Source organism: Micropterus salmoides, unplaced genomic scaffold (genome assembly GCF_014851395.1).
Source record: "Micropterus salmoides isolate LMB-PRFRI ecotype aquatic unplaced genomic scaffold, ASM1485139v1 Ms_hic_scaffold_11, whole genome shotgun sequence".
Classification (NCBI taxonomy): domain Eukaryota; kingdom Metazoa; phylum Chordata; class Actinopteri; order Centrarchiformes; family Centrarchidae; genus Micropterus; species Micropterus salmoides.
In genome coordinates, this window is record NW_024040152.1 from 5,881,113 (window position 1) to 6,024,367 (window position 143,255).

Here is a 143,255-nt window from a genome sequence, read left to right on the forward strand (position 1 = left end):
TAAGGATGGAAACGGGCCGGACTGGGAAATAAAATAGACTGTACTCGAGTTTAAATCGGGTGACATGGTGCATAAGGTCACAGGTGTTAAAGGTTGTTTTGCGCAAGAATCCCGAGAATTAATGAAGGATTTAAGTGAGGTGCAGTCTCCCCGTGAGGACACATAGGACCCGCTGCTAACAGGGGAGAAGAAAAATATATAAAATAGAGAGCCTACCTGAGTAAAGAGGATAGGCTACAGAACAATTGAAGGAGAAGTGCACAAAACACGGAGCAAATGCTGAGAGAACAAAAATAAAAGGCAAATAAATTAATTGGGATGAGTTAGCTGGTAACAGTGAGGTAAAAAAACCAAAAAAAAAAAAAAAACCCGAAAAGGTCAAGGATTTACAAGTGAATAAATCATCATTATCAACATCCCCATAATTTCACAAATAAATGTAAAGGTTTTTTATTTTTTTTATTTGAGTAGCCTAAAAAAAACTTCATCATTTTACTATTGTTAAGCAATTACTTGTGATTTAAAACAGGAAGTGGAAATGTCTATTAAGTCAAAAGGGAGAGAAGGTGACTGAGGTGCTTGGATGACACACCGATATTAGTTTAGGCTACAATGTGGATCCTATAAATTTTACCAAAAATAAATGGTAACACTCTGCAAGCTCTACAAACAGTAAATATCAACCTGAATGTTATTTCATTTAATTTTATTATCTGCCTGCTCCAGAAGAGCTGCTCCACTCATCATGGGTTGATGCGGCAAATTTAATTTGTGTTTTAAAAAAAAAAAAAACTGGCAGAACAGTGCCTTATTTATTTATTTAGGTTTTATTTTTAGAATTTGAGTGAAAATGTAAATCGGATTTCTTTAACCTTAATAATAGACATGTTTTATTGATTTAAATAACCAAGCAAATATAAAATGTAGAGATAATGTTACCCCCCTTTATTTTCCATTGTCCTGGAGACTTTTAACTTACAGCTTCTTGTAATAATAATGACAATAATAAAATGAAATATTAAAAATCTATTACACTATAGGCTATTTCATTAGTTCATTAGTTTCATTAGTTACGTTACAAAACTGTGTTTCTCTTTCTCTTTCTCTAAGACACAGAGCTGCTGCTGTCACTGGTGACGAAAACAATTAAACACTTTTGTTTATTTCTCTGTTTCCATGCATCCATCCAAACCAGAACAATTTGTGGAGAAGTCCTCCTGCAACCAGCAGTCTCTGGCTGACCTGTCCTCCCTGGACGGACACGGGGACTTCAGCGGGAACGCGCCTGCGGTGTGCACGGAGCCTCTCATCCCCACCAATCCCGGCATCCCTAGCGAGGAGATGGCGAAGATCTCGTGCAGCTTGGAGACCAAAGAGTTGTGGGACAAATTTCACGAGCTCGGCACTGAGATGATCATCACCAAGTCTGGAAGGTAAACGGTCGACTGTCTTTATTTTATTTCAATTAGGCTTATATTTTTTGTTAAGTAGCCTCTCCTATCCAACACAAGATGACATAACAACAATAAGATTAGGCCTACTACTATAATAATAATAGGTTAATAACATAACACAAATGTTTAAATAGATGAACTGGATCATTATGTATGGATACAATAGGTTCTAAAATCTAATTGGCTAAAGGTAATTTAGGCCTTCTGTACCCCATTCCACTTGTCAGTCACTGTCACATCTTCAGTTAGCCTTTAAAACATATGAAGTGAAGAATAAAGATCATGTACAGCTCTCTGCGCAGCAATCCAAACAGTAAAGTGCACACTCACATGATAACCACACCGCAGAAACGTGCCGCCGTCTGATTTCGACCTTAAACTTTTTTGGGGAAAAAAAAAAAGAAACAGCTGTGCAATCAAAATATGCAGTAGGCTTATAGGCTATATAGAAAAGTAGTATTTGTAAGTAGGCCTGTAGCCTATTTACTGTGATAAGCTTAGCCTATATTTCATAAAATTCTATTATAATTCTGCACACTTGGCTGTACCCTACGTAAATGCAAGACACAAATGTCAGGCTGCAGCCACACTGAGGACAATGAGGTCATGTAGTTGTAAGCAAACTGCAGGGGGTTTGCAATCTACAGTTTTAAAAAAACAAACATGATATAGGCCTATAGGCCTATAATCGGCTCATTCGAATATTTTTAACCAAATTTTAAGCCAACAAAAAAAGTATTCACAAGCATGCAAGTAGGCATATCATTGCAATGGTTTGCAATTGTATTTAGGAAATACAATTTACAAATAATTCTATTAGAAAATGCAATTTAAAAAATCCAAGACACAAACAAACAATAAAAACAACAAAAAAGTTTTCTGGGAGGGGAGAGGGAATGGGTTGGAGACGACATGACCTCAGTATTTCTAAACCTTCTGGTTAATACTGCCTATATAGCAATTTAAATTGATTCTGTCATAAAACAAAATACAAATCACACTTGGTCATCAAGTCTGGAAGGTAAAGGGTTGACTGTCTTAATTTTATTTTAATTAGCTATTATTTCTTGTTATGTCGCCTACAAAATAACAATAATAATATTAACTTGTCACGTCTCCAGGAGGATGTTCCCTACCATCCGGGTCTCTTTCTCCGGCGTGGACCAGGACTCTAAGTACATCGTGTTGATGGACATCGTCCCAGTAGATAATAAGCGGTACCGGTACGCCTACCACCGCTCGTCCTGGCTGGTGGCCGGAAAGGCCGACCCTCCTCTGCCCGCCAGGTACAGAGACGCACCCTGCACACCTCTCAGAGCCCACATGAACACAATACCCTCAAGTGAGAGAAAAGCTAACAAAAGCCATGTTCCTGGAATAAACATGCTTTTAGAAATATTCGTTTTTAAAGGATTTTTTCATCATTGTAATGGGAAGCAAAGACCAAGAAAGGGAACTTTTCAAACATTATCGTTTTTATTTAACATTTAGGCCCTTTAAACACAGAGTCTGGCTTGAAAGATGAAATCATATGAACAGGCTATTCCTCCGTATTTTCAACGCAGTCCTTCCATATAAATTACTGTGATGAGTTCCTGATCCAACATTCAAAAGCTTCCTCTGACCTCATAATTCATCCACATGTTCTGACAACTGTGTGAATTATATCTAAAATACATGTCTTATTTTAATGCAATTAAGGCAATTTGATGTTTGCGCAATATTTGATATTAGGAATCCTGCGCTCCTGTATTTTGTTACACAGACGGCTGGTTTATGCCCCAGATGTCGGTCTGAATAGTGTGTATGGCTGACAAACCGTTAGTAAGCTTAGATATAGCCTATGTAAAATAGGCTGCCAATAATAAGGCTGCCTAACAGGATTAATAAAAGTATTTTATTTTTTTTTTTATAATTTGTTGAACTTCATCATGAGCTCGAACTCCAACTCAAGTCCAAAGAGCTGCGCGAGGCCACCACCGTAATTGAGACAAATGAAATAATTAAATCTTTACTAGGAAGCATCTGGGAATGTTCATGCAAAGTTGACTGATGTTGTGAAGATGTCAAATCAGGGAATAGACCAGCTGAAGTCCTTTTGTTTTTTTTGTGTGTGTCAGTGACTAAGGGCAATCACAACAGGTCATTCGGTCCTCCGTATTTTCCCCTGAGAATTTGGGAGTTTTAGCTACCTGCGGGAAGTTTGCATTCAACAATTAAAAAGTGGCATAGCCTATTTATTTAGACCAGATCGCCTACACTCAAAATATGACCAGTTTTTAAAAAAGGTAGTCTAAATAAATAAAGGAGTTAGTATCTATTTATCAACCAAATTGTTATTCCTAACTCCATGATGGGAAATACACATTATAAAAAATGAATTAAGAAATAATGCTTTTTTTTATATCTGTCGCTCATGACCAGTTTATCTGAGTAGTCTGTTTTAAAAATCCTGCTAAGGCCCTACATGCATGTGGTCTGAACTACAATCCCCAGCATTAAAAAAGCTCCAGAGATGCTTGATTAAATCGAACATATTTCTTGGGACAAAGTGGTGCAATGACTGAGAAGTAGGCAACATGTAGGCCATATTTCAAATATCTTTCGCACAGAAGGGCTCTCAGCCAATCACAGCTGAGGATGTGATCCGCTGTTCTTCTCCCCGCAGGTTGTACGTCCACCCGGACTCACCGTTCACCGGAGAGCAGCTGATGAAGCAAATGGTTTCCTTCGAGAAAGTCAAACTGACAAACAACGAACTGGATCAACACGGACATGTGAGCACTTGTTAGCCTACTTTATTCCTCTTTTGTCTCGAGAAAATAAAATCAAAAAACATCAAGTAGCCTGTTAACACATTAGGCTATTTAGTCATGCTTACAGAGGCTTTACTCATGCAAAACACTTAAACTATAGCCTACATTTCAGATGAAAAAACATACTCAAAGCAACGTTTATGAATCTCTGTCATACATTGGCAAATAGCTTTGGCCTGTAACATTTTTAAATAGCATAACAACTGGATCTAAATTGACCAGCCAAATGTTGTGTGTGCAGGACTTTGTCTTCTGGATATCGCCAAAAAAGTTTAAGTTAGACCATTGTCACGTTTAAAGGCCGGCTTGACATTATAATAACTGGCCTGACAAGAGGAGATTGCTCTTTTAATCCTCCTTTCACTGAAGGCATCATGCTAAGCACAAGCAGGCAACAGAAAAACTTCAAAAGCCCGAAAAAAAACATTTATGGTGCAAGGTTTATCCATTAATTAGGCAGATGTAAGGAACAGCCTGGGAAACAAGGTAGGCTAATTATTATCTTTGAGGTGTGTGTGTGTGTGTGTGTGTGTGTGTGTGTGTGTGTGTGTGTGTTGCAGCCTACTTTTCTTTCTACCGGTCTAAAAATAGCTTCCTGACACTGTTTACATGGAAGTGACCAAAATAAATACACAGAATGTGCACACAGCCTATATTCAAAGCAAACATGCTGTATTTGCCTTTTCGCCTATTTATGTTACTTTTGTCAGATACATATTATTTTATTCTATATATTATATTGGTTTATTCATATGGGTTATTCAGCACTGTTGTAAATGCCACATGTAGCAGGATTTTGAAACTATTACTAAAATGAATAAATGCTTAAGTAGCCTTGTATTTTAAATGGCAACATAGCTTTCCCCCCAATTTTTGCAAAATAAACCCATCAATTATTATAATATAAATCAAATGCACAAATAATATTTTTCCATTATTTGATGAAAGGAGATTTCCCCCCCTGTTTTGTGTAATTATTAGTGCTGCTAAAAGCCCTGTAATTTGAAAAACAATATAATTCAATCTTGCGGCACAACAAAACAGGGATGACATTTACTAGTATCTTCATCACAAAGCATTTATTTCAGTTTCTGTCAAAAAATTTATATGAATGAATGATTGAAATGAAGAAATGTTGTAGGCAACTCTATAGCTACACATTTAAAAACAGAGGTAACCTGAAAGCAATACTGAAGCATTGCTGTATCCAAAATAAATAGCTGAAATGTAGCTGTATGAATTAATTCTATAATAAAGATCAAGGAGACACTCTCCTTAATACTATTTTAAAAAACAGAACTTTTTTATTTATAGTTCCACTGGTAAAAATTAAAGTATATAACATTTATTTTGTATCAACATTCATTTACCTATATTTACACACCTAGAGCCTGCACCCTTTAGCACCTATCATATTGTGTTAAATATTCTGCACACACATTACATCTGTATTTGAACTGATATTTAGAGTCCTGAGTCAGTGGTTGAGAAAGATAAATATAAACTGTTTCCTGGGCTGCAGCCAGACAGAACGCTTGTAGAGGAAAACTCACCTGCAGCTGCTGCAGTGTTAACAACTTTATCTGTTCACACTTGTCTCTCTCTATTCACCCCATTCCTTCCTCTGTCTTTTTATTCTTAGTCTCTCTGCACTGTGTCTTCTTTGTCATTTTACAAACATAGATGTTTGTTCTTCCTCAAGCCTTTCCCCCTCTGTCTTTGTTGGCCTTTCAGTCCGACCTGTTGGATATGTTGGATATTTTCATTTGAAAATACATGCAAAGCTGCACAAAGCCAGCAGCAATAAAGAAACTACGAGGCATCATGCCTCAATGTAAAAATGTCTCAAATTTACCATTTCACAAAAATGTATAATTTCCTTTAGCAGACTTATTTCAATTTTTATTTATAGATTTATCTATATTTGTTTGTACGTATTTTAAAAAACTTAAATATCAGGAAAAGAACAATAAAGTCCTAGAAAACACACTGGTCCATTTAGTAGCTGCTCTGGAGCTTTCAAATCATATCACATGATCTTCATCAGATCAGAGTTGCCCAGTTGTAATGGGATAGATGTTCAAATTGCCATTGTTTCAGAGCACTTTAAGGAATCATCGACCATGTTGGCTTTTAGATACATTTATAAATGCAAAAATATAAAGCGGTTGATTTCACTAAAATTATCTTGGTAGATTGGAAAACATTTTAGATTAAAACTTGAAAACTTTACGCAAACAAGATGAAATAGCTCATTTGTTGGAGACTTGTCGTATTAAAACACATTTGTTAGCAAGTATTTCCAGCAGCACGACAGTGTGTGTGGGATTGATTCTAAATGTGTGTTTGCATGGAAATGAAGGAACATGTCACCCAGTGGCTCACTGATGTGTTTAGGTTCTATGGAGCTCCATGGCACAGTGGAATAACATACAAGAGAACCCTGAGCCTCATGTATTTATACTAATTAGATTGTTTGTCATTTCAGTCTCTTGTCCTTGATAGTCTGAACCTGAACATTTACCTGTCTCATAGAATGTCATTGATCCTGGCTCTACTTGTCTTCTGCAGATCATCCTGAACTCCATGCACAAGTACCAGCCGCGGGTCCACATCATCAAGAAGAAGGACCACACCGCCTCGCTGCTCAACCTCAAGTCTGAGGAGTTCCGCACCTTTGTATTTGTTGAGACCGTCTTCACTGCCGTCACGGCCTATCAGAACCAGCTGGTGAGTGATTGACGACTGACACGGGTGTATGGCTGTTATAGGCCATGTGTTTTGTCTTCTTCTTTGGATTAACCTCCAAACTCTGCTGTTGGTTTTCATTAAACATAAAATAATAATAAAGCTACAAGCTCTACATAGTAGCTGTTCTGGAGCTTTTTAATTGTATCACACAATCTTAAGTATTAATTTGCCCAGATGGACACGGATGTGTTGATGTTCATACTTGCTTCTTTCTTTTTCTGAGCACTTTAAGGACTTCTCATCCATGTCGGGTTAAATGTTGAGATTGAAAGTTCATCCTTGAACTGAAGAAGATCATATGATACAATGTGAAAGCTGAAGAACAGCTAGCAAACTACTGAACAACACAAAACACAAACAATGATACACTAAAATCACAATACCACTCAATGACAAGCACCAAAATATTTGTGAATAAATGACTGATCCGTCTCTAAAAAAGTTTCAACTTGAGTTTAAAGTGATGCCAGTCATGATCCATTTTGAGTTCTGTGGGAAAGGAGTTATGTCACATTCTGATGATGTCTCTCTGGAAATGAGGATTTACAAAAGGGCACCTTACGGTCCCTCATCATAGCAGCAATTAATAGATCACTAATAAATAGAGATGTACAAAGGTGGGCATTTTTTAATGGAGGGTTATCTGAGAAAATAAAGCCAATCAAAATCCAGTGAAATGTCTTTTCTCTTGCTTTTCACTTTACATCAAGTCTCCTCCTAGTTAAACTTTCATTTATATCATAGCAATAATTTAAGCTGATAAACTTAGTTTTGAATCATGACCGTCAGTATTTGGATCAAGTAGCTTGTGAAAAATAAGGTGTGTCAGATTGAGTAGCTCGCTGTTCAGTGTGTCAGATACATATTGAGCAACATTTAGGTAAATATAAGTATTGAAATCGAAGGTGAAGGAGATTACGGTAGTAATCTTAACTCATTACCATTGACAGCAACATTGCCCAGCACCATTGCTCTAAAAGTTGCTCCATGTATCATCAGCTTAAGATCTATTGTGTTTGAAGTGTTGTGGTAACATTACAGAGAAGAGAGCCAAGCTGCAGGAGGGAACATGAAGCGGACAGATTGGCTTGAAGACTGAGAAAACACAAAAACAAACTGCAGGGTGAATTTAAAAAAGGGAGAAACAATTACAGTTTCCACTCTCCTGCTGTGTGTTTCCCAGATCACCAAACTGAAGATCGACAGCAACCCGTTCGCCAAAGGTTTCCGGGACTCCTCGCGGCTGACAGACATGGAGAGGTACTGGGGATTCTGGGTCCGGCACTGTTTACTGTCAATAAGATACACAAGGAGGGAGGAGTGTGTGTGGGTGTGGAGGACAGTGTTAGATATCCTGCTGCTAAATAGTAAATACAGACAGTGTTTATTTCTCTCTGTTTGTGTCAGAGTGAAACAGATAATCCGCTCCATAGTAGGCTTTATCATCTATTTCTTTCTATGATTATTTTCTTTCTGTAATTTTCTCCTTAGTATTTCACTCTCTCTTTTTTTAATTTGTTCACATCTTTCCTTCTTTCTTATGTCTTTCCATCTTTTATCTTTCTATTCTCCATTCTCGTTGTATTTTCTTTTGTCCTTCTTTCCTTCTGTCTTACAATTCTAGCCTCATTTAGCCTTCCCTTCTTCTCCTCACTTACCTTGTTCTTTTGTTTTTTCATTCAGTTTTTTCTTTCTTTTTTCTTTGTTTCACCTTTCCTTATTGACTTTCTCATATTTTTTTCTTTAATCCCCTTCCTTTTTGTCCATTTATTAGGTAATTTTTGTCTTCTACTTTTTTAATTGTCTCTCACTGTTTTACCTATTGTACCATATTATGCATGAGACAAATGCCGCACACACTCACTCACACACACACACACACAGACACACAGACACACAGACACACATTCACACACACACTTACAGTTGCAAATCATCATCCAAAGGATTTTTATGGACGCTGCCAAAACACACACTTCTTGTAATTCCTGATTCCGGCACTACAGCCAAAATTAGCTGACAAAATCAAACCATCTGCCCATTTCCCTCAATCAAACATCCCAAACCAGAGATGGCTGAAACAAGGCCAGACACACCCCCCCCCCCCCCCCTCCTTCTTCTTCTCTGTCTCTCTCTTTTTGAGGGCTGTGAATTAGACCTGATCAATTGATCTTCAGGGAGCTGCAGAAATCACATTAGTCTGGAGTCGGCCACTGCACTAAAACACACTGTAATTCAATTGGCTGCAGTGACTGATTGAAACCAGCATGCCCCCCCCCCCCCCCCCTCCCCTTGGCCTCCCCCTGGCCTCCCCCTTGCCTCCCCCTTGCCTTGCCGTGCATTGTGGGAGTTCGCTGTGGCCTCTGTGCCGGAGGGGCCCGACGCTGATAAAAACACACACATTTGTACTCCTCTGCTGACAGATATTGCACTTTCCTAACCTAATTGGAGGGGCGGGAGCTGCAGAGGGGGGCTGCTAATGTGGACGCATGGCTCTCATGATGCAGACCACTTGCCTGTCCACCCACCCACACACACACACACACACGCTCACTACCTCCCCCAACAATTTGTGTCACTGTGTTTGAGAAGTGCTATCTGACAAGACTCAAATGAGCTAATGCACTTCGTGGGATTGTGAACATGCACACACAAACACACACATAAAAATCTACATGCACAATCTACACAAATATGACAACAACTGCACTCAGAGCGGGCGCACATATTTTCAGACATGTAAACAAAAACACTACATGAACGCAAACTACTGACAAGTGAGACTTCATACAGGTAGAACTCTAATAACAACTATCAAAATATTGGACCCTGTGAAAACTATTGTCACTGTAATGTTTTTAAAACACAAGATTAAATTTTTTAAACATGTTTTAAAAAATATCTAAATGAAGAAAATGTGTTAAAAAATTATGGAGAAAAGGGATAGATTTTTGAAAACAAAGGTGTGGGAGATGAGTCACAAGTTTTGCCAGCAGTTACTGCAATATGTGATCAAATATTCTGAGATATCTATATACATATCCATATCTATCTATATAGATATAGATATAAATTTAAGTGTGTGCATTGTTTTAATATAGAGGTTCAACTCCACAAAATTAATATCTACAATGAAAAAAAAGAGATTTATTTTGGGGCTCTCTCTTCGGCTTTTGCTGCAGGGAAAGTGTTGAGAATCTGATCCACAAGCACTCGTACGCCCGGTCGCCGATCCGAACCTACACCGGCGAGGAGGAGAACCTGAGCGAGGACGGACACGCCGCACACGCAAGAGGTGAGTAGCTTTCACACCCACAAAATATCATGTCAGTACAGATACAGGAGATGAGAGCGAAGACTGATGTTTTTCTGTACTTTTCTTATTGTCAACAAATCCTATGAAAAGACCTAAATCAACAATCCATCTCTCAATACTGTCTGACTTGCACCTGACACTAAGTTCCAAGCCTGTTGGTTCATACTTAATCTTTAAATACAGTATATGCATATTTATCTTTAACCTAAATATATATATCACCCTAATATTTACATCTGCCCTGTGTCTCCTGCAGGCTCGGCGTTCACCGCCTCAGACAACCTCTCCCTGAGCTCCTGGGTCACTACCACTTCGGGCTTCTCTGGCTTCCAGCACCCACAGTCCCTGACAGCCATGGGCACCGGTACTGCCTCCCTGCCTCACCCCATCCAGGGCTCCCTCCCCCCCCTACAGCCGGCTGGGCATGCCGCTGACACCCACTGCTCTAGCTGGAACCATGCAGGGCAGCGGTCCGTCCTTCCCTTCCTTTCACATGCCCCGCTACCATCATTACTTCCAGCAGGGGCCCTATGCTGCCATTCAGGGACTCCGCCACTCCTCCACAGTCATGACACCTTTTGTATGACTCCATCCTGGGGAGGATCCTTGCTCTGATGCTCATCCCCAAACCAATGCAACCAGTTATTTCTCCACTCATGACTCCTCATCCTGTTTGTATCTTTACCCCTGGTCTTTGTAAATAGTTCAGCTTCATTGAGTGTGGAGAAGTGGATGTGGCATAATGATCCAGAAATTTTGGAAAATAGGACTGCGGTGCCTCCATAGGACCTGTGGACACATCATCCGTCCTGTGCTTTCTAGGAACACTTTAGTGTCATTGTACAAACACTTTCAACCACAATACAAACTATAAAACCTAATGCGAGATGATAAAAGGAGCATGTTTGGTCTTGGTCCTTGAAGAACAGAAAGTGGATTCTGAAATCCTCAGCTTAAACTCATTTTAACAGTATTTAGAAGACCATGTCTCCCTCTAAAGGTTTAACAGTCCCTACTGGCTACAGGGTCTCCACCGAGGCTTTAAGGATGACAGGTTGCTGTGTGATTCTTCAAAATAATGCTTTTTGGAGAGACTCGTCTGATGCTACTGTATGTTGGACACCAAGGCTCAGTCTGAGTCTGTGAACAGTTTAGCATACCAGAGTGGCAGAGCGTCCATCTGAGCTCTCGTTTTTTAGAAAGCCAGCCATGTACAGTTCAGACATCACGCGCTGCTGAAAATAATGTCAAAAACAAATGTTAAAATGCATTGTACAAAGATGAAAAAGCAAGATTTACTCATAGGAAAATTCTCACAGTAGAGTGCAAAAAAAATCATAGGACGCATGCTGACTGCAGTAGACAAACACGCTGGGTAAACTTTATATGGAATAACATGAGATGAATAAGCTGGAGGCTTTTTGCTTTTTGAAGGCCAGGTCACACCAGCATGTAAAACAGTAAAAACTTTGCAGCTAAATCAATTTCAATGCAATGTGTGGATTCGCTCACAAGGCAAAGTAAATCCACTTAAATCTTTCACCTTGGGGTTACACTTTGGTGAACTTTGACATGCAAATTCCTGACCATTGATTTATAGCAAACCATGTTGCGGACTTTTAAGGGAACAGAGAACATGATGGGCTAAAATGGAGAGGAGGTTAAGCAACACAGATAATAAGCTACAATAGCTTATTATCTGTGTTGCTTAACCTCCTCTGTTGGAGTATAAATTGCTCTACAAAAGAGTAGTAGATTACAGGACCAGACAGGAACTGATAGTACAAATACATCTTTTGAATAAACTGTCTGAACTTTCTGTCCCGTCCGCAAGCTAGCTAACGAGTTACTTAACTGACAGTTAGCATGCTAGCTGGCTCAGGAGAGCCATTTGTCTGTCTTCTTGAATGAAATGGTGTAAAATCCCCCAAAAATGCCAAGTTCAGAGAAAATACAAAGAAACTCTGAGGGTTGTTGTGACTGACTAGCTCTAGCGTGTTCTCAGCTTGCTAGCATGTTAGCCATTAGCTCACCAGCTACATTTCATTAACTAGCCCTGCGAATTGTCCCTATAGGTCACAGAGCCTCCAACATCATCTACTTTGTGAAGATGTGAGGATGAATTTTGCTTTTACTTTCTGGTGTGGCCAGGCCTTAACTAAGAGGGCTTCAACCACAAAATGTGTTGAGTTCAAGTCATCTGTTTTAAAGTAGTCATATTTTAATTAACTGTGTGAACGTGGCCATGATCGTAGACCTCATGAATCTGTTTCCTCTGGTTCTTGAGGGAAACAAACTTTTATTTCATGATATCTAGAACCATTTGAAGGGTAACAGCAGTTTGAGTTCATATTTTACGTTGTAAATAGACAGCATCTATTATGTAGAAACATCCGTTTTGTCTCCACTGTGTTTTCAGTTGCAGACTGTTGACTGCAGCCTTTTAGCAGTTGGTCTAGCAGGTGTTTCCGAGCTGATTCATGGCAGCACCAGAGTGTGTCGACAGGGCATCCACACCTGGAGATAATGGCTCTCTGCTCTCTCATTTAAAACATGCCGGGGGGAAGGAGCTGGAGGCTGCTGGAGTCGACTTGCACACAGTCAGGTGCATGTGCATAAAAATGGCAGCTGACTGGCAGAGAAGTCAAAGTAATTTATTTGAAAAATATGAAGAAATACAAATACAAGCTGCATAGGTGAAACGGTCCTACCTGAAGTGACAATTAATAATTAGTATTGTTTCGTATACATTTTATTGTGAAGATGCATTTTAAGACCCTGAGCTCCAGAGCAAAAACTCTTCATGTTAACAAATAACAATTGTCTATAATTGAGTCCAAAAACTAGAGCTAGACTGATATATCGGACTATTAGATTATGGCAGATACATCTGTATCTGTGTATATGTCGGCTGATAAGTAACAAAAAATGGCAATATTTCTTTGGGGCTACAACAAAGAATTATTGTTACACTGCTGATAAATAAAATGTCAGAAATTAGTTAGAAGTATCATTATAATTTCTAAGAACCAAATGTGACAAATTAAAATGACTTGTTTTTTCAGTCAGTCTAAAACACAAAAAATTGACAGTTTATCATAAAGAAAAGCATAACATTCTGACATTTGAGAAGCAGTAAATGTCTGGCATTTGTGATTGACTAAACAATTAATCATTTATCAAAATACCTTTCTATCAATTAACTAATCGATTAATTGGCTGATTGTTTCACTTAAATTTCTTAACCAATCAGATAATTAAGGGAAACTTATCCAACATGTTTGTTATTTTTTTCAGCCTCAGAAATTCAGTTTCCACATGGGAAAATATGACATTTAAGGACACAATAATTGACAAAATGGCAGGTTCTGATGGATACTTTTTAAAGTGAGGCTGTGTTTTATGCACAAAATCCAAAGAAAAACACGGTTCAACATTCCGTCATGAAAACAGCATTTGGATGTATCACAATTAGGTCATTGTGTTGATTCAGGTGTGAGTAAAAAATGATGAAGATACTTTTATTGCTGCTTTGTGGAGGCAGAATTCAAACAAATTTATTAAAATGAGACATTATATGAAGCCTGTTGCAGCGTAATATGGACATAAATGTATTGCTCTGACCCCTTGCATGTCATTAATGTGCAAGCAGTTCATTTTATCCCATCTTTCCAACAGGAAAGTCAAATTTTACTTTGACTTTTTCCCCTCACAATTTTTGCTTTGGAAATCAAGTCTTGGTCCTTTACTGATGTGCACCCTGAGCGTTGTTTCAAAGGTGTGCACAAATGAACTGAATGTTGATTTCCATCAGTGTAAATGTAAAAACACTTTTTTTTCTTTCTGAATCATATGCACAGTCCTGACTTACCACTGACAATAATCTCTTTTTAAAAAAATGTTTTGTTTTATTTTGTATGCCATAACATGAATATGACACCGAATGAGATTGTGTTTTGATGATTTTTAAGTGCAATATATTTATTTTGCTCTCTGGAAATAATGTGTAATGTACTATGCCGCATTTAAAAATAGTTATTTGTAAACCTTGAGAAATATATATCACCACCCAAACTCTGAGTTATTTTTTCACTGACTGACATTATGTATACTTTTCCCTCTCAATGAATCACAGATTGTCAGAAACAAATTAAATCATTTGATTGTTTAAAAACCACAAGTTAAACAGATTTATTTAGGTTTCCGTATCACCTGACAATCCAGTGAGCATGTTTTATGACTTTGTTTAACACCAAAGCAGATTTTCTATTTCTAATAATATCTCTATAATGTATTTTCTTTTCCCGAAATGTATAAAGCCATTCAAAGAATTCTAGTTTCTTCTAGTTTGGAGTTTATGGGATAAACAATTAAATTTTAATGAGGTTGGAATAGAAATCAGTTGCCTGAAGAAGTTCAGTGTCAAAGACAAAGATAAGAAAAATATCAGTATTCTTCTGTTTCTAAAGCATCATCATGATTTAAACTGCCTTTGCATCACAAACATATCCTACAACTCCACCTAGTGGTCAGTTGTTTTATATTGCACTTCTATGTATTATCAATGTCCATAGTTCATCCAAATTTTACATTGAACTTTTAATAGTTTTTCAATTTACCGCACATCTAACTAGTCAAAAAACATTTACACATATAACTGCAAAAATCCATATCAGACATGGCTGTGAACTGTTAACATAAAGTTGTCTTTTAACAGATATTTACACTAATTTAACTGTAAATAGAAGTAATATTAATGCTTTCACCATTAAATATTGAACTGAAAAGTCAGAAATCTGTCTTCGCCATTAAAGGTATGAAATCTCATGATGAAGCTGATCAGCCAGATTCTGAACTATTTCTTGCCACCAACTCAAAAATTGCATATAAAGACAATAAAGACTTTTGGACCTTTTTCAAATTAGATTAATCTGCAACAAAACAGGCCCCAATTATCTTATAAACATTTGAGCATGTTTTGCTGAAACCATATTACATGTTTGGACATTAAGTGGTTTCCATCATGCCCATGCATATTTATAAACCCCAATCAGTGCTTGAAGTGGGCCTGAACCGGCACCTTGACATTTTACTCTTCGGCATACCGGGACATTTTCTCGCGTACCGGGACTTCTCCAAAGCTGCCGGTTCTCCTCTGCCCTCTCCATATCAGGTTCTCTGACGCTACGTGCCGCTCACCTGTTCCTGCTCTCACCTGCCTGCTAATCTCTGTCGGCGGAGAGATCACAGCCTGGATGGGGCAGGACATTTAAAAGTGTTGACGTATAGGTGTCATTTTTACTGGGGATGCAGGGCACATTCAACGAAAACGGTGTTCACCCTTCCGGGTTGAACAGCAAGTTTTCTCGAAACGTATGAAAGGTGCGCAGCGGCTTTGAGGTAGGCTACGTTTTCTCTCATTTGGTGGGTGTGTCAGACGTGTGCTCTCCAATCAGCAGCAACATTAAAAAGGCAGTACATTGCAGTAGGCTTGCATATTGCACCAGGGTGTTCAAAGCGCCACTGTTTCCATTTAAATAAGTGTTTTGCTACACTGTGTTGGGGCTGCTGTTGTTCATGTGGCTCACTGTCACACTGTCATGGCTTACTGGGACAGTTAAGAGCTGTTAGTGTGTAGTGTTATTTACACCTGTACCTTTCCTGCTGTGACAAGTCAAACTGATATGATATATATATATATCATATATGAAAACAAAAATCCAGAAAATCACATTTTTAAATAATTAATTAGCATTTTATTGCATGACATAAGTATTTGATCACCTACCAACGAGTAAGAATTCTGGCTCTCACAGACCTGTTAGTTCTTTAAGTAACCCTCCTGTTCTCCACTCGTTACCTATATTAACTGCACCTGTTTGAACTCGTTACCTGTATAAATCGAACAGACTCCAACCTCTCAACAATGACCAAGACCAGACAGCTGTGTAAGGCTGTACAAGGCTGTGATGGGCTACAGGACAATAAGCAAGCAAGCAAGCAAGCAAGCAAGCAAGCAAGCTCCATGCGAGATCTCACCTTGTGGGGCATCACTGATCATAAGGAAGGTGAGGGATCAGCCCAGAACTACACGGCAGGACTTGGTCAATGACCTGAAGAGAGCTGGGACCACAGTCCCAAAGAAAACCATTAGTAACACACCACGCTGTCATGGATTAAAATCCTGCAGCGCACGCAAGGTCCCCCTGCTCAAGCCAGCGCATGTCCAGGCCCGTCTGAAGTTTGCAGGTCTGTGAGAGCCAGAATTCTTACTGGTTGGTAGGTGATCAAATACTTATGTCATGCAATAAAATGCAAGTTAATTATTTAAAAATCATACTATATATTCTGGATTTTTGTTTTAGATTACATCTCTCACAATTGAAGTGTACCCATGATAAAAATTACAGACCTACATGCTTTGTAAGTAGGAAAACCTGCAAAATCAGCAGTTATCAAATACTTGTTCTCCCCAGGGCTGACCCCGAATAGTCGAAGATTCGATGCTTTGATGGGCGGAGCCTGATTCGACTGTCAATCTCACAGTCGAAGCATTGCAGCGGAAACAAGGATCGTGCCATTTTGGCGATATGGGGGTGCTCAATGTCTGATTTTACATAGGCCGGTCTATGTAATTTAAAAATTAATATACAATATTTTACATAATTACAATATACATTGCTGTAAACAAACATGTAAAGAATAAAACTTTCAAGTTTTTGAAGTGCGTGAATAAATCCAAAATTGTAACCCTGGGTCGTCAGTGCGCATGTGTGGGCGTAGTGTGTATTTGTGCAGTGGAGGAACACTTGCTGAAGAGACCTCTTCGGATAATTTATCACCATTGATGAACCACATAAAGAACATATTATCGTTTTTAAATAGCTGGCTACGTGAAATGGAACCGCGACGTGCATGTAGTTGACGGCAGCAGTAATGCACGTAAAACTCAAAACGGGTGAATGACAGGTGAGAGAGAAAAGGGTCTTCAAAAAGCCTCAGTTTAGCTGGAAATTTACAGTGTAAGTTGAATGAATAGAGTGCAGCTTCTTAAGATTAAAGCGGCGCTGTGTAAACCCCCCCTCGCAGAAAAACGCATAATTCGACTATAGGCAGGACTTGACGATTCGATTATGTAAATCCTTAGTCGGGGACAGCATATATATATATTTATATATATATAGGAGGAACATCAAGGCCACTGCAGGCGGCAACAACTGTGCTTCTCTCCTGAAGTGATGAGCCTTGGTCATCACAGACAGTGACATCATCCCACAAGACTGCAAGGAATTAATTATTTACTCAAGACAAATCATGTGTAATATGAATGTACAGGATGAAATGAATTAAAAACATTAAATCTGATCTCTAGATTGGGGTAACTCTAAAACTAAGAAATATTTGCTAAAAATTACAGTTGAATTGACAAATGAATGCATTTTCACCTACAGAAGCAGATAAAGTTGCAATAATTTTATCTTGAGATCATTAAGTCATTGAGTTAATTAGGCTATTTTGTCATTGTTTTCTTGCAAGGTATTAAAGGTATTATCTCAAGAAAATGACCACCACTCGACTATTTTATGGAGGACTTTACACCTATTAAGGACTAGCACTGGGTTGCACCAACTATGTGTAAGTTCAAACTTAGCCTAGTTTGAACATAATTTCTAACTTAACGTGCTACTAACGTTTATCTTACACCTAGCCCTTAATAGGTGTGAAGTCCTCCATAAAATAGTCGAGCGGTTGTCATGGCGCATCGTTTTGAAAGGTGGGGTAACTGGGAAGAGGAGGAGCAAATTATACCGGGCTCTTCTGCGTAACTGCACGCGCACAGCCTGAATGACAGCTCATTTCGGTTAATAAACAAAATGCAGATCACAGACTGGTTATGAATAGGAAATGTAAAGAAATTAAAAGTAGATTACTGTCACAAAGAAAATTCTGGAGTAAAGAGTAAAAATATAAATAATAAAGGAACGTGAAAAGGAAATTAGTTATTTATTTAGCAAATTTGCATTACTTGTAACAAGTTAAGTGCAATTTATACTTCTGCGTCAAATCGACCGCGTAGCCTCTGCGTAGCCCCCTACCCTACGCCGTCATCTACGCTGTAGCCTGACGTGCACCTCCTGATGTAACTACACGTCGAGTCGACGCAGACCGTAAGCTCTGTGATTGGTTGGCTGGGTAGCCTCGCAATGCCTCCAAGCCATCAGGAAGTGCCCATGCTTTGAAGTAACTTTTACTAGCGGCCAAAATGGCGGCTGTAACACGGTGGATCAATATATTTGAGTGTCACAACCCGAGCGAAATGACTCATTTCACTGTCAGAATGTGATTCACTCGGTCAATAACTTTTGAGAGGCTACACCAGCCACACATATACAATTTTACCCCCACTCATGTTAGCGGAGGGCTAAACCGGAAGTTCAAGCTTTAGGCCTACTACCCACCCTGCTGCAGGCGCCCTCGCTACTGTCTTCAGGTAGGCTGTAAGTAACAGCAGCACAAAAGAAGAGTCACTAATATTGAGGCACTTTACTGCACCTGCCTCGAGCGTACTCCGTTTTTTCCTTATTGTATCGGATGTTTTCTATAGGCCTACTTGATCTTTGTCCGCTTTTCTACCGTTTAATTATGTCTGATGCGGAGTGTGTGATTGATTAGTCACTCATAGCAAACCATCTTGGCTAACCATCTTGGCTAACCAACTCCCAAATCGCCTGAGAAATGTGAGGGGGACAAAACATAGATTATGAGGGGGATGTCCCCCCATGTATAATGTTACAATTTCATCTGCCCGGTATATGGTACCATTCGTTACAGGTTACGTTACTGTTAAATTGTGTAGTAAACGGTTTTACCACTCGATGTCACTGTTGGATTAGCTGTAGATTAAGGTTTCATAGTTATCACCTAATCATAATTCTTTTTGTTGGTGTTTTGTTGCTATTTTTAGCCGTTAGCCTCTTCAGTATTGCAAAACGTTGAAAGAGAGAGAGAGACACAGATGACAAAACCGTAATAAACTCTCTGTTAGGAATAGTGCTGTTCACTGATTGGCCATGGGATGTGTAAACGTCACTTTCGACAATATTTTGATTAGTATGGACTTCACGCCAGAGTAGCTAAGATGAACCTTACGTCTCAGTGGTGCAACCAAACATCTACACAGCTTAAAGCCCCCCTCCAGTGTATTTTGACATTTCTATTTCATATTTTTCTGAGTCATTTCCCTACAATGTTGATTACCCACATAGTTTGCCAAACTTTTTTTAGACAAATGGCTTAATTTTGTGCTCAAAGTTGCAAAAGTTGCTTAGTTGTTAAAACGGGGTTGTGACGTATGACTATAGTAATTTCATAAGTCATACATCATTCTCCAAGCTTGCGCAGGCGCACTGTCATGCCTTGTTAAAAAACTGTCACGCCATCACGCGTTAAGTCAGAGCATCAAACCGATGAACATCGTTGTGAGCTAGCTAACCAATTTATCATGTAATTTACTCAGAACTTTCAGTAGGGACGTCTCTCTGTGTTTGATTGTTGGTTTGTCTTTCTAGTTTAGTGAGCTAAGTTAACTAAGTTGTAGTTAGCCAGGTGTAGTTAGCTAGCATAGTTATTGCAGAAAGTTTGCTAACATAGAGGGTCTTCATTTTAGTTTTTAGTTTCCTCCTCTTGGGTTAGTGTGCTGTTCATTTTCATTATGGCATATGTGCATGCGGTGTTTGAGGACAGATGACAAAACGCATCGCACTTTCACCTGCCACCTGGTGCAACAGGCTGCAGTGTAAGATTTAAGTTGTAACTTATGTCTACGTAGGACGTATTTCAGCTGGTGCAACCCTTAAAACATTAGTAGCACGTAAACTCCGACTTAAGTTAGAAATTATGTTCAAACTAGGCTAAGTTTGAACTTACACTGGTTCAACCGAGTGCTGCTGTTTTCCCAAGATGCGAGACAGTTAACTCTTGATCTCAAGATAATAATTGGGATTTGTTGACAATAATAAAAAAGTATAGAGAATATAGCTTGATTCCTGTTTAACTGAAGATGTCTGCTGCAAAAAAGTATGAGAAGGTTAAGTAAAAGAGTCTGTGATTCTGTCAAAATGACTAAATGAGATGGACTGGATCAAAAACATCCACTCAGAAACCAAGAGGAGCTGTTAAATTATTAAAGCCAACCCTGACCCATATATCATAATGTTCTGGAAAGGTAATGGACCTGGGACTGAAATGTATAAACAGTAGCCTATCTTCAAATGGGAGCACTGAAATAAAGATTTACATATTAGACATTTTGCCGATGCTTTTATGAGCAAGAAGAATATGAGCTAGGCAAGCAGTAGCACTTGATGTAGAAGTTTGAATGGGTCAACAATATCCAATCTGAGAAATTAAATCAGCTCTAAATAATATTTGTGTAAGCCTGGTTACTGTTCATATGTACATGTTCAATCACATGCATGGACTAAAAACATATCTGCACTACTGACTCCAGAACAGAAGTGCACACACTCACATAAAAAAAACACACACACACAGCCGTCTATCACCAGAACCATCACCCGCCACCGCAGACGAACTGACGGATCGATGGTTGGACGTTAGTCACTGTTTCACCAGGAAGAAGGCCCCACTTCTGCCCTGATAAGAATCGGTTACATCCTTCGAAAATAAATAAATAAACAAATAAATAACATCCAGTGTGGCTCTGATTGAATTAAAGGGAGAGGGGAAGGGCAAGACAAGCCACCATGAGGTATGGGCGAACAAATTGGAGCTAACAGTCGGCCAGAGAGTCCATTTTGGGGCATAATTTACACAGTGAGGAGCATGAGCTGAATCTAATGTCATTTCCATCAATTTTGCATTTTGGCCCTTTTTTCCTTCCCTTGGGCTTTTAGCGGTCATTTGAATCGTCTGGCGGAGGACGGCCGGCAAGCATTACAATGTCGGAGACAACATTTAGCACAGCAGCAGAGTGAGAGGTGGTTCTTTATGGTGTGGTGACTGGCTGCAGAACAGCGGTGTGTATCCATTGCTGCACCATCTTGCAAATGGCTAACAATATGGTAATAGGGTAAGAGTACAGAATCGCCCCCAGACGAACCACTTAATGGATGTTTTATCTGCAGGTCAAGAGTCTCATCAGCCCCAATCTCTCCTGACAAGACGTGCCAAGTCAAATTTAGCGATAAAGCGCTTTTAACAAACAGGCCACAAAGTGCTTCAGGGAGGACAAAGCACACAAACACACAGAAGAGTTTGTGGTGAAATGTGAATCCTGTTGGCAAACAATGGAAAATCGTTTTAGACGAAATACACCTTGAAAGCAAAGTTGTCTGAGGACAAACACAGACGACAGGACTTCCTGACAGAGCTCAGACTAATTTCACTTCCTGCCCACAAACGGTTGGATGTCTTCTCAAGTGAATTTTGCCAAAGGTTTCTAAGACCAAATGTAGTCTGACATTAAGGCTGCTGTAGCGATTTCCAGATTACTTCTGATATTTATGGGACCCTAAAATGTTTTTCCCATTATGAGATAAACCCAAATCAGTGTTGAAACATAACTAAATACTGTACAATTCTGATGTACTACTTCTACTCTACTATTTCAGAGGGAAAATATTGAATATTTAACACCATTACAGTTACTGTAATTACTTTGCAGATATCATCGTCCAAACCACAGAATCAGTTTATAAAATGATGCCCAAATTTACCAGAGCCATTTTCAGTTTTATATGAATATTTGTATAATCGCTGCCTCCAGTTCCAGGCGGAACATCGTTGTTGTGATCTAATTGATGTAGATACAGGTTCTGGTCATATAATTAGAATATCATCAAAAAGTTGATTTATTTCAGTAATTCCATTCAAAAAGTGAAACTTCAATTCATTCCACATAGACTGATATATTTCAAGTGTTCATTCCTTTTAATTTTGATGATTATAACTGACAACTAATGAAAACCCCAAAATCAGTATCTCAGAAAATTAGAATATTGTGAAAAGGTTCAATATTGAAGACACCTGGTGCCACACTCTAATCAGCTAATTAACTCAAAACACCTGCAAAGGCCTTTAAATGGTCTCTCAGTCTAGTTCTGTAGGCTACACAATCATGGGGAAGACTGCTGACTTCACAGCTGTCCAAAAGACGACCATTGACACCTTGCACAAGGAGGGCAAGACACAAAAGGTCATTGCTAAAGAGGCTGGCTGTTCACAGAGCTCTGTGTCCAAGCACATTAATAGAGAGGCGAAGGGAAGGAAACAATATGGAAAACAAATAGCGTACAAGCAATAGGGATAACCGCACCCTGGAGAGGATTGTGAAACAAAACCCATTCACAAAGAGTGGACTGCAGCTGGAGTCAGTTCTTCAAGAACCACCACGCACAGACGTATGCAAGACATGGGTTTCAGCTGTCGCATTCCTTGTGTCAAGCCACTCTTGAACAAGACACAGTGTCAGAAGCGTCTCGTCTGGGCTAAAGACAAAAAGGACTGGACACCTGCTGAGTGGTCCAAAGTTATGTTCTCTGATAAAAAGTAAATTTTGCATTTCCTCTGGAAATCTTGGTCCCAGAGTCTGGAGGAAGAGAGGAGAGGCACAGAATCCACGTTGCTTGAAGTCCAGTGTAAAGTTTCCACAGTCAGTGATGGTTTGGGGTGCCATGTCATCTGCTGGTGTTGGTCCACTGTGTTTTCTGAGGTCCAAGGTCAACGCAGCAGTCTACCAGGAAGTTTTAGAGCACTTCATGCTTCCTGCTGCTGACCAACTTTATGGAGATGCAGATTTCATTTTCCAACAGGACTTGGCACCTGCACACAGTGCCAAAGCTACCAGTACCTGGTTTAAGGACCATGGTATCCCTGTTCTTAATTGGCCAGCAAACTCGCCTGACCTTAACCCTATAGAAAATCTATGGGGTATTGTGAAGAGGAAGATGCGATACGCCAGACCCAACAATGCAGAAGAGCTGAAGGCCACTATCAGAGCAACCTGGGCTCTCATAACACCTGAGCAGTGCCACAGACTGATCGACTCTATGCCACGCCACATTGCTGCAGTAATTCAGGCAAAAGGAGCCCCAACTAAGTATTGAGTACATGTTCATACTTTTCATGTTCATACTTTTCAGTTGGCCAATATTTCTAAAAATCCTTTTTTTTGTATTGGTCTTAAGTAATATTCTAATTTTTGGATATACTGAATTTGAGATTTTCATTAGTTCATCATCACAATTAAATGAAATAAACATTTGAAATATATCAGTCTGTGTGTAATGAATGAATATAATGTCAAAGTTTCACTTTTTGAATGGAATTACTGAAATAAATCAACTTTTTGGTGATATATATATATAATTATATGACCAGCACCTGTATATGTAAGGTCAGTGCAATCAGTGCAACAACAAAGTCATTAAAAGTGTGGCTCCGCCTTGACCAGCTGAAACATTTAAATGCAGTTTTAATGTGAATGCCCCAGAAATAATAAAAAATATATATACTTCTTCAGGCATGGTGGTTGTCAAGGCTGGAAACAGGCACATTCAGAATACACGCAGAAAAAAAAATGATTAAGGTAAGAAAGTAAATTTTTGGACTTGTATGACTTGAAGTCTCTTAGGCAACATGTGATACATTTTCCCTTGCTAATTTAACCACTATGCTAATACAGCTAGCTAACCAATGGCTCACAGGGGTGGGGTGGATTTTAACACTTCTTTAAAAAATGTTACAACCCTTCCCTATGCATCAAACTAGAGACTTTTTTTGATGCAGTCTCTGGGCCCACCAAGCCTGCACTCCAGTGTTCATAGCATTGATTTTTCAGCACTAAGACCAGTGCTTCCCATTCACATGTTGTTCACATGTTGCTGTATGTATCAGCACCTGATCTTTTCCCTACTCTGTTTCCACCGGTGTAGAGGGCAGAAAAGAGTAATGGCAGCTTGTGAGAAGTGCCGTTGCGCAAAAAACAGTCCTGGTACACCAGCACAATGTAGAAGTGCCGGTACTGTCGTAGTTCTGATGCTGAACACTCGTGCACACCTCACGTCAACATGCACTACTGGCTGACTTCAAGCACTGACTGTGGCTCTGATTAAGAATATACACAAATTGACACACACACACACACACAGACAGATGGGGGGTTTTTTTACCTAAGAATGTGCAAAGATTTTCTGTGATTAGGTACATTGCAGTAGTTTTTATTAAGTATACTGTTAAGTAAGTTTGTTCTAGTAGACAAATGTACATACACACACACGTGCGCAAGTAATCAGACACAGTCTGTTACAGAGAAAGAGAACATTTTTCTTTTAATTCACTATACCTGTTTTTGAAGCATATCATATGGTGTGGCATCTGAGTTTGCTTCTTTTGTCTTATTGTTACACCTTACCCCGGTAGTGGGGTAGGTTGTAACAAGGGAACACAATGCATTTGACATCGACTCACGAGGTCTGTGATATTCTTGTAGATGATTGGATTGTGCATGTAGATGATGAATTGGTGCCATTTGTAGTAAAAAAAAATGTGGGTACTTTGTATAAACGTTTGAGAACTCTAGCTAAAAAATTCAGCTAGTTAAAGTTGCAGAAGCAAAACGTGTTACAACCACTACTTACTTAAACCTGCACTAAACAATTTGTGGCCACTTGGGGCAGAGCAACACGCTGTAAACACAACACTGACATATTGTCATCTTATTATAATAATTATAAAGTTGTTGACAAACTGTTGCCTATGTTCACATCCATCACGAAGGGAGCAATATTAGCTTTCATTTGAAGTTGCGCTTGTGTCCATCTGATGAATGTCCAATATTCACACTCCTTTTAGCTCTGTTTTTGGTCTCCACCACCTCCTGTGGGAAATGCTCCACTGTGTTCACCAGTTAGTCTCTAACTGTGTCTGTCTGCTGCTGAGCAGGTCCTGCAATGGCTAGAACCAAAGTCAATGAGAATGTAAATGCTCTGTATAGCGCTTTTCTAGAATCGCACTTAGTAGGAATACGATATGGCTACAAACTGTATGCACTACAACTCTTAGGAAAATGTCAAATTTGTTCTCTAAGCTAATGCAGACATACTTGTTTGCTTTGTTTGGGAATCAATTGAATCTCAAAATAATAATGTTAATCACAACAAATCTTGACAGCAGTGAGTAGAAGGATTACACCGGCTAAAATCTGCAAGTAGTCGTTTTCCTTTCATGTCAGGCACAGCCAAGGAAATCCACTTAACATGTTATATAATATTGCCTCTGACACATGCCTGAGTCTACAGCCTATACTGGATTTCTGTGGCTGATTCAAAAATCAATATATGATTTTTTTTAACCATCAAATAACAATACCAGCAATACCCCTAAGGGCCCAACTTCCACCTGGGTTGTGAAGGACACTCACTTTTAAAAATCCTATTTTTGTTTCTAAAGTGTGTAAAAAATTTATTTGATATCCTTATCTGAGTTGCATTCAATAGTTATCGTGTGTTCACAGCAAATAAGATTTATGAGCAGCTTTCCAAAGTTTCTTTTCCCCTGGAGTTTTGCCCCTTTGACTACATACAGATTGCCCTTTCTTATTGTTGGGAGGTTTTTGTGGCCGTATGTAGTCTGAGAGCACTGGAGGTAGTACTTTGGGCTGAAAAAAGTACTTCTATTCTTTGGATTTTCAAAAAAAAAGAAAAGTTGAAGTTGGTGAAGAACCTCTGACTTCAGCCCCCACCCTTCTGAAACAAAAAGGGCAAAACTAAGTTAATATAACCATTGTCAAAAACACAGCAAACACAGTTTAACAGAAGATTTTAAAGAATAAACCTCAACCGAAGGAAATGTAGTATCATCAATCAAGAAACAACACAAGTAGAACCAAATAAAGTACATTTTGAAAGATAAAGGAAGTCACTGAAGTAAGACAAATACTTAGATGAAGTGGTGTGTGGTGTGGGCAAGCCTGTATTATAAACATCAAATACAGGCTGCAAGTAATGATTATCTTCATTATTGATTAATCTGGTGATTATTGTCTCCATTAATTGATTACTTGTTTAGTTTATAGGCTACCTGTTAATATGCACATTTTCAATTTTCATACATGAAGCATGCGTCTTAAAAGGTTCCCAAGCTGAGGAGATTAACCTTTTTTTCTTTCTTTTTTTAAAACATGGTTTTAGGCTGTTGCTCTTTTAATTAATCTCGTTGCACCCTCTTCTTGTACAATGGTTTAATGGCACCTGACTGGATAATTAGCGCCACTGTTAATCCCGATGCTCCCAACTCCTGATATTCACATAACGGTAGTGGATGGAAACACACCGTAATTTGCAATGTCTTTCATAGATTTTCTTGAACTTCTGTTAAAATTTGTCCTACATTTTGATGGAAGTGTAACAACTGTTTCTTAATTACCTCAAACATATCTTTAGTATGTCTGTTCTGCATGTTCTTTTTACTTATTGGTTAACTCACATAATAGATCAATACCAATATATCCGTGATGAGCAAAAATCTGCCAATATCAGCCTGCTCATGTAGGCTTTCGGTCAGGTTCTTGTCTAAACATGAAACTTTAACTGCACATGCTCAGTCAGGGTACTTTTACTGAAAGCAGGTGCTACAGTGCATCACCATCCCATCCTTGGAGGTGTCACACACTCTATCTCTCATCCCCATCTTTCCTCTGTTTACCTAATAAACTCAGTTTATCTCTGTGGCATGTGTCCAGCCCAACTGCTGCCTCTCCAAAGACAACGAGGCCTGATAGCTGGGAAACAGGAGCGAGCCGGCTGCATAAAAAGGACTTATTATGATGATGAAATGTCCTACAAGACCCCAAACACCCTTTTAAAGAAATCTCTCCCTCCGATAAGGGGAGTCTAACCCTCGCCCCAGAGCTGCTGGGAGATGGGGTAGGGATCCTAACCTGATTGGATTGGCGGCTCGGCGGGGGCGCGTGTAACGAAATCAAATGGCCGTCAAGCTGCTGTCATGCATAATTAATTGGGCCTTCTACGACCAACTACACAAAAATCCATGGTCATTTGATTAGGGGGTTTTGGAGGACTCTCTAAAGTGCATCGCTGTCTGAGCTGCTTCCCTGCTTACCTCTCTATCTGTGAGGATAGTGTCAATGCGGCGTTTACCTGTGCATGTTTAACTTAAACATCCAACACTGACAAAATTTAAACTTTCATTAAGGTTCTTTTAAAACTTAAGCACAATTTGGTGTTATAACTACTTCATAAAGTCAATGTTTTGCTGAAGGTCACTACAATCTAAAGATGTAGACACCTAACAGTTCTCAGCAGGTGAAGTAAACGAAACACTGTCAGGATCAAAGTGGTGGACAGGCTGACATTGCGATGCCTGTCAGCTTTTCCAGATGTTTATTTAATTCTGTGATTTTACTTGAGTTGTATTTTAATTCTTTTACCCTAATGTAGTTAAATCTAGGCCAGTTTGCTTTGTCTTGCAATTTCAATTTGTTTTACCATTTACTCTTATTATTGTTAATGTGTTGCCTTATGTGAAGCATTCTGCAACTAGCTTTTTTTAATTAGATTTATTATTATTATTAAAATGATATGCCATGAAGCGATCACAAAGTCACAATGTGGGGTTCATATAAAAGCAGAAGTAAATACTAAATGTAAAGAATTATGATCATTAAAGTGTACAAACTTATATATAAATCAAAGAAGTTCCATTAGCCCAATCAAACTGCTTCTCTGCTGAGCCACATTAATACTGTGTGTGAATACTGCCACCTGCAGGACATTAGAGAAACTATAGAATAAAAAAAGCAAACCACAGCAGATGAGTCAAATCGCAGCAAGATTTTTATTCAAAAAAAAGCATATATTCAGGAATTATAGATGTGCAAATACACAAAGTGGGAAAACAATGTGCTTCAGTAGCTGCAATGTCAATATGCAAGTCATGTGCATACATGAAAATGTCTTCAGGGATGTGGTTTTTCATGGTTTAACGACACATCTCCCTTTTCATTTTAGGGAGGTTCCTGATTTTCTTTTTTTGTGGGCTGAGTCACATCCCTCATTGAAAGGTTTTAAAAGCATGACCTTATCACTGCTGAAAATGGAAGACAGCTCCCTCCAGGGTCTCTCACCATCTCCATGTCTCTTCACGATCGATGAAAGAAAAAAACACAACTTTCACTGCTGAAGCATTTAGTCCATTTACACAGCGTAATATTTACTTTCTAAGTGTTCATTTAGTCTCATACCCTCCTGCAGAACTCACATTGTATCTGCTCTTAAACTTCAGATGAGCCTGTTTTAAGTATCGGTCCGTTTGTTGGCAGCATGTCGATTTGTAGCCGACTGGCTGGGGTTGTACGGGGCGGTCTGGGATTTGTGGGGGTTTCAGGAAAATGGTTTTGGGATGAAAGGGGTATTTAGGACAGTAAGGATGGAGGTGGAAATCGTGATACCTCTGTAGAGTGGTACTTGCTGGCAGGAGGAAGAGGGGTATTTGAGAGGTAGGGCACATGGGTAGGAGCTGCCTAGTTAGCCGGGTGGGGCCGTCCCTCTGGGATGAGCGAGGTGAAGAAGGTGCTGATGAAGGACCACACGGTGGTAAGGAAGCTTGACTCAGGTAGAGCAGCAGCCTGTGCCTGGTCCTCAGGTGGTCCTCCACCTCCTTCCTCACCGCTGTCATCATCCTCCACCCCCTCATCCATTAGACGTTCCTAGGACACAGATGAGAGGAGACAGTCATGGTTAGAGACAGGAAATAGGGAAGACTTAAAGCTGTTTGGTGGAGACTTCCTATAGAACAAATTATTCATTTTTGTTGCTGATCTGCATGCAGGTAGACAATTATTAATTTATTTATTTTTTTTAACCTTTATTTAACCAGGTAGGCCGATTGAGAACAGATTCTCATTTGCAACGGCGACCTGGCCAAGAAAGTGTATACACGCAGAACAACATATAGTTACACATTGAATACACATAAATTACAAAACACGTAAAAAAATAAGGAGAATATTTTAAAGTGCAGTACCGTCTATGTACAATTAGTGCAGGTGCCGACCGTTGAAGGAGGTAGGTCAGATTGTATGCATAAATGGTATGGCAGCAATAAAAATCACGATATAGAAATACAAATAGATAGTCTATATATAAATAAAATGTACAGTACAGACATCTATTAACATTTTGTGCAAGTTGAGTTCTAATTACAGAAGTAGGTCAGATGGTGAGCAAAAACAACATTTAGTATTGGTGTGCAAAAACAATGCGTGAGGTGGAGGAGACCTAGCATGTACAGAGATCGGTCAAGAGTTCAGACAGACGTACTTTAAAGGCAGTAAGGGGGATGAGGGTCTCTGGCTTGAGGGGTTTTTGTAACTCATTCCAGGCGTTGGCAGCGGAGAACTGGAAGGAGTGGTGGCCAAATGTGGTATGGGCTTTTGGGGTGACCAGAGAGATGTACCTGCTTGAGCGCACGCTGTGGTTGGGTAATAATATAGAGGTGCTCTTGTTTTCCATTGACTTTACAGTGTCCCAGAACTTTCTAGAATTGTTGTGACAGGATGCAAATTTCTATTTGAAATAGCTGGCTTTTGTTTCCCTGACTTTTTGAGTGCAACGGTTCCTGGCTTCTCTAAAGAGTTGCATGTCGCGGGGGTTGTTTGAGACTAATGCAGTACGCCATAGGATGTTTTTTGTGCTGGTTGAGGGCAGTCAAGTCTGAAGTGAACCAAGGACTATATCTGTTCTTAGTTCTAAACTTTTTTATTGTTGGTTATTGTTTATTTAAAACAGAGAGGAAATCACTTTTAAAGAACAACCAGGCATCCTCTACTGATGGGATAAGGTTAATGTTCTCCCAAGATACTAGGGACAGATCTATTAGAAAGGCCTGTTCAGTGAACTGTTTCAGGCAGCGTTTAACAGTGATGAGGGGTGGTCCTTTGGCTGTGGATCCATTACGGACGCCGGCAGTTAGGCAGTGATCGCTGAGGTCCTGGTTGAAAACGGCAGAGGTGTATTTTGAGGGCAAGTTGGTCAAGATGATATCTATGAGAGTGCCTTTGTTCACAGGTTTGAGGGTGTACCTGGTAAGTTCAGTGATAATCTGAGTGAGGTTGAGGGCATCAAGCTTTGAAAGAAGGGAGGCTGAGATGTTAAACATATCCCAGTTTAAGTCTCCTAACAATAGAAACTCCGAGGATACATGGACAACATCAGTTCGCAAATGGTATCTAGGGCACTGCTCGGAGCTGCCACAGTGAGAGACTTATTTCTTGAAAGATGGATTTTTAAAAGTAGAAGTTCAAACTTTTGGGAATAGACCTGGACAGAATGACTGAGCTCTGTAAGCTATCTCTGCAATACATTGCAACCCCTCCCCCCTTTTCCATCTTGACGTAAGATTTTATAGTTGGATATAGATACTTTTTGGTGGACTTCCTAAGCCAAGATTCAGACACGGCCAGGATATCAGGGTTAGCTGAATGTGCGAGGGCGGTGAATGAATCAAATTTAGGGAGCAGACTACGAATATTAATGTGCAGGAAGACTTCACGGTTGCAGAAATCAACAAATGATAGCTCCTGGGGCATAGGTATAGCACTGGGGATTACAGGGCCTGGGTTTAGCTCCACATCCCCTGAGGAGTACAGGAGGAGTAAGGTTATGATATGGCTAAAGGCTATAAGAACAGGTCGCTTAGAGTGTTGGGTAAAGTGCACTTAGGAGTAGACTTTTGGGCATGATAAAAAAGATTCAGGGCTGTATGGCCAGCCGGGGATATGGTAGGATGGGTATTAAATGGGGGTAAACCTAGGTAGTGAGTAATGGTGAAAGAGTTAGCATCACTGGAGATGTTTGTTGGACTAGAGCAAGTTTGTGACATGGGGGGGGGGGGGGGGGGCAATGAGCTGCCTGTATTATATTAGTTTCTAATCTATAAAATTTGAATAAAAATACTAACTGACTTAAATTGAGCACAAACTAATTTAGAGTTTTTCTAAATGACTCAGAAGAAGTCACAACAAACAGCTAGCACATTGATGCAGATAAATAATTTTTATGGTAGGGTCTCAGTATTTTCTTCAGTTCTTGCACTGCAGTAATGGGAACTTCTGCCTAGATGAGAGCATGGCTCGCACAAATATGCACACATTATTTGTTACAGACAGTGCAGAGAGCTTAAGACAGAATAGCAAAGAGGCTGAGAGTCATTCTCCAACTCACCATTTCCTGTATGTCTTGGTGTCTCTCCGCTTCCTCCTGAGGAGCCCTGGCCCTGTCTTCTCCTCTAAGGTTCTGCTGCTCTGCTCTGAAGGGGAACCAACCAGCCTGATGCCTGTGGTGGTGGTGGTGGGGGGGGGGGGCGCGGGGTTGACACATACATAAGCATACTGTTAGACCTGGGTTTAAAGTTTGTATCTTTAAAATCTATGCATGCATAGACTAATTTTTCAAGAGGTACTCTGCTTACAAAAAAAATTATTCACATTGAAAGATTAGTGAAAACTGATCAACTCAGATTCAGCAAACTGCACTGAACACAGATTAAGGCAAGTATGAGAAATGTAAAAATGTGTTTCTGTAGAATACTTTTTCAGTGTCGTGCACTGACTCACAGGTAGACAAGCAGCATGGCGCCGATCACCATGACGAAGCGGCTAAAAGAGGAGTAGAAGTAAACAATGCTGAGCAGGACGCCGGCGCGGGACACTGTGTACAACCAGTCCAACCAGTCGCGGTTCAGCTCGTCATCGTTTAATACTGCCCCACCCTGTGCGTTCATCTGGATGTTGGGATTGGCAGGCTGGTTCTCTGGTAAAGGGTTGGGGTCCGGGTTGGGCCCCAGCGGGGGCTGCACGGCTTCGTTGGGCTGGGCAGGTTGATGGGGTGAGGCGGAGGGAGAGGAAGGAGGGGAGGCAGTGGGAGGCTGAGAGGCGGCTACTGCTGCTTGACTGAGGAGATGAAAAAAGGGAGGAAAAGGAGACAGAACAGGGGATTTATATATTTAGTAGGAAATACAATAACTCAATTATGGTTTATAGTTAGATAGAAGAAGGTACTAAGTCATATGAAAAAGTTAACAAGTTTGATTTTCTCTTAAACACCTTCAACCAGAGAGGTGCTTACTGGTAAAAATAAAAGAAATAAAAACTGAATACTGTCCAATTTACAAGACTAGTCTTCACGGAACAATGACTCCCTATTGCATACATATCCAATATTTTATTAATGTATTAGTATTATGTCCACAACTAAATATTTTTACAAAGAACTGTAATTCAACTCAAATTTTATCCTTGCAAGTAGCTGTAATTAGTAAAACCTATGTAGTCTAACATTCTCATTCACTCTCTCAGGGTAGTGTAGGTCCTCAACATTATTATAAATCATAATATGGCAGCAATTAGAAAAAGGTAAAATCCGCCATGACAATTTACAGACACATTTCTTTAACTCACTATTGCATGTAGTAGTGGCGTGCATACATCTGCTGCCACCACAGCATCTGCATGGGCATGTACATGGGGTGGGGGGGCATGTTGGCAGGGAGGCCTCCTTGTAAAGGGACCTGGGCTCCATCTGGCCTGAGGAAGAATATCACGTTTGTTATTAAATGTATTAACACTGAGCACAAACACAGTCAAATGACAACATTTTCTGTCTGGTTTTCTCTCTTGATTATCCATATTGGAAACGAACTATTTAATTAAAAAAAAATTCTTCTGTGTGTTTTAACTGGCTGCTTGTAAAGATAACAATCACAGACAGATTTTTAAAAGGTCTGACTTACTGCAGGACCGTTGTATTGAATTACATTAGATTATACAGCTCCTATAATGTTTCAATCTACATTTAAGAACTATGCTGTAAAAAGATTTGCTTTTCTTTTCGCCACCCATGTCTGGCCATTTTTTCCTGAGTGACGCGCATGGGGCTCTTAGTAAAAACAGTGAAAATGATCTGTACAGTCATATGGACCTCATACCAGCACCATTACATCTTTCCCTACAGTTTCAATGTATTTATCAGGAAAATATGTTACAGACATGGGATAAAAATGTATACATAAGCCAAACTCAATGTTGAAAAATAGGGCTGGCAGTAGCAGCACTGTCAGTGCGGACACCACATACGTGCGAGCCGAAGCAGTCCAGCGAGGCAGCCGTCACCCACAGGTAGAGTTATGCAGTGTGGCCAAAGCATGAAATGTTAATGAAAATGGAGTTCTATATCAGTTACATTGTGGCATCAAAGACTTGCTTACCACTGAGGGACACCAGAGAGGCTCTGAGGGTTGTACTGGGGGAAGCCGCCACGATACCTCAGGCCATCATAACTTCCCGGGACAGAAGTGGAGGAAGAGGCTGGCTGACTGTCCTGATTTTGTGTGGTGGCAGGGGCGGTGGAGCCTGCACTCTCTGAACTCTGAGTGACAAGAGGTAAACGTCAATCAGAAGTTGAGCTGACCACATTGCATTTTTTAAACAATTAAAATAAAGGTGTTCAGGCTAAATCCAAAGCCACTTTTAGAGGCAGTGTGACTGCATACAAAGCTAATGGGCAGATGATAATAAAACTTGAGGCAAAGATCCGTTTGCACAAACTGAAAAATCTTTTCTTATACAAAAACTTTATGACACCACTTCATGAATGTATGAAGGCAGGATGAAAAACGAGAGGTGTCAAGAATCTGAACGGTCACACACATACACAGTCACACCTTGGACAGTGTGTTGCTACCAAGCTAACTAGGGGTGCACTGATAGAACGTTTTCTCTCCTGATGCCAATTCTGTTGACTCAACTGAGGCTACTCACCAATACAGAGTACCAAGAAGTTCCTATGTGCTCGCTTATTCCCCAAATTAAAAATCAGTAACTACTGACACTGTGTATTGTATTGGGATAATTTGTATGTAAGCAAAAATGAGGCAAGGAATAGCTGTAGCAGGAACGTTACCAAGAGCAGAAACATTGAATTTTATTAATGACATTGACAAAGAAAATGTATTTAATTTGGATCAGTCACGTCATGACCAATACCTGATCCACTTAATATTGTCCGCCATGATACCAATCTGATGTATCAGATTGGTATCATTGCCCTACAGCTAACATCAGCACAGGTGTTTCAATGGTTTTGGTGAATAAGCACTCAAACAGTCAACATTGGGTAAATGTACTCAGGGAAAAATTCACTGCAGCGGTGCACATTAGCTGCATGCACTTAACGCAAAGCACTAAATCAAAAAAGTGGAAGTCATCATGGTTAACCAGCTCTCATAAATGTTTGACTAAGCATAAACCTTGCCATTTTGGTGTGCAAGCCTCAAATCCAGACAACAAAGCTGTCACACACGTTGTTTAAGCCCTTCTGTGAGAGTTGTGTATCGGTCTACTCACGCTGGAGTCAGAAGCAGAGGAGCTGGCCATGGAAGGGCTCCGAGGCATGGGCGAGGCTGGGGGGCTGTGAGAGGTACACACTAGATGCATCATGTGGTATTCATCTTGCTGCGGGTCGAAGAGGTCAGGGCACAAGCCGAAGATGTGGTAGGAAGAGAACAAAGAGGAGGAGGAGGAGATGAAAGTGGCAACAGAGCAAAAGAGACAAAACAAGAAACAGAGACAGAGAAGCAGAGAGAGAGAGAGAGAGAGAGGGGGGAAGGATTACTGTGGAAATGGCCAGAATTCAGACACAATGCTCACCCTTTGTTGGTAAAACACATCAGATGAGCTATTGTTTCCAAGGCAGCCTGTTTCAGTTCCCCCACAGCGCACAAACAGAGACATGCGCACAAGCTGTGTATGCTCAAACTAACTACCTGCCAAGTACACATGCAAACCCTTGACAATAAGGGTATATGAGGCTGTAGACTTTGCATAGTATGCTTTTCGAGGTGCAACAATTAGTCAATTAATTGATAGTAAAAGAAAGTTATTTGGCATCTATTTTAATAATTTAATTGATCGTTTTAGGATTTTTAAGTAAAAAGGCCAGAGATTTGCTGGTCCCAACTTCTCTTTTCTTTGTCAAAAATGATTTTAAACTGAATACTTTTGGGTTTTGGAAAACAATTAATCAAGAAAATTATCTGCACAGAGTTATGTATAGGCTTAAGCCATAGTCTTTAAAGTCTTTAAGTTAATCTAAGGAGGAAAAAAGTACAGAACACAAGCACTTGAAAGAAACATGTAGTTTGACAGCTGACTCTTGCCATCCCAATTTTATCAACATATTGACAAACTTTAGATGACTAATAAACAAGCATTCATGAGATAAGTCACAGAGCCTTTTTTGGAAATCTGTTTGGGTGGGTTGACAAACTAAATGTTATCGATGCAAAACATTGCCCATGCATTCACCTGTGTGCACTCCTACACAAAAAAACAGCACTGTAACTCTTACCTTTCTAAGCACATCTCTGAGCTGTAGGTGGTCCTGAAGGAGCCTTCCTGAGTACACCAGCCGCTGGTCTTTGGACAGCTACAACACAAACAGCATGGCTTGGTGGGACAAAGAAATGACCAGTGTACAGACAGTGTCAAGCAGTGTAAATGAGTTCATCCACACCTACAGCAACAGGCATTTATTTCACTGATTTAGCCACCTAACAATCTTTTCTTTACAGTCGGAGTGTGAGTGTGCTCTTCTTCCTCTATCTCCTTCTAATTCCCTTGTATTGATCGCACTTTTCAATTAATTCTTCCTTCTTCTTCCCCTAAGTATTTATCCCATTCATGCCGTGCGTGCGTAGCTCTTACTACTATTTATTGCAGCTCTTACTAGTATCTATTGTTACTCTTACATCTCTTGTGTAATTCGCTTTGGATAAAAGTGTAAATGTAACCATATAAGGGTGTCTTTGCCTCATAGGAAATACATGATCATAATGCCTGAAATCTTGTAGCTCTTCATTGGACATACTGTAAACAGCAACACTGGGTGGAACCATAGACTGCATATAAAAAGGGTGGAACTGATACTGCAAACCTGGACCTCACAGCTGAAATTAACCTCAAACATAAACAAATATTTCTTTCAACTGTTTCCAAGGTCAAGAATAAACTTCAGCTTTCAAGCCAACCTTGATTATAAGTCCTTAAAGTGCTCAGGTAAAATGGATTTTTTTTTTTTACATGACAACAACTTCATCATGTGCTGATGCAGATCATGTGGTGCGATCATAAGCACCAGAACAGCTACAAAATGGACCTTGTTGTTTTCTCAACTGCTGTCTTGAAGGGCAAGAATAAACGCTGAACCTCATCTGCAAATATGTTTTCAGGATACACACTAAGCTACCTTTTTTTCTTGACCAGCCTTCTGCAATCCCGCATACTGACACAGAGCAGAGACATCAGCCTTTTAAATACACAAACATTTTCTAGTAGGCTCTAATGTTTCTGTTTCCAGCTGTGAGAGGGGAAAGACCTTGTTGTTGTGTAATATGTTATAACATGAGATGTCAAATCCTTAATATGTGTCAAGTGATTGGCCACCTTTGGATTAAATTTGATTACTGGGCTGGACTGGATTTCAAATCTTACTAAAAGCATACGCAGTGTGTAAAATCATATTACCTGTGCTTCACGAGACGTTGGCCTCTCATGTCATTTTATAAAGAACACTGAAATTGACGACTGAAGTACAAGAATAACAGAAACTCAAAGGTCATTGCTGCATTCTCACCGAGAATACGAATAATTCTTTGTAATTATTTGTGCTACGCCTTCTCTTCTATCGGTTCATTCTACACACACAGACACAAGACATTGTCTTTTGTTTTTAGGGAGGAAGAGAAAATGTTTGACGGACATGCTTTTGTTGTTGCAACAGCTCAGCATTAGGCAGGTGAGTATTAAACCCAGAAAAGTACTTCTGATTGGGTTTGGTTTGGGAATTTCAGTCCTTCAACACAACCCCCATTTTAGCACATGTTGGGTATTACTATGGTTACACAGCTTTGCTTTTCCCTTTACACTCAGACACTAAGTATAAACAGAACGAAGGCAACAAAGAAGACTATTAAACATGAGAGCTACTTACCGGCTTGCTGGGGTACACGTTGGAGATGTGACTCTTCAGCCTCTCCACAGTCCAGTTGAGGAAGCAGTTAATAGTCTGGTCTTCATACTTCTGGTTGGGGGCTTTAATGACTAGGGTTACAGGACTATCAAGTACCCCAGAGTCCATGGCTCATATTATTAGCAGGGTGGGCTCTGAAGAATCTGAGCTCAGGAGAGCTTAGTTTAACTCAGGACTCACCTGAGGAGAAAGTTCCCCTAAATCCTCTCCATTCTGGCCTCAGCAACACAACTAAAACAGTCCCTGCTGTGGGTGGGGATGTGGTTCCCCCTCTACAACATCAGCCTCATTTGTCTGGGAGGTTGGTGGACTCCAACTATTTCGATGGGAAGTATTTCTGGTGAAAGAATAGGAAGAGTCTGAGTTTGCTGGTAAGGATGTTTTTCATTCACTGCAGAGGCTGGTGGATTTTCATCACATTAAAGCATATTATATCTAGCTGTATAGCTATTACTATTATTTGAACACCCATACACTTCAAATGCTTTACTTTAGCCATATGTATTATGGTTGAACTGACAAATAAGCATACACTCAGTTGCCATTCACTTTAGAGGCTATATTTTGTGGTGCTGTTAAATTGTAGTGTGTGTCTGAGAGGTGTTTCGAAAAATTTGTCCATCCCTTTCATATCAATAACACTAAATATTAGAGACACGTCTCAGTATTACATAATACACTTCAGTAGCACCACAAACCATAGCTTTAAAAATGATTATTAAATGGAATCAAAACCTCTCTAAAACTCATGATAACCTTCATCAAGGTGGACTTACTGCAGGGTTCTTGTTTTAGAGTGTATTAGTTTTGCTGTGTATGTACCTACTAAAATGGGAACTGAAAATTAACTTGTAAATTTAAACTATATGGCCAGTAAACAAACTTTCCAATTATAAATGATAAATATTTGGCTCTTGCCTGCTGTTGTTCACCTACTCTAGAGATATGTAAGTTTTGCATAGTAAAGCTAAAACATGTTCTGATAGCATAAGCAGATGATTTTATCAAAAAAGAAAGAAAGACAGAAACAAACAATGTGTTTGTCTCTCAAGACTTTCCATCTATTTGGCCTCTCGGCCCCACATTAATGTGTTCCTCATGAATACATAAATCCTTATAAACAAGTTAAAAATATGTACTTTTTAAAAAGGTTAAGTTAAAACGGCTCAGCACTGTAGTTTTTAACAAACATTACTCAAACAGGAGTAGTTTCTCCATTTGTTGGGTGATGATATTTTCAAGCATGGACACCTGTCACCCAGTACAACGGTGTGAGTCATTGATGTGTTTATAGTAGTTGTTGGACAACAGTGGAGCTTGATGCCACAGAGGAATAAACTACAGAGTATAAGTCATTGGCTTCACACACTATATTACTTGTCAGTAGGATCAATTCATTGTTGGTTTCAGTCTTTATATAGGTTGTATTGACAGTAAGTAAAACTAGAGAACATCACCACGCAGTCGATACAGTACACAGGCGTTATCTAGCTAATACATATCGTGTTTCTTCTGAATTTCGCAGGCAAAAGAAATGCAAATATCAAAACAGAAAGTACATGCAGCCAAGGTGTGCATCATGAGTTTTGATTTCACACTTCCCGACACCTGCCATGTTACGTCATCTTTACAGTAAACTGTCAAAACAACTGTAAATCCTCAAGCTAAGCCAGGGGACTATAGTGCGCTGCTTAGCAGTAAGAGTCTCATGCTCACGGACTAACAAATACACTCAGAAAACTAGTTTTATAAGGCAAGTCACTTCGAGCAGCCGTGATAATATTTTGACCCATGACCCATTTTGACTAATAAAGCCAGGTTAACAGCGTAAGCTTGCTGGCTAACGTTAGCTGCGCTGTTGCTTGCTAGAAAAGCAGTTGGCCCGGTAAACCAATTACAACGTGGCAACACATTTAACTGTCTAACAGTGTGAAGTGAAGCCAGGTTGCCGCCTCAGGGAGCTTCTTTTTGTACCTGTTCACTCTTGCGTTAGCGTCGTCTCTTCGTCCCAGCTCGGCTCGTCTGCCCTGTTGTTGTAATGTCGGGTGTGAGACCGGAAACACGTCATCGTCCTCTTCACAACAGCTGATCACGGGGAGAAAAAAGCTGCCAGAAAGACAGTCCGAGGACATTTAAACGGCGAGCTTTGCAGACTTAGTGCTTTAATTTGTAAAAGATAATATAACATGACTGTATTAACACTAAAATTAGTATTAGCCAGAGCAATGTAGCAAGTTATTTAGCGACGTGTTTGCTAGGAGACTCCTTAAAGGCAGTAAGGAGCGCTGAGTGTGATGATGTGCGCATTCATTTTGTTGTTCTCTGTAAAGGTGTTGCACCAACATTTGTGACCCATCAAATTCTGTGACCCAAGTAGACACTGCAAACGGTTTTGTCATGTCAAGAAACCTGTTAGACAAAAGGGTGCCTTTATAGAATATAGTTTATTTCTGTTTACCACTTCTATAATTGCTTTTGTATTACTGTAGGCCTATATTGTCTGCTACGTAGCAGAAGGAGTTACAAACTGAATTTTACTTCACAACCTGTTGTGTACCTTGTACAATAATCTAAAAATGATTACAATTTAATATTTATTTTATTAAATTATTACAGTTAGGCTATACCAATTTGTCATCCTTTCTGTATTTGTTGGGTTGCATTTTTTATTTGAAGTTATAAACGTCTGAAGGTTTATGTATGTATAAGTAACTGTATATTGTGTTCTCTTATATGTATTTCTATAATTCTATTTGTATAGGCTACATGTTCTGGTTGTGTACGTGAAGGGAGATACAACTTTCCTCACTGGGCAACCATCTGTTATAAAATGACAAATAAATTAACCTTGTTTACAGTTACACATTTTTGATTCTCTATAGGCTCACATTTTTTTCTTTTACAATCATCAAAAATTGCGCCCTTTTCTGTATGTTTGGGCTTCTGTACAGAAAATGTTTTGGACCCTATCTCTTTCTAGGGTCACATTATTTCTTTAGTTATCAAAAAAAATGTGACATTCTAAATAATGTAATAACTAAATAATCATTATTTCTACTGCCGAGCCATATATCTATATCTCTATCTATCTATCTATATCTATCTCTGTCGAGAGAGAGGTAGATAGCTCTCTCTCTCTCTCTCTCCCCCCCCCCCCCACACACACACACACATATAAATGTCTAAATATTGCTAAATGTCCATCAGACATTTCTCAGATCCCATCGTGACCTAAAACCTTAAAGCTGTTTTTTAAAACTTTTTTTTTTTGTCCGACCAACAGTCCAAAACTTAAAGATAGGCCTACTCAATATAGAATGGAAAATGCAAACAATAATAAATCTTCTCATTAGAGAAGCTAGAGCCAGTAATTACTCAGCTTTTTTTTGCTTTATAAATGATAAAGGACAATTAATCGTTGTCCATCAACTAATTGTTTCAGAACTAAAGCCATTAAGCAGATTTTAATTACTTTCCCACCAAAAGACTTATTTTCAATGATTTAATAGGGTGTAAAAATAATTTCAGTAGGTTTACACTCCAGTGATTCTTTCCGTTCTCACCATCATCCTTTTCAATTCACATGACATCCATTATCCATCAGAATGGTTTGATAATCATGCTTCACCGTACACAGATGAAGAAGGACTTGGGTGTTTGTTTGTGAGTAATTAATTTGTCCATATACAGATTTACAGATTCAAACTAGTCCTCTTCTAGCCACATACTCAGTTGTCTAGTTTGCTGTAGGTTTTGGTTCTGGTTACTTTTTCAGTCTGTGCAGAACCTCCTTGGTCAACTGTTTACTGTACCGGTTGATCTTCCAGTGTCCAGGCATCCATCCCAGCAGAAAACGATGAAAATCTGTCCAGGCAAATGCAAACATCTCTCTCCACTCTTTCTCTAGGGCAGCAAAGTCTACATCTTTTTTCACAGATAGCTTTAATTCTGTGAAATAGTAGTCCAGTAGCTTTGGTACCCTCTTTTCACACTCCTTCTCCTCCATGCAGCTTCCTAAAAAATACACGACATCTTTCATCCCACAGCCCGCCCCAACATACTGAAAGTCCACAGCCGCCACATCTTGACCACTCTGGGAAAAACAGAAGTTGGCTAACTTGGCGTCTCCGTGAACGATGGTCTTGAAGTGACATTCGTTGAGTATCCTGTCAATGTCGCCGGCTGCTGCTTTGACTTCAGCGTTGTCCATAGCCTCCAATTCATCTGGCCGAGTCTCCAGGTGCCAGTATGTACCGACAGGCCACAGGCCCTCTGGTGCCACACCCAGGAAGAGAGCATGGAAGTGGGCAAGCCAACTGAGGCAAGCCTTTATTTCTCTGTCCTTAACACTGGTCCTATAAAGAAAAAGAGATACCTTATTTCTATCATGTCTCACTCTGCTCCATGCTTTGAAAGACCTGGAAAACGTGTCATGACAAACATACAATATGTAGGATATTGAAAAAGAAAAGGTCAAAACAGAGTACTTTGATTCCTACACTTTTCACCAGGGCTGTAGCTGTCAGCAAGGACACTGAGAACATGTCCTCAGTATTGTTTTTGTAAATTTGGAAGTTTTAACAACCTGACAAAGAGTTTACATCCTGTAATTATACGTATATCACACACATAGTCAGTTTTGAAAACTGAGTTTGATAATTTTTAGTCTAACTATCTTTAAATTGTATTTTATTAAACCAAAAATGGATGTTCAATGAAGGCATTTTGTATTTCCCCATCAGAATTAAATCCTGGCAGTGTGAACAAGTGCAGGTGGGATGGCGACACATCCACCAATGTGTCCCTGAGCAAGACACTTAACACCTAGTTGCTCCAGAGGTGTGCGACCTCTGACATAAATCGTTAAAGTTGTTACTGTGATGTAGAGACAGAGCTCAGTTAAAACTTTATGAATGAAAAATACTTTTGTTACAGATTAATAACTCACCACTCTGAAACTCTTGCTCCAGTCCATGTTGCTAAGCTGGTATGGGGAATATACAGCTGGACCAAAGCTGTGTTAACCGGCTTTTCGCGACCCGCCCTACTCTGTTTTTGATTGGCTTGTAGTCCTTAACTAGGAACTGCGCATGTGCAACTCCCAACAAAGATCATGTAGAGACAAGATGCATCACTCCATAGCTAAAACGAAGCGTTCAACACACAGGGTAAAAAGAGGAGCTGCAGCAACTTGCAGTAAGACAAAAAATATGGTGTTTTTTAAAAATTAAACCATGTAAACCTGTTGTGGTACATCCCCTAAATAGGATTTTGAACCTGAAAATGAGCATAATACCACCTCTTTAATTCATTACCTTGTTTTGTCATATGTAAACTTTTTGATTTTTGTGCAAACAGTTACGGCAACATTGTTTAACTGAAACAGTCATGCCAATAAAGCACATTGAACTTGATTTTGATATAATTACACACATATGTGAATGAATAAAATGAAATGAAATATATATATATATATAACCTTGAAATCATATATATATATATATATATATATGATTTCAAGGTTTCACAGGCCTTTTGGTAGATTATCAAAAATTTTACTGGTGGATGATTGGGAGAATTTGGACCCATGACCCCTCAGTATTTCTGAAATGTTGGCCCTGCTGTTCACCTGATTTGAATGTGTTGCAGACAAAAATCTTCAAATTGTCTTTTTTCAGCACCAACAAAATGTTAAACTCATTTTAATGGAATTCTGATGCCCTAGACTTCACAGAGCTACAGACTAACCAGTATTTCATACAGATTTTTCTGCGGTCATACCTTCTCTGATCATAACCAGCCACATCCAGATCCTCCAGCACGATCAGCATCTCATCTCCATGGGAACAGGCAGCCAGGCAGGCCGGGATCCGACAGCTCTGATTGGTGGAATAGTTCTGATACCAGTGTGTCTCCACCTGGTAGGATCTCACTTTACGTCTGTGGGAGCGATCTGTGTTCCAGCCGCCAGGGTGCTCGGCCTCCTCTGGGAACTTGACGTGTTTGACGACCACAGAGGGCCGGTCGCAGCCCTGCAGGTGCAGCCTGACTATCTCCCCATAACCGCTCCACAGTGTCTGGATCTTTGCACCAACACGCAGAGATGAAGCACCACACGCCTGCAGGATGAGATCCTGGTGCTCCTGTTTCATTTCTCGTCAGAGCTGAATGATAGTTCAGTGTATGTTTAAGTATCTTTTAACATGGGAACAGGCAGTGCAATGTAACTGTACATTTACTCATTGAAGTACAAATCGAGGTGCGTCTACTTTACTTAAGTATTTCCATTTTATGCAACTTTATACTTCTACCCTACAATCTACTCCTTCTCACAGGACAACAATAGAATATGATGCATTGCTGTAGATGAAACTATCTAACAGTATATACAGCAATTAAAATTAGCACATCATTCAACATCTACACAAGTAAAATGCAACATACACATTAATACAGCTGTAATATTATTCAAACACATTATATATAACAGTAAAACACAGACATTGAGGGAATTTGACTGCACAATAGTACTTTTATTTTTGATACCTTTAGGTTAATTTTATTTATTATACTTAAAAACAGTACTTTTAATTAATGTTTTCAATACTGAACTTTTACTTGTACTGGAGTATTTTCACTGTCATGTATTGCTACTTCTTAGATCATCTTGTTGGTCACTATTTTATATTGTGTTACTTACCTTAATCACAAATGTTGAAGCTTCCTCATCCAGTGTAGGAATGTAACAATAACTGTGTCAAATATGTCAAAACACTTGGAACATAGAGAATACGCTTACAGTGCCCTTAGCTTCAAATGTGTCTCAATGGCCAGATATCAGGAAGCATTCTCCACAGCCTTCTGTGTGGTGTTAAAGCTACTGACATGAAACAAAGGAAGCCTAATAAAAACCACTGCCACCTGCTGGACTGGAGTCCATCAACAGATTTGGTCCCTCTGATTGTGTTTGGTTATTTTAATTAACAAAGAGAGACGTGCAGGGCCTGGACACATACATTTGTACAATCTAATGCAAGCTGTTGAAGGGGGACATGAACCAAAGACACTGTGTGGGGTGAAAGAGACAGGTGCATGCTAGACTGAAAACAATGGGTTTATCACCATCAGCAGTGGGAGCTGTGTCAAAATTTGTACTCCCTCTCAGAGTTATAACTCGGTCAATTCTGAACAATCTGACATGATACATGTCTGTGTGATGTCATTATCTCTGTGTCCATCTCAAACAATCGTCCATACATCTGCTTATCAATCAAAGATTTAGATGCTCTTCTCCAGAACTCCAGAACTTTATGACTGTGTAATGGATATGTTATTATACATTTATTTGTGAGAGTTTTACAGTAAGTACTTTCTATGCAGTTAGGAATTTTAGTGGCTCCCATCCTAGGGGCCAGGCTAGATAAATCTGTGGGGTCATAAATTATTAAAGGGAGAGGAAATAAAAATAAATTTTTGATACACAAATCATAAACAAATCGTTTTTAGACATGTCTAATTATTTTTTAGACTTTTCTCTAATCTGTGTGTTAAACATTGGCTAAATGTACATATTTGGGAAGTTTAGAGGGGAAATGTCTCTTTGGTGGGGCTGCTATTTACTCTTTGATATCATAAACATGACAAAGGCCCCCAACTAGACACTGCCTTTTCTAGGCTATATCTTAATCTGAAAAGTAACGTGTAACTTTAGCTTTCAAATAAATGTAGTGGAGTAAAAAGTACAGCATTTATTTCTGAAATGTAGTAAGAGTAGAAGTATAAAGTAGCCTAACATGTAAGTAAAGCACCTCAAAATTGTACTTAGGTGCAGTAATTGTGGAAATGTACATTTTTATAAGCTTAGCCTTCTCAATCATTGTTTATATTAAAGAATTATTGGAAATTTGACTCTTTAATTTCTTTATTGTGGCACGCAGACAGACACAGGTTATTATTCTGGATATAAATATACATAAGGAATGAACTCTGTCCATAAGGGGGACACCTTTTCTGACATGTGGTCCACTGAACTTCTCTATGAACTTTCTAGACTTCCGTGGAATTGATTCTTTCAGTGACAGCACGGGGGCGAGACCCGTTGTAACTGTGCAAATTTGAAAGTTTTGGGTTTAAGTAATTACTTGTACTGTTGTATCGTCTGCATATATATTTCAATATATCTCAGTTACACTATTTTGAAGAATCTGTTCGAGCTGCCGGTATATATTTTGAAGTATTCTTTCGCCGTGACTTACTCCCCCCCTGTTAACTGAACGCAGTGGTACAGTCCAAATGACAGCTCGACCTGAACTAGCCTCCAAACCTGAGCATCAGCAGGCTGTCAGAACCACGGAAAGCATAGTTTTAATCAAGAAGTGCTCGCTGTATTTGTGGTGTTATAGTCTAATTTCAAACTATTAATCACCAACATGTCTGCTCCTAAGAAGGGAAACTTGTCTTCAAGCGAAAAGGAATTGTTTGAGGTTATCACTGCAGGTAAGCCTCTTCAGCTAACGCTAATCCATCTAGAAACCTTACAGCTCTTCTTTGCTTGTATGATAAGTTACGTAAATAATATTACGAAATTATGTCAGCATAACACTTTTGCTGCTGCGTGACTGCCTTGTTAAATCATAGCAACTAACTTAAATGTGAGTTTGCATGCTAGGCTCATTTATTGCTAACGTTAGCTTACAGCTAATGATGTTTTAGTTACATGAGCAGCTTACTTGTGATAGCTTGCTGTCTTTTTATGCCCACCTCAGTGAACTCAACTTGCAGGACAAAATGCATGTTTTACGTTGTGTAGAGTATCTTTAGCAGTAACGTTGTTTATTATGTAACCATTAAATTATAACCGATACATTAATTCATGACAACTTATGTAAAAAAAAAAAAAAAAAAAAAAGAAGAAGTGAGCTTACTCCTGTAGATCTGCCAGTAAACTGCTAACGTTAGTAAAGATGGTGTTGTATTTATACTGCAATAATATTTAATTTTATACGCTTAGGAAATGTTCAAGAGGCCTCAAGGCTGCTGGGCTGTAAGGATGTTCGAGTCAACTGTTTGGATGAGGTAACAGAGCATTTCTTAGGAGTAAACTCTCAAAGCATTTGATGATTGCCTTTGATTTATCCTAATTCCCATGTCATGATGTTTTGCAATATTTGTAGTGTGTTTACTTTACATTTTAGTTGATTTATTTGCACATAAATTTACAAAAAATAATAAAGGATCAACAAAAGAGCTAGATGTGCTGGTGAGATTTAAAAAAACAAACCAAATGTAGATGGCAGCCAGGAGCAGACATAACTTGTATGGTTCTTGTTATAGCAATGATGCATCACTAAAACTGAGAGTTTTACAGTGGATTTGCCAGTCTTCCTAACTTATGTTGTATTATAACATATTTCATATTGGCCCTGCATCAAATGACCGGACTTTAAAAAAAAAGTTTGTCTTGTATTGGGAAAAACATTAGCTTGCATCTTTGACTTGAAGGTTATCATCAGTGCAAATGCATTAAATGTAAAAATGACACATTAGAGGGCACAAATTGAGGCTTGTCCTGCAAAGTATGTGTAGGTGCAGTTCAGGCCTGCAATCTGTTAGTTTTGTAGAAGGGAAAACATACTAAGGTCTTGAAGCAAAGCTCTTCCATGATTCAGTGACATATGTGAGGGACAAAAGGACTCATGAGTCACTACACTGAAGGGCTTTCGAGGAGGTCCTTAATGTCCTTCCTTCTGTCTGTCCCTCTTTCTTGTCCACCTCTCAAAATCAGGTGTTTGAGACGGATGTTCTTTTAATAGTCCAGTGCGTAATATTTAGGAGGATCTATTGACAGAAATGCAATATAATATACATAACTATGATTTCAGTGGTGTATAAAGACCTTGCATAATGAACAGTTATGTTTTTATTACCTTAGAATGAGCCATTTCTATTTAGATACACTGTGGGTCCTCTTACATGGAAGTTGCCACGTTGCGGCGCCATGTTTCTACAGTAGCCCAAACAGTAAAACTGCTCTACAGAGTGTGTTTCGCTACATGAAATATGTACAAAGAAGAAGAAGTCATATGGTTTGTTAGAAGAGAAGTGAAATTTGGACAAATGGATGACCACCCGTATTATTTAGCACAAGAGCTAACAGGGCGTATTGGCCACCTTAGTTTGTCCTTTGCGCTTGCAAAGGGAGGGTTGAGTGGGGGCTGAGCCGTTGTTTGCATTTGGCAAACCTTACCACTAGGTGCCACTTAAACTTACACACTGAACCTTTAAGTAATGGAAGCAGTATGAGTCTTTTCAGTACTTCAGTAGTTTCAGAACAGGAGGAAAAACATACCATCAAACTATGATGTAAAATGTGCTGTAAACATTGGCCTGGTTCGTTAGCAAACATATTGTACATTCCAGAAGATCTGCACATGGAGTTTAACTGCAGTTGTGATTTCTGTTTACACGCCGATAATCTTTGCATGTCCATTTAGCGTCATGCAGTCAATCACTAGAAAGCTGCCTATATAAATTGATAAGCCCTTATATTTTGTTGATGTAGAAGAAAAATAATGTCCAAACATTGAGAAAAGATTGGTGGGGGCAAACCCGAAGGAAAAATTAATAAACAAAATACAAGTGCATTTTAAAGTTAAATAAGTTTTCCTGTATGTGATATGTTATCAATACAGTGACAAAAGAACAGGCAAGGTGCAGTGCATGTAAAGATGAAACGACTAGTCAATTATTCAATTAGTGGATTGGCAGAAAAATAATTGGCATGTAATTTGATAATCCATCCATCGTCAATCGCTTATCCAGTATACAGGTTCGCGGGGGTATTTTGATAATCAGTTGTTTTATTTGATTTCACATTATTTGTCATTCTGTGGTTCCAGCTTTTCCAGTATGAGATATATTCTATCATATAAACATGTAAACTGATTAACTTTTGGACTGTTTGTCAGATAAAACAAGGTGTCTGAACATGCCACCTTTCGGCTGTAGTAAATATAAATATGTAAATATAGTTTTCACTATTATCTGAAATTTTATTGACAAAGTGATTAATTGATAATGGAAATAATAGTTGCATGTAAATCTGTTTAATCATAAAGGTCTTCATTAAGCCGACTGAATAGTTACACTTTACAGTACATATAATAACAGGTTTGATTATTATAACACAGACAAAGATAATGAAAAATCAGCAGTTTAAACTCTTTGTTATTATTATTATTATTATTGGGATATATAGTTGCCGATGTGTTTGGCACTGTAAAGTGTTTTTGACATTTATATTCAAAAATACTTTTATGTTTTGTAGTAACTTTTTTTTTTTTATATATAGTTTTTGCTGTGAATGTGTAATTGTATATGTAAATTAGGGCTGAAAAATTTTGGGGGAAAAAATAGAATTGCGATTTTTCTGCCAGATATTGCGATGATGATTCAATTTGCGATTATTAATAAAAAAAAAAAAGTTTAGCTAAAGTTCAATATTCACTGCCAGTCTATTTTTGACAGAAGACGCATCAAGCAACACAGAGCCGATGGACCAGGCAGGAAGTCAGCCACAGAACGGCAGAGAGAATCCGGTCGATTTTTCAAAATACAACACCCTGTGCAGATTCCGGATCGCAGTATCAACTATAAACACAGTTAAAACAGACAAAAAAGCAACAACTGAACAGATAAGCAAAATCTGAACAAGCCAGCAAAATCAGGCAGGCAAAACGCTCTTATTCTGAAATGCTCCATGTGGCTATGTAACGTTAGCCTGCAGACAGCTTAACGGGCTCACAGAGAGCTGTTATCCATAGTTGAAGCACACAAAATGACAAATTAACAACATGTCAACAGCGTGTAGGCTAAACGCTCCGCTGCTGAAACACTTGAGTGTGAGCTGATGCCGGACAAAACAGCGGCACAGCCGCTGCCTGTGTCAGTTCGAGTGGCGCCATGATCCCACATTTTCCTCTAGTGATGACCTAACCGTGTGTGTGACTCGGGAGGAACAGGTAGTCTCAGTGAGTGATTTGTTCATTTTCACGCATGCGTGAAGGATCTTGGACTGTTACGTTCACTCGTCACACGGCAGCAGCCTGGGCTCCGTCAGCACAGGAAACAGAATTGATTGACTCTCAACTGTGGGTCTGTTTGAGTCGTTCATTTGTCATGTGACCGCTCGGCGACAGGGCTGTGGTAAGCAGGCAGCACAGGAAACAGAGCTGATTAGTTCAAGACTCATAGCAACTGTGGGTCTCTAGGTCTGAGTCGTTTGTGGGGCAGGAATGAACGACTCGTTCATCGCTCACATGGGTCCTCCTCAGTCTTTCGTTCATTCTGCAGGCTGAGTTACTGCTAGCGCCAGAGAATGAGAGGCAGGTCGGCTGTCAGGTAACAGTCACTGGACTGACATTATATAGCTATTTTGTTTAATTATGTGACATTTTATAAAGCATACGTTATTACAGCGCAGTAATGTTGTGCTAAGTTATAGTTTTAACACAGCCGCACTGTAACTTTAGTCGTGCTAGTGTTTAACAGCTAGCAGGACTAACATTAACATTACTGCTAAAAGCTGATGAGAGTTGTTCTGGGTCCGCTCCACTTCAGAGCCCTGACACGGTTCTACTTGGAGCCGAATTATCTCAGAGGTCGTCTCCTCTCCAAAACAAACGGACCCGGTCATTAAAACATTAAAACTTACCACGTAGCAGCGTTAGCCATTTACAGAGCCAACGCTAACAGCTGATCCAGGTCCGCCAGAGAACGCAACTTTTTCTTTTTATTTACCAACGGAGCCGTGCTGTTGTTTCACAGCTCCTGACTGGTGAACAACCTGCAGTGTTTGAGAGTGAAGTGCTCCTGTGTGTTTCTCTGTCTGCAGAATCCGGACCTGATGTGGCCCATTCTGCGTCCAGACCTGCCTAACTGCTGCGTTTATATAATGTGTATTTCTTTGTTCCTCTCTCTGTGCTGGACTTCTTTTAAGAACTTGGTGGCTTGATCCAGATTGTTATTAAATTGGTTGAATTTTAGTGTGTTTATTCATATAGTGGATCAAGCTTATTACTTCTATATACGCAAATCTGATATTAATATTTTACTAATGGATAGGGACGATAGGCTACTGTATGAATGAGCACTTTAGAGATAATGTTAGTCATTATATACATAAGCCTTTATGTGGCTGGTCTGGTTGTATACTCGGGAAAGATTGTGAAAATGGAAGGATTTAGCCGGAATAGTGGTGATTGCATATAGACAACATATTTCTGTGGGTTTTACATGGTTTGAATTTGGTTGTGGGCCCAAGGGGTGAATTTGTGCATAATACTTGTGATTGAGTCAATTAAAGCGAACCATTCTGTGTTTGAGAACGGTGCTGTTTTTTAATCGCCCATTAGAGGGCTGCAGCACCGCAATAATCAGCCTAGTTCAAATGAACGAAAGGACTCAAAAAAAGATTAGTTCATTTTAATGAACGAGATTTGAAGATTCGAGTCTGTCAAAAGAGTCGAACTTGCCATCGCTATTTTCCTGTAGTTTCACGCTCTGATTGGTGAGTAGGACTGGAACAGGAGGCGCGTGGCGCTTGTGATTGGGTAGCAGGTCTGTCACACAAGGATGTCAACTGAATGAATCTGTAATTTGAATTTAATTTAAATGACTGTTTAAACCAGCTCAGATGCGCTGTTTAATTAACCTACACTTTAACTGCCGTCTTCACGATTAGCTAATCGCGTTCGTTCAAATCTCAATTTCAATTTGAAAATGATTAATCGTTCAGCCCTAATGTAAATCTTTGTAAATGTTTTTTGTCTTGTCCACAGTATGGGATGACCCCTCTGATGCACGCTGCTTATAAGGGGAAAGCGGACATGTGCAAGTTGCTGCTGCAACACGGAGCTGATGTGAATTGCAATGAACATGAGCATGGGTACACAGCGCTTATGTTTGCTGGTCTGTCAGGTATGAGATTAATGTAACAGGTGAAATATTTTAAATGTTGGGAGTTCATCATCACAGCGATGTGATTACAAGTCTGTTATTTTGGAAAGTCCTGTATTTGTTGTGACTCCTCTTCCTCTGTACCTTGTAGGTAAAACTGATATCACATGGATGATGTTAGACGCAGGGGCGGAAACAGATGTGGTCAACTCTGTCGGAAGGACCGCCGCTCAGATGTCCGCCTTTGTCGGTACGTCTGGATGTGACGTGCGCTCATTCAGACAACAGTCTAGTATTCTTAAGTCTTGTATCATCATACATACTAAGACGAGGGATCACACTCTTCTTTGTCTGTCAGGAAAATTAACCAAATGGATGCTTTTACCTTTGTTGGTCGAATAGTAGACAGGCTACAATTTACATGAACATAATTAGCGTATTTTGAATAGACTTTAGGCCAGAAACTGTACGGGTCTTTAAATTTATTTAGTTTAATTAAGCCCACTATTTGTTAGATCTGGTTTATTTGTCATTGCACAGTAGTTTAATCCTTACACCGTCAACTCTGTAATCATACAACTGTATTGGAAAAATATGCACAAATCTGAGTGAATAAACTGACCAACACATTTGGAAATAAGGTCTTGTTAGGTGAAAACCATTGGTTTCTCGGTTAGAATTTGTTTGCACTAACGCAAACTGTTATTCTAGTTTTGCACTTAAGAAGCATGTAACTTGCTCTGATTAAACATCGACATGTGACATTACACTCACGTTGAAATATAAACCGTCTTCTCTCTTCTCTCCTCAGGGCAACACGACTGTGTCACGGTGATTAACAACTTCTTCTCCCGTGCCAGACTGGATTACTACACCAAGCCCCAGGGTTTGGAGAAGGAACCCAAGCTGCCTCCCAAACTGGCCGGACCCCTCCACAAGGTCATCATGAGCACCAACCTGAACCCAGTCAAGGTAGGATGCCGCTGGACATCAAGCTCTCCACCCTCCCTAATCCAACCATCATTTGATGTCTCCTTGTACATTTCTGGGCAATATTAACTGTAGAGAAATATTCATCATCTGGATGAGTGTTGCTTAGTACCAGGCGATACTTTCACTGATTCTATTCGTTCATGTAATCAAAGAAGTAATCATGTGCTGCAGTGATTAGTTGGATTGGAAACCAGCATGCTCTTGGGCCTCTCGGGCCATGCACGAGAGCACAATATGACTGAGGTGCTATTTTTATCTTTGGTTTTTGTTGAGTCCGACAATGTTATAGGAGTGCTTTGCTGATGAGTACTGGAAAATCAAGGTACATCCATGATTAATAAAGAATCCTGTAAATCCAATATTGAGATGAGGTAGTCCTGATAATTCATGATGTCAACTATGGCCTCGTTAAACCAGAGATGTTAAAGAGATCTAGTACTTACTTCAGGAGAAACTGTGAGCAAAATCTATGAAAAAATCCAAGTCAATGTTCAAATTGCCCAAACATTTACATTGTAAGGCTTTCGAAAAAGGAGGCATCAAATCTGATCTGCTGCAAGTTTAAGAATGCTAATAAGCTTAATATTTTTGTTGAGATTTCATATATAAAGTATGACAATGCTAAATCATTTAGAATACAATTTTAAAAAAGTGGTTGTACTACACTGTCTTAGTAGGTTTCTGTTACAAATCTAACTTGATAAGTATCTCTGGTCTATTCCAGATGGTGATGCTGGTGAAGGAGAACCCCCTGCTGGCAGAGGTGGAGGCTCTGGAAAAATGCCGCAGGGTGATGGAGCTCATCTGTGAGAAGTGCATCAAGCAGCAGGACATGAACGAGGTGCTGGCCATGAAGATGCACTACATCAGCTGCGTGCTGGGAAAGTGTGCTTCCTTCCTCAAGGACCGCGAGGACAAGCTGGAAGGCCTCATCAAGAGGTGAATCCATACGTTTTTCCTTTTTTACCAACAGACCATATTGAGGTTTTTAAAAATACTGTTATAGTATCCATTTACAGAAATAAGACATAATTTGGTCAAATCTTTACCAAGAAAGTTATTTTCACAACTCATCAGTTACTGATGTATTTGTTGAGCTGCCCACATCAAACTGTTTGACTAATATTTCCTCACATATACCCTTCCTCTTGTGGGATAAATGCAAGCTTGCAGTCTAAGAAAAGTCTTCTCTTTACCAGTAATTGAAAATTACAAAATGAATTGTTTTGTCATTGTAACCAAGACAAATCTGATTGGACCTCTGTCTGTTCCTGCAAAGTTTCCTTAAGCTCTATTGACCATTGTAACGAGATGTGCATTTATATTATAAAAGTGCTCCTTTAAAATTTTTGATTTCCTTATTCCTTGTCCTGCAGTTTGCTGAAGGGTCGAGACAGCGATGGTTTTCCTGTGTACCAAGAGAAGTTTATCAGAGAGTGCATTCGCAAGTTTCCTTATTGTGACGCTACTCTGCTGCAGCAGCTGGTGCGGAGTATCGCCCCTGTCGATATTGTGAGTCTGGATGAAGGATAAAAACGGTTTAGAAATAATTATATCCAACAATGTGTTTAAACCCAATATTTTGCTGCTGTTACACAGTTTTGGGTATGTGAGTGTTTGATGACTTGCGTAAACCGAGAACTTGTCTCTTTTAGTGGATTTGTATAAGTGTCATCTAAATGGAACTTTCTGTGTTTTGTTGTGTGATGTCTAACTGTTTTTCTTCTGTCCCTTTCTTTCTTTCTTTCTTTTTTCTTCCCATCATCGCAGGGTAACGACCCCACAGCGCTGTCGGTGCTGACTCAGGCCATCACAGGTCAGGTTGGCTTCATGGACGCAGAGTTTTGTACGTCCTGTGGAGAGAAGGGAGCCGAGAAAAGATGTTCAATTTGTAAAATGGTGAGTGTCAAAACTGCAGTAATATCTATCTATATGTAGAACAATGTAGTCTTTTCTACTTGTGCAACAAGTTCATTGTTTTTAGAGTGCAACTTATCTGCAGTAAACACCCTTGTAAAACAATGACGATCTTCCAGAGCAAAAAATTTTTATTTTTTTTAACGTTGCATTTATTTTTTGCCTTTTATTAATGGAGTGAGAAGGTGAGGGAGAGAGAGATGCAACAAAAGGTCCCCAGACTTTGTGTTGGACCATATTTAACAAGCGTAGATTTATATTTTTATTGGTAATATGTTCATTAAAGGCTTTTATGTGGATGGAAAATTGTAAACTTTTTGCTTTCATTCAAATAGAAATGGTAAAATGCAAACTGTAAATTTAAATCTGGTAATTCTTCTCTCTTTTGTAAATGATAAATGAATGCCTTTTTAAATAGCTATTTCCCTCTCATTCACACGCGCACATAACGATGGCACCGAGCTACCATGCAAGCTGCTGACCATTGGGAGCAATTTGGGGTTTAGGCTCTCGTCCAAGGACACTTCCACATTTGGAAGGAGCTGTAGATGGAACTGCCAACCCTGTGATCAGTGGACCACCACAACTGCCCCATTGTTTGTGGCTTTCTTACAGTTACACGGACCCAGAGTTACAGCAGATTTATTATTGAGAATTTCTATCTCATGAAGGAGCGTTTCTATTTTACCCCGTGCAGCTTTTCCAGCATTTACTGTACTGGCTTAGCAGCACAGTCAACTCACAGACCAATGGCATGTGTTCCAGTCGTCCCATGTGATGCTGCTCAGCCTATCTGTGCATTCCAATAAGCATTGCGAGTCAAGTGCGCGAATGAGAAACACACAGGGAGAGAGGAGACGAAGAGAAAAGAGACGTCACATGGCTTTTAATCAAGAATGTGCAGATTCTTACATGTACATTCTTCCCACGGGCAGTTCAAAACCAGAATATCTCATAGATCTCCAGTACTAGCCAGAGCTCACGTTTCTCACTGAACAAGAGAAGTGGTAGCTATATAAGAGGGAATGAAAGAGAAGAGGAGGCATTAAAGCTGTTCATTTGTTAAGATGTGTTGAGTGTTTATCATAAAATTGGTTGAGACTAAACTTCAATCACTTCATGCTACACTTTTTATTTCATTGTTTTCTAAATTCAAGTTTTTAAGATGCACATAAAAAAAACTTTACTTTACTGAAATTCTGAATTTATTAAAAGAGTAGAGACTATTTATTATCCCTCCAGTTTGATATGAAAACTCACAGTTTACTAGAAACATACGTTGATACAGCTATACGTCATGGCACCGACTGGTCATGCAGTTAGTGGTTATGATATTCCGGACCTTTGCTTCGGGAAACGTTCTCCATCTGGAACGCTTTGAATTTTAATCGAATACCCCTGCACTAGGTGATCTACTGTGGCCAAGCCTGCCAAAAGATGCACTGGTTCACCCACAAGAAGGTTTGTAAGACGCTTCAAGAGCAGCGAGAGAAGCAGGAGGCAGAATCAGCCAAACTGAGGATGCAGCAGAGCAAAGGTACTTCATCGATCTATGAGACAAAATATGATGGAGAATAAAAGTCAACAGGGTTAACACTCGTTTCAAATACACAGATTACCATCCAAAGAGTGTTATATGGTAAGGGGTGATTTCTTCATAATAATAAAAGGCACAGAAAGACAAACAGCGTCTACAAGAAGGTCATTTAACTAGCAAATATCTGAAATTAATTTCAGACTCACTGCAAATTCACTTTACCCAGTGATGGATGAGAACATCCTTCAAATCGTAATTGTTACTGTTAGGAAATCTACTAGAAGAGCTTGCACATTGAGCAAAAATTTTTTATTGTCTTTTTTGGATTGTAAATATAAATTAATAATAAATAAATATGTTTTTTATCTTATTAGGAAAAAAATGGACATTTTCATTTTTCTTTTATGAAGTGTTATTAAAATAGGTAAAAATCTGATAAAAGAATATACCATAGTGAAAATACTGCAGTTTAACTATTTACTGAAAACATAAATGTGGGATGCATGAGGACATTAAATTAAAATCCGGGTGAAATTGTTTTAACAACCTTTAAATTGAAAACAGTGACCCATAAAAATCTATTGGAATGATGGTAAAGCCTGAGAGAGATAGAGATATAGATAGATATATATATATATATATATATATAGATATATATATATATATATTGTTTTTTTTAAAAGCTTTATGAAAGCTTCTTTATACAAGTCAAATGCCTTGATTACATTCAGTGTAAAAGCACAGTCAGACCTAACTATTATCACCTCTGTGTTTCAGAGGAAAGTGAAGCAGTGCAGGAGGCCACAGACTCCATGCAGGACCTCTCGGTGGAGACCAACAGTGAGGTCGCCTCCTCAGACTCCGCAGCAGAATCCTCAAACTCCACTTCGGTCCCAGCTACTGACAACTGAGGAACATCTGACAGTCAGCAGCCACCTCCTCCAGAACACATCGATTCATCACAGACAGAGAGCAGACTGGCAGTGAGACTGAAAGCCAGACAAGGACTGGTCCAGCAGGAGACTAGAACCCATATTTATTATCAAGCAGAGACTCTCAACAGACATGTGAAGAAGGTTTGTGCCACAGCTGTCATCATTTTGTCATTTTTATATTTTAATTTTTTCAGATGATAATGTCATATGATGTGAATGTGAACATTGCACAACCTGATGTGTTTGCGGTAGAGGTCACGGGGAGGACTTGTGTGTAAAGTAAAGAGCTAATGGTTCACATCAATGATGGAATGTAATTCTGCCTTAAGAACTTGTAGCAACCTGTGTGGGAAAGAAGTGACTGTCTAGCCAATCAGAGCTTTTGTTTGTTTGCAACTTTTTTTTTTTTTTTGGTACTGATAACCTCATGGCAGATTGAGTGGATAGCATGGCTGCACAATACTGACCAAAAATATATTTTTTTAAATATAAACAACATAAACATGAATTTATTTTTAGTGCATCGTGAAAGATTCATTCTCAGGATTTTCAGAACTATAACAAACGAAAGATGTTTCTCCCCCCAAAATGCAACATCACTGGTGTACACAGCACAAGAACACCATGTCCCGGACAAAACTTCTGTAGAATGGTTTTGATATTCTTTGATTTATTGTGCAGCCTGAATGGACAGAGACGAGTCAAACGAGACTTTGTGTCTGATAAACACTGATTTACAAAATGTCAAACACACTGACCTTAATCACGTTAAATCAACGGTTCTCAACTGGGAGAGCGTAGAGCCACTTCAGGGGGGTCGTGGATGTTGAGCAGACCTAAAGTCGTGTGAAGATGATTCATGTGGTGACATAAACAAACAAAAGTGCTCTGATGCTAGCAAGGCTCTTTTGCTAACCTGAATCTTGTTTACTTCAATCGTATACATTGTTAATGATCAATAAAAATCAAGTCCACTTTTGCTGGGGTGGGGGGGACATGAACCTTTTTGGGCATCTGAAGGGGGGCATGACAGAAAAAGTCTGAGAACCACTGCATTAAATAAAGACCAACTTCATCCAAGTGTCCATTAATGACTGAATTGATTTTTGGAGGAGATTTTCATATTTTATCAGTCTTCTCTTCATTTTTCTACATATTTCCAATCTTTATTATCTCTGAGTTAGTGTTATGATCTGTCACGGCTCCAAAAGCATCACAGAGGTTCCTGTTTATTCGGAACGTGTATAATTTAGTGCAGTCCAATACAGCATTTCTGCAACAAATCTTTGTGATGCCTGTAATGTTGATTTTCTGTGACTCTGCCCCCAAACCCGCCTCCCCCATAAGAATGGATTTTGTATCTCCTATTATTATTTGTTTTACTTGGAATCGGGGGATAATCATGCTCTTATTTTTGGAACTACAGTTTCCATAATTTGGTGGCTTTGGGGCATGAAACATGTGCTAACTAAGTTGCTATTAGCAGTTCCTGTTTGCAGTGTATCCATAGATATACAGACAACTATCGCAGGATTAGTTTGATACTGAAGAAAACTTAAAAACATGAGAATTCTCAGACAAACTCTGGAGTTATCAGGAGTATCTTTTTGTTCTATTTTTTCTTTGAATTTCAACAGATTTATTTATATTACATATACACATTACATATATATTTACATTCGAACCATTATTTACCTGTGTCAATACTCTCTTAGTTTTATCCTGAATTGTACAGCATTTTTGTAAAGTTTGTTTCAATATGAGCTCTATTAATTATCATTGATCATTCTTCTAATGTTTAATAATGACGACTTAGACATTGTTTGATACCGCGATGATAGTTTACATGTGATGGGCGCTGTAAATAGCCACAGCCGTGTGTAGTGTTCGCACATAATGACAGCTGTTCTGGGGCCTCATTTCCAGGATCACAACTGCGAATTATGAAACTTACTCTCTCAAATAATGAGATGAACAGTAGTACAAATTATGGTTAAACAGACGCTGCGTTCAATCACTCACTCTGGCAGATACGCGTGCATAGTTTAATATAGCGTTATCACATGTTCATTGTTGTAGAACTGTCAAGTGTCCTTTTCAATGTCAAATACAATCACATGAATTGAAGGCTATTCAAATATATTGTTCAGGGAAGCACATTTTCAGAAGGCTATGGCTCGGGGGCCAGACATTTTCCTAAGCTGCTATTCTCATTATGTAGATACACTTGCCACATTTTCAAATTTTTTATTTAGCTACATTGCAAAAGTAGCCTAATCATAAACTTAAAAAGAAAAGAAATAAACCTGCTTAATTTCATTTTCTTTCCAACACAAGCTGTGATGTGGCCCATATGAGACACATAATGACATATGAAACAAGTGTATTCTTAAACACATCGTGTCAGCCAGTTGGCATCTAGTTTGGTAAATTCTGACATCTCTTACCGAGCTACATCACAGCATTTCCTCTAAACATTCACAACCTTCTGTCTTGTTTTCTGTGTACTTCTCCATCTTCAATTAACTAATTCACCTATTTCAAACATACATCACCTGACATCCATTCAGTATTCTCCAGTTCCCTTTAACATTCATAAATCAGAAAACTATCGTAGATTCAGGTGTGTTAGGTGAAGAGCTGGCCACAGAGGTCTGGTAAGCTCACTTCTTTCTAACTCCACATCACCAGATTGTTTCCATTTTCAAACTTATCGTCTTCAGCCCCAACCGATGTTTGTCAGATTTCATGCAGCTCCGTCTGGAGTAACAAAATGCTTTGCACAACTTGTACAATCTGTAAACAGACTGAGGTGTAATATTGGTGGAGTTCCCCTTTTATCCACTGGAGTATTGAAAAACAGACATTCCCATCTGGTCATTGTGTCTGTAAAGAATTATCCATTGAATATTTACAAATGTTACCAAACTATTACCTATACTAAGAAATTTTATCTCTTTATGTGGTTTACCCCAGAGTAAGCTGGACAATAAAATGTGTTATAATGTGTTTTGACGGGACTATTTGCATAACATCCTCACTGCTTGTGGACTACGTTGCCCGTCTGCAGAAGGCCACAGTCTGGAGGACACGATGACGCTCCTGGTTGTGCATTTGGAAGGACCACCTCCTCTCCTTTGACTTCACCTCTAAAAACAGACCATACTGTAAATCTTAACAAATTTTAACAGATTAAATAAAAAAACAAATAAAAACCACACACAAGTAGTATTTTGAGACAAAATTTGACAGGCTTGATGTTTTACAGGTCAGAGAAGCACGCCCCTCTGAATGTCTATAGATCTTACCTTTTCCATCTAACACCTGGATAGAAGGCAAGCAGTGTATCACATGGTGGCGATACCCAGGTTCATGGGAGATGGGATTGAGGAAAAAAGCTGCAAAGACGCCCTCATATTTAAAAGATACAACACATTATAGACATAGATATATTCTGAGCCTGTGGGTATCAGTGGACTGTCTGTCTATTTATTAAGGGTATTGCAGGTGTGCCCTGACTGAGATTCGTCACTCACTAGCAGTTTGGAGCTGCTGTATCCTCCTGAGCTCGTGCATCGTGTCCTCCAGCCCTCTGATCTGGTTGTTGTGCAGAAAAATAAGTCGGAGGCAAGTCAGATGATTCAGAGTCCCTATGAGACCGGGAGGGATACATTCAGAGGGGATGTTGATCTCGATAGCCTTTTAAGGTTTATTTATCTAGGTCACATGTTGTTAACTCGTCTTCAACACTGGACTGTTTAGCATTCATTCAGCTGCACAAATTAATACCTGATATATTCAGTCAGTGAGCAGACTCACTGTGGTTTGAAGGAACATTAAGTGCGTCTTTCAACAAGTAGGGACTGCAAAGACATAAATATGGAAATGCCATAAAATAGAAATGTCCTCCCAAACGTACATTGAAAAGTGAGTCCAAAAAGTAAAGTGTAAAAACTAAAATCTATCTCATATCATACTGCCACAGGTCAGTAAAAACATACAGTACATTTTAACCCCTTTATAACTATATTTAAAGGTGTCTTATGATCAAGGTTAGAGAAGCATGACATTATTTTCCCTGCTGGTGTTTTTCAGGGATTCAAACCTCCCAGCCAGAGGCCCATTTATATTCGCCTTCTGCCACACTTTTCACACTATCTTCACATTCAGAGGAGAAATACAAATTCACCAGAAATAGACTTGATGTTGTTATTGTGGAGGTAAAGTTCAGTCAAGCAGCAGTTGAGGGAACGGCAGCTGAGCTCTCTGATCTGAAAGGATTAAAATACAAATAGATTAGTCCTCCTCTCAATTTTAAACTTCCAAAAACCATCCTGTTGCTGAAATACACCAAGCTTTACAGAAGCCTACCTTGTTGTTATTCAGCCTCAACTCCCTCAGAAAGCGAAATCTTGATAAGTCTGGGACACTGGTGAGTTTTCTGTTCAGCAACATAGAAAATGTTAATCTCTGTCTTAATTTGGTTTGTTTTAAATGCCAAAAGAAAAGTTTGTCTTACTTTGTGGCAAGGCTGAGTTGGCAAACATCAACGTCTCTCCTTATTCCACACCTCTGAAGAGAGTCCTTTATGTCCTGTATTTAGTGTGAGAGAAGAAGAAAATACAGATGAAAAGTAACAAATGACATTCATGTACCTTTGAAATCCAGGGTTTTAAAGTTTAAAGAGAAAGCTGTCTACCGTGGCCGCCTCCATTTTCTTGTCACCTTTGGATTTTCACAGCCACACCTGTTGCCTGGAAACTCCTGCTTAAAATCACAACAAACAAATAACTCTTCTCTTGAGTTTCAAATTTCTTTTTTATGTTGGTTTGTCCTTCATGCACGGATTGTGGTAGATTTGGGTATTTTTCTGTTAACTTTGGTGCAGATTACAGATTAAATATTTGCATCATTAATTTGCAAAGATCCAGCAGAGGGCAATGTTTCACCAAAATTGACAGGCAACAAGGTGGCGTAGTGTAGTTTTCAGGTTTGTTCACATTCTAGCTCCTAATAATGTGCAATGGAGGCCCCAAACATTTTCTCTTTCCATTCAAGTCAAACGGCTGATTTCCCTGATACGCACTTTTAACTACAGAAAGAAGTAGAATATCAGTAAAAACTGTTTTTGCAGTGATTCTCAGAAATGAATCTCCACACTTCCCGGCCCTCACTGTAATGTCCTCTTTCAACAGAGGTATTGTCATATAGCTGAAGCCTCCAGAGGTGGAAAATAACGTGATACATTTATTAATATTGTATTTACTGTAATTTGAGCTCCTGATTTGAATACATTGAATTTAGGAGACTTTCTACTTTTCTACATTTAAAAGGGAAACATTGTACTTTTTGTTGCTGGCCTGACTTTCTCCAAAATTTAAAAAAGTGCCTACCAATGCTTCACTAATAACCACATTGTATCTTGATTGTTTAATGGTGTACACAAACAAATCAATTAACAATTTGTGGTTTTAGAGGGCATTATGTACTGGAACAAATTCTTGATCAACCACAGTTTAGCCATACACAGCACATCTGTGCAGCAACTCTGGCTGTAGCACATAATTCCCTGTAAAACAACACATTTTTTACATTTCTGTTTGTGTGCAGATGGCAAATGATATACAATGGTCTATTTAAGCTTTACAAGTGCTGGTAGGTACTTTTGTTTTTTAAATTCAGACAATCCCAGGCTAGCTAGCTAGTTTCCCTTGCCAGTATTAATGCTAAGCTAGGCTATTTTACATTTACGAGTTTCTTGTGAGTTAAGCTTTGCCAGTTTACACTGCAGTAATATGAGTTTATACACTAACATAACACATCTGGCATATATCAAGTTTCTGGTATTTCATTTACATACATGCTAATGTCACGAATATGATATCCAGAATGATGTCTGTGCTCTTAATTTGTACAGCAGTCAGGAGGAGTATGATATAGGCCTATTTTCTTTTATAATGGTAGCCAGAGTGTGGCATGTGATTAAAAAAAGCTGTTCTGGGAATGTAAGGATGAGTGCTGCACACAAATTCACCTCTACTTAAGTCCGCACATAAGCATTCATGACATTGTGCCAATGGGTTTTCTACACCCCTGCTGTGCAAATCTTTGATTGTTTGTAAAAAGGGAACTCCATCAATAGCTCCATATAGTGCAAAGACATACATACATGCAAACACATTTCACAAAATGTTCACAACATATCACTGCTGTTGGTTAAAAAATGTTTATCTCTTAAATATCTGCTTTTCAGGAACTTTGAAAGCATAATGACTTAAAGAAATGATCTTATAGACATTTAGAGTTGTCTCTACACACTTCTACAACCTCTAGAGGCACATGTAAATATATAAAATTGAAAATTTACTATTATTTATTGGAGCATGGTGCTGCATTTCATTCTTGACCTTGGAATTAGTACATGTTACAAAATAACCTCAACAAAGTCCAAGCCTTTTTTTGGAGGTTTTTAGTAAGTGGTCTTTGTTAGCGAGTTGAAAAGATTCAGGTGTCATCATGTGACTCGCGTGGGGGGTGAGTTTGTAACCTATTGCTTCCGTTCAAAATATCTTTGCCACCAGATGTGATGAATAGCTTCAACAATTATGTCACATGAAGACACCCGAGCCAATTCTGTTTGCTAACGAAGACCATGCAATGTGCTGGGAAAAGCTCCTAAAAAGGCTTGTAAGTGACCTTTGAGTTGAGATTACTTTGTCATGCATACTGTAATTATGTTTGTATGTCCACCAGTACCATGCACATATGCAACCCACAAATTAAACAAAGCATTCAAAAGAACGATGAGTATCTTGATACTTAACAATACTACTAATAAAAGAACCACTGATTGTCATATAGGATCAATCTCAGGGAATAACATCCTCCTTCCATTGTTTGTCTTCCGTTGGGATCTTTTCCAAAATCTGTTGCCACGATGACCTTTCTTTCTTGGCTTTGTTCCAAGTGTTGTGCATTCCTTTTGTTCCCCTCCGGTCGCCCTCGACACACCTCACATTAGTGCATGTGGGCGCTTCCTGATCATGCACACACTCCCGCCATGCTGCTTGTCAATATGCTATTAACCCAGCTACCTTTCATTTCCCATGAGGGTTAGGGGCAACCGAATTCCTGCTGCTGAGTTTCACTGCTGCTACTTGTTTGCAGTGAGCTCTAAGCTTTCTGTTTCTTTACAGAGTGACAGCACAAAAGCTGGCGCCTATCATATTCACTTTTCTGCATTCATGTAACCCGGTCCCATAAGAAGCCCACAGGGGCGTCGAAGTGTAAATAGTCTTCTGAGAAGAGTTGGCCATGTTGCCCTTTATTTTCTCTCGGAAGTGGAGTGAATGAGCCTCTGGTGCCCCTGTTTGAGGATGAACAATAGAGAGAGGAAACAATAACAGAAGCTGAATGTAAAGTTTAATGACCCTGCTGAGGAGATTTTAACCAGAGCTGGGACAGAACAACTACATTTCAAGGATCTGGAACTTTTATTACTCCACATTTTTAGTTAAAATAATTCATGTCCCGTCCCAGTCCTAGATGAATGACTCCCGTTCCTGATTTTTAAAATGTTGAATGGTGATGAATAGTGAAATTGACTCCCTTCCTGCAGGAATCCCACAGGAATCACGTGACGCACAGGATTCACAAAACAAGTGTCAGCCTCTACTGTAGTTGCTCATTATTTTGGATGCTTAGAACCGTTCATTAAAGCCTTACTTCAAACAGCGATTGTCCAATGATAGTATAGCAACCGTTTTCGCCCTTTCCAAAAACATAGCAGCAAAAGTGTAAGGAATAGATTAAACAATGTGTTTGTCTCCTCCAACATAAGCTGCAATCATTTGCATGTCTGGCTAACTAGCTGACTACTGAATTTCCAAGGCCAGATATCATAAGTTATTACAATAGTTTATAGGCTCATGAGTTATATATAAAGCGTTATTCATTCATCTGCTTTCATAACCTTAATTTTCAAGCTTTCTGCAAAGTTTTGGAACCTGGCTGCTTGGATTTGCTCCCATTCAGCCACAAGAGTATTAATGAGGTCCGACACTGATGTTAGGTGACTGGGCCTAGTTCGCAATCGGTGTTCCAGCTCATCTCAAAGATGTTGGATGGGGTTGAGGTTTAGGGCTCTATCAAGTTCAGTAACAGGCGTGTACAACCTAAAGTACATTACGTAGGTCACATGACATTTGACACGTGGTTAACGTTGTGAATCAGTCGCAGTTTGGTTAGGTTTAGGCAACAGAACCACTTGGTTTGGTTCAGGGAAAGGTTCATGGTTTGGGTTAAAATAAGTAAATTCATGTGACCTAAGTCATCTACAAACTGTTGACTTAAAACACGTCACCTTTGACTTTCTTTTACATGGGACTTGAACCTCGGTCTCCTGAGTGAATGTCCTTAGTTTACTTAACTACTGTCCAAACCAAAAGTACACAAATAAGCTGACAGGTGTGTCCATGTAGTTTTGGCTATAGAGCATCACTAATTAATCTTTATTTCCTCTTTTCCTTCTTTTCTTCCCACTTCACCTCATTTAAATGATCCTTATTACTTCAATATATTTTCTGTCTTTTAATTCATCATCCCTTTTCCTTATTTATTTCCTTCCTATTTTTTAATTCTTCCTTTTGCCTCCTCTTCGTGCTTTATTTCTTCACTAGTTTCCTAAATTATTTATTTTCTTCCTGATCTGAAATTCTGAAAATAACCAAAATTGAAGTTATGACATTTTGCAAAAACACTTGTGCTGAAGTTGCAAACATATGTGTGCATTTTCCTAAACTCTGAGTACTTATAAGTACTTCCTCCATCACTGATTAAAACGATAACCTTTAACTCAGGAGAAGAAAGACACACCCAGGCCTACTTCGCACCCCATCCTGACAAAAAGGGACCAGTGCCCTAAAAAAGTGCTCCTGTGATAATAAAACCAAACAGGCAAGTGATTTGCGTATCAGCTTTCATTCTCATGACCATCAGCTAGTGTCTCTGCACGTCGCCCCTTTTCAAATCAGTAAGACAAGCCTGGATTGAATGTTTCCCACAAAAGTAATTATATCTCTTCTTGTTTTGTAAAGGGACACACAAAGACTCCAGTTAGTCTGGGCACTCGAATCATTAGACGTGTAACTGACAGGGACTGAGAGGTAGGCAGAGGGAGGATGGCATAGACAGACAGCAAATTACACACAGACAATATCAGCTTTCATTCTTGAATAAGAACCTGAGATAGGCAAGTCACAACGTGGAGAATATCCAATATGAGAAACTAAACAGGGTAAAACACAAGTTAGTGTTTTAAATCATCAGCTGTGTACACATGTATGATTAATGCGCCATCACTACTGAAGACAGTGGTGAATAATGAGCAACAGCGGACTGGATCAAGGTCAAACAATGTTTGCAATAATTTCTATGATTTATTGGACACACAGGACAAACAACAGATGCCAGAGACCTTTAGACTTTTAACTATTTCAGAGGAAACTCAGCAAAATTGCTCAGTAATTGATCAGAGATTTTCTGCCTCTGGTTTTCTGCTGGGCTGATTCGGGTCATTGACGTTAAGTAACATTATAATAAAATAAAATCCAACATGTCAGACATAGAACAGTAACGTCCAAGACCTATTTCTATCGTCCCTGGTGTTTTCACAGTCCAGCTACCTTTATTGAAATGGACACAGGCATTCAGTGTCTGACAAAACATTTAAACTATTTAAACTTTAAAAACCGGAAATTTGAGAAATAAAAGTAGACAATCATATGATATTATTCAAGCTGCAAAGGTTAAAACAAACCAAGTTATTTTGAATATTATACAGTCTTAATTCGACTGGTTGAACATAGAAATGTCCTTATATATAATATAAGGATAATGATCATTATGAACACTTTTCCACATGCACAAGAAAAAAGTGTGTGTGCTAAGTCCATCTTTCAACAGGCAGGCAGAGTGCTCATTGCTCTCTGCTGTTTCAGAAACAGCATGTGGATGGAGAAGTAATCATAGTGAGCATGCACCCGCATTTCATTTAGAAAGTTTTCTTTGTGTATTTCTTTCCTTGCTTGTGTTCTTTTGTCTTCCATTCCATGTCCATCATTTGTCACGTTCCTTCATCAACTGATCTGAAAACATCTGTAAACAAATCTGGAGGTTTTCACAGACGGAGAAACTACACTATGGTAGTTTTATTTTTAACTTTTAGCTATAGCACATTTGGCCAAACATGTGCTGCCAAATTTTATCTGCATGTTTCTGAAATGTAAAATGATGACACTGAACATCAGAAAGTGAAATTATCATTCAGGGTCTCAAGAACCACGTAGGAAGGTTTGTCAACCTTCTCATTGGTTTTCCACAGTGCTGCAGGAGTGTTGAAGAGAGGAACAGAAGAAACACACAACTTCACACACACACACACACACACACACACACACACACAAATGCAGGGTTTTAAACAAGCAGGGAAATTCTGTTCATAGCAACTCAGCTACTGCAATGAACTTAAGATTGTTTTTTTTTTTTATAAAAACCCGAATGATCAGGAAATAAGAAGCTACGGTTGTACAAACCAAACATAATGAAAGGAACAAAAAACACAGCAGGAGTTACTAAAGCAAGTGCTGCTTTCAACCACACAGCATCACAACAACATCCAACAATGAAGAACATTTCACTGCAAATATGCCTTCTCAACGAGTTAAAGTAAAGCTGACTCATTAAACCTCCCCAGTTGCAGAAAAATCTGATTTAGGACAGTTTTTGGAATGCTGGTATTCTACTGCCGAACCTGGATACATTTAGATCCAGGTCTTTGTTTGTTTGGAGTTTATTCAGTCCTTCGGTCAAGGAATTATCTTTATGTACTTACATACTTGATTTTATCTGTTTTGACTGTTTCTGCCTCATTTAAAATGTAGAAGTGGCTGCATTTAGACAACCCGATATAGATGAAAATCTATATTGGGTTAAATAATAAAATAAAGTTGAATTGGGATCTAATGAGGATTCAGGACTTTGGAAAAAAGGCTTCTTTCTACCAGCCAACTGTTTAATGCTAGTTTATTTTAGTTTTGTTACAGTAACATTACAATAACACATTTAAGCAGAATTAATCTGCAGTGGATGATGATGAAGTGAGTAGGAATTATGAGGTAGCCTCCTGAAAAATTGTATTGATTGCTCAAATCTTCTACTTTTAAGTTACTGTTTTCTATTATTTCTTAATATCAAATATTGAATGGCTGTCTTCATCTTGATGAAGGTTAGTGGACTGTGAATACATCAGGGATGTGTTGTATTTTATAAATACATTACAATGTTGTTAATGAACCAAACCAAACAAAATCACGTGTCAATGTGCTAATGATTTAGGCATCTAATCCCATCATCATCATCATCATCATCATAGGATGCATCCTCACCAGGATCACATTTTAAACTCTTCAAAATAAAAGCAGTGGGTGGGGTTATTTTAGGAGCCTGCATTCGTAGCGACCAATCAGAGCCTCGCAAGAGAGATGCACCTGAGTTAGCTGCCAAAGCGAGAGGCGGGCCAGCTGTATAAAACCAGGGGTTCTGACATGTAGTCAATACACCAGAAGTATTCTTTCAGTCGGACTTAGACGCTCCCCATCTCACAGGAGCAACCATGCACCTGAGCGCGTACGAGTCGTGCCATTCCTTGGTCGTACTTTGCATCATGCTGAGGAGTTGCCAAGCCCTCAAGAACGACGCCACGGAGCTTCTGTTCTCGCATGTGAGCGCGCAGGTGCCGGAGGTCCAGAGCAACGTGACCCTGAACCGCGCACGGAACGGCGGCAGAGGAGCGGGCAGCGCGGCGCACGACAGAGGCGGTGAGTGAGGAAGCTTCTTCCTGCGGAGGACAGGAGGATGCTGTCAGGGTTTCTCATAACGCTCCTATAGTACTTGTTCTGGGACTATAATGTGTGTGGGTGGTAGGTCTACTCTAGACTTTGTACGTAAATCTACTTTTTAGGAAAATGTTCTGTTACTACTAGAAGCTTTGTATTTTATATTAGTCTATTTCCTTTTATTTTCTGACGTTAGTTTTATAGTCTATTGCGTGCCATTAAACAGTCATGATATTTGATTACTGTCTTTATAGGATTTGGCTGTGGATCACTGTGGTCCTATACCTTATTTTTTATTAGTTTATGTAGCCCAAGGTGCAGGAGGAACAGATGAGAAAACAGAACTAGCAGAACATACAGTTCCCCAAGCACTTTTAAACACTATTAAATTTCTTTTTTCTTCTGCATTGAATTGTGCATGCACGTTTAAGAATCAAATTTCCTCTGTCTTTGTTTTTAACATCAACATTTCAAAGAGCCAAATGTGGGACCTTTTAATCATGCACTTAATCCCATCACCTGCACATTCTTTAAAGAGATTGTAGATGACTTGTGTCATCAAAAACACTTAAAATATCATCATCAATCCTGCAGTTACAGAACAGCAAATAGATGTGAAGTATTATCACTTTAAGGTCACTATAAACGTATTAATGAGTCTACAAGTTACTATAGACCACAATAATACCCTCACTGAGATCACACTGTGGCTCAGCGGCTGTAGACTCCCAGCAGAGACTGTTTCCCTGCCCGTCAACACTGTGAGTTTAGGCAACACTCAGTGTAACATACACCTGGCTGGCTGTCCTCCAGGCAGGGATGAGATGGGCCGAGTAGTCGACCGGGTGTCAGGGCAGCTTAATGGAGGTGTTCTCCCGTGAACAGGAAGCCTCAGATCATGGTTCTGAGCTCTCCCAGCAGCCGACCGTGAAGGAGAGGGAGGGGGAGAGGGAGGGGGAGAGGGAGGGAGAGAGGGAGGGAGGGAGAGAGGGAGGGAGGGAGGGAGGGAGAGAGGGAGGGTGGGGGAGTAAGAGAGAAAGACAGAGCCTCACCCCTGTTCATTCATCAAACACTGTCACAGAGAGGTGCAGAGGGGTGTGGGGAAGGCATTGTCACTGAGGTGTATGGAGTTGTGTGAATGGACCTGAGCTTGGGTTACAGTGGTAGAGGGGAGTGCTGGGGGACAGTGTTTGTAGCCCGCAGCAGAAATATACTGCAGTCGGAGCTGCTGCTCAGAGGTAATCCTTGAGTTAAATCCCTGCCACACTGATAAAGAGTTTTTCCTTTGCACATGTTGTAATTCCACAACTGTTTGATGGATAGAGGTCAGTATGTTATTGTGCTCCTTCCCTTTCTGTGACTTGCCAGAGGCTACAAAGGGATAATCATAATCAAGATAATGTACAGGATAAAGGGCTGGGCAGTAATCCAATATTATAATGTAATAACCTTTCAATATCGTGATGAAATGAAGATGCTGAGTTACTGTGATGTGTCATTTTGTCATCTCAATTGGTGCTGAAAAGGACATTTTAATTCAAATCTCAGAATACTAAATCTTAATTTTAGCTGCAGCAGCAAGTCGACTAATCGATTAGTGTATCTGCAAAAAATGAATCGGCATCTATTTTAATAATCTGATAGTTGATTTAGTCATTTTTAAAAGCAAAAATACCAAACATTCTCTTAGTTCAGCTTTTCAGATGTGGGGATTTGCTGCTTTTCTTTTTCATATATGATAGTTAACTGAATATTTATGAATACAAGACATTTAAGGACGTCACCTTGGGATTGATAATGAAAAGAAGTAGTTCGTGCCTTATCTAACATGATTTACTACACTGCCAGATTCTTCTTTCTTACAATTGTCATTGTGTCTTTCCACAGAACGAAGTCAAATCGGGTGCAGAGAGCTGAGGTCCACTAAGTATATCTCAGATGGCCACTGCACCAGCATCAACCCTATCAAGGAGCTGGTGTGCACTGGCGAGTGTCTCCCAGCTCAGATGCTTCAGAACTGGATTGGTGGAGCCTATAGCAGGAAGATTTGGGGTCGCCGGAGCAGCAACCAGGACTGGCGATGTGTCAACGACAAGACCCGTACCCAGCGCATCCAGCTGCAGTGCCTAGATGGCAGCACGAGAACATACAAAATCACCGTGGTCACCTCCTGCAAGTGCAAGAGGTACTCGAGGCAGCACAACGAATCGGGCAACAAGTTCGAGGTGCCGTCTCTGTCACCACCGCAGCTCCTGCACAAGCACAAGTCCAAGAGCAAGAGGAGGCTGGGGAAGAACCGGCTGAGTGAGAACTGGCACGAGACTGAACCCTGAGAGCATGCAGACTCTGAATCCACACAAAACTACAGGAGTTTTGTCTCTGTGACATTGAGACACAATGCCCAGCGACAGTCGTGCAGTCGTGGACTATCTCTCAATGTGACTGGGACCTGATTTAGGTGAAGCTGGTTCCTCACTATAATGGAGAACTCCAAAGGGCATGCTATGGACTTTTCTTGACATTTTAATCCATGTGGTTAAAGATAATGTGAACAGAACTGAGATGTACAGTCTGCAGAGTTTTCTGAAGCACGGGGCCAACCCACATTGTCCCAGATGTAGCCATGTGCATGCATTCCTATATTCATTATATGTGCATATGGAGAGCTACAGTCAACTGTTTAGGCAACAACACCAGTAAACAATACCAAACATCTAAACAAAAACCTGTGTACATACTTGTACATATATCTAACTTGCCTTTTGAAGTATGGCCATGTGTATAAAATTTGACTATGCAAGATTTATGATGTATGATGTAATATATTTTCTGTGGCAACATATAATATGATAGGTTTTGCTTAAGTGACATCAGCATGTGGGTGAAAACTTACAAAACTTTGTCATCAACCAGTCTTGTAATAACTTTATATGAAATAAATATCACTTTTTATCACATGTATTGTCTGTGGAGACTTCATCATGTTTGACGCTACACTTTACCATGATGCTACACTTTACCATGATCTACAGGAAAGAAAAAACTTAAATATCCCAATATTGAAGTTGGAATGTTAGCTAAGACTTGGCGATTGATGAAATTTACCTAGAATAAATAGTATTGTGAAGCTAAATAGATGTAATGTGGAAGAAAATGTCTCACTTTTTACAAAATTACCACAATCTCCATTGCTATAAAAGACATTAGGTTGAAAACAAACTAAAACAAACTCAATTTTATTAAAATAGATGAAAACACAAGTTAAAATGTGTTTTCTCTGCTTATTGTAAATTGAAAGATTTAATAAATCAATCCAATTACTGCTGACATTTTCTACCATGTTGTTCAGTACAAGTTTTATGTTTTAGTGGATTTTTGGCAGGCAGAACGCCATAGAAATATTACATTATCCATCTTATAGGAACTGGTACTTTTCTTAGGCGTAAATATTGCCATTTTTAGAGTTTTCCTATTTCCCCCAACTACATTTCATTTTCAAACATAACACATGCTATTCTTGCAAAAAAAAACTTAACCCAGGGTGTACTGTTTTTTTTGTCAGACTGCTGTTTTCAAGCATTTACAAGGTCAGAAATTAATTTTCACATTCACTTCTACTTTTTACTCCATTATTTATCTGACAACTGTAGTTTCTATTACTTTGCACGTAAAGATTTATTTTAAAGAACAGAAGAAATGAAAAACTATCAGGCACCACTTGTGCCACATTTAAATTGCAATAATATTGCTATTGATACTTAGACTACCTGTGAAATCGACACTTGGGGACAATTAAGTTAGTTGTTATGGATCATTTTGATTGTGGTGTTATTTTAAGTAAAGTGTAAAACGTTTTTCGCCACTACAGAACTAAGATATTTAAAATCAGTGTAGTTAAGGTTACAGACTAATGAGTAAGCTAATTTGTGGTTAGGTTAAAAAAAACAACTAGGGATTTTATTTTGAAATCATTCGCAGGAAGTTCGCCGTTTAACTGTTCTACCTCAACAGCGCTGTTTTCCCAAATCTCCGTCGACAGTGCTTCTTCTTCCCACCCCGCCCATTTCGCTGGGAATGAACAGTTTTTGGGAATGACCTGCCGTGACCTCTCAACCGCGAACTGATGGAGGTTAACCGCATTAACACGCAGAGTGATAACTGTGACCCGGGCAGGCCCACTCATCCAGGGATTTTCCCAACCCACGAGGCCGGGAAGAGCGACCACCAGACGGCGGAGCGCAGCGTGGACTTCCCGGTGTCTGTCGTTCTTCCTGCCGGTGGCACCGGTGAGAGAACCGGACTCCAGACACCTAAACAGTTCTGCTCGTTTCTGGGTCGGCCGCTTATAAGCTACACTATCCAGGCTTTCGAGAGGTAGGAAGAGATTTAAATAGGAAAGGATACGTAATTTGTGAGCATATCCAGGTAACTTTACAGGTAGAGTGACAGCAGGAGATTGAAACAAGCCTCACTCAATCTGGACTTCCTCTAACGGTCCTCGTCTGTCCCCGCAGGCTGCTCACACATTTAAACATTTTATTTTGATTGCAGATTACACAGGTGTTACTAAACCCATAACTCACATGAGTGATTTCATTTTAGGAAAATTTCCACCTTTACTGCACTACTTTATTAGAAAGAAATATTGTAGCTGTTCCAGAGATTTATTCAAGTACTGTATTCAAGTAAAATTTAAAGATACCTGTTGTACTTTTTACACCACTACATTTATCTAATATCATTAGTTACTAGTTACTTACAGATTCAGATTAATAATACAAAATATAATCAACACATCACACAATGATTATGTGAAATTATAAATTTAGATAAAACTTTATGGATACCCAGGTTTAATAAAGTATATTAAGTAATTCAAATGAGCCCCATAATTAACAGCTTCAACATTGCATCAACAATCCAATATAATATACATTATTCTGAAATGGGCCATTCTGCATAATGAGCACTTTTACTTTTGGTACTTTTGTACTTTTAAGGAAGTCAAAATCTGAATGGAAGACTTGTAACACAGTAATTCTACACTGTGGTATTGCTACTTTCCTGCTTTAAGTACAGGAAACTACTTTGACCTGTACTGTGCATATGAACCTGCGAAGGTGTGGAAAATGCTAAGCGGTCATTTACATCATCGTCTTGGAGTATGTATTTTCATATCGCCCATCTGCAGATGAATGCAGAAATCTCAAGCATAAATATCTTAAATGTTGAGCAAAAACTATCTTCATGTCAAGATGTGACTGGAGGTAAATGAGAAAATAGTTTTTTGCAATGTTGGTGAACGGAACCTTTTATACTTGCTTATACCTGTTTACTAGTAGGTGCACCACTAATGCACCTTGTAGCTCTGGTTCTGTGAGGTTCTATGAAAAGCAAGCTTACTTACTTACTTTTTCCTAAATTTTGAATGCAGTATATCACATTTAGGTATTGGCAAAGGATTTGAGCATTTCTACCACCAATGGAGGACAGACTGTAATTTTATTCAGATTTTAGGCTCCGTAACTGTGAAGAGAAGGTGGATGTTTACACTGAGTTGGGATCACTGCCTGACCTTCATTACAACGATGCAATAACAACCGGTGTTTATAATCAGATGTGTCTCCTCTTTGTTGTCAGTGTTTATGTGTTGTCAGGAAATGAATGCAGCAACATCCTGGGACTAGACAGCAGAGGGAGATACTGCCTGTGTGGCCCCCATGATTATGGAGAGGGGGGTCATAGGTCACCAGTGTCAGTGAACAGTCAGATCAATAATCCAAGTCTTGTCTACTCATAATTAGGGGAATGTGATCTTGTAATTTATTTCAATACAAACTATTTGAAATAGTCACCATGGGCTCTGGGAACTTAAAACAAGGATTTGTCGACTTTGTTCAGATCTTCTAGCAAAAAATAATCAATAGATTAGTTGCAATCCTGATTCCTAAATGTAAGAAGCTCTGGGTCAGTGTTATGCTCTTCCTATCTTCTCTGTTTTTTTTGACTTCTCACCTGACAAAACAGAGGTTGCTGAGCGACTGGTGTATTCTTGCAGGGTGTCATGGATCCAGAGCATTGTAGTCGTTGTTGCCAAAGAAAACATAGACCTGATGACGGATATCATCCAGCGCTTCCAGCACAGGAAGGTTCGAGTGGTGCCAGGCGGCTCGACTCGTCACAGGTCGATATGTAACGGAGTCCTGGCTCTGGGCGAGGGGAAGGAGGAGAGGCCGGTGGCGGACAGACCAAAGGTGGTCATCATCCACGATGCAGTGCGGCCTTTCGTGGAGGAGGACTTTCTCTACAAGATAGCCATGGCTGCCAAAGATCAGGGGGTCAGTAAGATAAAGCTGTTTTAACTAAAACACTATGGTATTTGGAGGGATAGGAACTTAGTCTTTAGCAAGGTGAAATCCTTCCAACATGTTATATCTGCTGCTTTTTTTCATCTGCAGCAAATGTGTTTTTTAAATTAGCTTATTTGAACTGTGGTAATTAATCATATCATTAGAATATTTGCTAAATTAATTGGCTTAAATTTTAAATTAAACTACTCTGATATCTTTCAATCAAAAACGCCAAATATTCTCTAGTCCTCAGTTGCGAGGATTTGCTGCACTGTTGTCTGATATTTATTTATTTTTTTACCAGGAAGTCCCACTGAGATCAAAAATCTCTTTAACAAGAGAGACCTGGCCGATGTAGCAGCCCTACAGAAATACAACATAGAACAGAATAGGTCCCAAAATGGAACCCTGGGGTACCCCTTTCTCAAGAAAATCAAATTTGTGGCCCTCTGCATGCACAAGTCCGATCTACAAAATAATTTTTAAACCATTTAACAGAAACCAACATTCCTAAGTTTGTTCAGCAGCAATTCATGGTCCACTGAATCAAACACCTTGGATAGATCCACAAATAAGGCAGTGCAGTGCTGTTTTCAATAAGAGTATTTATCCCCACCGTAGCAGCAGTAATGGTGCTGCTATAGGCTGCAAATAACAATTTGTTTTTCTATTGATCTAGTCTATAAAACATACAAGAAAAGGTGAAAAATGTCTGTCCTAGTTTCACTGAGTCCAAGGTGACATACTCAAATATCTAATTTGTCTGGTCAACAGTTTTAAACCCCAAAATATAATATTAAACAAGTAAAAGCAGAAAATCTTCACATTTAATGAGCTAGAACTGTCAGATGTTTGGCATTTTTGCTTTAAAAGGGCCTCAGAAGGTTAATTGACTTTCAAAATAGTTGACAATTCTGTCTATCAACTGATCCATTAATCAACAAATCATCGCAGTTCTAGTCTTATATAATATTAAACTGAATTTAAATTTGTGTTTTGACTGCCCTCAAACAAAACAAGGCATTTGAAGACATCGCCTTGGACTCCAGGAAACTGGAATGGATATATTTCACTATTTTTGGGTCTTTTATTGACCAAAAAATGTATTAAGATATATAATTGGCAGATTAATAGCTAATGAAAATAATGATTATTTGTAGTCGTAGACAAAAAAAAAATGTCAGTAAATCCTGGGAAATGGACATTTGTGACTGTTTTTGGACTGGAGTTTTGAAAGTTTCAGTACTAAAACACACGCTCATTAGAAGCCCAGATTTCCCACTTGTCAAGTTGTGACTGTGATGTTAAACTGTGTCCAACCTGGAAACCTTGCAGATATCTGGAGGATATAAAAATAATTATTTTGCAACAAAGTACAACCGACAGGAATCAGTGGAAAATGGCCTTTTGCTCACTGCAAATGATCATTCTGCCAAGAGGAAAACAGTTCAAAGTCAGAAAATGTTGCAACTTGGAAATTAAAAGAATTTAAATTATCTGTAAAGCTCCAAATTGTAAATATGACTTGAAGCTCAATGGATTGTCAGTTTTTCCAGTAGCACGTAGAGGCAGGATGTGTCTATTTCCAAAAGAACAAAGAGAATCGTAATCCCTCTACAAATAGAGGAAACAACCCCAAAATGCCAGTTGTTCCTCTTGCTTGGAAAGCGTAGTACAGCTAATTAGACCTAGACTGTAGCTCATACTTCATTTCTTCATGTGATTTTTAGCTGAAAACCAGAAAGTTCCATTATAGCTGTACACAAATCCATCATGGTTAGCGGCAATTTACAGCGGCTGGAATCAAACCTTTTACCTGGTGGGATGACAGGTTACCAAAACCAAAATGTGGTTTATTATTCACCGTGCAGTGTGAACATAAATAAACCAAGATACAACAAAGTCAAGTTTTCCAGTGGGATTCAGACCAAAGAAGACAAAAACTTCTTGTGATCACACCTTAAACTTGCCCCTTTCCATCTTATGATAAACTGTTTGTCAGATTGACCGGTCCATCGCTCCTGGTGGTAGCGTTTATTTCCCCAGTGATAGATGGAAAACATAGGGCCAAAATCACGGCTGCTGTGACGAACACCCTTGCAGATTAGTCTCATAATGATTCATGGCAGAGACTCAGCAGCTGAGAGAAGACTTTGTTGAATGCAGGTCACACAGGTTATGAAAAAAGCAAGCGCTCCCTGACACAAGGCCGACATTTATGGTGTGTGCTTTGCGATGAACTGAGCGTGTGTGCTTTGCGATGAACTTTCGCAGCAGGCGGTCTGGTCTTCATTATCTTGCCAGTGTCCACGCTCGTGGCAGAAAGCCTGTCTCCGCTGAAAAGCAGCAGATTAATTTTCATTTTAACAGCATGTGTAACACGCAGAACACATGTTTGCTTTCCTTTCATTTGCGAGACATTTTTCTCGCACACGCTCTACTCCTGGAAACTGCCTTCAATCATGTTAAAGTGAGATGAAAATATTCTCTCAGAAATGTTGATTATTTAAAAGGGAGGAAGTGCAAGCAGTGCGTGCTCCAGCTGTGCTGAAGATGGATGTATTGTAACTGTGTAATATGGCTGCTGACTCAAAGTATTATGAAGGAAATATTCTCTCTTTGAAATGTGCACTTGTGGCTGATCAGCTATACCAATTTATTTATTTTTTTTCACTCAAACTTATTTCCAGATTGAAACAGCATGATTATGTTGCACGATAAGTTCTAAATCATGATTTTTAGTCTTGATTATATGAAAGCCGAAATACGCTGCAGATTTTAGAGCTCATACCAGCATTTGATCATTTTCATCTACAGTGGGCATGCAAGTGAAAAGTAGTGTAGGCATGTACCTTACTACATGTAGTCAGTTAATTTGCAAGTACAGATATTTGCTGTGTCAACAAACAGCAACTCTAAATGTGACAGACTGATTTCAGAGCTTACCAGGAACTCCAGTTCTCAGATTTTCCTCCCAAAGTTTTCCTTCCTGTTCATATCTCGGTATTGAACATTTGTCTAGTTAAACAGTTTATGATCACCGCAAACTTTTGGTCAAATTGATTAATTTTCAAATTGATTTGATACACCTTCACCACATTTTATGCTGGCTGTGTCTGCTAAGAATTTTCTACTTTCATAGTTTAACTGAGGACATCAAACTGTATCTATTTATAATCAAACTGTGAACTGACTATCATTTCACCCCCAAGCACCGAAATATCAGTATTTTTTTAAAGAATGCTAAAATCTTGGTACATGATTTCACAAGATTATTTCATGGTTTGCTTCTTTTTGAGAGAAGCCTTGTGACAAATTTGACCCTATAAATACTAAAAACTAAAACTGTTTTTTTCATCCAGGCAGCAGGAGCCATCCGACCTCTTGTTTCCACAGTGATAGCCACCACATCAGAGGGCTACCTGGATCATTCTCTGGAGCGAGCCAAGTACAGAGCCAGCGAGATGCCTCAGGGATTCACATACGATGTCATATATCAAGCCTATCAGAGGGTAGAGTGTGTTCTTTAATTTACCTTTAACACACAAGTGGACGGTCCTATGTTGTTAATGTGTGTACGAGGGTGATAATGACCCTGGAGGGTGTTATGGATTTAAAACAACGATCAGTCCATTCATGATGAAAAGAAACACAAGGACGGCATCATCTGTGAACGTCTTTGGTGGGATATTTATCGTGTGGAAAATGTATGGCTGCAGTCCCAGCAAGTGATGTTTTGTGAATTCTGTTAATCAGTGAGCAAAGAAGCGTAAAACCTGCAACGTTACGCTCACTGTGACTGTAGCCAGAAGGAGACTAAGAGGTCATTGGCTGCGGGGGAGGGCTACGTTTCTGTATTTGAAAAGTAATAAGTTTCACTACAGCTTCACCCTCCTGTGGCAGTCATCTCTTTGTGACAGCCTGTAAATTAGAGTAGTCCAGTCTTTGTCCTGTTTCCTCAAATGTGAGCGATGTGCACAGTGAAGCACATTGTAAAAAGCAATCTGCTTGTGGGTTTTAAAAATCCTGGCTGCTTTGATGTAGGCATGATCTCTGTCTCTCTCTCTCATCCCACTCGTGCTAGTTGAAATTATGGCTGGAAAGTTTAATATCCACAGATATTTAAAATAAGAACATATTAAATAAAAGTGACAGAAACAAGCTAGAGAGAGGGGGAACAAATGATAAAGCAAAGAAACTAAATGATACATAAATCTATCTATAGGTCTGTCACTAGTTATGAGATCATTCTGTGCAAATGAAGAGGTCAAGCAGCAATCCAGGGTTCGTGCAGAGCACATGCAATCAAAAGTGTGATTTCAGCAGCTACATTTGTGAAAATAACTCATAATATCACAGGATGAACAAATCAAGTCCTTCAGGCATGTGCCGCATACTCCTGGTGTAAAATAATTGCATAAAAAACTCTCAAATCTTATGAAATGACAGGTTGAGATTTATGCTCCAAGAATTACACCACTTAGATGACAATGGACTTTATGATTCTCATACATCATAACAGGCCTTTACACTCCTTCATTGTTCAGCTGATGTGCCAGAACCTGCAGGGTTTCACTCTTAAGAGCTTGTGGCGTGGGTGCTATCATTTTCACTTGGCCTCTGCTACGTCTGGGAAAGAAATGACATTTTAAAATATTCTGCCACACTGCAGCAGATTAGTCTGTGGAATAAAAGTGAACAAAGGCTGAGTTGGAAAAATGGTGAGAGAAATTACATGCCACATTTAGGTGGAGTCGGGTTAATAGTCTCAGCAGTTGAGTGCGTTTTAATATGTGTACCTGAAAAATGGAAAGAATTTCTCCCCTGATGTAGCCGTAAATGTGTTGATTGAGGCTTATTGCTAGGACTTGGCAGGCTTATCCAAGCCAACTTAATGTGAAACTTGAGTTGCAGAAGTTGACCTTATTTATTTTTAATGTCTTTAAAAAAATAGTTTGCTATTTCAACCTTGACTCCATTAGATTGTTCTTCCGATAGCCACGTTTTTGAAGGGCGCAGCAAACGTTAGCTAAGAGCTAAAGTATGCCTCCAATTGGAGCCCCATTTGTCTGCAGTTATTTTTAATGCTGGCACATACGGATCTTCAGATTGCTTTGAGAGCCCTGTTGGCTTTGGCGTTGGCCTTTTCAGAAAATGAGCTCACATTTATGCTGCAGTGTCAAGGCCAGTCAAGTTGCGAAAATTAAGACAAATTTTGGAGGTCGCTGGAGAAAGAGAAGGTTGGGGTTGATTTAGAGGGTGTCCCCCTCTCTCCTCCTGTTGTTCTCCTCTTCAGCCTTTCAAAAGATAGGAAAAGTGTCAGGTTAGGACTGTAGGACATACTCATGAAAAATCTGTGTGAGCTGCACATTTGTAGCTTGACATCCATTGAGAAGAGAAGAACTTAGGGCAGAAAAGACAAAGGGGGAGACACTTTATCCAGTCCCCTATGAAAGCTTTTGTACTGGGAGAAAATGCTAAAGGTAAAATTACCTCAAGACAGAGAGCGTATTTCTGCTGTAATTTCTCTCTTCAGTTCCAGGGTCCCTGGAATAAAAGACCCCTCTCTTTTATAGCTTGATAAAATATTACCCAGGTATAATCTCAGGTAGCATAGATTAGTCTTTGTAGTCCTCCTCATCGCCTCAATCCAAACTTTAATGTGATCTACGCGAACTGAGCTTCTCGGGCTGTGATCAAAGACCAAAACTATGTTCACTGGTACTATAAAGTATAACTAATCGTAATTAAAATTATTTACTGATGTTGATTTTTCCTTCCCAAATCGACATTCAGCTGATTATGACCGACCTGCACCTCTTCCCTTCCCCTCATTTGCAGCCAGAGTCACGCATGTTATTGTGTAACAGGTAATCTATCTTTTGTCGATTAAAAGCATCAAATTTGCATGTGTAGCATTTCCATGTAATGAATTTTACTAGGACCACATGTTTTTACCTACTAATGAGCCTTGGAACAAAACGAGGGAAAATAAAGTACTGGAACAAACAATGTCGGTGGAAAAGAGGCAGTAAAGGACAAAACCATTTTATTAGTTACTGCTTAAACATTTAAGATAAAATTATGTGTAAATAACTTTATACTGTATGCTGATTTTTTCCATCATCCAACACATACATTTCTGCTGTTGTTTAAGCATTTAGATTTAGAGGTGGACTCCAGAGGAAGCAGGGAACCACTACAGGATCCTGAAATAGATCATGTAGCTCCACCCAGATGAACAATTTTTAAATGAAGTAAACATGGAGCAACTGTACTCGCCATCACCACCTAAGATAATGTTTTGTCATCAAGCCCATCACGTCTTGCAGAAAAATGTGGGAAAAGGCCTGATAAAACCAAAGTTCTTAGAGATAAGAGATATTAGTGTTACAGGGCCAACAGCCAAAACCAATCAGCCAAAGAAAACAGTATCCTCTGAAGTGTTTTCTGAAAAATGTGGTGATGGCAGCATCATGTTATGAACCTTTTTCTCTTCTGTTCTTCCAGCTCTGTTCACGTTAAAGACAGTTTATAAAAGGCTTCAGATATTTAGGTGAAATACAGGTATGTGCAGAAAGTTTCATATCTCAAGGATGACAAGGTGTTACTCAGAACCAAAAGAACTTAGTAATGTCTGGACAAAAGAAGAGCGGGAAATCTGAGAGTACATAGCAGGTGAAATTGCAATTTGTCTTAGCCGGAACTCTTCTGAAAATAACAATGTGAGGCAATTCTTAACTGCAGGTGCACTAACTAGATCTTTCTAAGCATACTTCAAGTCTGATTTTTGGCCCCTTGGAGATGGGCCTAAGCCAATGTTGGTTGTTGGTTGGTCCACTGAAGGCTTTGGCACAGAGCAAGATATCTCACCAACCATTGGCCAAACTGCCATGAAATTCGGTTTGGAAAGTCATGATCCACAGAGGATGATTCCTTATGAATTTTGTGACCTCCTGAATTTTAATCATCCCTTGGAAATGACTGTCTTGATTACAATAAAAATGTTTTGTGAAGGTTGTTGGTCCTACAACGTTTGTTGGTCATTTAGAGACCCCTTTTACTCCAATGCGTAAGTCCAAAATTTACCACATTTACACAACACATGTCAAACCTCAAATTGCAGACTGATGTGAGATTTACTGAGCATATTCATGGTCTCCAGAGGATGAACCCTTTCCATTGTGGAGATTTTCCCTTGCAGCTCCTTCAGACCAAAATCTTATTGGCAGATAACCATGAGCTGTTAGCATCCCATTGAAGTTGCCAAGTAAAGGAAATATCTATTTTAAGTTGCACAGTCTGTATGACTGCAGAGTGTACAGAACTCAGCTTCTAGGCTTTTAACCAAAAGCAAGTTTTAGGCTCTTTGTAGGATTGATCCGATTAATTGTAAGGCTTAATGAACTAGCTGCAGATTATATTTAGGACCTTAATATATATTATGAACCTTTGCTTAGTTTGAAATCTTCTGGTAGGGGTCTTCTGTCTATTTGTTAGTCCAGGCTGAAAAAGGGGACAGATCTTTCCTGTCAGATCCACGAGGCTCTGAAATAACCTGCTCAAGGATATTAGTCTGTCTGAGTCAGTGTCTTTTTTTTTTTTTTTTAAAGTTCTAAAAACACTTTTTCTTGGTTTTCATTTACTTGGTTTTCATTTCATCTTTCTCTCTGTGTCTCTGTGAAGCACTTTGTTGTTTTGATAAGTGTTTTATTATTATGTGATGGACTGTCCAACCTAACGAAATTTCCAAGTATGTATACAATTTTTTTAGAGTTGGTTGCAGCGACTGGTGTAAATAACAGTGTAAATGGAAATATTTTGTTGTCAACAATTGTCCACAGCGTCTCCTCTCTGTTGTGTCCCCTCTGCAGTGCAGTGAGTCAGACTTTGAGTTTGGCACCGAGTGTCTCCATCTGGCTCTGCAGTACTGTGGCACCAATGCCAAGCTCATCCAGGGTCCGCCAACACTGTGGAAGGTGAGCTCGCCAGGGGCCTGGTTTGGTTTTTGGGGATTGTGGATTCAGTAACATTTTGGCTAGCACAGATGTACGCTCGCTGCTGATTTATGAAATGGGCACAAACAAATCTCATGAATTGAAAGTGAGGGGTGCTGGAAAAAGAGGAAGCACTAATATATTGAACGTGACATCCAGGATTAGCATGTTGAAATTAGTTTAAATGTAAATGTTCTGTACTTAACCCTCTATGAGATCATGTAACTTATTGCCTTTAACAGGTAGTTCACCCAAATTACAAAAAGACATATTTTTCTAGTTCATGGAGACAGTTTTTGTTTTATGGGCTGAGGTTGTGAGATTTCTGTCTCCACACCAATATAATGGACATGGACAGAATTTTGTTTGTGGTGCCTGTGAAGTACAAATCTCCTTTATGCACTCCTGTATGAGCCACGGCTGTATTTCAGACACAAGTGACACAAACATGCTACGAGCATCATCAGCACTGCAAACTTATCTGAAATAGTTTCTGGGCCATGAGAAAGTACTTTCCACAGACCATAGAGTTATTTGGCATCAGTAACAATATAAGAGGAACTCAATTTAGGAAAAGGAGGCAAAAATATACAGTATTTCAAAAAAAAAGAAGCTAATATTAGAGAAATTCTGTAATAAAAATGTACTGTACTTTTGTGTAGCAGATTGCTTTTTTTATTATTTCCTTTTTATTTTTTTTACTATAGATGTATTCCATGGCAAATAAGTCTGGCATTGGGCCAAATTTTTTTCAAGACGTCACATGGCAGGCCAGAACATAGTCAAATTATTTAAAATTCTTGAATACTCATGCACGTTTAGCTCCGTCAGTAGTGTGAGGGACCCCCGTTGGGAGGGTTGTATGATCGAGGCCCAACATACTGTGGATATTTTTTTCTCCCTTGTTAAACAAATTGATTATATGGACACTTCAGCACATTTTCATAATAATGCAGTGTGTGTGCGTGTCCCTGAGTTTGATCCACATTCATAAACCTATGGACACTTATTTCCATTTCCTTGAGGAATTCAGGGGAATGTCATCACACATTTACTGACGGCTTTTTCAGAGGTATGTCAAGCAAGCCAGAGACTCTTTGGAATGTCCTTCAGAACTTTTCAAAGTAAAAGCTCTCAATAAACTCGACATAAAGTCTTGCTACAAAAACGTTCCTGGGCTTTTATTTTGGAGGCACAATAACTGAGGAGAAAGTGAGTATGTGAGTAACTGTAGCCGTCATTTCAGCACCAGCCGCTATCAATGTATTTATTTTTTATTTTTCTGCTATCAAAGCAATCTGGCCAGATATTATTGCTGGCGGGCGAATTCTGGCCTGTGGGCTGCCCATTGCCGACCACTGGTCTAGAGTGACTGGTTTCTGGTAACTCAACTTTGCTCAAATGAAATTCCATCCACCTTCAGTGTATTTTTCATGGACCGATTTCCCAAAATCTTGGCATATTAAACTAAAACTATCTGCATGGCCAGAAACATATATATATATAAAAATGTTGTTTTGGCTAATTTGGTTGAACTGATCCTTTAATTCCAAGATTTTTTTTGTCCATCAGGTAACCTACAAACGGGATTTAGCTGCTGCAGAGTCCATTATTAAAGGTGAGTTACTTTCTTTATACACTACACACATGAAGTCTCCATGTAGACATGAATACACGGAAGTGTGAAGGCAGGAGGTCTTCTCAGACAGGTTAAATGAATTAGTGGTGTAAGAGTTTTTGTGTCTTTTTTGTGTGGTAGTTCAGAGTTAGAGTTGAACCTCCCCTCACTGTACTGTAGAGAAATTCTTTGTAGCATTGTTCAGCTTAGTTGGAACAGGACTTCTCTAAGCAGTCTGTGAATACTACGGAGAGCATGTCAGGACAAGGGAGACTATCACCATCAGAGAAATGGAAATAAACACAGCCCTATATTTCAACCCGCCGACACCTGGACCAACAATTACCTGTTTGATGATGACATAAGGTGCACAGTGATTATTCCCAGAGCCTCTGATGTGAATGAATTCATTGTGTGTTTTTTAGAGAAGACGTGGAAGAAAGTTGTCACATCTGTCATTATGAGAAACTGCTGACTATTTCAGTTGGTGTGTTTGTGTTTCTGTGTGCGCACACGTACTTGCAGGCCTACACATAGCCTTGTGTATCCTGGTTGGAAGTGTGTGTTTGTGTGAACACTTACGAAGTGATTTCTCAATATATGACTTTAAGTGAGGCAGCCATATTTGCAGCAGTGGCTGTTATGAGTTGATGTTTCACCTAGTACAAGTTGGCCAAACCATCAAGTTTGGAACTTAGCATACTATAGTGAAGTAGGAGATAAGTAAATGCAGGTCCCATTCATTTGTCCTATAGACAATGTGACGTAACAGTTGGAGCACGTCTACAGCTTGCTTCGGCATTGATCTCTCCCAGTTAAATCATCAATACAAAACAACTGTGTTAGAAAATATCTGGTTCCTTCATAAAAATGTCAAATGTACAAGCCTGTATAAACTTTGAAGCAGATGTTACTTACTACTCCAAAGGTGCATTTCAGCATCAAACATCGATCTATCAAGTTAAAAATTTGGATAAAAGGTATTGAGAAAAATAACAATGGACCTCTACTGATGGCACCTGACTAACTGTTAAAATAATTGTAATGTAAAGTTTTGGCAGTTTGTGTTCATGCAAATTAATGCAGAAGGCAATTATCACAAGTGTTTTTAACCAGTCACGTCTTTTTCTGTCAGAGACTCTTTCGCAGTCGGCCTGTGTTATCACAGGTGGATCTGCACAAGCAGTTTCACTGGCTGATGCCCTCCAGAAGGCTGTTGGAGGTCTGGACATGGTAAGTGTGTGACAGTCACAGCTAAAATGGTGGTTATGTTGATGACAGCATAACTGTAGATCCCCATGAGTTTACCATTTTTATTTTCCTCCCCGTCTTTGTACCTTCAGTCCCCCCCCAAACTCAATGTGCGTTCCACTTGGGTGGCCCGGTGGTGGGACCTGCCATCTGCGGTCAGACCCCTAATGGAGCTTGTCTGGGACATCCACTCTCTACAACTTTCCTCCTCCTCATTTTTTCCCTCCATCCCCGACCTCCACCTCTCACTCCCCAGCGTGCAGGAGAGCAGATGGCAGTCATATTTTCTGTATTGTGGGAGTTTGCTTGATTAATTGAGTGCTTAGTGATGAGTCCTACCCCCTCCTCACACTCTTCGTTTTCATTCTCCTACCACTTCTGCTGAGTCAGATTTGACAAGCTGCCATGCTCCACCATAGTTCATATCCCTGCCTTTCACTGTTAATCTTTTTTGGGCACATCAAATGTCCATGTTGCAAACATCCTCCATTTAATTAGTGTAATTATTTCTAATAGACAATGGAAACCAGTATCCACATGCAAAACAGTGACTGAGTGACAATCTGAGATATTCAGTCAGACAGCACAGACCACATAGAGGTTCCACATGTGAAGTGCTCTCCTTTACCTCAACAACTGTTGGGTTTCCCTTGAGCAAGCCACGTAACCACTGACTCAAGCAAACTTTCTTTAAAAAGAAGAAGAACAATGAATGTCACAAATATAAGCTTTGTGACTACAAGTTTTAAGCAAATCTGTGTTTACAACAAGAAAGTGATCACAAGCTACTGGCAAGTTAGGATGGTTGCAGCAAGAACAAACAGCTACAGGGTGTATTGTGTCATTTGGTTTGGGAAGCAATGAATATAACAGCTCTGCAACAAATACTGCCTTTGTGTGGCTTAAAATGTTTTTGGTTGTCATCAGGAGAATCCAATATGTGTAGGCCTTAAAAGAAAATGTGGTTTTGAAAAGTTAGCAGCAGGCTCCTTTTTGTGAAGGACAGCAGCTTTAGTTGTCTTTGATTCACTGCAAGTACAATTGACCGATGGCGACCCAAAGTCACAGCAAATAAATGTGTCACAAAGTCCTTAGAAACCTCTAAAACCACTCCTAGAAATGTGCTAGAATTGACCATCAGCCAATTATTATGCAGTTCTCCTGGAGATGAAGATGGAAATGCAAAGTAGTCAATCAGTATTGAAATTGATATAAATGCAGTATATTTTTATTTTATTGTTACAGAACCTCTGATGTAATTCTGAAAAACAAACCTACACCCTTGACTGAAAGGGGTTCATGTCGTTGTTCCTGCTACTATGTTCTGGACATTGGGGAACAACATATAATGTAATATAATATAATAATTTTGTGAAGCAGCACCAATTTCGGGCCTCCAAAGTAAGGATAGAGTTTAATCAACACTTCTCTAACACAGATTAACATTATAAGCTTCACGTCTCAGGGATTTGTATTGGATCATGTGAGATTGTACAGGTGTTTATGATATTGTGTCTATCCTTTTATGTGCTTATATTTCATGCCCATCACCTATTAATTTCATCCAGAGCAGACACCCAGGCTGACAAATCACCTACACATGGCTTCATATATACGCGTTTCCTGGATCATCATGTGTGTATATATCTATTCCCAGTGTTTAGCTGTTGACAGTGGAAGGGGGTGGCAAAGCACAGTGCATTATCTATTTTCATGTTCCACCGTGATCCAAACCGTCCATCCTCCTTTAAACTTGCTCCAAGTCCTTCATCAGCCGGTTTTAAAGGGCGGAACTTGCTGTCCGGTGCTGGATCAAGCCCCAGAGACGGATTGGGGTTGGTGTCGGTCTCTTTGGATCGGCTGATTGGAGCCATTCCCGTCTGTGCTCAGGTGGCCGGCGGGGCTGTGTTTTTCCGGTGCACGTGTTCGGAACCAGATACATCCTTTTCAGTGAGTTTGGGAGGGAGGAAGAATGAAGAGGGAGATGAAAGGCGAGTGGAAGAAGCGGAAGATGAAGAATTACCTTTGTCCCAGTGCCATTACGTGAATCTAATACAGGGATAAGCAAGGTTGGGTCGCCCAAGCTCAGCTGAAAACTGACATTATAGTGTGTGTGTGCGCGCGCATGCAGATGGAGGATTTGGCAGCATGTGTGAGGAAGAATAAGACTCTGCAAAGAATGTGATTAAGGGATTCTCTCAGCAGGATGTTATCTGAGAGATACATTTGATGCAGTTTAAATCCAGGCTTACAGTGAAAAAGGAAAAGTTGTCAGTTGATGTAAAATTTATAGAAAAATGAAGTTAACTCCTGAAAATACCACATTCCAGGAGCAAGCAGTTTTTTCTTTGAGAGCCTTTTAGGTTTATATTTTTGCATCAATGCCCTGTTCAAAGTCACACAGTCACACACATACACACATGAAAGCTGCTCACCACACCCATTTAAAGCACTGAGCAGCTTCACTGGTTCATTTGGAGGTTAAATGCCTTGTTCAAGGGCACCTCAGTGGTAGTAATGTCTCAGTGTTTCTTTCTCAAACAGACAATGTGCCAATATTAAAATCACAATATATAATATTTTCTTTTAATGGAACTAAAAATACTCATTTTTAAACCTATTTCATTGTGAAAAAGGAAAACATGTCAAAACAGTTTTAACAAAAGTAGTTCAGCAAAATGTTGTGCAATTTAAGAAAATCAGGTTTCTTCGTAATATAAATTGTCATGATGTCCTTTGTGATGATATGAATCAAATAGTTTTTACAATCTCTGCTCTTTATGTGTTGATGCCGCTTTGTAGCTGAGAACAGTGCTCCTATTAATGGCCACAAATAGTTATTGTGAACAAGATTAACCGGTTAGCTCACCTAGTAGAGCATGCACACCACCAAGTCTTTACTCCAGTCTTTACTTTGTTGCATGTCATCCCTTCTCTCTCTCCCACATTTTCTGTCTCCGTCTTCATAATTGAAGGCAAAAAGACCCTAAACAAATCTTTTAAAAAAGTTTTTGTGAAAGTTTAAATGGTGTTATAAGCATGAATCTTCTCTACAGCGTTAAATTGTGAGTTCAATAAACCATCTTTAGTTTCAGTTACACTTACAAAATTTCAGTGTCAGATGTATAATTTGTTTATCAATTATTCAGATATTGGTCTTCAATGTATTTGGTTCAAGGGCTAAACCCAGACGTTAGATGTTTTATGGGCAATTATTGCATTAAAAAAAGAGGCCAAATCACCTCCTCTGTATTCTCTCCCTTATCATCAATCCTTTTATCTTGATGTATGATAATATTCTCATATCCAGCCCAGATCAAAGATAGTCCTGAGACTCATGTATCAATATAGTGAAGGTTTTTAATGCTTAACCTCAACCTATATGAGGATCTGTCATTTAGACAGAGAGCAAGGAGTAATCCTGAGCAAACATCACCCCAGAAAAAAGCTTTTTTGTCTGTCAGCCACTGATGGTAATAAGTAATGGGTCCCGAGTTATGCGAGCAATTTACAAAAGTTTAGAGTATAGACTTGTCTTGTGGTAAATACTCTGCCATTCTATCTGCAGTAACTGTGGTTGTAGTTGCTGTTAGTTTCCCATCTTGATGCCACCAGACTCAAATATTAAATAAAGTAAATATATCAGTTAATCATTTCCACATAAGTTACATATGGCCCATGATTTGTGTCATTTTCTTTCTTTCTCTCTTATTAAAATCTTTTTCTGCTGCTCTTGTCCACCAAAAACTTTATTATAAAGCCAACAATGTGTATCTGATATAAGGACAGCAATGCAGGTCTGTCTTTCAATATGTCCAAACCACTTTTGATGAGATTAAAATATCTCCATGCCATGAAATTTTGTACAGACATTCATGATCCCCAGACAATGAAGCCCACCAACTTTCCCTGACTACAATTGGATGCATTTCCATGATATTTGGTACACACATTGCGGTCCCCGTTAGGGTCATCCCTCAACTTTTCATCTAGCACTATCATTGGGTCGAAGATTTAATTTGACCAATACTTTGATTTACGACCAGATACCTTTACCAATACCAGAATTAATCACTTCACTTCAGCTTCAACTGCACATTGTGTTTAGTGCGATTAAGCAAATATTAGCATGCTAACATGCTATAAACTAACATGGTGAACATGGTTAACATTATACCTACTAAACAGTTCTGACTTTAGCATTTACCTCAAAACATCACTGAGCACAAATACAAGAACATAGAGCTGCTAGTTTGTCTTGTTAAAAAAATTACAGTGGCTGGTGTTCAGCAAATGTTACATGGGCTTAGATCTTAGCCCATGTAACATTTGCTGAACACCAGCCACTGTAAGAGATGCTGAGAAATGAGATGCTGGTAAATCGCAAAGAGGTAGTGTAACAGTAGCACAAGTGGAGAAGAATCATAAAGTCTGCAAACTGAGTCAGTAATGTTAGGTACACAACAACATATATGTAAAGTCAGTTAACATTAGCTAACATACACTACGAGTTATCTCGTCAAACCCCTGACTGTATTGTCAGCAATTGATTCAGCAATTAATACTTTATACTTATTTTTAATTATTGTGAATTTAACTTTTTATTTACTCTTGTAAGAGTTACATAGTCTTCCTTTAAAAGCTACACTAATCTATATTTTTACCTGCCCAGCACCAAACGGCAGACAGATAGCATCTAGCTAGCGAACAAAGTGGATCATTTAGCAGCTAAAGAGCCAGCAATTTCCTTCATTGGAGATCAAACTAGAGATAAAAAAAGAGTGATTATTGGACTTTCATTTGTCAGGAGGCCATAGTTTTTAAAGGGAATTTTTATGTTTAAACACTGCATTGCATATAATTCGACCCATCCTCACTAAAATAATGTCATTTTGGTCTTCTCCTGAACACGTTTATTGCGCAGGTAGCTGACTGCTCTGCTGAGCTCTGAAACTTTGTTTTCCTTGTGTCCTCAGAGTGGTTTGGTCGTCGAGCCTCTGTGGCTTCTTGGCTCTCCAGACCATGCCTAAATTTAAATAAACATTTCTACTCTGGGATTTCATGCCCAACCTGGTTTAGATCATGTAAATTTTTTTAAACCCTCCTAATCTACATTTCGGACTGAAACAATTTTCCTCCTAAAGCCATGGGCAGTTATCTTTCAAGACCAATTAAACCTCTGACATATGTTTCCCATATCCATTTCACATTTTCATTTACTTTCTGTTGTTTTAATGGGTAGAACAACTTTTCTCAATGCCAAACTCAGATTCTGGATGTTTATATCTGTTTATTTCCTGTGTGTGTGAAATTGTAGTACCAGGCTATAATTAGAGGCACAACAATAAAGATGAATTTGAAACGGACATGGTGGATACGGCGTGCTATCTGGATGCCTCATATCACCCTAAGCCAAAGCTGAAGCTGAATGGAAAGATCAGGACCTCAGTGTCCTGGGTCTTTGAGCAAAAAAGCTTTTACGATTTTTGGCTGTACATTGGCCTTTGACTCAATTTGCAGTGTAATGAAATTTAAGTTGGTTTGTGTCTGATCGTTGTCCCTGGCTTTTGCATATGACAGAATTTTCCTGCCAGTTCAGAAGTTTAAAGGAGCCCAGAAATGGTTTCTTGTTCTAGTAAGCTTCTGATTACAGTTGATGGATACTCAGTTGCGTACTTCCTGAATGTATGTAGTTTAATATGTAGATTTTTTTTTACCCCTTTTCTCTAATCATAAAATCATGGCAGGTAAACAGGTGGGTGTACTCTCACACTAAATGATTGAAGAAGTGGCTGAAACAAAAACCAGAAGTCTCTTGACCTCTTGAGCACTAAAGTCAATCAGTCACTCGACATCATATGCAATAGGACCCTGGTGCTGCAGTGCTAAGTGTTATCACTCAGGATCTTGTAACAAGCAGAACTGAATATTTAACATCAGTGTATCTCTGTCTTACAGGAGCTGGATGTCATCCCAGATCTGATGGGAGAAAACTCAAGGTATCTGCTAGAGGAGTGGAACTTCATCCAGATTTCTGTAAGTTCCCATTTTAAGCACAACTTTTCTAAGAAATGAAAACATGTCTGTGTAAATATTCATGATCTGTTCTGGCCAAAGTGAGTGTATGGATTTTCTAAAAGCTTCTAGCATACTTCTTATCCTGCCGGTAATCAAAGAGAAAAACTTATTTGCTTCAAAAGTTGATTCAAAAGATGTAGTTTTTGATTTCCTCGGTCTCCAGGTCAATCGTTCTTGCTTGTCTGAAGTGGAGGCCATAGTGATGGATTTGGAGGCAGCGAATCGGGCTCTTCTCCACCCGATGGTCGTTATTTGGGTGAGTTCAGCTACGAGTCATTGTGATTTTTTCCCCCCATTGTGGTAGATAGAAAATCACAAGAGAAAACACGATCAATCATCTGATGTTTCAGATTACTTTAGCTGCAGCTTCCAGCAGCTAGACCTCTGGTTTAAGGCTCTTTTATGGACTTTAGCCTGACTTGTAGCTGCTAACTAGCTAGCTTTTCACAGTCTGGACCAGCTCTGCTGAAGAGTAGAAGACGCTGTAGTAACGTTACATAAACAGGGACTTTTTACTTCGTCTCTGTTGCAGCAAACCCAACACAAAGCCTTTTAGTAACTATTATACTGCAACTTGAGCTTATCTACACACTTTATGGCTGACTAAAAGTGGATTACTGTTACTGCTGCATTAATGTGTATGCTGCATTTTCCTGCTTTATATCGTTTAATCTTTTGGATAGTTTAATCTACAGCAGTGCATCATATTCTACAAGAACATCATATCTTTGTACTATACGAGTTACACTTGTTTTACAGCAAATGTGTCGGGATATACAGTAAATGGTTTGTATATCGCGGGATAGCCTGAAAATATCAGTATATTATTTATAAACCAGATTGCCCAGCCCTAAAACAATGCCTTGCTTTGTGTGAATTATGCTGGCCTTTCACACACAGGTTTTATCAGTGCAGGAACGACTTGTCTTTTTCTTATTTGACTTTTTCAAATTTATGGCTGTTTTGCTTCAGTATATAACCAATAAATACAACACAGTAGAGATTCACTAGTGAAGTCTAGTATGAACATTCGCTACCGGGTAGTAGGGCTGAACGACTGTGGAAAATAATCTAATTGCGATTTTCTTTTACCAATATTGCAATTTAATATTATTTTTAAGCTCATTATCTTCTGTATTATTCAAAACGGACAAGCAGTAAATCAGTGTATAGTATGACCAACACAGTATTAGCTAGATTAAACATACATTGTTCTTTCTTGTGAGTCAGGCTTGTGTTATGATGAAATAAGGTGTTGCATGAATTGCATGAATTATTATTATGAGCAATGGTGGAGATAAAGTATCAAATTTTAATAATATAATTAAAAAATAAAATAAAACCAAGTGATAACTCTCGTGTTTAATAGACAAGCTTAGTAATTCTCCGACTGCTTTATTCTGGGGGGTCATGTGACCAGAGTGTAATCGCATCCTTGGTGATTAGAAAATCTCGTTTTATCACATCGCGATAATACCGCAAATGCAATTAATCGTTCAGCCCTACCGGGTAGACAAAGAGACTTGCACCTGCTCCTGCCCACAGAGCTTGACTGACAGCTGATCTCGGGTTTGTTATTAGCTAGCCTGATGACTGTCATAATATTCTCCATGTAACACCTTTCTGCTTTATCTATTTGGTGTAGCAGCTTCTATCACTCTTAGGAGGGTCAATCATCATGTTTGAGAACGGGCCATAGAATTCAGCCTTTCAACTCTAAAGAGACACATATAGGTAGGTAGGTTTATTGTCACAATATAACAAGTTATAGAGTGAAATTGTGTTTGTAACTACCTTCTGCTACATAGCAGACAATATACATTAAAACAGAATCAATTAAAAAATGGCAAACATAAATAAACTGTCGATCAATTCGAATCAATTGAGCCGTGCTGAGGGTGAATTATAGTTGATAGTCTGATAGCTTGGGGGGAAAAGCTGCTCTGCAGTCTGGTGGTTCGATTCTCCACAGTGACGCATCCACCATTGTGTCTATGAGCAAGACACTTTACCCCTAGTTACTAGTCCAGAGGCGTGCGATCTCAGGTCTGCAGCAGGATCTGGTAAAACATATAGATTCAAATTATTTTATATTTTTATAATGTATATTTATATTTTTGAATATATTTAAAATTAGAGCAGCTGAGAGTTAATAGCTCTGTTTCTATTTGAGGAACAATAACTTAAAGGTGCCATAGAATGCTCATTTTCAGGTTCATACTTGTATTTAGGATTTTCGACTAGAAAATCTTTACATGCTTTAACATTCAAAAAACACATTATATTTCTCATACTGTCCACTGCTTCAGCACCTCTTTCCACCCCCTGTCTAAACACTCAGTTTTAGTCTCTTTAAGGCCCCCCTCCCTGAAAGCCCAACTTGCTTCTGATTGGCCAACTTTCCCAAGCACAGTAGAGGGGCGGGGCTTACCTGTGCTGCGCTGAATCAAGGCCTGTTATGCGAGAGTACAAGTTTGTTAATTGGTTTTAGTGAAACTGGATCAGAGTCGATGGAGAAATATTGTGCGGTTATCCCTTTGATGTCCTTCAGCTGCTCTACCTCCATTTTTGCTGATTTACGGAATTTATATGGCATCTTTAAAAGTTAGTAATCTGCACTTATTACAGGTTTTGTCAGTTTCTAATTATGAGTAATTATTTAACTAATTATAATTATAACTGTAAGAACAAGCTGTTTTTACATTCCAAGGGCTAAATGTTTTCTCAAATATCTTTGTGCACACACATCAGGGAAAAGTAGTGGAACAGCCTGCATAAGGTTTTTTATCAGACCTTGAAAATCTACTCAAAAGTCAGTACGTATATAAAGAGCAACTGTAGGTCTGTGTGTTCTGGAAGTTAATCATATCTTAGTATCATTACCTACTTAAAATTATCTTTTTTTGCATGTTTGTGAATAGGGACATCTGGCACAGGACAGATGCAGTTTCGTTATCCAAACCTGTTCTTTTTCTCCGCTTGTAAAAAACGTCACCTGTAGCCCAGCCTACACCTCCAAAGAAAGCGCTGCAGCTCGGCCTTGCTTACTGTTCGCCCGGCTTCAAACCCCAGCATCCAGCACTAACAGAAAAACCTAAAACTAACTGATCAAATCTGCTCCAAGAAACATGTAAATGTTTGTGATAAAGTCCAGTTTGCCCTCGTTCAATTTGGAAAAATTGACCTTTTCAAGTAACACACAGGACAAAGGCCAAAGCATTGCCAACATTGCTGTATTACTCCATTGAAGCCTCTTATCTTATGTGTGTGAGTTTTACTGAGATTTCAATAAAGATTGAAACACAAGTTCACGCGTGTAAATACACTGTCTGAAGCTGGGGTTTTTGTGGGATCAACTCCCTACCACAACAGAACAAACCCAGGTTCCCACAGCTCCCACTGCCAACATGTTTCTATTAATTTCTATCTTGTTCTGTTTTGTTCTATTCTGTTTTGTTCTTTCATATTTCTATTATATTATCGACAACAATTTACTCTTCTCCACATATTCTGCTCTACTCTACTCTACTTAATAAATAAACTTTTCTATTTTGTTCTCTTGTACTCGACTGCGCTCTATTCTATTTTGTTCTGTTCTGTTTTAAATTAGATTATAATATTATACACAAGATTTATCAACAACCATTTTGATTGAATTGGAAGTGTGATAATCATCAATCATTAAGCCAAAAAGTAGCTGGTTCCATATTATCATATACCCAGATATAAGGATTTGCTGCTTCTCTTTGTAAATTGAGTACTACTGTGTCTTGGACTGTTGGTTGACCATAAAGTGTAAGCCAGTTTAGTGTGTTTTTAAAAAAGGGAAACAATCCAGTACTTGAACAGATCACACAATGTTTACTTTTCCCTCCCGGCTAACCTGATTTCACGGTCATGTTAGAATCTGTGTGAACTCAGTCTGGGGAAGTTGTGACTACGAGAAACGTGAAGCAGCCTCAGAGTTTCTCAGTTGTAAGTGATGAGGCTCAGTTCACCATCAAACTGCTGTTGTTAGATTGCTCACATACCCAGTTATTTATGGCAAGTTTGATCACATGGTAGTAATCAGCGGAGGGATAATTGAGTTGGAAGTGTCGGTGGTAGCCTCGAGGGCTGAGAAGCAGACTGGCTGATGAAGGTCACTGTTTTAAACCGTCTGTGAAAAACGGTGCCTTGGCCATGAGCAGGGTATTCAAAGAAAGAACCCCATGTTGTTGATATTACCACCATATGTCTTAGGTTGTTTGATATCATTAATCGGTGATTGATGTTTAGTCAAATTGAAGTTCAAGTTTATTTATACAGCACATTTAAAAACAACCCTAGTTGACCAAAGTGCTTTCCAGGTTCAGAGGTACTCCAGTGGTTATTATATAGAAAATGGCAGGTTATAATCAATTGTCTGGACACCTCAGACATATTTCCGGTTTAACCACTGGTCATTGCACGAGGTGTATCAACCTAATTGATCAAATCCATTAAACAACAATACATATCTTTCTTAATACCGTTTAAATTCACTTGTGAAACTAAGCGTTAAAGAGTTACAATGTCTACAAATAAACCAAATTAGTGATAGAAATCAAAGAATTTAAACACATCCACCCTTTTATTGTCATTGGTAACTGGTGTTTGTAAGTGCAATTGTAAACTCCACCTTGTTTATTGTTTTATTTTAGTGGGATACCATGTTGTGCATCATCATCATCAGTTCGATTATTAATATAAAATGGTCAACAGTATTGCTTTCATTCAGTTTGACAGCATCACCAGCGAGCTACTTACAGCAGCAACCTCTTTGTAAAACTCAGTGTGTGCATGATAGCAGCCGCACCTCTAAACAAAGACCAGGACATGTCTTGTGGGGGCATTTTAATTCAGTTCATTTCAATTCAGCTTTATTGGCATGAATGTAAAACAACAAACCAACATTTCTTTCTGGTTGTTGAGGCTACTGATGAAGTTTGTTACCTCCTACAGTGGATTTCTGGTGAGGCTATAAAAATCACTCTCTCATTATGAGGATTGACACCACAAAGCCAGGCACTGTCTGCTGATGTTTTAGATCACTGAATAGATTTTCTGCTATCATATGCTGCTGTAGTTGCTGTATAAATATCTTGACGTGATGCCTTGTTGTAAATAACTAAAAATGCTCTGTGCACTTTACAAAGTATTGTACATCTCCAAGAGCTATTTGTAATAGTGTTTTTACAGTCTGTCCCTCCTTTAACCTTCCCAGTAGACCTGCCCAGTGGCCAAAGGTAGACATGAGTGGTTTTAATTAGTAGTTTGATGTGGCAAGATGTTAACGTATGTTGCTCAATGAATATTGAAGTGAAATAAAACAGTCATCCTTACTTAAGACCACGAAATTTACTACGATTTAATTCATTCCTTGTGCATGTGTGTTTGTATTTTGGATAGTGTCTCCACAAATGTCACTGTGGCATCTGCGTTTCAGTAGACTCATACTGTATGAACTAGTGGTCTGGAGGTTTAACGCTGGCTAATGTGCTGAATAATTGAAGTTCACCTGATGACAGCGAACATCTGATTGATATTCATGTATAATTGTAATAATTGCTAATTTTGAGCAGATTTCTTGACACATTTGAAACGATTCTCCTGATGATTGCTTCTCCCTGCCATGGTTTTGAAAAGAATATGACAAAATAATTGGAGTGAATAAATTTTCACTGTGGGATGGTTATGGAAATCAGCTAAGCTTTGGATATTCTTAGGAATGACACAGTGATGTGAACCAATGTGTCTGGGTTACGCAGCCCTAATTGGAGAAAATAAACCCCAGAGGCCCTAAAGATTTGCAATTGAATTACAGAATCATTATATCCTCAGACAGGACTGTGTATCATTCAACCTCTGTTTACTCTCAGCACAGCTTCTCTGAACCTTAAATTCACAGGCCCATTGAGTTGCAACATGTTTAAACGACTGCTTGAAAAATGAACTGTATATGAGATCCTCTGTATTGGCAAGTGTTTTCTGATTGGGCGCGGTGGCCTTTTGTTTTGATAGGTGCATTTGAGTGGTTCAGATGAGCTGTCCATTAGCGGGAGGATGGTAGAGCCAAAAGCTATCATGGACCTGGCCTCAACAGCCAAGCTCCGAAATATTCTTCTCTATGGCATCCAGCTTTGTCAGTCAAAGGTAAGCTCTTAGTTTTTCCTCATTGTCTTCTGTTTTTCTTTTATTTCTTCCTAAAGTGAGCTCAGAGTTCCTGTGCTCTGAACTCATATATAACATATTTTAGAGAGGCCAAACAAAACACAGTGGGAAATGTCTTGTTCCAATCTCTGTGCGAGCGGGAATAAATGTGTGCCTGCTAGTGTGATTAAGAGGGCAAGATGTCAACTTTTAACCTTCTGCCATATGTGTTGCGTCGTATTCAAAAGGATACAGAGTTGCTTCAGGTCTAAAGCTGCTCAACCACCGCACATGTAGACGAAACCTCTACAGTTGAGCTGTCTGTCACGGGAATCTGCTGCGAATCCCGCCAAGTGTGCACTGGAGTCATCAGGGCGGATGCGGTTGACCTGAAATCCATTACTGACTCCTCAGTAATTACAGGATTATGTAAGGTGGAATTATTCATCCAGCACAGTGAGAAACGTCAGGATTTATTCTACCAAACCCGTCAAGTCAAATCACAACATTTTGGGCCTGATGTGCAGAGCAAACCTTAGACAAATGTTGAATATTCATGACGTTTTTGACCTTAAATATTACATCCATCGTGATTAATGTTCATGACTGACTGCAGCAGTGTGATAAATAAGGTTTCTTGGCAGCCACATCACTTAACAAATCAGTAAAAGCCCCTGTGCCTCAGGCGAGGGGATGTTTGAGCAGGTTGGGTTTATTTTCTCCTGCGAAAGAAAATGTGAACGATGAGCTGAACTTCTTCTGTGGTCAGTGATTCGGCATCATGCGTTGGACCTTGAAGTCAGAGTGCCGCATAATTAAAACGAGATGTATTCTTGATAGTGAGACGTGTGATAGGCTGCTGGTCCACATATGACTTTGTTCAGCTATCGGATGTTGGACATCATGGTTTCCTTCTGAATTATGAAGATTAAGGCTGTTAATTAGTCATCCTGCTCCGGCTCCTCAAAGTTCAGAACAGGGAAAAGGGGAAGGGAGTGGACGGAGATAATGCGTGTTACACCATGATAAAATGCTTATCGTTATGAGATAGTGGAACAGTAACAGACTGCCTTGTATAAATCACTGTTAGCCTTTTGTTATAATGAGGATAATTCTTCCCAGATGGCCTTATTCATACTTACTTGCCTGCCAGCACTTTGTCTATCAGCCATACAGTATGAATGTTGCTCACAAATTCTAAGTGTGTTTTATTTCTTTGGCTTTAATAAAAAAGGATCAGACGGCAGGCAATAATGCACACATAGTGAACATTTTCAGGTATGAGTCTGATTGGTGAAAGATGCATTCAATCAATGCAGATGGCTTGTTGTACCTAAAAACACAGTTTTTCTTTTTTCGTGTTTCTTGCTTTAACCCTTATGCCTTACTAGGGACATTTTAAAACATGAAAAACTACCCTATGAAAATCCTAAACATCTGAGATGACACTGCGACTATATGAGTGAGGATCTAACTTAGGACTAGGCACAAGTCAGCATTTTCAACATTTAGAGGATGATTTTCAGCTTGATCACATGAAGGAAAGGGAAACTGCTGCTGTCACAATTTTAAACATGTTCTTTCTGTGACATTTGACAGTTAATGCGCTTATGCAAGATCAACACAATTTGAGTTTATCATGTTTTCAAACATTGACCAAACTAGGGGTGGCTCCTAAAAGTCTATGATTCAGATTATCTACAGTGGGGGAAATAAGTATTTGACCCCTTGCTGATTTTGCAGGTTTGCCCACTTACAAAGAATGCAACAATCTACAATTTTAATCATATGTACATTCTAACAGTGAAAGACAGAATCCCAAAGAAAATTCCAGAAAATCACATCATATGAATTTATAAAAATTGATAACCATCTGATGAGGAAAAACAAGTATATGACCCCCTACCAAACAGCAAGTATTCTGGCTCCTACAAGCCAGTTAGTCTTTCTTTAAGACACAGCCCCAATCCCAACCAATTATCTACATCAAATACACCTGCCTCACCTCGTTACCTGTATAAAAGACGCCTGTCAATACCCAAACAACCAGCATCCAACATCACCACCATGGGCAAGACCAAAGAGCTTTCTACGGACATCAGGGACAAGATTGTTGATCTGCACAAGGCTGGGATGGGCTACAAGAGAATCGGAAAGCAACTTGGAGAGAAAAGATCAACTGTCGGTGCAGTTATCAGGTAATGGAAGAAGCACCACACCACCGCCAACCTCCCTCGGTCTGGGCCTCCACACAAGATCTCGCCTCGTGGGGTGTCCCTGATCATGCGAACGGTGAGGAATCATCCCAAAACCACAAGGGGGGAACTGATGAATCAACTGAAGGCAGCTGGGACCACAGTTACAAAAGAAACGGTTGGTAACACACTACGCCGTCATGGATTGAAATCCTGCAGCGCACGCAAGGTTCCCCTGCTCAAGAAGAAACATGTACAGGCCCGCATGAAGTTCGCCATTCACCACCTGGACGACTCAGAAGAGGCCTGGAAGAAGGTGATGTGGTCAGATGAGACCAAAATAGAACTTTTTGGCCTCAACTCAACTCGTCGTGTTTGGAGGGCAAAGAACACCGAGTACAACCCAAAGAACACCATCCTCACCGTCAAGCATGGTGATGGCAACATCATGCTTTGGGGGTGCTTTTCAGCCAAGGGGACGGGACAACTCCATCGTATTGAGGGGAGGATGGACGGGGCCATGTATCGTGGAATTCTGGACCAACATCTCCTTCCCTCAGTGAGAGAGCTGAAGATGGGTCGAGGATGGGTGTTTCAGCACGACAACGACCCTAAGCACACCGCCAAACCTTGTCACCAACTATAAAAACCGTTTGACATCTGTGCTGGCCAATAATGGCTTTTCTACAAAATATTAACATGCTGTTTGTCCAGGGGGTCAAATACTTGTTTTTCCTCATCAGATGGTTATCAATTTTAATAAATTCATATGATGTGATTTTCTGGAATTTTCTGGGGATTTCTTGGGATTCTGTCTTTCACTGTTAGAATGTACATATGATTAAAATGATAGATCGTTGCATTCTTTGTAAGTGGGCAAACCTGCAAAATCAGCAAGGGGTCAAATACTTATTTCCCCCACTGTATTAAGAAGAGAGTCTTATTGCAAAATGACCTAACCACAAAACTAACGTAGGTGGGTAGAAGGTAATGAAAACTGAGAGCAGCGAGATGGCGGACAATGCGAGGCAGGGTGGCTAAACTCCCGTCGGTCCCGACAGATTCTTCGCCAACCTAGCAGGAGAGTACATCCCGTGGTGCGCTAGGATTTTATAACGATGACCAGAACGTACATTTCTCTGACTGTGTGGAAATCTAATTTTGCACATCACAGATGAAGAACAGAGGCATTAAAACGCATGTCTTGCAGGTAAAACACAAAACTAATGTAGGCAACAAACACCTCCTGGTGAAACAAAAACTGTGCACAGTTCAGAGCCATAATCTGTGAACATTTGAAATATGACTGCTGTTACTGTGAGATATGCTCCCTCATTACCACCAGTGAGGTGTCCATTAGATCAGACTGTGATTGTACTGGCCAGCTTCCAACGTGTGAATGTGAAATCCTCGATAGTGTCTATATTGTCTGTAGTTGTCACTATTGTTGTTATTATTACTGCTCCTTGTTTCCGGCACACAGCTTGACAACGCTTTACAATGCCGTTAGTAGGGATGGGGATCATTAATTTTTATTGATATCGATACCCTTATTGAGACTGCTCAACAATCCGATTCTTTATTAATACCACTATCGATACTTTACTATTATTTAGTGATGGTTATTTGGTAAGACCAGACCTAACTGGCATGAGGTACGCCTGCACACTATGAGGAAAATATTCAATTTGCCATAACGTTATATATTGAAATGACATATCACTTGCGATAAATAAACATATATTGAAGTGTACATATTAACTGCCTGGTTGTTTATAATTTAATATTTTAACTACAGCTAAATGTTGTTTCTAGAGCAGCAACATTAATGTTTACAACATCAAAGTAACTCAATAACTTTATCTGACATCCCAAGTAGTGAGTGACAGTTAGAAAGAATAACATCAGTGTGTATCAGTCCCTCCTCCTCTCTCGCTGGCTGCAGGTAATGTTACCAGGTAGGAGGAGGAGCGGCTGGTTTGTCTCAGCCAGCAGCTGAGTTTTTAAGACTACAGACCAGTCTGTTCTCCAGACAGACAGCTTTCTATTTAGCTTGTGTTTAACATTTGGCTAATGCCAAGCTAGCGTTAGCTGTGCTTGTATAAAAAATACAGGATGAGATACTGAGGACAGAGATGATTAAATTAACCATTTTTACATCTTTAACGTTACCTTACAGACAGGTGTATTGATAAAGTATTGTCTTTTTACTTGCGAAGGTTTTATTGCACGTACTTACAGTAACGAGCGTAGCTGTCATCAACTAACGTTACAGTAGTTTGGAGCTAACTTAACCCTCACCGTATTCCACCGTGATGGCGCCGCCTCTCGCTCTGCTGCCGTGTGTGTGTGTGTAGGAGCCGGCAGAAAGCAGGCAGAGACTGCAGCCTGATGATTTCAAATTAAATCACATTTGACGCTCGAGACATAACGTTACATCGGGTCTCGATCCCCATCCCTAGCCGTTAGTGTCGCTTTTTGGCTAATTGTTGGCGCCATGGATCGATAGCTTTTTAACCAAGAATCTGCTATTAATGATGCCAGACCAGAATCAGTCAACTCAGCAGAGTGGGTGCATTCCCAGGCAAATGATATCCACATGTACCAAAGAAAGTATACATTTCTGGAAATAGGCTTATTTGTTTTCTTGCTACTCTTTGATGAAAAGATTGATAGTAAGGCTACATTTAGACTGCATGCGCAGAAGAATAACACGACGTCACACGCAGCATGCTGTCATACAGAAGTACACAAGCCACAGAGGTTAGCTCCAGTTAGCTCATACTTGCTCATCCACCCAATTTTCATGGGAGACTCCCGTGTTTCATTGTCCTATCACGGGTCACATTTCTCCTGAATTATGAAAAGTGTTCACAACTTTATGTCCTTTTCATTACGGTTTCTGGATTTTACGCATCTGCCCCACAACTCACTAACGTTACCCCCCTCTCTCTCTCCACTGTGTCCGCACAGATAAGTAGCATGCACGTAACTCAGAAGAGAGCTTGTGGTCCGGTGGATTTCAGGTGTAAGAAAGGGAAACTGTGAGCAAATGATGGCGAGATAGAGAAGAAAGAGAGCCACATGTATAATAATGGCTTTTTCATTCAACAGAACTGTGATAAAAGCTGCTCTGCAGTGACGTCAAAGTCGCATCAATTCCGACCTGAGTGTGCAGACTGAGGTTGCATTTAAAAAGATCCGATCCGTATCGGACTTAAACCACATATGAAAGTGGCCCAAATCCAAACTGGAAAAGATCAGATTCCATGTGACTTGACCTGTTCACACTGTCATAAAAAGATCAGATCTGAGTCACATATAGGCAAAAAAAATCAGATTTGGGTCACTTTGGCCTGCAGTCTGAACGTAGCCTAAGATACTGGGTTAAGTCTGAAGCTGGAGCCAGGAGTCAGTTAGCATAGGGGAAACAGCTCTCCTTACTGTTCCAAGTTGAAAAATAGACCAAGATCAACACCCCATAATGCTTGCGAATTAGCACAGTATATCTTCTTTGTTTAAGTTGTGTTTTTGCAGATAGTTATGTACCTTAACTAAGCTAAGCTAAGCTACCTTACTAGCGCCATACTTAACACAGAGATGAGAAACTGGTACCTATCTTCTTGTAACTCCCAGTTAGAAAATGAATTAGCGGATACACATTCCTTTCAAGTTAAACAACTAAAACCATTTGGAAAGGATCATGGTCATGATGAAAAACTTATAAGCCAAAGTTTTGATATTTTCTGATGCCACTGACAGTAAAACGAGGTATGACGTCAATGCTTTTCACGTCAATATTTTCCAACATTTTTTATAAAACCTTGTTAAAGATAATGACAAACTCTGAGTCCCTTTTGTTCCTCCCTTAATTGTTTAATTCTTTTCTCTGACATGACTGCGCACCAGTAAAAAGAACAACCGTGGAGAACATTTAAGTGTCCTTTGCCTCTCATTATGTATCACTGAGGAATTATTGGACGCACCCACCCCTTTGGAAAAGTACAGCTATTTGGCTAATTGAATTTTAACCTTTGACAGTTAAAATGCATGAGCACATGGAATTGGGTTCGTCCCAGAAAGGTTGGGAAAATTATCCACCTCATTGACCTTTCAGTTAAGTCTTTCTGGATAAAAAGTGAATTTCCTCAAACGAGGCCTGACTCTGGTTTCACATTATTCATTTTAACACCTAACCACTGAGGCACAATCCATCCAGCAGCGTGTCGCGATGCATGCCACTTCTCTGCGTCAAGAGGAGAGAGTGAAATGGAGTCACGGACAATGAACAGCAGTCTCACTGAAAGGACATGTGATCAAAGCATGTCTCTAGAGTCTTTTTCCGTTTGTGCGGTTACCTCTCTGAAGATGCCCACAAGCCAAACATCAGGTGCGATAATGTGTGAAAACCTCAAACCGATCTGAAGATGTTGGCTGAGAATATGCAGACACCGGATCCTCATAAACTGACATGATGTTGTGAAAACGGTGATGGTATACGCTATCAGTGTCTGCAATGGTGATAGGAAGTGTCATTGGATCCCTCCTCGCACAAGGTCCTGGCGACTTGTCATCCGCTGAAAAGGGAGTTGTCACGGTGATATATGGGTGTTGTAATCCCTGCAGTGAGAGCCCTGATGTTTACCCAACCCCATATTTCCTCCTTCTCAAAGAGCCCGGACTGGGAATCCTAAACCTGAGAAGAGATTAGCTGGCCAGGAAGAAAAGAGAAGAGAGAAAGGAGAAGAGGGAGCGGAGCAAGGAAGAAAAGGAGAGGACTCTATAGGTCTATTCTCCTCTACCTGTTCAGATCTAGGTCTGAAAGGTGAAACTGTACACGACCCAGTGAAGCTCTTGCTGTGACACTCGTGGAGTTATACCCTCGCCGGGGTCAAGGGAGATCAGAGATGACTGTCGTCTCTGTGGTTTCAACACACTCCCGACTTTTCTCAGGCTAAATTCAACAGTTGTACTCTGCTGAATGGTCCTACGAGTGGTCCTACTGGGAAGGCACAAGTTGTGCAAAAAACTGTGGCAGATGAGCATGTGATTCACCTGACACAGATTACTTTTAAATTTCCCATGAAATGGAAAGCAGAGTGCTACTTGCTTCTGCATATGTGTTTCCTGTAAAAAGACAAAGCTAGGGAGGGAGTTGTTGTGGATATTGATGTTCCAATACCACTGAATGTTAGCAGTTAGCAGTTACTAAAGAAACAAGCAAAGCTATCTGTCCGTCAGGAAACTCAGAGCAGCCGGGGAAGGCTTCAGAGTGAAAACCAGAAAATATTTTCTCCACAAAATATGATCCAGTTTCACCCAAATCAGTGAATAAAGTTGCTTTTCAACTCAATGAGGCCCGGCCAGACCCCCAGAAAAACTCTGCTGCAGTGGCGTCATAAAAATTGAGAATTCTTCATTTGACACTAAATTAATACACAGTCTCGAATGCAGGATCAGTCATCCACATTATTTATTGTTTTCCAGAAAATGACAAACTCTAAAATATCATTAAGAATATGTCTGTATGTATGTATTACTTTTTGTCATAGTTTGGTTACATACTGGCTTATAGTTCACTTATCGCACAAGACATACCATATTTTGTATTTATTTATTTTATTAAACATTGATTTAACCAGATGATCTCATTGAGATTTAAACCTCTTTTTCAAGAGAGACCTGGCCAAAATAGCAGCATATTGACAAAACAGTTACAGAGTTACAGTTAAGAACAGCAGACAAACCCACATTAACCAAAAGACATTCAGTGACTCTTAAGATACACAAATAAACAATATAACTTTAACACCACATCAGGATGCTAACATGCTTACATTGACAATGCTAATGTTAAGCAGGGATGTGTACCATCTTAGTTTAGCGTGTTACATGCTAACATTTGCTAATGTGCTCTAAAAACTAGAACTGTTGAGGCTAAAAAGATTGTCATTAGTTTTGCAGCTATTTGGTCAAGTATTTGACAAAATTAAATTTTGACCTGATGATGGTGCTAGAAGTTATTAAAAATCATTCTGAGGGGTACATTTTTGTCAGTCCATGAAATCATTCTCTAGACATTTCACACAAATGTCAACCTCATTGCTAAAGACAAAGCAGAGCGAATCACAAAGTCATTAACCATGGCTGTCCGATGACCGGCCGACTGACATTGACATCCCTAGACCTAGAACTAGCATGTCAGCCAAAGTTTATAGTCATAAACAATTAGGTTTCACTGCAAAGTTCCACAACTGAAATCTGGTCTGTTAGTTAATTCCCTTAAAATGAATTACACACTCCTGGGGAATTTTCAAAACGAAGCGCCAAGGGATTTTTATCCAGAGGTCTATGCTTGTGCTTTTTCTCACACTACATCTGTCAGGCAGCATACGCAGCTTATCCTGTTTAGGTCTGACAAGGCAGACAATTGAAACCTTACACAAGCTCTTACTGTGACACCTATGTATTCGCACCCTGGTGGGGTCAAGGGAGATCAGGGATGACTGCCGTCTCTGCTGTCTCAGCACACTCCCAACCTTTCTCTGAGTAAATCCAACAATTGTCCTTGGATGAATAAGTGACTGGTGTTATGTTTTCTGTGATGAGTATTGGAACCTTTAATGTACTGTGAGAGAATAGCGTCATCCCACTTTCTCAAAATGAGGAGCTGCCTCCATTACGAGACAGATGCGATTACTAAAATTGCATGCATTAGCTTCTTTGGCTAGTCTAGGTCCATTGATAGCTAAAGAGAAATTTTAAGTGAGGAAGAAAAAACACTGTTGATATTGAGTTGCTTACTGAGCATTAGACAAGTGAATCAAAACTTTGCCGAAAGCTGCACGGATAAGAAATGACATAGCATTATTTGGTTTTTGGTAAGCTGTATTTGGTTACTCCAACATCTCTGGGAGAGCTGACAGATTTGGTGAGTCTTCTTGTTGATCTACTGCACTTAGCATCAGAATAAAAGTCCAATATCCACCCAGTACTTGTCTTTGTTCTGACAATTATGTGTTTAAACTTTATCTAAGATTATCCTGGAAATATGGATGAGAGCTCTTGGCACCCTGAGCGGAATCCTGACAACTCCATACAGACAGAAGCCCGGGGTCGCTCCCCTCCTCAGTGATGTATCTGTAAAGTGTTAGGAACAGAGCGTTGGGAGAGACTCACACAGCCGCAATATGTGCAGGATATCAAGCTTGATCTTCCATGCCGAGAGTGCTCCAGATGTGCGTCGGCATGTGTGAAATTTGACCGCTGGAGCTCAAGGAATTAGACATACCAAAGCGGTGTTTACTCAGCTTTGATTTCTCAGATTAAAAAGACCAGCAAGCACTCTGTTTGAGCTGATGTGACTTGATGCAGGCACTTACAGACAATTTGGAAATGACATTCCAAGAGAGAATTACTGTTACAAACAGACAGTATGTTCTTATGGAAGATTAATGTAAGCTAGCGCTTCACAATTACTTTGTAAACATTCAATCACTCAGAATTAGGACAAAACATGTGTGTGTTTGTTTTGCCACTTGGTTTTGAGCTGTTTCTGACCACCCACAGTAGTCCTGGTTTGAGTTTTCCTCCAGCTCTTCAGTTATGTAGTTGGTAAGCACTGCTCTGCGGGGATAATGCTTTCATTTAACAGCCCTCATCAAAGATTGTTTTTTGTGGCATTCACCTTCATGCTCTGCTTTTGCTTTTATTTGCAAGGACCTCTCGGTACACATGCTTGTCTGGTTGGGTGTGGTGGAAAATAGCTGCGGAATACCACACATTGTATTCAGAACAGGGAAAATACCACCAGATGCCCCAAAATCCAGGTAAAACTTTAGTTAAGGCTGATAAATGTATGTGCTCCTCCAGCCACTGACAAAGGGCATGTATCTATGCCAAAATTTCTACTTTTTGGATCCTCATCTGCATCTACATATGGTAATAGATCAAACGATCATACTGATGAGCAGACTGCTCATGGATGATTTTTGGAGACTACCTAAATCATTCAGGATTATAGTAGGGCCAGCAGATATTTGGATAACAATATTTGAACCAATGCGTTCCGCCTCTCTTGCTCTCCACTTAGACTGTTTACTTGCATGCAACCAAAGCCCACTCAAACGTGATTGGTCAATACTACAAACGGACTACAAATGGAAACCAGAATACTTCCAATACCAAGATCTTGGCTCTTGCCTACAGATTCTGCATTCATATGCAGATATCTGTTTATAGAGATTACATCCAGGTAACTTCTTTTTCTTTCTTTGTCTCGCGCAATTGCTGTGTTTATGTTCATTCATTCACTGTGACAGAGAGCGGCGATCGCAGTGAGCAGAGGGGTTTGCAATGGAGATGAATCTACTCAATGAGATGATAACTGTGCCTTTTTTTTTGAGAAAATACAAGCAGCCAATCACAGTTCTTGTGGTCTGCATGTGATATCTCTGTAGCCGCTGTTGCTTTGACGTGTGGTTACATTTTTGAGAAGGTGAACATACGCTACAGTGTACCTTACCGCATATAGCCACTGTAGCTACGCTGAAGCCCCTTTAATCCAACAATACATCAATATTTTGTTTGTTGGCTCATGGCCTAACTTTACACATTTTATTTAATTTTTTTGAAAACTAAACCAGACTTAATCAGACTGAAAGCATAACTTAAGTGGAGGTGATGACCATCCAAGTTGTCTTGAGGTCCTTCCCAGCATTTGGAAGATTCAGTTCAGATTCAGCTGGTAAAATGTAAAAACGGCTGGGGATTTGGGCCCCAACGCTAAAATCGAATTTCCTGCTCTGATGGAAACCCATATTCGAAGTTTATAAAGTTATAAATAACCAGATTTCAAGAACTTAAATCTGGTCTTGTATTTAATGTCCTGAAAAAATGAATCTCACAGTCCTGGAGTTTTATCATGAAGTGTCATGTGTCTGGTAGAGGTCCCTTCTTGTTCTCACACTACATCTGTCAAGCCACACGGCCGGCTGTATCCCCTTGATGTTTAGTCTGTGGTACACCGATATTTTGACAGCAGTACAATAACACAGTGTTGCACCTATGTTTGTATGTTTGGCTTACGGCCTACTGTGATTACAATCTCATGCTTGTATTAAGGATGGAAGTTGGGGCAGTAAGTCTTAGCCAGGATGTGTGCTGCTGAAAACCCAGGTTGTAAAAAATGTCTTGTTTTGTGAAATATTCCTGCACCTGCATCTGACCTCAGATGGCCTGGGATATAGACTTTATTTGGCTTCCCTGGTTTGGTGTAAGTGATACAGTGTGATAAGTCAATGAGGCATCCTTGCAGGGTGTGTGTGCTTTTGGGGCTCTCTCACCGAATGTGGGATTTGGCATGTCCCAGTTCATAAATCCCACACATGCCTTCATGCTTTCATACCTCCCCAACTAAAGATCCATTGTTCTGCTTACTGTTTTGAGGTATGTCTCTCGGTGAGTTAAATTCAAACAAAGTCATCTCTCACAAGAGCTTGTTGAAAAAGTTCTCACTGAGGGGATCCGTGGAAATACCGCCCCCCTCGATGTCCCATTCTTAGCTGGGTTTGCCTTCTCTGAAGAGGGTACACAGAAGGAGAATTCGTACATTAGACGTGACTAACAAATTGTTAGCTTTCCTCTTGCCCAGTGGACGCCCCTAGACAGGATATTTTGGAAAAATGTGTTGAAAGAGCTTTACAGGTGTACCGTGAAAGGGTTGTGTGGCAGCAATTGTTCTCTCAATGGGGTCTGAAAAGCAGTTATCAATACAAAAGTTTGCTTTTTCTAAGCCTGGAAACTCACAGCCGCACAAAAGTAGGGTGGGATACAGACACATTAATTTTCCTACATTACATTCCTTTTCAGATGAAGTGAGGCAGAGTGGGAACGACACGGGCATCTAAAATGCAGACACTCAGGCAACGACACTAAATACCTCAGTAAAATTTAATAAAACACTTTCCCTGGAGATTCTTCATCTGTAAGAAGTACAAAATGATGCTTATGCCGCTGTCATTTCTATCAACTTCAGCTCTCAGTCTTGGAGCTCGGATCCAAGCAATTTTTCATATTTATGGCTGAACTTTCGCTGTAAGCATGATGTATACTCCGAAAGTTGTTTAGATCCAAAGCTCAGCAGTAAATATTAAAAACTGTTGGATCTATGTGTGTGGAGGTTTTCTTTCTTCAAGTGCCTGAGTAAAGTTTGGCGGGGTTCTTGGTCATCTTTGATTCATTCCATCACAGCAAATCATTGATCCTGTCTCTTATATGATTCTCCAGTTACTATTTGGCTTAATATAAGGTGGAAAATAGACAACTAGGTTTACTGAGGTACTGTACATAAGTACAACTTTGAACTTTCCAAGACTAGAAATAAAGGTTTTCACCTTACAGAAAAATAAAATTTCTGCCACAGTTCTTCATAAGGAGTGTTTTTAATAAGTTCTAAAAAAAAAAAAGTAACTAAGTACTTACAGTGTGTACAGTTTGAGGAATTATTCATATCTCTCCAAAGTCTCCAAAACTAGAAATATATAAAGATTTCACCAAGTAGCAAAACTAAACTTTAACACTCCTTCACAATGAGTATTTTAATATTTAAAAGAAATTCTATTTAAAGTACAATTTTGAGGGATTGAATTGATCTGAAACCATTAAAATCCCCCTACATTAGAAATGAAAAGTTTTCCATCTACTATGACAGCTTTAAAACGCTTCTTCACAAAAAGTACTTTTACTTGCTGTTAATGCTTGTTTGCTTCTACTGTTAATCACATTGACCTGCCTGTGACTCAGTCATTACAAACTCAGGCTGTGCAGCCAAATATTTTCGAACCCATGGATCTTCATTTAACATTTTAGAGGAGAATCCAACGTTTCCAAAGATGCCAGACTGAATTTTCAGGACAATGTGTAAAAGTGAAGCACAGGACATCTAGTGTATTTCCAACCATAAAAACCACGTTGTCTTTGGTTTGAAGATTTTCCTCATATACCTTCAATGAAAAGCTGGAAAGGAGCTGGTAAAGAATCTATATTATACTGTCAGACAGTGGGACACCAGACCCTGATTTTTCCAACCTTAATGCTGCTTTAGTGGAAACAAAAGGGAGACATTGGATGTTACAGATTTAAATGCAGGGCTTATACTTGTGATGGTGCATTTTCCCCCTTTGGTATTTCTACATTTACTAGAGGATTTGAGTCGTTTTCTGCCATTCTTCATCAAATCAAATGAGTCTCTATACACAACTATAGTTGTGCAAAAAATTTGGGGCTATAATCAGACTTTTGGACTGGCCAGTAATTGGACCTGTTTCCCCCTTCTCTCTTCGCAGTTTAGCCCCAAGCTACTGCCTGTCTTCAATGATACACTGAGGGGAGCAAGGGCAGCAGGACCATAATACCCACTCGGGGACGAGCTGTCAGAAGCCCTGAAACACTATCCTCTCTCAGACCAAAGCACTGCATGTTTTTATCAGGATTGTATCACTGGGATACAACACACAGGTCATTTGGGGAGAATTTTCTGAGAAATGACCTCATCTATTAAAGAGTAGGAGTCAGAGTAATGCTCAGTGAAGTTCATGTTAGGTGGTGGTTTTAGCTTTTAAGATTCCCAGAGTGGAGATTGCTGTCTGGCCTTAATTCTAGCAATGATACTGCCCTCAAGTGGATGCTCCAACTATTAGTACTGTAGCACCCTCATGTCACAGGCAAAAATACAGTGACAGTAAAACGTTAGGAACGTAAGAAAAGAGGCCATAAAAACTTTCTAAATGTTTTTGGCCACTGTGGTTATAGTAGCTGGTGTGACTCTAACTTCTCTTTCCAGTTCTCTTGGCTTGGGCTCTGTGCCAAGCTTTTCCATAAACTGTTTTTCAATTAGGACCCAGTGCTCTTGGCATATAATGAAGGGAACAGAAGTGGAAGCCCTCAGCAGCAGCAGCAGCAGCAGTACTCAGGGCTGGGGATCTCGGGAGAATGACAGAGGCATACAAATTGTCACTGTTAAAGGTCATAATTGCCTGAAACCTTTAAGCTTCAAAACAGGCTCTTCTTGTGTGGCAGAAGTGCTGCTGTGCACTCCTCTGAGATGGAAAGGTTGATTGCAACTGTGGCATTTAAGAGAAGAGAGAGTTTGAGGATTGCTTATTGTGTGGTCCATTGATGCTTCCCCCCCCCCCCTTCCCCCTTTGCTCTGTGTTTCAAAGACCTGTCGCTTCATGGCTTGTCAAAATCCTCCCTTTAAACAGTGGGCAAAAATAGAAGCTAATGATTGAAGTTCCATCCATAAATTTGTGGTCGCAGTTTGGAATAACAAGGCTGTTGCATGTGTTTGTGCATTCATACACATGGGAGTGATTGAGAACATTTTGCTTTTAGTTATTGCCCTTTCAAATGATTATATATATAGCATTGTTTATATATTAAAACAATGCTCTCACTTAATTTCGTAGTATTACTTGCCTCTTGGACTGGAACCTAAGTTCTTGGTGCATGAAGTACAAATAAAAAAAATGAACAGCTCTAAAGTCCCCAGAACTCTCTCCATGTATGACTCCTATCCAGTGGTATTTTTTCCTTGACACCATATTGTTTGCTAACAGTCTGAATTTTTAAATGTGAAATCTGTCAAGAGAAACTATATAAATGCCATCTAGGCCACTGAGGGATTGGATACGTCAGTAATCGATGTAACAGAGGCGCTGCTGTCAGTGGAAAAAAGTGTTACGTTTCAAAATGTAAATGTGTCGCTTTCCCATTTAATATGGCATACATTACTGCTGATAGTCCTTCCACTAATGTGAATAAATGATGATACATTTGGCTTGGAAATCCTTTAAGTGAGGATTTGTGGCAGTTAATCATTATGAAGTGGAAAGTGAGGTTCCCTCACGTCTAATAATAGTAAAGTGAATCTCGTAAAACCGAGCACTTTTAAACTAAAATAAAATAAAATATTCTCCTGCTGACTGCACTTAGACTTTGGCTCGTGATGAAATTTCTGTCTTTGGAACATATGAAGATTAATTCCACACTGTAAACAGGTGAGAAGCGCCTATTAGGTCAAATAGCTCTATCAATCAGACTAATCCACGTGTGGTTTTCATCTCAAAGGCTCAGTTACGCCTTCGACTTTAGGTTTGATCTTGTGTCTGTCCAAATATCTGTAGTTCTGTCTGTCTCAACACTGCCACAGTGAGAAATATTCAGCCTCAAGCCCTTGCTTACCATATTCTACTGGAAGAGATACTGGGACGGAGACAGTGGAAAACTATTTTAGTCAATGCTGGAGGACACAGGTTTTGGTAATGATGAAGATCTGGAGACATGCAAATCCCTCCAGGATCACATTCCACCTCTTTGTGTTTGTGTGTGTGGGGGTGCACATGTGCGAGTATGAACACGTGTCTGTGCATCTGTTCTGTCTTTCGTATGCGCTCTCGCTGTCTTAATGCTAATGTGTTCCCTCTCATGGATGTTTGCGTGCCCGTAACAATGAGCCAGTGAGCTGCTCATTAGCAAGCTGCTTTAGTCATCCTGGATGGTCCTCAGTGGAAAGAGGAGACACGAGCTGAAAAGAGCGCCACCCCCGCCAACGGCAGCAAAGCCCGGGTCAGGAGAGGTACCAGCTCTGGTCTGTCAAGACCATCCACTTACTGTGAAGTGAACTGCGGCTCTTCCCTGAGCGGCAATTAATCAGGTCACATGTTCCTCACGCTCAAGTCATATAGATTTCAGCCTGAAAGCAGTAAAATATGCAAATGTCTCTAAAGCTGTTAAGTAACTCTACCCTTTTGTCGTGCTTTTTTCTCAACCACATTTAAAGCCTGAGTGGCAGTTGTGACTACTTAAAGCTGTGCCACGAGTCAATGAAGAGCTCAAGTCATATTTGTGTTCCACTGTGCAAGCAACTACTTGATTTAATAATGCTGTTTTATGAAGCATGATTCATATTTCAAAGGCTGCATATCTGGAGTGGAAATAATTCAGCGCTTGGGTTTAGACAGGCTTAAATCTTTGATCCTCCCCGGTGATCTTGACTTGCCTTTTGCTTTGTCTTATTTTCTTGTGTGCAAAGTGTTCTTTGTTGTGCGTGTAAGAAAACAGACGTCTCTAATAGAGTCATTAGCTGTGGTTTGATGGCTGTAGCTGTCTTCGATATGCCCGAGACACCCGCCGTTCTCATGACTTTCTCAGGATCCTCATCAATGCACTTGGGTGGTAATTGGCCAATGATGGTGCTCATCACATTTATCATCCCCATGGCCTTTTAGCTCCATCAGACACATGTAACTTCTCAAATACGTTCCATGTGAAGATGTAATTTCTTTTAGATAACAATCGAAGGAATGCTTTGATCTGATTGCTTTTGGTATAAACAATGATAAGATGCAATCAGATTTTACTAGACTGCTTTGATTTTGGAGCTTCTGAGTGATCACTGATGAACCTATGCATATTCCGGGCGATATGTGGACGATGTTGTGGTATCAGCTGCAATTGTTGACTGCTTACAGATGTACTGGCCCATCTCCTCATCGCCTCGTACTTGTGATTAAGCCACAGAACAATGACTTGGGCACATCGTAAAGACAAACAGGAAAGCCTCGCTGTTTTTCCTTCACTCCATTTCCTTTGATTCTCCTGAAGGTCTAGCCAGTTGTAAATCTAAAAGCATAATAAGAAAAGATTGTAGATGCTGACACAGAATGCTTCTGGAGCCCATTCAAAGCGATCATATTTTGATTTTGAGTTTTCATCCCCCTGTGATTCTTTAATCACTGAGAGGCTGGAGTCGCTGATCTGTACTCCAGTGCCTCAGTTTCCCCCTTCAGTAGGTTGGTGTGGAAAATTGATGTCATCTGACTCCCCCTCCACTGGTTCTGATTAGGGAGGAGTGCTCCGGGAATTCTGGATCCGGGGTCTCTCACTCCGATTAACCACGGTCAGGCCCGATTCCACGCTCATCGCTCTCACACCTCGTCACATTCCCATCCAATCCCCGCACAAACTGTGCCGTTAGGAGCTGGCCGGTGAAGTTAGGCAGTAAGATCAAGAAACGACAGAGCGAGAGAAAGCTTATTTTTCTCCTGTTGATCATACGCTCAGCTCCAAATGTTCTGAACCGCTGACACATAGTTGTAATGCAAATCAATTTGGAAGCTAGATCTTAAGATAAGTCAAGAAGAATGTTCCAAATCACAAATCATCGTTGTTTTGTCATCTGAGTGAGATGTTATTTTATTATATATTTATGTGCTCCTCTCTGTGGATGTTAAAACATTAAAAGCTTTGTGAAAAGCCTTCTTAAATGATTTTGTTTCACTCTTAAGTAAACCTGCCTTTTGAGAGCTGGCTGATAAAATTGGTTATAGACCCAGAAGAGTAAGTGTCCGATTGGTCTGTGTTGTTCTGGTAAAATAATATGTCAGATCCAATCCCGGTTTAAATGATAATTACAGTTTATTACAACTTGGATCAAGTTTTCGTAAGTTTAGTCTGTTTTGATAACGTTGTTCTCGCCAAAGTAATAACACTGCATACGTTTTGACATCTCATAGCGGAACTAAATAACATTAATAAAGGCTGAATTCCAATAAGGTGGTGCCGTTCCAGTCCCCTAGTGTTGTACATCCTGGCTTCCTGCCATGGCTTATTGGAACACCCAAATGGATCAGAGCCATCGTTAATGTCACCTGTGATTTTCCTGCTATGACATGTCAAAGTGACTGCTGTGGAGAAAAAAAAGGTCTACTGCTGAGATCTGAGAGCATGGCGACATCGCTCAAAAGAAATCCAGGCACACAAGCAGACAGATCGTCAAACACACTGTTGGAGTGACGGTGGCTGGCTGGTGCTTTTGTTATTTTCATTCACATGCACTATTATGAAAAATGTACATGATTGATTTAAATGAATAGTATATAGCATCTAATAGTAATCTAATGTAAAATATCAGATAGAAGCAGATTATGTATAGAGAACTCATTACTCAGAAACACATATGTCACTTGTGAGGGGGGGTTAAATAAAGAAAAAAATATACATGTTAGCGATATTAACCAGACAAAAAAGGTTATGTTAGAGAGATCTTACATTTTTACCTGGGACGTGTAGCTTTAACCTCAGTTTCTTAGCATGATATCATGTACGTAACTGTCAAATGCTTATTTAAGACTCAGCCGGAAACATTTAAACTCATGGAGTTAACATAGTTTAATTAGCTAGCTATCTACAATTGCTAATTTAATTTCAGCAGGCAAAATAAACACTCTTCAGCTAGTCTGCTTTTGTCTACCTCGACCCGTTGTGTCATAAATTACTATGGATTTAGATGGTAAATCTGCCATCGTTATCATTGTACATCATGTGTTGTGAAGCAAAAGCTTGTTGTATTAACAGTAACTATAGGGGAGTACTAGGCTGAGCATAAAATTGTAAAAATGTTGTGACCAAAACTGTGAAAATAAGATCAAAGATAAAAACAGGCTTATCCTTAAACTTAACATAGAAGTGTAATGTTTTAGTTATTTGAATGCAGAGCATAGAATGTTAAACTCTTTGGTCATTGTAGAAACCAAAATCTGTCCCAGGCCTTTCTTTTTTTCTTCCCTTTTTGGTATACATCCCTTTTTGTGTTCTCAGTGGTATATACTTTAAAAGTTTCATGCAAATGAAAATCTTTTTCATATTTTCTCCCTCATGCATGCTGCTACATCAAAAGCGTTGTCCAAAAGCCCTATTAAAGTTTGCAATCCATTTATGAAAAAGTCCAGGTAGAGCATGGAGCATAAATCTATTTGAGGAACAAGCCTGTGGTTAAAACAAAGTAAAGCTCCTTGAACTGCAGCTCCTTTGAAAGATGGAAAACAGGTCATTCTTAGGCCTCATCAAGAAACTAAATCAAAGTAGGGAGTCGCTGTAGCCTAAGGAATGGAGTCAGGGGAGTGAAAACCATTAAAAGTGCATTGTGCAGGCAGTCTGCAGAGGGAAAAAAAAGAAGAAAGAGTTACACGAGAGGAATCACAAAAGCAAAACTACCACAACAGTGAGGTTTAAAAACAGTGTGAATGTGAAAATGTATGATGTCCTTTTGTCTTATGTGTGGTTAAGTGTAGATCTGTCCAATGTCATGCACCATAAATCTTAAAGTAGGCCTTATTGGTTCACAAGCTTCAGACGACTTGACATTAACACAAATTTGGGAGAAAAAAGAAAGTTAAAGTGCCTTAAATCATCAGCACTTTTCACCCTCCTCCTTTAGAAAATTGCTTCCGTCTGCTTATTGAGCCATAAAATAACACGGGAGTCACGAAAATCCTCGACAGATTTTGTGATTCTTACAATCAAATTAAATGTGGTAAGTTCCGATTGCAGCTCATTACAGCTGACTAGAAGAGGAACGTAGTGCGCGATTATTCTCTCATCAGGAGCATCCTTGTGGGAAGTTGAGAATTTGGGGTATTTTTATGAGTGTCGTCATTTTTAAAGAAAATGGCAGCTGATGCTAAATTTGGAACCTTGCCGACTTTTACCATTTGCCAAACCATCGATGTTATAAATCCTTCCTAACAGGACCGTTTCATACTGTTGCCATTACTGCAAGTGGAACAACATGGGACTGGTTTAACTTTGTTTCCTGCTTGTTTGAACCGGCTGCTAAAAGTAACTGGATGCTGCTGGCAGCCCAATAAACTTAAAAGCTGGTCTACAAATATTTGGATGACTCAAACGAAGTCATGACTATTGAGAGAAGAGATAAACATGAACAAATGTGAATCTGCGTGGAGATGTCTTAGATTGTTATTGTAGGATCTTGCTACTGAGCTCATGTAATGAGCGAGGTGGCATGTTGCTAGCGTGTCTGTCTGTAATTTTATGTTCTTTAACAAATTACCTCCCTGTCTCTCCTCCTCCTCCTTCTCCCCTCTCTCTCTCTCTCTCTCAGGACACCGAGCGTTGGGAGAGGTCAGCGTTGAAGGTCGCTGAGATCATGTCAGCTTTGATCCAGGAGAGGAGTCCCGCCCTGGTGGGACAGCTTCTGCAGGCGTGAAGGGAAGCAGCACCAACCGAGAACCTCCTCTACCAGACTCACGAACGCTGCAGGGATGAGGCAGTGTTTATTCTGCTCTAAATCCATCTCATCAGTTACAGCAAGGTTAAAGGGATACTCCCAGGATTAAGTGCTGCCCAGCGAAAACTTTGGGGACTTTCAAGAGATTAACTTCCAAAAAAGAATTGAAGCAGCAAATGCAGAGATATTCTGAATTTTAGCACCCAGACTGCATCAGGCTCAAACCCAGAATCCTAGACTTCCCTTCGCTCCTTTTGTTTAGCTTTCTGCAAAAAATCAGATTGTGGCAATGAAAGCTAGTCTTTACTATAATCAACCACAAATCGGATGTTGTGGTCTATTCTAACAATATATGTGGTTGGTAAAGTGGCCAGTATTTTGTTGGGTTGCACCAGTGCCAAATGACAGAGTGAATTAGTTGGTTGTTTGAGATATTAAAACAGAAAAATATTTAACATTTATCATTAATATTTACATATTGACTGAACACATTATAAAGCTGCTGTAGGTTTACTTTTTTATTGTTTGTTTTGTTTGTAAGTTTTTTTCATCAAATTAGTACAGCTGGATTTTTCAGAAATTAAAGCCCCTATGTTTTGGATTTTAAACATTCTTGCTTTGGAGACTCCTAGTGATATTACTATGGACACAACGATGCACATCAACACATACAATCATATAAAAACACATAGGGGCTTTAAAATGGCTGTAAACAAATGAGACCATTGTTGAGAAAATGTTAGTCCCCTACTGGAACCAAGAGATTCTGATTTAAAATCTAGAGAAGGTAGACAAATTAAAGCATTCAGTTTTTGAAACTTTTTGCAACTTATGGTCACAAAAATTCCTTCCAGTATGTTTGTCCTCTTCAATAAAGCACAAAAGAAACATGGAGGATCATAACTTATGTGAATTGTGCTGTGCTGACACCATAACTGCTTTAAGTTTGAGGCTGACAGCCATCTAGGTTCAGTCTAAGTTGTTCACCGGAAGTATCACAAGTACTTTGAGAAGCGAGACATGGCCCCAAATGCATGTACAGTACATTCGCATAACAAATGATTATTTCCAACCTGGATCAACAGACCGTATCACTACGTGAAGTTATTACTGTGGGAATTTGAATTACAATATGTATTACCACAAAAACTGGGCGTTTGTAAACAGATAGGACAAATAGTAGTTTTCACACTGAACCCATTTGATTCCGACTTGGCAACTTTAGACTAGTGTGAAGACTGAAGTCAAACTCTGGATGACGCAAGTGGACTAAACTGCCTGAGAGGGTGAAGTGAGTCTAGTGCTTTCTTTTTTTTGTGTTGCGATAGCAAAGCACAGCAGCCACAGAATATGATATGTTATTTTAGCTTCAATTCAAAAGATAAACTGATAAATCCATCAGCTGATCATGAACTGTCAAGGAAGTGATCTGTCTAAGCAACAAATATATATTTATGCTATTTATTTGTTAACCACAGTAACACTTGTGCAATGCTGGGATTGTCCCTGATATTCCTGCTTGCGTCCTACCCCGTTTATGATGAAAAACTAATTAAAAACATGATGACACCATAGTAATTATTTCCCCAATTTAATCCTGTTTCTACCTGGTCGTCATTCATAAACAGTCATTTTTTTATGTGCTTTCTGTACTCTGACAACAAATATACACAAGAAGCAGTAAAGTGCAGCATGATCTGCTGTATCACTGATGATCGCAGGATGAAAGTCCCCAAAACTGTCATGGGGTGCTATTGATAAAACTGTATTGTGTCATAAGGACTGCTTTTACCACTGGATAAAGTGACTTAAACACTAATGTGTAATAAGAGGGCGCTTATATATTTGTACTCCATTAAAACTGCTTATTGAAAACACTAAATATGGGAGAACAATTTTTTTTTTTCTTATTTTACTAAGTAAGTGCGGATTTCAGAAAATTATGTTTTATTCAGAAATCCAACAAAATATATTTACCTTTTGCCATCAACCCTGAAGTCACAGATTAGACCCCCAACAGCAGCAACAGATGTGCAGTGTCTTGCTCATGGGAATTTCAGCTGTCTCCCGACTGTGAACATTTAGGTGTGTTGGCCCGAAACGATTCCTAATCAAAACGTGACTGAAGTGCTGTAAAGGTCCTGAAGTTTAGATGCAAGTCTGGTTGTCTGTCTGCGACCTCATGCATCAGTGAAGCCCTTAATGAAGCAGCATTGTACAGAGGAGGCTCCTGTTTCCTGCAATGAACCAGCTCTGATACCAGCAGACCTTGCGGCATTTTTGCACTGCGCCCCCAGACTGATGATGGGGAGAGAAAAAGCGATGACGTCCTCCAAGAAGATGTGTGCCATGCTTTTATTCCACAAGTTAAGATATGAAGATCCAACTGTCAAATGCATAGAGAGGCTCGGTCACAAGAGGCTTGACTATATGAAGGGTTCAGGGAAACCTTTTATACCTCCTCATAGTTAAAATGATAAAAGATTCTCACTTTTTCATTTGACATCTCTGACTTGGACCTGTCCAGGGTGTACCCCGCCTTTCACCCGATGTCAGCTGGGATTGGCTCCAGCCCCCCCCGACTCTGTACGCAGGATAAGCGGTTGACGATGGATGGATGGATGGATGGATGGATGGATGGATGGATGGATGATGTCTTAATTCTATCCTATATTTAAGATATTTATCAGATGACAAAAATGCAAATTAAATTGCAAAAAGAGATGAGATGTGGACGGCATTAAAGTCTGTAGTGTAATTGACTGGATCTGTAGAAAATATGGTGTGCAGGTGTTGGTGGGGGGAAATGTTACAAGACCAAGTCAGTGCACATAGGGAGAGTCTCTTTTGTTGACTTTTGGGACTTGGAGCACCAGGGCTAAATGCTCTCAATCAGCCCAAGTGGACTGATCTGTCTTCCAATTAGAAGACGCTACAAGAGAAGAGCGAACAAGGCACAAACAAACAGGCCAGAGTTTATGCTCCGGGCTTCATATCTACATCTTAAGCCGATAACATTCATAAATGGACTCCTAAATCTCATTACACATATACAGACACAACATATATAATCTGACCAAATCACACTTGTTACCAAGCTGTCACAGTGCTCCAGCCATTCGTTTACCTGACCTGTGAAACACCTAGACTCTACACTTAATGTCATTCTGTTTCAAATGATACCTACTTAAAGATATATACTTTAGGCCGCTCCTTTCTTGCTTTATTTTTTGGATGAAATCCATTTTATGTCACGTCCAGAATGCACCACCAACAACAATATTTATCTCATGTTGAAGTCTTAACACAACTAGTGATTCCAGCTGTCAGAAAGATGTAGTGCAATATTTTTCTCCAGAAAGGAAATTACTACAAAACTGACCTTAACTACATTAGTTAAATAAATTTACCTTGTAATGTTGCATCTCTGGTGAACCATAACAAAATATACAACCATCAGGATCATGTTATTGTCAGAGGAGGGTAAAACAGCGTTGCACATCAAAGAGTCTTTAAAAGTGTTGATGCCGGAACATTCCTAAGATCGGCACAAAGGCCTCGTCGCTTTGTGTACGCCTCTCAAACTTCCAGGGCATCTCCAGTTTCCTGTACTCCTCTGCAGCTCAGTGGAATTCCAACTGTTGAGAGAGAGCCGCCTCAGGCTCCATCTTCAGATTCCTGTAATGAACTCCTCACAGCATATGCATATATTTTATGGATTTCTCTGCAGATTGTAACCCACAGTGAGATGTGATAAGAACTGCAACTCTCTAATAGTGCAGGATCTTCCTCTTAATTTGTTATATATGTGGGTTTTTTCACTTTACTGTACCTCTGCGAATGCTATGTTAAAGGATAAGGCTGGCTTTATTCTATATTTCCATGAAGAAACATAGCAAACAATGAGTTAGTTTGTCTATCTAATATCTTCTGAATTTCCTGTCCTGTCTATGGTGCTCAGCCCTGAGCCTATTCATTTCTACAGAACACAATATCTTTAAATTGTGGGGCACAAATATAATATAATTTAGAACAAAGGCTCAGCAATTTCCCTAAACAGCTGTACACAGTAGTTTTAAGCAAATGTGCATTTGTTAGGGATTATTTTCAGCAGCAGATTAACACACATTTGGTGCTCTAGTAAGTATTTGGGGCCACAGGATGGAAATATTTTCTAAAACTATTCCTACTAATTTGTACATCAGTGATACTTTGGCTGTGTGTGTTTAGACTTGATGCCATCCACGTCTACAGTGATATTGTTACTGGATAGTTCAAAGCAATAGTCAGACACAAAATGAACACTAAAACAGTTTTTGTTTGTTTTAATTACTCCTCCTGTTCATACTGACTGTTAAGAGATGGACAAAATACAAAGTCCTGTAGTCCTGCTTGTTAATCTGAAATTATGTATAAGAGGCTTCAGCAGTCTGAGTAAGTCACATAAAGTGGATGTCTTCCAAAGTGGTTGTTTCCTTTTCTTTTTTAAGACAGGGACATCATGCAGCAAAAGGAAGAAACTGAGGCTTGCGGGCCTAAAGTGATTCAGGTGGGGTGACCTGGACATAAACTCGTGAGAAGAAGGGTTTCAGGTTACAGTTGAGACTGTTGATTATTGAAAAGCCTGCCAATTCACTGATATCATCACTAGAAAACAGAAAAGTCAAGTCTGGTTGGACTGAAGGACATTACCAGCACTATTAACACACCTGGACTAGTGATCAGATGTCAGGCTGTGGTGATGAAAGCTTGGTGAAACTGTGTACTTTATGTATTTCTTTGAGTATAGTGACACCTGGCGGTTATCCCAGCTATCCAATCTTTCTCGGTGTGACTGTTAGATATTCTTTCTCCACTAGGGGTCACATTGGACTTGTCTACACGAGGACTGCAAGTGTAGTGCATAAGATTTTGGTGAATTTCAAATAGGCTTTGTCTATTCTATTTTGTGAGTGTTTATTTTGAGTGTCTCATAACCCTTTACAATAAAACACATAGGAAAATTACAACAAGAGAATTTATAAGTGAATAGGAAAGATCAGTCTTGGATTTAACTGTTTGTTTATCTCTCCTCTCTGTGTGAATGCTGTTGTCCTCTTCTGTGTTTGTGTGGCCAGTCCTCTTTCCAGGTCTCTATGGCAGAGAGGTGGTGGTGTGGGCTCAGATCCTACTTAGTGAGCGACACCTGAAGCTGCCCAATTGTCCTCCTGGATCCACCCTCTTATGTTTTACAATCTACAATTTGTCATCATAATTGTATATGACTGTCTGTTGTGAATCTATTCTGTACACACGACTATCTATTGCACGTGTGTCTGTCCTGGGGAGGGATCCCTCCTCTGTTGCTCTTCCAGAGGTTTCTACCATTACTTTCCCTGTTAGAAGGTTTTTTTGGAGGGGAGTTTTCCCTTATTCGAATCGAGGGCTGTCTGACAGAGGGTGCTGTGTGCTCTACAGATTTTAAAGCCCCTTGAGGCAAACTGGGATTTGTGATATTGGACTATAATTAAAATAGACTTGACAGGTAAAACAGAGCTTTTACAAAAAACCTGACTGTGGCTTAGAGGTTTAAGGCGCTGACCATGAATCGCAATGTCCACATCTCTGTCATCTCTCTACTGTCAAGTCTCTAATAAAGACATAAAACGCGTCTGACCTGACATGATTGTCATCCTTCAAAGACAGAGTTGGTCAGCCACAATGTCAGATTTTCTTGGAAATATACATGTAATATTTTGGAATAGTTTTAAGATTGAGGAGTGGAAAAAAGCCACCTCTTTTTTTAATATCCTAAGCCTGTGATTAACCCCCAATGCTGTGGTTGTAGGTGCTGCCAGATGGTTCAGTTGTGATTGTTGTAGCTGCTGTGTCTGAGCTGAGCTAGCTTAATGCTAACCAGAGCCACGGGCCTTGGCTGATACCTCAGACCAGGTCCTGTTTAGATAGCGCCACTGCTGGTGCAGCATGGAGGGAGACCAAAGCCAGATGCCACAGTTTGACTATCTGTAGGTCTGCCAGGCTCAGACAGCACGTCGTCACCCCGACTAGCCAACCACAGCTCTGATTATGGTCTTGGTATTGTAATAGAGCCTAGGGCCCTGTGCTCACAACTAGGTATGTGTGCCTTTCCATTGAAGCACATCCACTGTAGATGTTCTGTGTGTGTCTGCGAGGGTTTGAAGTGAATGTGACAACCCTAAATTTAGATTGCTGTGTCCGAGTTCATCCTGGCCGAAGGATTCCCACATCTGGATCACAATAAAAGCGACACATCCATGCCAGCAACGCCTAACATAAGGGCACACGGAGAGAAACCACAAGAAAGCTTCTTCCTGGAGACTACAAAACAAACACAGCGAGGGGGTCAAGGGAGCAGACAAAGAATATGAGGACTCTGGACGGGTCAGGAAGCTCTGTGAGGTGGGATGCCAAGTACAATAAGGCAGCCATGAATACAGGAGGGAAGGTGTTCAGAAATTTGACCTCATGAAGTCATTGCAAACCCACAATGTCTGGATAATGCAACTCAGTGGGATTCCATGTCTGTTTGTGTCGCTGTAGTTAAAACCATAGCACAAATGCTGTCAGGGTTGAATTTCCATGGATTCCCACTAATGCTCACAATATAAACATACATGTAATATAAATGTTTGCAGCAACTGAGGTCACTTCAGATTAAAGTGCTCAACAAATGGCACCTGGAATCATGGGACATCTGTGGACTATAGTGCCATCTAGTGGAGATCACGTTTGAATTTCATGATTGATTTAAAACAAATACTCAACAGTCTAACCACCAAATCCACACAGTTGAATGCAAGTTTGCCGTCTCACATATAGCCATAATGACTGCCATAGAAGGTGCTGAAAAATTCAGATTAAGCTTCCCCTATTTTCAAAGGTACAGCAACAGATGTTGAAACAATTGTTGTGAGATCAGAGTGCAGAGAAGCTGCAGCGTAAACATGTTAGGAGTGATGTCACTGTGTGGAGAAATGAGTTTATACTGAATTTGGGGGGTTAAGCTGTGATTTTGTTGGTAAGGAGGAGGTTTACAGACCAAGTCAGCCTGGGAAAATTCAAGACGAGGAATTTAATGACACAAGTTCCTGTTGCTGAGCATGCCCCGGAGAAAAGCACCTAAAGTGAAGAACGTCAGTGGCCTATGGTAGATGGGTGATTTTACTGATCAGATAAGGTTTTATGCTGCCTTTGTGTGCTTCCTGTAACATCCTGGTGTGACTTAATAAAAAATAAGAAACTACATGCAAAATAAATTTTTCAGATCATATTAGGTTGTGTGTAAATAAACAATATTTGTGCACCCACTATGTAATATTTATGTCTATCAATCATATCCCATTTGGTTAATATCAACTTGTAAAAAGCAGAAGGAAAAGAAAGAATGGGAAAGCTAGAACTCTGATTCATTTCTTTCAACTAATAAAGATCAATTAAACTGCTTTCTTCTGTTAGCAGTCACCTGGCTGGCATTTACACAAACTATAACAGGCCTTACTAATAGTGGAATGTAAGTACTCTTACTTAAGTGCTGTACCTCAAGGTACTTTCTACTTCACTACATCTATATTTGAGGTAAATATATTGAGGCAATTATTGTACTTTTTACTCAACTGCAAATCCCAACCCTCCTTTCAATGCTCCCTCCAAAGCCACTCCCCCAAAACACATTGTCATGTGCATGTGAGTGTACATGCAGGCAGGTAAGTAAGCGTGTAGGCCTGTCTGTCATTTCACCATGCTTATTGCAGTTCCCATAACAGCCACAGATACCAGATCTTTTTAATTTTTGTGTCAAAGTATTCGATTTTGTGGTTGGAATAAATTGCCCACCCCAGGGTTAATTACCCTGAACAAAATTATAAACCAACACTTTTATTTTTGCCCCCATTCATCATGAGCTGAACTCAAAGATCTAAGACTTTCTGACTTATTCCCCAACAGTGTTGATCCTTGACATCTTTTCTAAAGCTGAGTTTATCCAGTAACATCTGTAACATTTGTTTTCCACACAATAAATTTCTGTTGCCTTTTATTGTGGACAGCCTAAGGCACACCAATCCCCATGCTGTCTGATCAGCATCTTGATATGCCACACCTGTGATGTGGATGGATTATCTTGGCAAAGGAGAAGTGCTCACTAACACAGATTTTGACAGATTTGTGAACAATATTTGAGAGAAATAGGCCTTTTGTGTACATAAAGAAAGTCTTATTTGAGTGCAGCTCATGATGAATGGGGGCAAAAACAAAAGTGTTGCCTTCATAATTTTGTTCAGTGTATTTAGTATTATTTACCATGAAACAGAAAGTATAATTATTTATTTACTGAAAGCATAAATAACAATGGCAACACAAAATGGGAATATAAAAATGCCAAAAAACAGCATGTAATACTACTACTACTCATGTGTTGTTATTTCTTTACTTTTTATTCTTGATGTAGCTTCCATGTGCACTTCCAATTCAATTTTGTTAGAGCCAAAATTCCAAACTTTTCTCTATAGTTTAAAACATCCGTAAGGGAGCTGGAGGGAAATTTGGGGATTTGATGGAACTTTTGGACACTGTGACCACAGCACTTGAAGGCAACAGAAATTTATTGTGTGGAAAACAAATGTTTCAGATGTTACTGGATAAACCCAGCTTTAGGAAAGATGTCAAGGATCAACGCTGTTGGGGAATAACTTTCATTCAGTCTTGCGTGGTGTTGTTCAAATACCATACAACTGTAGAAATTGGCAGATTTCACTCTATTATATTTTTTATTATTCTGTCTCCTCCGGCCCCCATACCCACTCCCACATATTTCCTCCATCCCCACGAACTGACCGCCTCTGAGGGCCAAATGAATTCCACATTTCTCCCCTCCTGAGCTGTCACTGGTCCACACACAGCTGAGGCTTGCCTTATAAATGAGACTCGGCAGGACGTGAGATCTATCGCTGACAGCCACGTCTGAAACAACCTGCTGGAGTCACTCAGTCAATGTGAAGCTTTATCTCCCTGCTGCTGCCTCGGCAAATGTAGACAGGCCCCCGGGGCCCACGGTGGTGCTCTGGTAAACCACAGCGGTGTGGTGAGCAACCTGTTGAGTGACAATGTTGGGAAGATCTGCCGCAGCTCACTGCACATGAACGCAGAGTTTCATTCAGTAGTCAAATATATAGGTTTTCTTGACAAAAGAGCAGTATAGTAAAGAAAGAATGATTAAAAATAGGTTGGAGGATTTACCATAATACATAATGTTCTTCTATCAGTGGTGGAGGAAATACTCAAACCCTTTAACCTTTAAGTGAACAAAGGAAAAACACAATGAAATACTACTGTCACTACTTGCATTCATTGTTTTTCTTAAGCTGAAGTAAACAAATATTCACAGTAATATGTGCAGTAAAAGCATTCATTTTGAAGGAGAGTTATGTTTTACATGTGGATGAAAGTCTTTGTGAAACTTTAATTCTTCCAGGGTTAGGAGGTTAAAAAAGTAAGAAGTAGAAAGTATCTGAAAGTACAAATATCCAAGTAAAAACTGTACTTAAAGCTGCATTAATTGATTTTTGGCCACTGGAGGGCAGAAGAACTACAAAATAGTAAAGTGCAATTTATACTTCTGCGTTGAATCGACGGCGTACCCTCTGCGTAGCCGCCTACCCTACGCTGTCACCTACGCCGTAGCCTGACGTGCACCTCCTCAAAAATGTAACTACACGTTGAGGCGACGCAGACCGTAAGCACTGTGATTAGTCGGCTGGGTAGCCTCGCGATGCCTCCGATTTGACCGTGCTTTGTAGTAACTTTTACTAACGGCCAAAATGGCGGCTGTAACACGATGGATCAATATATTTGAGCGTCACAACCCGAGCGAAATGACTCTATACTATCAGAATGTGATCCATTCGGTCAATAACATTTGAAAAGGCAATAACAGCCGCATGTATACAGTTTTACCCACATTCATGTTAGCGGAGCTCTAAACCAGAAGTTAGCCTGCTTGGCCGGCAAAAGTCAACACAGTGGACGCTGTAGCGCTACTGCTGACTAGCGTTTGGGGGTGTAATTGCAGAATGACGGTAACACCGATGCACAAGTATAACTGCATGGCTAACCTAGTGAATCAGGACAGAACACCGCCTCCGAGGCCAGTTTGACAAAAGGGAATACTTTGCCAAGGTGATTTACATCTGTTCTGACAACACATTCTCACTCCCAGCTCGCCACATATGGATGCTTGGTCACTTTTTAATGCCTGGGTACCCCTTCAGTGTCGTTATTCGACGTTCAGGCCTACGTAGTCAAGTTAGAAACAATAAGTATGCAACGTCTGGTTAGTCTATTAAAATAAAACTACTTGTTAACGTTGTGAAACGGCAAGTTGTTAACACGTAAAACACCGCAGTTTAGGTTTAGGGAACAAAATGACTTGGTTAGGTTTAGGAAAACATTAAGTTTTGGGTTAAAATAACAACAACTGACCCCAACGGGTCTTGAACATGCATCAATATTTGACAACTTGGGAGTTAGAACCTGTTTGTTCTGACCAGGATTTTGACTCTGGGGACAACAAAGACACGGCAGGTTCAGGTGGGGACAGGAGCGACATGAGAAGAGCAGGAGAAGAGCAAGAGGGAGGTAGGCTAAGCCAGAGAGGAAATGATAGCATGTAGAGCCAAAATATTTCCACATCGATCTCTTTTTTTTTTACTAACTAACTATTTTTTCATTTATATTCAGTTAATTTCGACCAAATTGGAGTTCAGTAGAAAGGCCAACCAAGGTGTTTTTGGTAAGTTTTATTTCGTTTCTGTCTGACAGAGAGAAAGTCTACTCAAAATGTTTCAGTTTGATAAGTAAGACCAGGGCTAGCTGGTTAGCATGCTATCCCTTCACTAGATAGATGTCTTTGAGAGAACTGTTACTTCTTCACTTTCTGTTGATAATGTTTTTAACTCTTAAATCTCTCAAATCCTCACACATTGCACCTTTAATTAAAAGATACCAAACAATGTTTTGTTTAAATACATCTGAACCTAAATACTTTTAACCTCCGCATACAATGTCAAACACCAGAAGCTAAGGAGCTGCCTGGTGTTGTAATCTTTGTGGACTCCTTCGCTCAGCAGGACTGAGATCCAAACCTTGTCTACATTACCAGTGCCAAAAGAGTGGATTAGCTGTAAGAGGGAGTTTAGTAATAGAGTGAATTGGGCCAAATTAGGTCCAACAATTTTCTACAATTATGGTGGTGGGAGGACACAATGGCACATCAGCACTGATTATTTGTGTTTGGAGGCGGCAGGGTGCTGTGGGTTAATGGGTGCTCCATCATCGGTGGAGAACAGGAGGGTATGACTCATGCTGTGGATGTGAATGTGGGTCTGTGAGTTTTCTTGTGTTTTGGCTGTAATGGTCTTATAACTGTGGATATGCCAAAACGCGGGTACATAATATAGGGCAGTATGGAGCGTAAAAGTGTTCACATTATGATGAGGTGAAAAAACAATGTGAAAAACATAAATTTACAGTAAAATAATAAAAGTGTGTAGAATCTGTGAAGAAACAAGGGGGGAGAAGTGACATGACCAAATGGTGTATGAAGTTGTTTTGCGCATAAATTCAGGGGGCTCACTGAACCCCCTATTGGTAAATGCATGTAGGGATTTAAATATTATCTCTCTTTTTACATAATAACGCTGAACTAAACATGTATTGTAATTCCTTGCTCTATAATAATAAATACAAAGGGTAAACTAATTGTGTGACTTTGATTATTTTCATGAAACAGTGGGATGGTAGCCTTCATGGACACTCTTGCAGGTTACGTTGCCATAACATAAATGCTAAGGTTCGGATTAGATGCCACACGTTAGATTTATCACAGAGCCTTCAGGGCTCATCTCTGGAGAAATACTAATAGCTGGGATTTGTATCTGGTTACTGTCGGAATTTGTGGTTTGTGCGAGCTCAGTTTCTATAGTAATTCTTGCGGAAAAATGGAAAGACGGATGGAAGATAGGACAAAGTGGAAGGAAAGAAAGAATGAAAGAAGAAATGATGGATTCATTTTGAAGTGAATAAAGGAAAGGAAAGGAAGGAGGGAAAATATAAAAACAACAAAAATGGGGAAAACTTTGAAGGAAGGAAAACTTTGAAGGAAGGCAGGAAAGGGAGCAAAAAAATAGATAAGACCAAGAAAGAAGGCTGGATGCACTTTTCAGCTGCTGAACCACTCGCCAATAGAGAGATTTAGAAGAAATACATGATGTCTTGATGTCTTATCTTGAATTGTGGAAAATGTCTCTTTACTTTGATGCCAATAAAGTTAATTGAGTTGAGCTGAAACTGAGAGAGACTTGAGAAGTTAGTTGGAAGCAGCTGTGGATTTGGCTGTTGGTCCAGCGCGCCCGCCCCCCTCCTCGATAAGATCTCCATCATGCTGACAGCCTTGTTGCAGCTCTGTCCGTGATTCAGACGATGAAATATCAGCAGAGCTCGGCGTCTTCTCTCTGCATCCATCCTGGCTGCTTTCTTTGCTCCTCAACTCCTCCGGCGCCGTTCAGTCAAGCCCACCTCCAGCAGGCGAGACAGGATGTCCATCCATTACAGCTCACACCCATATATCAGTGACGGGCTTCACCACAGACACACATGTGAACACACTCCTGTTTCACTCTGACCTTCATTCATTTTGTAAAGCAATGATCTACAACATTTCCACATTAATAAATGTCTGATTAGCTATTCTCAGTCAGTCAGTGGTGGACAGTTTTACAGTATTTACCAGTAGAAGTATTTACTTTATTATGTAAAGGATGATACGTTATCAGCAGTGGGGGAAGAAGTGTTGAGATCTTTTACTAAAGTAAGAGTAGCAATACCACTCTGTGAAAATACTACACTTGAATAGTTTATTTATCTTAAGAAATAGGAGAATTTTCTCAACACATAAAGGAACACGTCATCCTTAAGTTTATCAGAAACATTCAAAATAAAATCACCAAATTTGGAGATCTATGGTTTTCACTGTGCACGAAGGGTATGAAAAATTGCAAACTGAAAGCTAACTAGTAACGAAAGCTGACACATAAATGTAGTGGAGTAAAAAGCACAATATTTACATGAATATTAACATGATGCGAAGTAGAATAATAAAGTTGCATGTCAGTGTAAAAGCAGATTGGTGAAGATTGTGAGCATGAGAGTTGATCTGTGACTTACAGCCAATATTTTTAATAACTTGTGTTTTCCCATACATTTATATACATATACTAACACGTTGCTTCTTGTTAAATCTGTACACCAACAGGAATATAAATATAAGTTGAGCATATAGAACTAGCACTGCTACATTAAGGGTACCAAGGGATCACATGGTTCACCTGCAAGAATAAAGAAGAATAAAGTCTTTATTGTAAACATTGGAATGATGATGGGATGGAAGCGGTGTTTGTTGATGAGCTGGCCATGAGTACAAATGGAGGTAAGCGTGGCTGACAAGCAGGCAGGAAGCAAACTGTAAGAGCAAGAAAACACAAATTACCACGAGACAAAAACACATAGAAGCAGAATCAAGTAGGATCTTCACAAAAGCTAAGGTCTCATCCCAAGAGTACTACCACTTAGGTTGAACGACTGAGCCACGGTAGATATACTGCAGGTACGTGGGATGATGAGAGGCAAGTGAGTAGACTGGACAGGGTGACTGGTGAATTGAGACCAGGTGTGTGAAATCAGTGAAGCCCGAAGAGAGAGAGGAAGGGAAGCCACGCGCACTCCAACAGACTCAGGCAGACAAACACAGAACAGACAAGATTACTGAAACACAAGGAAGGGGAGGAACACCAAGAGACACCCGGAAAAACAGAGAGCGTTGACACAGCATCAGTGCTTGAAGTGGAAAGAAATAGCTGCCAGTACTCTCCATTCACTTGTTCATGTGTGTATTAGCGTGTGTATTTTTAGGGATTCAAGCAGCGAAGCTGCCTTCTTTTTCTTTCTTTTCTTCTTTTTCTCCGCTAAATGTGTTTGGGCAGCAAAAACTTCTACATGAAAACTCACCAAAATTGTCAGGTCAGTTGCAAATTCCAACCACTACTCAGGCCAAAAATGGCACTCATAGACCTCATTGTGGCGCTATAACAATCAACTTTGCTCCAATGGTCTTCTGCTGTAAAAAAGTAAAATGATGCAACTTTCTATCACTTTTCTCAAACACCTATTTTTGCGAACTCGTCCCAGACGTTCTCGCCAACCAACCTGAAACTTTGATCATCCACAGACGTCGCTGATCAAAAGTTATCAAAAGAATTTTGATACGTCAATCAGTTTTTTTGCATACATTTTTACTTTTGTGTATTTACGTACAATTTTACATAAATGCCCGTAAATCAAAATTGGCTTAGCTATTTTAACCAAGCTCGAGCTTCTCTGAGCAGTCCCAGGATATTCTTCCACTAGGAGACACTACTAAGTTTATACTTTGTAATTTGCTGCCTGGATTTGTACAAAATTTGGTTTGTGCGATCTCGGGTCAGTGGATGCATAAAATCTGGTAATGATTGCTCAAAGTGGGCGTGGCTTATTACAAAAAATGTAAATTTCTAGACATTTCTGGTTCCAAACTTCAAAATATCTACGAAAATCAACTGTACATCCTAAAGCGCTGAATTTGTTTTCAGCACTTCCACTGATATGTGACAAACGTTCTCACTACAACCTATGGTCAATTCAGAAGTCATTCACTCTATATTTTTCAGAATATGTTAATTCAATTAACATCTATATCTCCACAAATCTTTCTTCTTTCTTGTTGTAAGCATTTTAAGTTTAAACTGACAAATATATCCAGGTGTGGCACATGTGATGTCACTACCTCAACCTGTGAGAAGGTGTGTGGAAACAGCCTCTCACCAGTCAGTAAGTCACCTGCTCTGTAGATCCAAGGTTCAAATCCCCGGCCGAACAACTTAGACTTGTTGACAATGGGGTATGTTCTGATCATAATGAGTGGAAGGTCTCCATTTTATTTGGATCCCGTGACCCTTTCTTCTTACTTTTCTCTGCGAAAAAGAGTTTGTGCAGTTTAAACTTTAAAACTTGGAAACACAAAATGTTGCAGGTGGGCTGAACATTTCACCCAGTAGTCAGGTACATATGACACTCCTTGATCTCAAGGTAGTGCTGTAAATATCAAATTTGCGTTTCCTCAATTATCTCAAGCTCCAAATTCTTTCATCACTTTAATCTCAAGTCATCTGTGTCTGTTCTTCTCCTCTGAAAATGTCAAATGTTGCGTTTTTCATGACTTGCTTGGATCCCAATCATTGCCGCTTGCGGCTGTGTGTGCATGTTGTTTTCATTAAATTATTGTGCAAGAAAAATGCTCTACATGGTCAAGCTCTAATTTGTTAATGTTAAGTACTAACATGTCAATAATGAAACCAAAAGTTTGTCAAAGCCAAACCAAAGTTGTCACTTTGTGTGGACAAGTCGTGGGGACAGTCAAGGGCTCAGGGTCACAAGAACAAGATGAGAAGATATTAATACTATTTTGAAGAGATATTTGATGGTGAAATATATGAGTGGGGGTTGTGGGGGTCCTCTCCCAAAAAACTAGCTCATTAAACTCTAAAAAAACTGAAATTACTGCGTTCTGGAGACGTTTTCTACACCAGTTTATGGTGGAAATGTATGAATTTATGTGAAGGGAAACAAATTGGCGACAGGTGACAATTCAAAATGTAAATGTATTGGAATATAATGCAGTAATCAGCAGCTTTTTTAGCTTAAGTTACTTTTTCTTGGACAATGCACATTTGTTTCTTCCATATTTAAATTGCATTGCATGTTTTTTTCAGAACATTTTTAACAAATGCTTTAAAAAAAGGGGACATTCTAATTCCCCAGCATCCCCAGTGTAAATGACACCTATGGCTGTTTCAATGCCCCGTCCCATCCAGGCTGTGATTGGTCATTTCACGAAAAATGACATTGACGAGCTACTTTCTGCACACGGCTGCATGAAAGGCACCCCGAGCTTCTCCCTTGTCTGTCTCCGTCGACAGAGATTAGTAGATGCAGGTAAGACTGGAAACAGGTGAGCATCACATAGTGCCCAGAGAACCTGAAATAGAGAGGGCAGGAAAGAGTGCTGGCATCTTGTGAGAAGCGGCGTTGCAACAAATTATGTGAGCCAGCAGATTCTATGTGTAAACCTAACCCAGGATTTTTTCTTAACCTAACCAGGTACCTTTGTGCCTAAACCTAACCACCCGGAGGCCGCTTCACAACATCAACCACGTGTAACAAAGCCCTGAGGGCTTAACTTCCTGTTTGGGTCACTGCGTATCGGTGCGTACCGGCCCACTTCAAGCACTGCACAGCATACAGTAACAGCTGGTTTAGAACCAATCAACATTAGACCCAGCTGGGTTAAGTGTCTGTGATTGTATGATTCATACAGCCATCAGCCTTCAGTGTGTTTTCCTTGACTATAGTGAAGATAGGATAGAGATTTGAGCCTGACTGTGCTGTGTTCACTGTTCTTGGTTGACATATGCAGGAATGTGTGACAGGAGGTGTCTGGTCCATTTAGGAAAGACTGTGAGGTTTTTAGCTTTTCAGGGAATTCAGTGAACACCACCCACATGAAAGTATATGACTGGGAAGGTTGACAAATATCAGTGTTTGAAAAAAAAACAACCTTAAAATGTCTTCAGAGGGAGAATTTTTTGAAAAGATCAGTTTTACGGGGGCAGACAACGGAAGCTCAGAGTGAATGTGAATGCCAAAACAAATCTATGTGAGTTACTGTGAAAATGGGCTCAAAGTCAACTGCATCTTTCACACACATTCACAGACTAAGAACACCGTAGAGACAAATCCCCAGTTAATTTTTCCCATGAACATGTCTCCCTGACTCAGGACTCTCTCCCTTCACCAGGCCCGAGCCCTGCGCCTCAGCTCCCTCCGGGCCACGGTGAAGGATTGTAAATATTTTCTCCGCAACGAAGCCTCAAACACAACAACAGCAAGTTAGTCATCGCGACCTGCCATAACATCTTGATTTGTGTTACGGTGTGGGAGCTCTGAAACACGCACGCACGCACACACACACACACACACATACACACACCAGCATTTTCAGCTGCACCCTTTGAGGCATCAACTCATCAGTTGTGCGTGAAAAAGTCTCCGGGTTTGATAGCTCCCTGCATCTCTCCCCCCAAAAATGATTTATGAGGACGTATCATTCACAGCACTCACTTCCTGTCAGTGAAATCTCCAGACGCCCTCCTCTGTTTTATACTGTCACGTCCCATCTAGATGGCTGGCTGTGGAATTTAGTGCACGGCTGGATTAGTCTTGTCTGCACATGTGTTTCGCTGCGGGAAGTTTTGTACCGTTTGACTGTCCTTGTTTGGTTTTAACTGCCTTTCCCCCCCTTTTTTACGCACAGACTCACTTCGTGTTTTCTTTATATTTCTTAATCATCTCTTTGGCAGTCAGTTAAGCATTCGTACTGACAGAAATACAGTGTCCTGTAAGACTCTCAGGCTCCTAAATTGTTGGAAGAGTTTGGCTTCATCAGTTGGCTTGACGACTTCCTTTCCGATGCCACTGTGATATTTTACAGCCGTCTGCTCAGACACTTGAAGATGCTGAAACACTTGCACAAGAGTGGACAGAAGAGAGAGACAGAAAGTGGCCGGTAATATTTCAGTGACTTCAGCATTCATTCTGACTGAAAGATCCACTTTTGATATTTTATTGCAAATTAACTGTAGGCCTCCAAGTAGCGACATGCTCGGGTGATATTTATTGATATGCGACAGCCCCTGAGCGCCTAATTGGCTGTTTTGGAACTGACCCGACCTGCGATGGCTCCCTCAGCTGCCAGCTCTCCTCCCAAAATGGCTGCCCCGACCACAAGCTCTCGGTTGGCCCAGCAATTTTCATAGAGCTCGGCTGTAAATCCTCTTTTTCTTTTTCCTTCTCTCTCCTTCGCCTCTAACGTCTTCATTACCCAAGTCGTTTTGTCAGCGCACCATTGAGCGTAACAGAATACCATACTGACCAACATTTAGGTCATTTCCTCCTCTTAAGACCAGATATTGCGCTGCCGCAAAGGTAGCCGGATTGCCAGATTGGAACCCTGGGTTGCCAGATTGGGGACCCGACTAATCTAATTAGAGAGTGAGGGAAAGAGGCCCAAGGGGCCCGCAGGAGTGGGACTGTGGTGGAGCCAGGACTGGTTCCCCCTTTTGAAAAACTATGCACCGCAAAATACAATGTGGTAATGTCTGCGGGTCTAATTCTTCCGGAGGGGAGAGAGCCGGACTCTGTCCTGCAGACAGCCACATCCCTCTCTTCAGAGGGAGAGAAAAAGAGGAAAAAGGGGGGCAGAAAAAGAAAGAGGGAGCAGAAGAAAGAGAGTCCGAGGATGATTTATGTCCTGGTGTGCAGACACGGAAATAAATCCAGCGACCTAGCGCAGAGGGGGAAGCAGGCCATAAAGCACAGGATCAATTCAGAGCTGGTTCCCTTTTTTGAAAAACCCCAAATGAGCTAAAATCTCCTCCCATGTCAAAGCCAATCTCTTTGTTTTATGTCATCAAGGCCTTTTATGATAGTGTTCCCATTCTTAAGTGGGAGGCGTGGCCTTCTGTCTGTCGATGACATATGAGGTTCAGTCTTTGGAGTGAACTCGGGGCTCTCTGAGCTGATAATTAGGGTCTTTGGTGGTGAACGTGGTGATAGCTGTGTGGGAGGCCACTTTAAAAAAGCACAGCTAATTTGAGCCATAGAAGTTATAGGGGTTATTGCTCCTCGCTTTACCTCTAGCTGTCAGTGGTGCGTGGGACCTGTATGGTGTCTTAGATGTCACACATACACAGACACATGTACATGCACCTCCAGGTGGCCAAGAGCTGTGCGTATATTTCACACCCACTCTGCTACGATCAATTTCACCTCCTCGCATGCGTCCAGTTAAGTGTGCAACTTTTACAAGGGAGCGAGGGATCAGTTTCAAACTCCCCCAGAAATCCCAGCTTCTTTCCATTACTATTAACTGGACCTGATGTTGACCAGTAAAATGATCGCTATGCTTATGTGTGACCTCTTGAATCTGCCGGGGGGACACACAGAGGCAAAATGTATTTGTTATATTGAAATATGAAGTGAACTTTTCAAAATCGTAGTTACAGCGTGCTCGACAGAAGGAAGTAAAGAAAGAGAAACATGAGAAGAGACGACATTATATTAACTTAAACCATGGACACAAAATGTACAAACTACAAAACAGAGACCATAAAAAAACCTAAAGGAAATAAATGAGTCGTCAGATGATTTTAACAAATGCTTCTCTCAGTCTTTGCGGGAGGCTGTTCTGAAGAAGGAATGAGTGAATACGGTGGTCATTCAAGGTCACAAAGAACATTGCTTATTTTGTTTCATTTTAGGAAATTCTCGAATGTGGAAATGAATGAATTATTTATTTGGTTTGGAATTAAGCAAAACATAGTTTCCAAGCTAGCCTGTGTGAACGCTGTAAGCAGTCATTAACTGAAAATAACTATGATGATTTTGTATTTCTAAAATGCACCATCCAGGGAATTCTAAAGCAAATGGGAAATAGGAGCTTTAGTTGTTAGTATATATCACTAGATTGTTTTTATTTTTCTTCTACTAATGTAGAAGGTGTGTACTATCAAAACCAGAGGATTATCATCTGACTTTGTTTAGATTTTCTGGCCTGCAGACTCTGCTCTCATCTACTACTTTCCAGCAACAGCAGGCAGCGGTTTTCAGCTATTTTTAAAACAGGAAAAATCGCATTCAAAAATAAGAAAGGGAAACTAAACCAGGGAAGGTCCATTGTTTTGCTCAGAAAAATTGTTTCCCCCTACAACATGCTTCCTCGGGCCCAGGGATTCCCAAATTGTAGTGCTTGAGCTGCCTTTAGGGGTGTGCCAGAGGAAAACTGTAATGGTGGTCTAATGGTTTTATAACTACACCAATACTTCAAGTGGGATTTTTACATTTTAAATTAAAAACCTACATTTTAATAAAGTAATAAATGTACACAAAATGCACTTCAGCTCCTGTAGGTCAGCCTGTCTTAGAGTTGTAAGGGGTGTAAGAATATCCGCATATATGCTGCATTCGCTTATTCATACTGAACAAAAGTTTGCAGCTTTATCCCGTGTGAAAAGGCCTTTATCCCGTAATCATGTGTGCTTTACAGGAATCTCAGCTGTGACTTTTCACACAGAGATCGTTCCATCTTTCTATCTCTAGTTTGTCACCATCTTTCCCCGCTCAGAGGCGGATAAAATCTGCTCCTTTCATAAAGTGCAGCAAGACGGCAGATCGGCTTAATACCCTGGTGAAATAAGGCGGCATGAAAGCTAGTGTTAGGAGCTAATTACAAAAGTTTTACTAGGAGTGTTTTGAGCTTTTAACTGGGTAGTTGGCGGTCCAGTCAGTCTCGGACACACCGTCAGATCTTCTAATGGTCCTGCTGTCCTCCCCAGAGATCAAGGAGAGTGATCCATAGGCTGTATAAAAAATGTTGATCCCACAAAACCTGTGATGCTGTGGCACCAGGACTCTGTCAGAACCAGGAGGCCAGAAGAGGAGGATTGTAAGAAAGAAAGCAGTCTGATGAGCAGGCTTAAGTTGAATGATAAAGCATGACTAAGAGTGAGCAGTGATAAGATTTAAGTTGAATGATTAATAAGAATCTTGTAAGTTTATAAAACAAAGTACTGTTATGTTTTAAGTACATTTAATAGCAAAAATTTTTGCTTCAATTTCACATTTCTACTTTAAGTTTGTAGTTGACATAATACCTTATTATCTCAATTAAAAGGATGGAAACAAATGTATATGTGAAACTAAAGGCAATTTAATGTTTTGGCTGGTAAAAAATACGCTTGGCCTGTGGATTTTTTTTTTCTACCAGCCACCTTGGAAGGTGAGCCAAAGAGTTCATTTCCACCCCTGGCGCATTGCTGTGAACTCTTAAATATTGTGTTGTGTTATGTGTTGTGATTATTTGTCTATGCTTATACTTGATGCCTTTAATGTGTCTATGAAAAAACTATGTTGCATGTTTTTTTATTTTTAAGGCACTGGGCATCGGGGGTGCATTAACCCTGTTCAGGATGTAGAAAGGGATGTGCTGCCTAAAAAGCTTGGGAACTGCTGCTCTAGCCCTTGCTGATCTCAACACCATGGGGGAAAAACATTTTTAAAACATTTCACAAACTTTGAAGTGATTAAAGTCACGACCTAGATTCTTCAAAACATGATGTTTCTGACCTTATTATAAACCACGCACACATCTGTTGTTTCTGTGAGCAAGTTGTCATCCACAGTGTTTTGGATATTAATGCACTTGTCATTTACTGAGCAAATTTCCCTTGTTATAATGTCATTGTTCAGGGCCCATGGGAAACACATTTTTAGCATGATAGAAATTCTGGCACAACTCCTGCTCTTCCTCTCTCTGTCTTTCTCACATGTTTCAAGTCCAGCACAAAACTCTCCTCTCTGTCTCTCTGACGTTGACTAATTGTGCTTTGTTGTGATTAAAGCCACCAGATGCTCTGAAGAAACCGGCCAAAACCCCGTAAACTCACAGCTCTTTTTCTATCGCCGCTCTTTCTTGTGGAGAACAGCAGGAATGTCAGCCATCTTCCCATCCGCAGGGACGCCACAACACACTCTCTTTTTAAGAGTGTGTTTACAGTGAAACGTTCCGCTGATGTGGGATAGATTTATTACTTATTTACTCTCCGGCTTGGCCCGGTCTTTTGTTGGTCCGATTTCTGATCACTTTCGATGCCTCACGCCAGACCACGAAGTGATGGCGGCATGTAAACACAAGAGCTGGAATCCAGGAATGTGTGCGTTAGTGTTTGTGTGGGTGTGAGAACGAGGCAGGGAGTGTGTGCATCCTTGCATGGTTGTAGATACTGTGTGTGTACAGTATGTGAATGTGGTTTGTGTGTGTGTTCATGCATTTTGCAAGATTATTTGTGTGTGTTAATTTATACATTTTCATTTGTAACTGTAGCCTGCATGATTGCATAAATGTGTGTTTGCATGCATGTGTCCTTGTGTGTCCTCTAGTTCTTCTTAATTGTGTGTGTCTTTTAACTCTGTGTGTGTTCCTACAACTTTGTGTGTGTGTGTGTGTTTGTGTGTGTCCTCCCCCTCATTGTGTAATTAGTTGGTTGTAATCAGCGTGTTATAAAGGATCAATCAGGTGGAAGATAAACACGGCCTAGTTGTGTAACACACTCCATTAAGAAGGAAAATGGAGCTGTGTGATCACAGAACATCGTTTACACTAGCGTCTGCACTTTTTAATACTTCCAATGTTGGAATTAAATATCATTCTACTTTTACACTCCTTAGGGATGCACAAATTTAAACAATTTTCTAAATGGATTGTCTTAAATGATAAATTTGGTCTAAGCAAATTGGGTCTTCTTTTTATTTTTGGCAGCATAGTCTGACATGGAAAGAAACACAGGCAGTCAACAACTATCAGACAGGTTGTAAACAAGATTGAAGTAGACTGGAGTACTTTTTAAACCCATTTGGAGGGTTTGTTGACAAATGTGATATACTATTGGTAATAATCCCTCATTACACAGGAAAAATGTGTGTGCGCACAACTACAGTTAGTGTGGAAGGTTAAGGTTGAAGTTTGCGTATCAATTTTACCTTTCAAATAAGTCTGGCAAACATCTACAACCTGTTTGTCTGACCGCTCATGTTTCTTGCCCCATCTTACTTAGTTGAGTAGTCATTGTGTTGACTTTATTATAGGATTAAAGGCCAAAATTACAAAAATAAGAACTAACTTGTGATCAATCAAAACATCATGTACAAATACAAAATGTATACTTCTTTTTTCTTAATGAAAGCATTAATTAAGAATAAAATGGGCTGTTTTGCAGCCCAACCAAAGTCAAAAAGCATGGCAAAGTAATCTCAACTCAAGGTCCACTTACTAGTATTTTTGAAGCCTTCAACCACATCTCGTGTAAACAAGGTGTTTGAATCATAAATTCAATATACCATGCGTTCAGGATAGGAAAACCATGTCTTTAAATATCAATATTATGACCTTACTTATCTTAAATGATGCTGTTTTCAGCAGGGTTATATTTGCTCACAGAAGACATCTTGACACAGTGAGAAAAGCACAGGTACAAATAATAAAATCAATGACTGACTCTCCTTGTATTGTGCATGCTGGCTCTCCATCACACTGTCAAGACTTTATGTGTTTTGTAATTATAGGAAGATACCCACAGTTAATTTAATAATGATACTAGATGTATCACTTTATAGTGAAAGTTTATCACCATGTTCTTGTTATTAAATCTTGCACTGTCATACACTTTACACTTGCATTATAAGTCTTTAGTGTTTGTACAACATAGTGGGGTTTTGGACAAATTGCCTGGAAAGTTCTTTAATTAATGAACAATAAAAACAAACAACTGCAGCTGTTGTTTGTACACTTGGCAAATATGTGAAATGTCCAGCAACAAAAAGGAAATTTAAACCAAACACTGTATTTATTCATTGAGCTCAACGGACACTGATAACAAAGCCAAGATCACAATAAGACAAGTTTTTGTTCAACAGTACTGTCGCCTTTGTTCAAAGGGACAATATTTTCTTAAAAACACAGTTTCACAGCTGCCTAATTATTCATTTCAGTTTCCTTACTTGTGTATAATGAGTAAATCTAAGAGTTACAGCTTTGTAGATTTTCAGAATCGTATATGGAATCTCTCTTTGACATTAACCATCAAATCCTTGCTGAAGATTTAACCATTTGAACAACAGAGAATGATTCCATATGTGGTGTAATTTGACTGTGTTGTAGGTAAAATTGAAATTGAAAATCATACAATTTTATTTCTGTATGTCCGTGGATGCGTTCCCTTCCTTTATCTCATATTTGATTTATTTTCCTGTCATTTCTGTCCTTCATCATCAGGTCACAGTAGCCACACAATTATGGAGCTAAACACCTACAAATGCTAATGCAAATCAGTTTTATGGAAAACTACCTCTGATCCAAGTGGCTGTCGTCCCACGCTGGTTCCTGAGTGAGTCTGTGGCTTCCGACTGACAACACCCCCATTGTGTCCTGCTGAATGATGCACTAATGCAACTGTCAGACCCCGGGTTTTGTACTTCACCCTTTGTATCTTAATACAGAGTAATTTTACATGGTGACTCCTGAATTCAGCTCAGCTTTTGTGTGGCATTAGGTAACATTTTCTGTCACAAATAACATATCTGCAGGGAGTGATATGATAGTTTATCATCACCAATGACTCATGGATTACTTTTCCGTGTTGATTTTTCTGGCTCTCACTTTCTGGCCTGTTCTCTGTTTTGGAACAAAGCAGTATAAATATGCTTGTTTCCAATGCCCCCACAAGCGACTCATTATAGTGAATGGCTACAAATACGCAACCAATGTTGCAATAGTAGGTTGTAGGAAAATGTGCACATAGCAACTGTGGTGTCACTGTGACACCAAAACATAGATGACTTGAAAGTAAGAGAACACAGCGGAGCATTTAGTAGCTAAAGGAGTTGTTTGAGAGAAAACCAGAGATAAAAGAAATGTGAACATCATCAGTTGAATCAACTGAATAATAATGTTGCTCCCTGTCTGGATGTGTAAATAAAAAACTGTTTGATAACTATATATGGTGATAATATGCCAGTATTGTGTTTTGTTGCTTG

General features: G+C 39.6%; 7 protein-coding genes across 9 annotated transcripts in view; 4 read left to right on the plus strand and 3 right to left on the minus strand.

Annotated features, from left to right (window-relative positions):
- Positions 1–14,735, plus strand: part of tbx20 (T-box transcription factor 20) — a 15,147-nt gene extending 412 nt beyond the window's left edge. Inside the window, 8 exon segments of the mRNA XM_038710571.1 lie at positions 1,196–1,433; positions 2,576–2,740; positions 4,123–4,231; positions 6,842–7,000; positions 8,205–8,281; positions 10,204–10,316; positions 10,594–10,739; positions 10,741–14,735. Coding sequence (XP_038566499.1) covers positions 1,196–1,433; positions 2,576–2,740; positions 4,123–4,231; positions 6,842–7,000; positions 8,205–8,281; positions 10,204–10,316; positions 10,594–10,739; positions 10,741–10,923 — 1,190 coding nt within the window. The 3' untranslated portion in view covers positions 10,924–14,735.
- A 13,460-nt stretch (positions 14,736–28,195) lies between these two features.
- herpud2 (HERPUD family member 2) lies at positions 28,196–39,568 on the minus strand. Its single transcript, XM_038710572.1, has 9 exons — positions 39,437–39,568; positions 37,424–37,799; positions 35,783–35,860; positions 34,780–34,887; positions 33,642–33,802; positions 32,836–32,961; positions 31,993–32,328; positions 31,601–31,712; positions 28,196–29,085 (listed from the first exon to the last, which is right to left on the minus strand). Exons 2-9 carry the CDS (start codon positions 37,568–37,570, stop codon positions 28,900–28,902), a joined length of 1,254 nt encoding a protein of 417 aa, XP_038566500.1. The 5' UTR covers positions 37,571–37,799; positions 39,437–39,568; the 3' UTR covers positions 28,196–28,899.
- A 1,382-nt stretch (positions 39,569–40,950) lies between these two features.
- pkdc (protein kinase-like domain containing) lies at positions 40,951–44,309 on the minus strand. The gene is made up of 3 exons (XM_038710573.1): positions 44,163–44,309; positions 43,244–43,626; positions 40,951–41,817 (listed from the first exon to the last, which is right to left on the minus strand). The coding sequence occupies exons 2-3, from the start codon at positions 43,612–43,614 to the stop codon at positions 41,226–41,228; spliced, it is 963 nt and encodes a 320-aa protein (XP_038566501.1). The 5' UTR covers positions 43,615–43,626; positions 44,163–44,309; the 3' UTR covers positions 40,951–41,225.
- Positions 44,310–45,891: 1,582 nt separating this feature from the next.
- On the plus strand, positions 45,892–57,293 carry ankmy2a (ankyrin repeat and MYND domain containing 2a). The gene is made up of 10 exons (XM_038710574.1): positions 45,892–45,958; positions 46,473–46,537; positions 51,301–51,439; positions 51,570–51,668; positions 52,230–52,390; positions 53,136–53,350; positions 53,788–53,923; positions 54,182–54,310; positions 55,736–55,865; positions 56,643–57,293. The coding sequence occupies exons 1-10, from the start codon at positions 45,892–45,894 to the stop codon at positions 56,774–56,776; spliced, it is 1,275 nt and encodes a 424-aa protein (XP_038566502.1). The 3' UTR covers positions 56,777–57,293.
- A 1,811-nt stretch (positions 57,294–59,104) lies between these two features.
- LOC119898123 (leucine-rich repeat-containing protein 72) lies at positions 59,105–61,514 on the minus strand. Its single transcript, XM_038712285.1, has 7 exons — positions 61,500–61,514; positions 61,320–61,393; positions 61,172–61,241; positions 60,990–61,071; positions 60,337–60,450; positions 60,109–60,198; positions 59,105–59,949 (listed from the first exon to the last, which is right to left on the minus strand). Exons 1-7 carry the CDS (start codon positions 61,512–61,514, stop codon positions 59,852–59,854), a joined length of 543 nt encoding a protein of 180 aa, XP_038568213.1. The 3' UTR covers positions 59,105–59,851.
- A 6,890-nt stretch (positions 61,515–68,404) lies between these two features.
- Positions 68,405–71,651, plus strand: sostdc1a (sclerostin domain containing 1a). Of its 2 annotated transcripts, none has more exons than XM_038710575.1 (2): positions 68,405–68,676; positions 70,582–71,651. In XM_038710575.1, exons 1-2 carry the CDS (start codon positions 68,472–68,474, stop codon positions 71,025–71,027), a joined length of 651 nt encoding a protein of 216 aa, XP_038566503.1. In that variant the 5' UTR covers positions 68,405–68,471; the 3' UTR covers positions 71,028–71,651. The 2 variants fall into 2 exon arrangements, with proteins under 2 accessions (XP_038566503.1, XP_038566504.1); XM_038710576.1 differs by lacking the exon at positions 68,405–68,676 and adding an exon at positions 69,772–69,932.
- A 1,014-nt stretch (positions 71,652–72,665) lies between these two features.
- Positions 72,666–120,324, plus strand: crppa (CDP-L-ribitol pyrophosphorylase A). 2 transcript variants are annotated; one of them, XM_038710577.1, is made up of 10 exons: positions 72,671–73,068; positions 74,753–75,032; positions 78,407–78,556; positions 82,919–83,023; positions 84,614–84,659; positions 85,795–85,892; positions 91,869–91,946; positions 92,152–92,244; positions 98,031–98,162; positions 118,317–120,324. In XM_038710577.1, exons 1-10 carry the CDS (start codon positions 72,818–72,820, stop codon positions 118,419–118,421), a joined length of 1,338 nt encoding a protein of 445 aa, XP_038566505.1. In that variant the 5' UTR covers positions 72,671–72,817; the 3' UTR covers positions 118,422–120,324. The 2 variants fall into 2 exon arrangements, with proteins under 2 accessions (XP_038566507.1, XP_038566505.1); XM_038710579.1 differs by lacking the exon at positions 98,031–98,162 and having other exon boundaries at positions 72,666–73,068.
- The last annotated feature ends 22,931 nt before the right edge of the window (positions 120,325–143,255 follow it).

Excerpts from the sequence above, each read along its gene's own strand:
- herpud2 (XM_038710572.1), bottom strand. The coding sequence starts at position 37,570 with ATGGACTCTGGGGTACTTGATAGTCCTGTAACCCTAGTCATTAAAGCC. Across the intron at positions 34,888-35,782 it reads TCAGAGATGTGCTTAGAAAG|CAAGATGAATACCACATGAT; the intron begins GTAAGAGTTACA and ends TTCGACCCGCAG. Across the intron at positions 31,713-31,992 it reads GCCATGCTGCTTGTCTACCT|GCATCAGGCTGGTTGGTTCC; the intron begins GTGAGTCAGTGC and ends CCACCACCACAG.
- pkdc (XM_038710573.1), bottom strand. The coding sequence starts at position 43,614 with ATGAAACAGGAGCACCAGGATCTCATCCTGCAGGCGTGTGGTGCTTCA. Across the intron at positions 41,818-43,243 it reads GCTGGTTATGATCAGAGAAG|GACCAGTGTTAAGGACAGAG; the intron begins GTATGACCGCAG and ends TTTTCTTTATAG.
- ankmy2a (XM_038710574.1), top strand. The coding sequence starts at position 45,892 with ATGTCTGCTCCTAAGAAGGGAAACTTGTCTTCAAGCGAAAAGGAATTG. Across the intron at positions 53,351-53,787 it reads CTGGAAGGCCTCATCAAGAG|TTTGCTGAAGGGTCGAGACA; the intron begins GTGAATCCATAC and ends CTTGTCCTGCAG. Across the intron at positions 54,311-55,735 it reads GATGTTCAATTTGTAAAATG|GTGATCTACTGTGGCCAAGC; the intron begins GTGAGTGTCAAA and ends CCCCTGCACTAG.
- LOC119898123 (XM_038712285.1), bottom strand. Across the intron at positions 61,242-61,319 it reads CAACTCAGCCTTGCCACAAA|AAAACTCACCAGTGTCCCAG; the intron begins GTAAGACAAACT and ends GTTGCTGAACAG. Across the intron at positions 60,199-60,336 it reads ACAGCAGCTCCAAACTGCTA|CTTTTTTCCTCAATCCCATC; the intron begins GTGAGTGACGAA and ends GCGTCTTTGCAG.
- sostdc1a (XM_038710575.1), top strand. The coding sequence starts at position 68,472 with ATGCACCTGAGCGCGTACGAGTCGTGCCATTCCTTGGTCGTACTTTGC. Across the intron at positions 68,677-70,581 it reads CGCGGCGCACGACAGAGGCG|AACGAAGTCAAATCGGGTGC; the intron begins GTGAGTGAGGAA and ends GTCTTTCCACAG.
- crppa (XM_038710577.1), top strand. The coding sequence starts at position 72,818 with ATGGAGGTTAACCGCATTAACACGCAGAGTGATAACTGTGACCCGGGC. Across the intron at positions 92,245-98,030 it reads ACCCGATGGTCGTTATTTGG|GTGCATTTGAGTGGTTCAGA; the intron begins GTGAGTTCAGCT and ends TTGTTTTGATAG. Across the intron at positions 98,163-118,316 it reads TCCAGCTTTGTCAGTCAAAG|GACACCGAGCGTTGGGAGAG; the intron begins GTAAGCTCTTAG and ends TCTCTCTCTCAG.